The sequence below is a fragment of the Ranitomeya imitator genome, chromosome 4, assembly GCF_032444005.1.
Source record: "Ranitomeya imitator isolate aRanImi1 chromosome 4, aRanImi1.pri, whole genome shotgun sequence".
Classification (NCBI taxonomy): domain Eukaryota; kingdom Metazoa; phylum Chordata; class Amphibia; order Anura; family Dendrobatidae; genus Ranitomeya; species Ranitomeya imitator.
In genome coordinates this window covers 628,712,951-628,857,129 of record NC_091285.1, presented here as the reverse complement: position 1 = coordinate 628,857,129, position 144,179 = coordinate 628,712,951, and the positions used below count along the sequence as shown (strand labels likewise).

Genomic DNA, 144,179 nt, shown 5'->3' with positions numbered 1-144,179 from the left:
TACATGACCCTGTGTGGGTCCCATCAGCGAGACACAGGCCGATCAGCACGTTATAACCTGTTGTTTTAACTGGACAGCCCCTCTAAACTAGGAAGTAATTTATTTAAATGTCTTCCTTATTGCAAAATATACAACTATTGCTTATTTTTTTTTACTTTATCATTACCCATGATGTCAAGTTTCTGAGTAGTGTCATGCACTATACATCAAAGACTTGACTTTATACCTCAGTAACGAGCAGTGCAGTATTACCGTGCACCTGAGTGATGAGTTTTTGGGCATCTGTACACCCCGTAAAGTTTACCAACAGAGTTGACCAGGGGAACTTTAAAAATAAAGTTATTGGGGGCCGCACTACAGCTCTACAGAACTGGTGTATATCGACTTTTAATCACATTGTTCTGGGACCCTGACAGAAGGACTAATAGGTTATTTGTAAAATATTCTTACAAGGTGACCTGCGGTACCCTGAAATTTGGTTTCCCATTGTTGAGTTCATGTTATTTGGTCAGGTCAGAAGGGTCATCAAAACATACGTGTGCCCACTAGTAGGATAATTTTCTCCAGACTAGCATAGAAATTGCTGACATAAGCTCCACTGATCACTAGAGGACTATGGATGGTGGCCTGCGTTATTAACCCAGTACATTGCAGTAGATAAAGTCGTATACAAGGTGAAGTCCTGTAAACGTGTATCTGGCAGGGTTGCCAACAACACAGCACAGTCTGTAAAAATTGGGCACTTTTTTCCCTCGTCCGTCACAAAAAAATTTTTGGTTGCGTCCATGGTTTTTTTTTAAACTGAAAAACTCATACAGATTATTATTAATATCATCCTTTTACAGTTCACAGTGAAGGTAGCTGATGTCTTCATATCAGAATTATGGGCTTTAGGCATGTATCACTTAATATTTTTAATGGTTTTCTAATGTGTCCATAAAAAAGTTGGCTGTCTGTGAATTCTTGAGAAGGTGTCCAGAAAAAATAAAAAATAAAGTTGGCAACCCACGTGGCCAGTTAGTGAGAACACATGGCCTTGTTGGTGAATGGTTGCTTTTAATTAGGCATAGAGACAGGTTACTGACAATGTATAGTGCAAAGTGCAATGTATAACTACGGTCTTTGCGGGCCAGCTAATTAGATATGAGGGGTAGCAGTCATTCTCGGGCAATGGTGCAAGAGGGGATCCGAAGACCATCTACCACATAAGAAGACATCGGTATTATAAATGGTACATAGAAGGAGAGGGGTCTTGTTATTGATTTTGCAGAATCTGCTACATTAGACCCCGGAGATAGCAGTACTACAATGGCGAGACAAGTCAGGGTTCATAGATTTTTGCATTGGGGTCTTCATGCTTCAGTCTATTACACTTCACTGTTACTGGGTTAGATTTACTCATATTTAGTCATGCAAAACAGTTTTCCAGTTACAAAAAATTGACTTATGGAATTTTGAAAGAAACAAGGACTTTGGTAAACACGCATCAATCACGACAGTGTCTGCTTCTTGCTAATCTGTCATCAGACTATAAAACTCTGGGCTGTTGTGACCATTTACTCAGCTCGATCTTGCAGGACTCAAATATATTTTGTGGCTTAACTTGGGATCTAAAATATCTAATATAGTAAAATATGAATAAAGTATATAGTCAACATTGGGTGGACCCCTTTTCTTAATTATGGAGTTAAGCCAAGGTTGTAAAAAATCAAGCACATAGTCATGTAAATTTCATGGTAAGCATGTGGGTCATACGAAAGAGCTCTGACTGTAAAAGTCCTACTGTCGTAGGATGGAACAAGTCAGATTATGACATTTTTGACCTGACAGATCTGCTCTACACTAGAAGTACTGTTATTATGCAGATAAAGCATTTAGGAGTAAGAAAAGTTCAGCCAAAAAGAAGTAGACCATGCAAACTGAACAGAGCAAAGCCAGCGGCTCTTAAAAATCTGCTATCATCAGTTGCTATCATCAAATGGTGCTATCATCGCCTTATACAGAGGAGGGCCATAACCATGACATATGCCATAAATATTCTCTGATCCAGCCCTGGTGCAAAAATAAATGGAGAGCTCGCTGTGAGGTTCACTCACTTCTATGGGAGTTACGAGAGCTTGTCTGTGTTCGTAATCCATGTGATTAATTATTATTTTTTGCAATGTTTGATCACTGCCTTTACATGAGGAAATTTGTCAGCGGGACATCCTTTTCAGGGGGATTCTAGTTAAAAAAAACGCACGAAAAATCTCTCCAAAGCACTTCTATGTCAAATTATTGTCACGACTGTTGTCGGCTGTCCCAGGACCAAGGGCTCCTTCCCTGTCCCTAACGCTAGGGGCACCCTAGCTCGCCCTGTCCCCTTGATTACTTCTGATGGTGAAGACGCCGGGGCCATGGTACCTTGCCTTAGCTCCTAAATTCTCCTTCAGTCTGTACCCTTCCACCACCCAGGGATGAAGGGAGTAGTAGTGTACCGTAATACACCAACCAAGGTAATATGAACAGGGATAAAGGAAAATACCAATCATACAAATATACACACATAAACAAACACTATGGCTGGTCCGAACAACGAAAGCAATTACCATCCACCTCTCATGTCTCCCCTTTTTCTTATAGATTGCAAGCTTGCGGGCAGGGCCCTCATTCCTCTTGGTATCTGTTTAGATCTGTGTTTATTGTTATGGTGTAATGTCTATTGTCTGTACAAGTCCACTCTATAATGTAAAGTGCTGCGGAATATGTTGGCGCTATCTAAATAAAAATTATTATTATTATTATTAACAGAGGTAAACACCGAGGAGTGGAGGATGGAGTTAAACCAAAGTAGGAGAAGAAAGGGAATTATCACATACTCAAAACCTAGCAATAGTCACAGATAAATCCGACAAACGCCTTCTCCAACAACAACCAGAAACAACCTCCAGCTATACAGAGTAAGCTATCCTCTGAAAATGAGTGCTAGCCAGGACCCAGCTTATATAAGAGATGGGAGTGGCCAACTGTGCACAGCTGAGAGCCTTAATGCAGGAAAGCTTCCTGGAGCTCTCACCTCAGCAAATTAACCCCTGCACTGCTAAAAGAAACTTACACTATTTAATATGAAGATTAAGTGCTTCTAATCAGTGCAGGAGTAGAAGAAATCAGACGCAGCGGTTTTCTGGCTCCTCTCTGCCGCAGTAAACCCTTGACAATTGACTTGTTCAGTCTTTTGAGCATCTTTTAACAAAAAAAATGGACACAATGCACGTTCCATGTTCCATCTAATGTCACTTTTTTAACGACTTCAGGGTTCGGAAACCTTGTAGCGGGTAAAAGAAGTTACATTGTTTGGATGGCTTAGTTTGGAAGCTGCCCACTCTATAAAGAAGATCTACATATACCAAAGGTCGCACATTCAACAGGCAACCCTGGCACACCAGCTTGACTAAAGAACTGAGGCGGGCTTCAACGATTGCTGAGCGGAAATAGAAAACATCCCATTCAAAAAAACACTTCATCACTCACTGCAGCAAAACAAACCTACTTCTTATCTCTCATATTCTCCCTGTCTCACAACAATAAACAGCTATTCAGCACTTTCAATTCTCTCCTCTGTCCCTGAGAACTCCTCCCTCTCCTCTGAAGCTGAAGACTTTGCCTTATTCTTCAAGCAGAAGATTGATAACATCAGACAAAGCTTTCCCCTAAAGTCTCCACAGCCCCCCCCATAACTACTCAGCCCTTCAGATTCGTAAGAATCTGCAATAACACTTGTGCATGTGGAACGCCCGCCAGGGCCGTGGGGTACTCGCTACCGGGTCCGGTACTTAAAAGGATGTGTCACGGGGGCCGCAACCCGGTCTGTGGCCCTGGGCACCCATGTAAAAGGGAAGGTCTTCAAAGGGGTTTGTGTTATGAACTGGTGATTCAGAACCACAATGGACCTAGTGGATAAGAGCACACAAAGTGACCTGATAGTTACTAACATAGGACGAGCTCTGAGACGTGGGAACTCTGCTGACCACAATCCCTAATCCTATCATACCACACTAGAGGTAGCCGTGGAGCGCTCCTGACCAGACCTAGGCGCCTCGGGCACAGCCTGAGAAACTAACTAGCCTGAAGATAGAAAAATAAGCCTACCTTGCCTCAGAGAAATTCCCCAAAGGAAAAGGCAGCCCCCCACATATAATGACTGTGAGTAAAGATGAAAATACAAACACAGAGATGAAATAGATTTTAGCAAAGTGAGGCCTGACTTACTGAATAGACCGAGGATAGGAAAGATAGCTTTGCAGTCAACACAAAAACCTACAAACAACCACGCAGAGGGCGCAAAAAGACCCTCCGCACCGACTAACGGTACGGAGGTGCTCCCTCTGCGTCTCAGAGCTTCCAGCAAGCAAGAAAAACCAATATAGCAAGATGGACAGAAAATATAGCACACAAAAGTAACACAAGCAAAACTTAGCTTATACAGGGCAGACAGGCCACAAGAATGATCCAGGAGAGAGCAAGACCAATACTGGAACATTGACTGGAGGCCAGGAACAAAGAACTAGGTGGAGTTAAATAGAGCAGCACCTAACGACTTAACCTCGTCACCTGAGGAAGGAAACTCAGAAGCCGCAGCCCCACTCACATCCACCAGAGGAAGCTCATAGACAGAACCAGCCGAAGTACCACTCATGACCACAGGAGGGAGCTTGACCACAGAATTCACAACAGTACCCCCCCTTGAGGAGGGGTCACCGAACCCTCACCAGAGCCCCTAGGCCGACCAGGATGAGCCAAATGAAAGGCACGAACCAGATCGGCAGCATGAACATCAGAGGCAAAGACCCAGGAATTATCTTCCTGACCATAACCCTTCCACTTAACCAGGTACTGGAGTTTCCATCTCGAAATACGAGAATCCAAAATCTTCTCCACTATATACTCCAACTCCCCCTCAAACAAAACCGGAACAGGAGGATCAACGGATGGAACCACAGGTGCCATGTATCTCCGCAACAATGACCTATGGAATACGTTATGGATGGAAAAAGAAGCTGGAAGGGTCAAACGAAAAGACACAGGATTAAGAACCTCAGAATTCCTATACGGACCAATGAAACGAGGCTTAAACTTAGGAGAGGAAACTTTCATAGGAATATAACGAGATGACAACCAAACCAAATCCCCAACACGAAGTCGGGGACCCACACAGCGCCTGCGGTTAGCGAAACGTTGAGCCTTCTCCTGGGACAAGGTCAAATTGTCCACTACATGAGTCCAAATCTGCTGCAACCTGTCCACCACAGTATCCACACCAGGACAGTCTGACGACTCAACCTGCCCTGAAGAGAAACGAGGATGGAAACCAGAATTGCAGAAAAACGGCGAAACCAAAGTAGCCGAGCTGGCCCGATTATTAAGGGCGAACTCAGCCAAAGGCAAAAAGGACACCCAATTATCCTGATCAGCAGATACAAAACATCTCAGATATGTTTCCAAGGTCTGATTGGTTCATTCAGTCTGGCCATTTGTCTGAGGATGGAAAGCCGAGGAAAAAGACAAATCAATGCCCATCCTAGCACAAAAGGCTCGCCAAAACCTCGAAACAAACTGGGAACCTCTGTCAGAAACGATGTTCTCTGGAATGCCATGTAAATGAACCACATGCTGGAAGAACAATGGCACCAAATCAGAGGAGGAAGGCAATTTAGACAAGGGTACCAAATGGACCATCTTAGAGAAGCGATCACAAACCACCCAAATGACTGACATTTTTTGAGAGACGGGGAGATCCGAAATAAAATCCATAGAGATATGTGTCCAGGGCCTCTTCGGGACCGGCAAGGGAAAAGCAACCCACGGGCACGAGAACAGCAGGGCTTAGCCTGAGCACAAATCCCACAGGACTGCACAAACGAACGCACATCCCGCGACAGAGACGGCCACCAAAAGGATCTAGCCACCAAATCTCTGGTACCAAAGATTCCAGGATGACCAGCCAACACCGAACAATGAACCTCAGAGATAACTCTACTCGCCCATTTATCAGGGACAAACAGTTTCTCCGCTGGGCAACGGTCAGGTCTATTAGCCTGAAATTTTTGCAGCACCCGCCGCAAATCAGGGGAGATGGCAGACAAAATTACCCCCTCTTTGAGAATACCCGCCGGTTCAGGCAAACCCGGAGAGTCGGGCACAAAACTCCTAGACAGGGCATCCGCCTTCACATTTTTAGAGCCCGGAAGGTACGAAACCACAAAGTCAAAACGGGAGAAAAACAGCGACCAACGAGCCTGTATAGGATTCAACCGTTTGGCAGACTCGAGATAAGTCAAGTTCTTGTGATCAGTCAAAACCACCACGCGATGCTTAGCTCCTTCAAGCCAATGACGCCACTCCTCGAATGCCCACTTCATAGCCAGCAACTCTAGATTGCCAACATCATAATTACGCTCAGCAGGCGAAAACTTCCTGGAAAAGAAGGCGCATGGTTTCATCACCGAGCCATCAGAACTTCTTTGCGACAAAACAGCCCCTGCTCCAATCTCAGAAGCATCAACCTCGACCTGGAACGGGAGCGAAACATCTGGTTGGCACAACACAGGGGCAGAAGAAAAATGACGCTTCAACTCCTGAAAAGCTTCCACAGCAGCAGAAGACCAATTGACCACATCAGCACCCTTCTTGGTTAAATCAGTCAACGGTTTAGCAATACTAGAAAAATTATTGATGAAGCAACGATAAAAATTAGCAAAGCCCAGGAACTTTTGCAGACTCTTCAGAGATGTCGGCTGAGTCCAATCATAAATGGCCTGAACTTTAACAGGGTCCATCTCGATAGTAGAAGGGGAAAAAATAAAACCCAAAAATGAAACCTTCTGAACACCAAAGAGACACTTTGACCCCTTCACAAACAAAGAATTCGCACACAGGACCTGGAACACCATTCTGACCTGCTTCACGTGAGACTCCCAATCATCCGAGAAGACCAAAATATCATCCAAGTATACAATCAGGAATTTATCCAGGTACTCTCGGAAGATGTCATGCATAAAGGACTGAAACACTGATGGAGCATTAGAAAGCCCGAATGGCATAACCAGGTACTCAAAATGGCCCTCGGGCGTATTAAATGCTGTTTTCCATTCATCGCCCTGTTTAATACGCACAAGATTATACGCACCACGAAGATCTATCTTGGTGAACCAACTAGCCCCCTTAATCGGAGCAAACAAATCAGACAGCAGCGGCAAGGGGTACTGAAATTTGACCGTGATTTTATTTAGAAGGCGGTAATCAATACAAGGTCTCAACGAACCATCCTTCTTGGCCACAAAAAAGAACCCTGCTCCCAATGGCGACGACGACGGGCGAATATGACCCTTTTCCAAGGATTCCTTTACGTAGCTCCGCATAGCGGCGTGCTCAGGCACAGACAAATTAAACAGTCGACCTTTAGGAAATTTACTACCAGGAATCAAATCGATAGCACAATCGCAATCCCTATGCGGAGGTAGGGCATTAGATTTGGGCTCATCAAATACATCCCGGTAATCCGACAAGAACTCTGGGACCTCAGAAGGGGTGGATGATGAAATAGACAGAAATGGAACATCACCATGTTCCATTTCTGGAACATATCAGCATGGGTTTATGAGAAATCGCTCCTGTCAAACCAATCTAATCAGTTTTTATGAAGAGGTAAGCTATAGACTGGACCACGGTGAGTCATTGGACGTGGTATATCTCGATTTTTCCAAAGCGTTTGATACCGTGCCGCACAAGAGGTTGGTACACAAAATGAGAATGCTTGGTCTGGGGGAAAATGTGTGTAAATGGGTTAGTAACTGGCTTAGTGATAGAAAGCAGAGGGTGGTTATAAATGGTATAGTCTCTAACTGGGTCGCTGTGACCAGTGGGGTACCGCAGGGGTCAGTATTGGGACCTGTTCTCTTCAACATATTCATTAATGATCTGGTAGAAGGTTTACACAGTAAAATATCGATATTTGCAGATGATACAAAACTATGTAAAGCAGTTAATACAAGAGAAGATAGTATTCTGCTACAGATGGATCTGGATAAGTTGGAAACTTGGGCTGAAAGGTGGCAGATGAGGTTTAACAATGATAAATGTAAGGTTATACACATGGGAAGAGGGAATCAATATCACCATTACACACTGAACAGGAAACCACTGGGTAAATCTGACAGGGAGAAGGACTTGGGGATCCTAGTTAATGATAAACTTACCTGGAGCAGCCAGTGCCAGGCAGCAGCTGCCAAGGCAAACAGGATCATGGGGTGCATTAAAAGAGGTCTGGATACACATGATGAGAGCATTATACTGCCTCTGTACAAATCCCTAGTTAGACCGCACATGGAGTACTGTGTCCAGTTTTGGGCACCGGTGCTCAGGAAGGATATAATGGAACTAGAGAGAGTACAAAGGAGGGCAACAAAATTAATAAAGGGGATGGGAGAACTACAATACCCAGATAGATTAGCGAAATTAGGATTATTTAGTCTAGAAAAAAGACGACTGAGGGGCGATCTAATAACCATGTATAAGTATATAAGGGGACAATACAAATATCTCGCTGAGGATCTGTTTATACCAAGGAAGGTGACGGGCACAAGGGGGCATTCTTTGCGTCTGGAGGAGAGAAGGTTTTTCCACCAACATAGAAGAGGATTCTTTACTGTTAGGGCAGTGAGAATCTGGAATTGCTTGCCTGAGGAGGTGGTGATGGCGAACTCAGTCGAGGGGTTCAAGAGAGGCCTGGATGTCTTCCTGGAGCAGAACAATATTGTATCATACAAATATTAGGTTCTGTAGAAGGACGTAGATCTGGGGATTTATTATGATGGAATATAGGCTGAACTGGATGGACAAATGTCTTTTTTCGGCCTTACTAACTATGTTACTATGTTACTATGTTACTATGTACCCCCTGACAACCCCAGCTGGACACAGACATTGATTTCCAATCCAATACTGGGTTATGGACTTGTAGCCATGGCAACCCCAACACGACCACATCATGCAGATTATGCAACACCAAAAAGCTAATATCCTCCTGATGCGCAGGAGCCATGCACATGGTCAGCTGGGTCCAGTACTGAGGCTTATTCTTGGCCAAAGGCGTAGCATCAATTCCTCTCAATGGAATAGGATACTGCAAGGGCTCCAAGAAAAACCCACAGCGCCTAGTATACTCCAAGTCCATCAAATTCAGGGCAGCGCCTGAATCCACAAATGCCATGACAGAATAGGATGACAAAGAGCAGATCAAAGTAACGGACAAAAGAAATTTCGACTGTACCGTACCATTGGTGGCAGACCTAGCGAACCGCTTAGTGCGCTTAGGACAATCGGAGATAGCATGAGTGGAATCACCACAGTAGAAACACAGCCCATTCTGACGTCTGTGTTCTTGCCGTTCAGCTCTGGTCAAAGTCCTATCGCACTGCATAGGCTCAGGTCCATGCTCAGATAATACCGCCAAATGGTGCACAGTTTTACGCTCACGCAAGCGTCGACCGATCTGAATGGCCAAAGACATAGACTCATTCAGACCAGCAGGCATAGGAAATCCAACCATGACATCCTTAAGGGCTTCAGAGAGACCCTTTCTGAAAATTGCTGCCAGCGCACATTCATTCCATTGAGTGAGCACAGACCACTTCCTAAACTTCTGACAATATATCTCTACCTCATCCTGACCCTGACACAGAGCCAGCAAATTTTTCTCTGCCTGATCCACTGAATTAGGATCATCATAAAGCAATCCGAGCGCCAGAAAAAACGCATCAATATCACATAATGCAGGATCTCCTGGCGCAAGGGAAAATGCCCAGTCCTGAGGGTCGCCACGTAATAAAGAAATAATGATCTTAACTTGTTGAACTGGGTCACCAGAGGAGTGGGGTTTCAAAGCCAGAAACAGTTTACAATTATTCTTAAAACTCAGAAACTTAGCTCTATCTCCAGAAAACAAATCAGGAATAGGAATTCTTGGTTCTAACATAGAATTCTGAACCACAAAGTTTTGAATATTTTGTACTCTTGCAGTGAGATGATCCACACAAGAAGACAGACCTTTAATGTCCATCACTACACCTGTGTCCTGAACAACCCAAATGTCTAGGGGAAAAGAAAGACAAAACACAGTACAGAGAAAAAAAAATGGTCTCAGAACTTTTCCCTCTATTGGGAAGCATTAGTACTTTGGGCCTCCAGTACTGTTATGAACTGGTTATTCAGAACCACAATGGACCTAGTGGTTAAGAGCACACAAGTGACCTGATATTTACTAACATAGGACGAGCTCTGAGACGTGGGAACTCTGCTGACCGCAATCCCTAATCCTATCATACCACACTAGAGGTAGCCGTGGAGCGCTCCTGACCAGACCTAGGCGCCTCGGGCACAGCCTGAGAAACTAACTAGCCTGAAGATATAAAAATAAGCCTACCTTGCCTCAGAGAAATTCCCCAAAGGAAAAGGCAGCCCCCCACATATAATGACTGTGAGTAAAGATGAAAATACAAACACAGAGATGAAATAGATTTTAGCAAAGTGAGGCCCGACTTACTGAATAGACCGAGGATAGGAAAGATAGCTTTGCGGTCAACACAAAAACCTACAAACAACCACGCAGAGGGCGCAAAAAGACCCTCCGCACCGACTAACGGTACGGAGGTGCTCCCTCTGCGTCTCAGAGCTTCCAGCAAGCAAGAAAAACCAATATAGCAAGCTGGACAGAAAATATAGCAAACAAAAGTAACACAAGCAAAACTTAGCTTATGCAGGGCAGACAGGCCACAAGAATGATCCAGGAGAGAGCAAGACCAATACTGGAACATTGACTGGAGGCCAGGAACAAAGAACTAGGTGGAGTTAAATAGAGCAGCACCTAACGACTTAACCTCGTCACCTGAGGAAGGAAACTCAGAGCCGCGGCCCCACTCACATCCACCAGAGGAAGCTCATAGACAGAACCAGCCGAAGTACCACTCATGACCACAGGAGGGAGCTTGACCACAGAATTCACAACAGGTTTGAATATAGTTTGTAAAATAAGAAATGTTCGTGACGCCACCTGTGGTATTCAGTCAGAAGTGACCGACACTGCTTAAAGGGGTCCTCTGGGGTGATGTTGTGGCAGCAGGGAAGGTATGGCTTCCCACAGGTGAAGCTGGGTCCTCAGGGCTCCCAGTATAGCAGAGACAGATGGTATAGAAAGAAATAGAGAACACAAGTTGCAGTCTCTTTACCTTTTTACTGTAGAGTTCAGGCAGCCACTGTCCAGGGTACCAGATCACAGGTGCTGGTGTGGTCTGGCTGGCTTGGAAGCGAATTGGGAATTCCCCTAACCAGGTGGGGGTTGGAAGCCTTCCTTCTAGCGCTGTGTTGTAGTCCCTTGCTGACTTAAGCCTCTCACAAGGTCATCATGTTCTCTCTGTCCCTCTTTAGGTAGGACACTAACCCTCATGACAGGTAACTCGAGCCTATTTACAGGATCTCTATCATGACCCGGGATCTATGAGTTAGTGTGACTTCGGGTGTTTATGGTGGACAGGTGACCTGCAATCTGCTGTCCGCAAGTTTCTGCCAAGGGGCATAGAGTTACCCCCACAAGCTCGGTCTTCCGGCTACCGGTATCTGCGCTTCAGCGTGGAGGAAGCTCAGTCACAGCTTTTCTCTCCAGTTCTTCACTCTCCTTTGCTTCTTTTCCTCCTTCACACTCTCTACAGCTTGTTCTGTCCTTTTCTCTCTCCCTTCCAGGAGATGCAGCACCTCACGTGGCTGCACGGCCCCACACTTTCCTTTCTCAGACTACTCTGTTCTGTCCCTCTGACAGACTCCTTTGTGGCAGACTAACTCTCCCTCCAGCCATGGTACATATAGGGGATCCACCCACAAGCTGGATCAGAGCTCCCCCTTCTCACCTGGAGTAAGAACATGTTACATGTTTGTGATACCTCACTTCCAAGCATTGCATCACTCTCCTTGTGAGAAAAGCAATGCCACTGTAAGAACCAAGAACCTGGGGTGTTACACATGCCTTCATCATCTCCCGTCTTGACTAGTGCAACCTCCAGCTTCTCCCCATTGCCCAGAGACTACAGTTCACAATACTAACCATGGCATACAAAGCCATCCACAACCTGTCTCCTCCATACATCTGTTATATTGTCTCCCAGTACTTACCTGCGATCCTCACAAGATCTCCTTCTCTGCTCTTATCTCCTCTTCCCACAATTGCTTACAAGATTTCTCTCGCGCATCACCCCTACTCTGCAACTCTCTACCACAACATATCAGACTCTCACCTACCATCGAAACCTTCAAAAAGAACCTAAAGACCTACCTCTTCCTGCAAGCCTACAACCTGCAGTAACCTTCATTCCACCATACTGCTGCGCGACCTGCTCTATCCTCACCTACTGTACTCAACCATCCCTTGTAGATTGTGAGCCCTCGCAGGCAGGGTCCTCTCCCTTCCTATGCCAGTCGTGACTCGTGACATGTTTTGTTCAAGATTATTATACTTGTTTTTTTATTATGTATACCCCTTTTCACATGTAAAGTGCCATGGAATAAATGGCGCCATAATAATAAATAGTAATAATATAGGTCAAATATGGCAGCGGCTAAGCCGCTGTGAAAACTAGTGGGGAAAACACTGTTGGAGCAGATTCAGGAATAAAGCTGCAGATTTGTGAAAGAAAACTCTTCGCCGCCTGCACCTCCAGGACCCGAATGGGGGAAGAGGAGGAGCCGTGCTATCTTTTAAACCAAAGGGAAGGGGCTGTACTAGCCAGATAGCCTTGCTATTGGCCAAACAAGGGAACACACTAAAAACACTTTGACTATAGGGGTGGGAAGGAAGGTACCAACAATAACCATTAAAACAGTGAAGTAGGGCACTATAGGCATAGGCACTTTCTCTATATACAGTAGTGCAGTGCCTGCCATTCCTGATTTGTGAGTTTATAGCTGTTTCCCACTACAAAAGGTTTGCAATGTCTTATTCGCTAAACACATACCATACACTTGGGCATTTTTACATTATAAACATTTACACATTTCCCATTAAGACTTAATCATTATCAGTTATTCAGAACAACTTCAAAGCTCCCTAATGTCCTTACGTAGTGACAAAAATAAATAATAAATGCAGGGGGGGGGGTGTAGCAGCGAGGAGACTGCTGGGGCCTATGCCATAAATGTTGCGTGTCAGGGCAGAGGGGGCAACCATTTGCCTCTCTGCCTTAGCTGGGGTATTTGGACAAAAGGCTAAGACAAGATTTCATTGTAAGACTTAATTTTGGCATCAGCAGCGTGTCCGGACAGCATGTACAGATCCCCCTATATAAACCCAAAAATTGAGAAATTGCCCTTCATACTTGGAGTCTAATTTCACTCCATCCCCCTCTTGATTCAGCAGCATTTTTTCCTTGTGATTTTGTGATCCTGTATGGGTCTCGCCATCACCCTCTGTGACTCTCCTCCCTCACTTTCTCTTTGTTGCTCTCTCGATCTCCTCCGCTCATTTCCTGATGGGGTGCTGGTGCCAAGCCTGAGTCAGCGGCTCTTAGCTAGAGAGGAGGGGGGCGATTACTGCTCACAGGGTCCCAGGGCAGTGTCTGAGCCCCACACTCACCCGGAGAGCCTAATGGATTGTAAATAGCTCTGCCATCAGGACAGGCACCAGGATGAGGCCTGATCACAAGCAGTTGTTCTGGCCCAGATAGAGCAGTGAGGCAGTCATGTTCCTCAGAGACAGAAAAGTCAACAAGTGAAATCCATATGAACTGACGAAATTATGTAACTTCTAAAAAAAAATGCATACCCATTGTAAATCCTATAATAAGTCAACTAAAGAAGTCTGCATTTGGGAATTACGGTACACTAGAGCAGTATAATATTACATGGGATACTATTTTGGAACTTGACTAAAAAATCATATGTGCAGTTGCCCTGCTGCAGTACCATTGTAGGAACAGCCAAGACTGATATATATATAACTAGCTATTGAACCCGTTCTACACCCGGGTGGCGAGCATTTATATTGGTATATGGTCTCCATCCTGTCATGTGCTGCTCCATCCTGCGTCCCCATCCTGTCATGTGCTGCTCCATCCTGCATCCCCATCCTGTCATGTGCTGCTCCCATCCTGCGCCCCCGTTCTGTCATGTGCTGCTTCCATCCTGCGCCTCCATTCTGTCATTTGCTGCTCCCATCCTGTCATGTGCTGCTCCCATCCTGCGCCCCCGTTCTGTCATGTGCTGCTCCCATCCTGCGCCTCCATTCTGTCATTTGCTGCTCCCATCCTGTCATGTGCTGCTCCCATCTTGCGCCCCCGTTCTGTCATGTGCTGCTCCCATCCTGCGCCCCCGTTCTGTCATGTGCTGCTCCCATCCTGCGCCCCCGTTCTGTCATGTGCTGCTCCCATCCTGCGCCCCCGTTCTGTCATGTGCTGCTTCCATCCTGCACCCCTGTTCTGTCATGTGCTGCTCCCATCCTGCGCCCCCGTTCTGTCATGTGCTGCTCCCATCCTGCGCCCCCGTTCTGTCATGTGCTGCTCCCATCCTGCGCCCCCGTTCTGTCATGTGCTGCTCCCATCCTGCGCCCCCGTTCTGTCATGTGCTGCTTCCATCCTGCACCCCCGTTCTGTCATGTGCTGCTCCCATCCTGCGCCCCCGTTCTGTCAAGTGCTGCTTCCATCCTGCACCCCCGTTCTGTCATGTGCTGCTCCCATCCTGCGCCTCCATTCTGTCATTTGCTGCTCCCATCCTGTGCCCCCGTTCTGTCATGTGCTGCTCCCATCCTGCGCCCCCGTTCTGTCATGTGCTGCTCCCATCCTGCGCCCCCGTTCTGTCAAGTGCTGCTTCCATCCTGCACCCCCGTTCTGTCATGTGCTGCTCCCATCCTGCACCCCCGTTCTGTCATGTGCTGCTCCCATCCTGCACCCCCGTTCTGTCATGTGCTGCTTCCATCCTGCGCCCCCGTTCTGTCATGTGCTGCTCCCATCCTGCGGCACCGTTCTTTAATTTTCTGCTCCCATTCATATGCCCCATACGCTGCTCCATAAGATGCTCCATAGTATATGCCCCGTATCAGGTGGCGTAAGTAACAAATAGCTGTGGCATGAAGTGCCACAGCCTCATGCCACAGCAATTTGTTGCTTGCGCCACCTGATTCCTTTCTGCCGCCATTTTCTTGGTCCTCCTGCTGGCGGAATCGGTGCCTGCGCAGTCCGCGCTTTCCGGCGCCATTTTCTTGAAGACACCCTACAGTGTGTCTTCAAGAAAATGGCGCCGGAAAGCGCGGACTGCACAGGCGCCGATTCCGGCAGCAGGACCAGGAAAATGGCGGCGGAAAGGAATCAGGTGGCGTAAATAACAAATTGCTGTGGCATGAAGTGCCACAGCTTCATGCCACAGCAATTTGTTACTTACTTGTTACTTACCATTTTCTTCGTCCTCCTGCTGCCGGAAGACACACTTGCAGTGCGCAGGTGCCGCCATTTTCTTTGTCCTGTGTCTTCAAGAAAATGGCGCCGGAAAGCGCGGACTGCGCAGGTGCCGATTCCGGCAGCAGGAATCGGCGCCTGCGCAGTCCGTGCTTTCCGGCGCCATTTTCTTGAAGACACACTGCAGTGCGCAGGTGCCGCCATTATCTTTGTCCTGCTGCCGGAATCGGCACCTGTGCACTGCAGTGTGTCTTCAAGAAAATGGCGCCGGAAAGTGCAGACTGCGCAGGCGCCGATTCCTGCTGCCAGGATCGGCGCCTGCGCAGTCCGTGCTTTCCGGAGCCATTTTCTTGAAGACACACTCCGGCTCCTCTGCCTGTGATTGGTCAGTCAGAGGGCGGCGCCGGCGCGCATTAAGCGCGTCATCGCGACCTCTGAACTGTGAACGTCACAGCAGAGGACCCGGGAGACGGAGCCGCCCGCAGCGCTGGAACGGGGGACAGGTGAATATACTTACCCTCCTGGCGGTCCCTGACTCTCCGGTGGAGATCGCGGTGTGCGTTCAGTGTTTACGCATACCGCGATCTCCTGAAAGCGTCACTCTGTGGGGGCCAGACTGCGCCGGCGCTTGCGCAGTCTATAAAGGCTTCGGACAGAGTGATGCTCCCAGCGTTATATTATAGATTATTTAATGGTCTTTCGCTCAATCTCGAGCCACGGCGTTTTGATAGTTGAATACTCTATCGCAGTATTCCCCAACTCCGGTCCTCAGGAGCCACCAACAGGTCATATTTTCAGGATTTCCTTAGTATTGTACAGGTGATTAAATTATTGCCTGTGCAGATGATGCAATTATCACCTGTGCAATACTAAGGAAATCCTGAAAACATGACCTGTTGGTGGCTCTTGAGGACCGGACTTGGGGAACACTGCAATATCGGAAGATCGATATTGATACTATCAAGCCACCAGGTTGCTGGTTTTCCTCTTCGCCTTGTTCCTTCTATTATTCCGACTATAATGTTCTTCTCCAAGGATTTCTCTCTACATATGTTGTGTCTAAAGTAGGCAAGTCATAGCTTTGTGATCCTTGAGGGACTGATATTATGGGTTATCAAACTTGCCAAGATAACAGCAAAACCCAAACAATCAGAGCTGGATTATAAACTGGTATATGTGCAAAGTGTAAGAGCACATTCACACTGTGACCATTTCGTAGACAAACCCCAAGAAAAAGGAAGAAAAAAAAATGGACATATACCCTACAGTAAGTAAATAAGTAAATAGTAATGGTACAAGTAAATAACATAGGGTACTTAGTTAACACTATTTTGAATTAAAAAAAAAGGCATAAAAGCCATCCGGCCACAATAAGGTGTACCCATTGGGACGATCCCGACCGGTTTCTAGTATTAGAACATTACCATGTATCAAACAACGTCCTGCTCGGCCCTTATTCACATTGATGTCATTTGACACATGGTAAGGTCTTAATACCAGAGACAGGTTAGGTCTATCCCAATGGATACACCTTGTCATGGTGGGATGGCTTTTATGCTTTTTTGATCAAAATAGTGTTAACGAAGTATCCTATGTTATTTACATGTGCCATTACCATTTACTTGCTGTCAGGTATATGCTAATTTTTGGAATTTTTCTCTTGGGTTTTGTCTAAACTTGCTCAGATCCCTAGTTTCTTACGGTAGGAGGACCTGAAATCTGAAAAACATTCTGATACACCATTAGTTCCAGGCAAAGACAGTAAGCAGGTCAGAATAGCAATGCAAGTCTCTCATTGAGGGCACAAGCATAACATCACTACCAGGAGGCACAATTCTTGCTGGTTACAGATCACAATGGAGGCACTGATCTTGACAGTTACACAATAACTAGAAGAGTCAAAAAACCTTGGTGCTTACATGTCTAGGAGTTACAAAGCTTGGGGTTGTAGAATAATAGAAGCAATCTCTTTCACATTCACAGCTGGCAGTTCTTACCAATAAGTTTTAGCATTACACCTGGCACTATCTAAAGTATGCCTGACATATGGGCTCATGCTATACAGGTCTCTTAGGCCACGTCAGCCGTCTTGCAGTCTAAGGGAGAGCAGGCAGGCCGGTATAGCTTACTCCTATTCACTTCTGGGAGGTTGTCCTAAGGAATGATAGAGAAACCCGAGGGGTATTCCATGAACACTCCCATATTAAAACATCCAGTATATAATTTTTTTTGCTAAAACAATGACTGCATGGCCCCTCTCACTGTGAGAGCGCGCTATCTCACATGCTACCAACCGCGCCGATCTGCTTAGTAAAGAACGCCTCAGCGCCGGCATAGTTCAAGGCGCGAGATCTTGTGCTTTCACAGTGAGGAGGGTTGTGGGATCCCGCTCTGATTACTGATGATCCACAAAACAAGAAATTGGAGGCCAACTTTTGCTGGAAAGTCAGATCTTTAGGGTGGCATTAGGGACAACTATCAGCATTTTTGATCTCCTAAATAAGAAGGGCAACCCCAGACTTGTGATGGGCTCTCTTTAAATGTTGACTACTCTATATCCCGGCTGACTTCCTTCCTACTTGTCCATTTCACCTACATTAACCTCCGTCTCAGCTGATTTCCCTCGCACATCTTCCTTGGACTGTCTTTGACCCTCCACTCCTTCATGATGTATTTTTCCCAAGCCCATCCCTCTCTTCTGGCCTTTCTTAGACACTATTATTTGCTTTCTTTGTGATTTTTTTTTTATCTTCCACAATTTGTTTCTTCTCTAATCTACACCAGTTTCTTTTAAATACATTTTGTAAAGCCGTTCTGTCGCCAGAGGTTACAATACAATCCGCATATATTATTAAATAGATATAGATATCTTAGACCTGATGCAGCCGGTGAACTTACTCTGAAAATCCATGTAAGAATGGCTGTATACTGTACTCCTTTTTTTTTAAAGTTTAATATTGAAACATATGCCATGTTTTTTTCCCAATCAGTCCCAGATCATTCAGGCTCGTTAGGCCCCCAAGGAACATCTGATTATGGCGACATTTATTCTGAACATGCTTTTTCCACTTATGGTTAATGTAAATGATATAAACTGTTTAAAACGATCTGTGAACTATCCTGGCTTGTCGTTATATATTTTATATTTGTATTCCATGTATAGAATTCGGTATCATTTTTAAAACTCTTTGGTGGTCCTCCTGAAAACGTGGGAATTTATTGACAAGTGGGCGTTACCATCCCCTTTGTCCCTATACAGCCTGACATGGTCTACTCAGAACTGACAGTATGGTAGGGGAATCATTTTTGACAAGGAGTTTGTACGTTCTCCTATATTTGCGTGGGTTTCCTCCAGGTTCTCTGGTTTTCTTCCTCCACTCCAAAGACCATACTGATAAGGAATAAATATTATGGGGACAATGATGTGAAGTAATGTGGAATTCATGGAATTATATAAGAGTAAAATAAATATATGAGTAAGTAAAAAAAATATTTCCAGGAAGGACTACAGCAGAATGGCACAGAGCAGGGCTTTTATAAAAGACGTCCAGGCAAAATATAATAATCTGACACTGGAAAATGTAAAGAAGCTCAGCGAAGGTGGGTATCGGTGAGTCTAACAAGCTTGTCGAAAATTTCCAATAGGAACCAGCAGAATTGTGATTTCAGCTCTGGAGCATAACATAGGCCTTAGGAATGCCAGGCTCGCTTCCTTGAATCTTGAGCTTTCACGCTATGAATCTGAGAAGTTTGGAGTTAACAGCTAATTTCAGCACCAGACACACATATCATACTTTATATATTCATCCTTTCATATCCATGGGGTTCCTGGAAATTACATTACATTATTCACAATGGCCGGTTGCTGATAATAGGATTAAGCTGTGCATCGGGACACTGACTATATTCTGATAATAGACGAGTGCCAGTCGGCATGGGTACGCTATTGTACACCCGCTGTTCGGGAATTTAATAAAGGAACATGCTTATTCTAACCCTGCAGCTTTGTGGATACAGAAGTAATATCGCACTAGTTATACCCCCCACACGCACATAGTTCAATGAAAGGAACAAGTCCATCATCTACAACCTGATGTTTTAGACTGAATACTTCATTTATTTAGAGCAAGGGTGGAGAACCTTTTATCATCCAAGGGTCATTTGGATATTTATAATGTAAATTGTGGGCCAAATAAAATTAGCAAATATAAATGATCCTGATATATTTCGTTAAACAATTCATTAATTCACCTCTAATGTGACGGCAGGAGTTGCTTCACTTTGGTGCAACATGTGATGTTAGGTGGTATGATCATGTTGTTGGTCACAATTGCCTTTCTAGGTTTGCGTCGGCTGGACCAAATTGACTCTTTGCGATGATAGGTTTTGAGAAGAACGGCTCACAACAGTAAGTTGTTCCGACCACAGATGAATATTTAATTGCAAGTCTCCTCAAAGTGGAAAATTCATGGCAACTCATGGAACATTTACAGAATTCAAGCAGAGAGGTCTGCAGGATACAACACATTAGAGACACCGAGACAGTGCTGTATACTTCACATAGGAGACATGAAGACTGCTGTGTACAGTGGGGCAAAAAAGTATTTAGTCAGTCAGCAATAGTGCAAGTTCCACCACTTAAAAAGATGAGAGGCGTCTGTAATTTACATCATAGGTAGACCTCAACTATGGGAGACAAACTGAGAAAAAAAAATCCAGAAAATCACATTGTCTGTTTTTTTATCATTTTTTTTTGCATTTTATGGTGGAAAATAAGTATTTGGTCAGAAACAAACAATCAAGATTTCTGGCTCTCACAGACCTGTAACTTCTTCTTTAAGAGTCTCCTCTTTCCTCCACTCATTACCTGTAGTAATGGCACCTGTTTAAACTTGTTATCAGTATAAAAAGACACCTGTGCACACCCTCAAACAGTCTGACTCCAAACTCCACTATGGTGAAGACCAAAGAGCTATCAAAGGACACCAGAAACAAAATTGTAGCCCTGCACCAGGCTGGGAAGACTGAATCTGCAATAGCCAACCAGCTTGGAGTGAAGAAATCAACAGTGGGAGCAATAATTAGAAAATGGAAGACATACAAGACCACTGATAATCTCCCTCGATCTGGGGCTCCACGCAATATCCCACCCCGTGGGGTCAGAATGATCACAAGAACGGTGAGCAAAAATCCCAGAACCACGCGGGGGGACCTAGTGAATGAACTGCAGAGAGCTGGGACCAATGTAACAAGGCCTACCATAAGTAACACACTACGCCACCATGGACTCAGATCCTGCAGTACCAGATGTGTTCCACTGCTTAAGCCAGTACATGTCCAGGCCTGTCTGAAGTCTGCTAGAGAGCATTTGGATGATCCAGAGGAGTTTTGGGAGAATGTCCTATGGTCTGATGAAACCAAACTGGAACTGTTTGGTAGAAACACAACTTGTCGTGTTTGGAGGAAAAAGAATACTGAGTTGCATCCATCAAACACCATACCTACTGTAAAGCATGGTGGTGGAAACATCATGCTTTGGGGCTGTTTCTCTGCAAAGGGGCCAGGACGACTGATCCGGGTACATGAAAGAATAAATGGGGCCATGTATCGTGAGATTTTGAGTGCAAACCTCCTTCCATCAGCAAGGGCATTGAAGATGAAACGTGGCTGGGTCTTTCAACATGACAATGATCCAAAGCACACCGCCAGGGCAACAAAGGAGTGGCTTCGTAAGAAGCATTTCAAGGTCCTGGAGTGGCCTAGCCAGTCTCCAGATCTCAACCCTATAGAAAACCTTTGGAGGGAGTTGAAAGTCCGTATTGCCAAGCCAAAAACATCACTGCTCTAGAGGAGATCTGCATGGAGGAATGGGCCAACATACCAACAACAGTGTGTGGCAACCTTGTGAAGACTTACAGAAAACTTTTGACCTCTGTCATTGCCAACAAAGGATATATTACAAAGTATTGAGATGAAATTTTGTTTCTGACCAAATACTTATTTCCCACCATAATATGCAAATAAAATGTTAAAAAAACAGACAATGTGATTTTCTGGATTTTTTTTTCTCAGTTTGTCTCCCATAGTTGAGGTCTACCTATGATGTAAATTACAGACGCCTCTCATCTTTATAAGTGGTGGAACTTGCACTATTGCTGACTGACTAAATACTTTTTTGCCCCACTGTATACATCACACAGGATATGCTGAGACTTCTGTATAAACTAACATAGGAGATGCTGAGGCTGTGCTTTATATATATATCACATAGGAGACACCAAGACTGCTGTATATACGTCACATAGGATACACCGAGATTGCTGTATATATACTTCACATAGAAGACATGAAGACTGCTGTGTATACATCACACAGGATATGCTGAGACTTCTGTATACACTGTGTTCCAAATTATTATGCAAATTGGATTTAAGTGTCATAAAGATTTAATTGTTTTGTTTTTCAAATAAACTTGTGGATGGTATTGTGTCTCAGGGCTCAATGGATCACTGTAATCAATCTTAAACACATGTGATAATTAGTTTTCCAGGTGATTCTAATTAAAGGAAAACTACTTAAAAATGATGTTCCACATTATTAAGCAGGCCAAATGTTTCAAGCAATATGAGAAATAAAAAGGATCTCTCTGCTATTGAAAAGCGTTAAATAGGGCAATGCCTTGGACAAGTTATGACAAAATTAGATACTTCACAAAAACTTTGTGATCATCATACTGTGAAGAGATTTGTGACTGAAACAGAGCACAGAGAGAGTTCATGCAGATAAAGGCATAATGAGGAAGGTTTCTGCCAGACAAATTCATTGGATTAAGAGAGCAGCTGCCAAAATACCAATACAAAGCAGCAAACAGTTAATTGAAGCTGCTGGTGCCTCTGGAGTCCCTCGAACCTCAAGGTGTATAATCCTTCAAAGGCTTGCTGTGGTGCATAAGCCTACTATTCGGCCACCCCTAAACAGTGTTCATGAGCAGAAACGGTTGCAGTGGGCCCAGACATGTCTTGTTTACTGATGAGTGTCGAGCAACCCTGGATGGTCCAGATGGATGGAGTAGTGGGTGGTTGGCGGATGGCCACCATGTCGCAACAAGGCTGCGACGTCAGCAAGGAGGTGGAGAAATCATGTTTTGGGCCTGAATCATGGGGAAACAGCTGGTGGGGCCCTTTAAGGTTCCTGAAGATGTGAAAATGACCTCTGTAAAGTAAATAGCGTTTCTGACTGACAACTTTCTTCCATGGTATGAAAGCAGAAACGTGCCTTCAGGAGCAAAATCATCTTCATGCATGACAATGCCCCATCTCATGCTGCAAATAATACCTCTGAGTCATTGGCTGCTATGGGCATAAAAGGAGATAAACTCATGGTGTGGCCACCATCTTACCCTGACCTCAACCGTACAGAGAACCTTTAAAGTATCATCAAGCAAAAGATCTATGAGGGTGGGAAGCTATTCTGACTTCATGCAAAGACGTACTAGCTGAAACTCTACAAAAACTCAAGAATGCAATAATTGTGAAGGTGATATCAAAGAAGGGTTCCTATGTTAACAAGTAACTTGGCCTGTTAGGATGTTTTGGAGTTAAATAGCTTTTTTGCTCAGTGAATGTTACCTCCCAATGCTGCAAATTCCACAAATGAGCATTTTCAGTTCTTTAAAACATATCAAATGTTTAGAAATTCTACTGTGCCTAATAATTTGGAACAGTGCATTGTGAGTTTTCATTCATTTTGGAGATAATACTGTTATCATTGGGAGGTTTCTTCAATAAAATTCGATGTATACTCTAACGGGTGATGACTTTTATTAGACTTACTTTCATTTGCACCGACCATTTAGGAAAATCCGAGAAAAATGTCATCTGCATAATAATTTGGAACACAGTGTATACTAACATAGAAGATGCTGAGGCTGTGCTTTATATATATCACATAGGAGACACCAAGACTGCTGTATATACGTCACATAGGATACACCGAGACTGCTGTATATATACTTCACATAGGAGATGCTGAGACTGTGCTTTATATATATGACATAGGAGACAACAAGCTTGCTGTATATACATCACATAGGAGACATTGAGACTGTTGTATATACATCACATAGGAGACACAGAGTCTGTTGTATATACATCACAGAGGATACGCTGAGACTTCTGTTTATACCAACATAGGAGATGTTGAGGCTGTGCTTTATATATATATATCACAACGTCGGTAGACTGGGACAATATCCTCAGAAATAAGAATACAGATAATAAATGGGAAATGTTTAAGAACATCCTAAATAGGCACTGTAAGCGGTTTATACCTTGTGGGAATAAAAGGACTAGAAATAGGAAAAACCCAATGTGGCTAAACAAAGAAGTAAGACAGGCAATTAACAGTAAAAAGAAAGAATTTGCACTACTAAAGCAGGATGGCACCATTGAAGCTCTAAAAAACTATAGGGAGAAAAATACTTTATCTAAAAAACTAATTAAAGCTGCCAAAAAGGAAACAGAGAAGCACATTGCTAAGGAGAGTAAAACTAATCCCAAACTGTTCTTCAACTATATCAATAGTAAAAGAATAAAAACTGAAAATGTAGGCCCCTTAAAAAATAGTGAGGAAAGAATGGTTGTAGATGACGAGGAAAAAGCTAACATATTAAACACCTTCTTCTCCACGGTATTCACGGTGGAAAATGAAATGCTAGGTGAAATCCCAAGAAACAATGAAAACCCTATATTAAGGGTCACCAATCTAACCCAAGAAGAGGTGCGAAATCGGCTAAATAAGATTAAAATAGATAAATCTCCGGGTCCGGATGGCATACACCCACGAGTACTAAGAGAACTAAGTAATGTAATAGATAGACCATTATTTCTTATTTTTAGGGACTCTATAGCGACAGGGTCTGTTCCGCAGGACTGGCGCATAGCAAATGTGGTGCCAATATTCAAAAAGGGCTCTAAAAGTGAACCTGGAAATTATAGGCCAGTAAGTCTAACCTCTATTGTTGGTAAAATATTTGAAGGGTTTCTGAGGGATGTTATTCTGGATTATCTCAATGAGAATAACTGTTTAACTCCATATCAGCATGGGTTTATGAGAAATCGCTCCTGTCAAACCAATCTAATCAGTTTTTATGAAGAGGTAAGCTATAGGCTGGACCACGGTGAGTCATTGGACGTGGTATATCTCGATTTTTCCAAAGCGTTTGATACCGTGCCGCACAAGAGGTTGGTACACAAAATGAGAATGCTTGGTCTGGGGGAAAATGTGTGTAAATGGGTTAGTAACTGGCTTAGTGATAGAAAGCAGAGGGTGGTTATAAATGGTAGTCTCTAACTGGGTCGCTGTGACCAGTGGGGTACCGCAGGGGTCAGTATTGGGACCTGTTCTCTTCAACATATTCATTAATGATCTGGTAGAAGGTTTACACAGTAAAATATCGATATTTGCAGATGATACAAAACTATGTAAAGCAGTTAATACAAGAGAAGATAGTATTCTGCTACAGATGGATCTGGATAAGTTGGAAACTTGGGCTGAAAGGTGGCAGATGAGGTTTAACAATGATAAATGTAAGGTTATACACATGGGAAGAAGGAATCAATATCACCATTACACACTGAACGGGAAACCACTGGGTAAATCTGACAGGGAGAAGGACTTGGGGATCCTAGTTAATGATAAACTTACCTGGAGCAGCCAGTGCCAGGCAGCAGCTGCCAAGGCAAACAGGATCATGGGGTGCATTAAAAGAGGTCTGGATACACATGATGAGAGCATTATACTGCCTCTGTACAAATCCCTAGTTAGACCGCACATGGAGTACTGTGTCCAGTTTTGGGCACCGGTGCTCAGGAAGGATATAATGGAACTAGAGAGAGTACAAAGGAGGGCAACAAAATTAATAAAGGGGATGGGAGAACTACAATACCCAGATAGATTAGCGAAATTAGGATTATTTAGTCTAGAAAAAAGACGACTGAGGGGCGATCTAATAACCATGTATAAGTATATAAGGGGACAATACAAATATCTCGCTCTTTGCGTCTGGAGGAGAGAAGGTTTTTTCACCAACATAGAAGAGGATTCTTTACTGTTAGGGCAGTGAGAATCTGGAATTGCTTGCCTGAGGAGGTGGTGATGGCGAACTCAGTCGAGGGGTTCAAGAGAGGCCTGGATGTCTTCCTGGAGCAGAACAATATTGTATCATACAATTATTAGGTTCTGTAGAAGGACGTAGATCTGGGGATTTATTATGATGGAATATAGGCTGAACTGGATGGACAAATGTCTTTTTTCGGCCTTACTAACTATGTTACTATGTTACTATGTCTGTATATACTAACATAGGAAACGCTGAGGCTGTGCTTTATATATATCACAATGTTTGTATATACCAACATACAAGACGCCAAGGCTGTGCTTAATATATATATCATGACTTATGTATATACTAACATAGGAGATCATTAGGCTATGCTTTATACTTAACACATAAGAGACACCAAGACTGCTGTATATCCATCACACTGGAGACACCAAGACTATACTGTATACATCACATAGGAGACATCGAGACTTCTGTATATACTTCACATAGGAGATGCTGAGACTGTGCTTTATATATATCACATAGGATACAACAAGCCTGCTGTATTAGATACTGAGACTGCAGTATATGCCTCACATAGGAGACAATGAGACTGGGGTATATACATCACATAGGAGACACTGAGACAGCTATAATATATACTGGGGTCTCTGTATACATCACATAGGATACACTGAGACTGCAGAATATACATCATATATCATACAATGAGACTGATATATAGTATACACTGGGAGTTCTGGATGCATCACATAAGATACACTGAGACTGCTGTATATAAATCACATAGGATACACTGAGACTGTTGTATACATCACATATTATACACAGACTCAGGTGTATATCTCACATAGAATATAAAAGACAGCTTTATACACTACATAGGAGACACTACAATTGTGGTATACATCACACAGGAGACCCTGAGACTCTGCTGTATATACATCACATAGGATACACTCTCTTTGAAGTGCAAAGTCAAAAGCAGCAGCATGGAAGACATCATACAACACTACTGAGCAGTGTACATGTGAATTCAGCACTCTGATTAGATAAATTACTTGCTAGAAGCTTTACCAAGGATGTTTTTATCTACCTGTGTATGTGCCTCTCCATCTCATCGCCATAGATATTAATAGGTTCTGTAACATATGATAATGATATTTAAATGAAATGGCAGTGTGTTTTGCTTGGCTAATATGCAGAGAAAGAAGCATATTTCCTTGATAAGCTATATGGCAATGTTTTTTATATTCACTCATACCATTGATTTTTTGCAAAGTTTGTTGAAATTACAGTGACCATTTAAATCATGACCCTGTATTGCAAACCCTCGACTTGCCTGAAGATCAAGGCCAAGTTATCAGCCCTAATATGTGAGAACTTTCAAAAGAGGTACATAAACATTTGCCAATGCAGATAACTGTGGGCTTACTTTTAAATTACATATTTCTATCTGAAATTAATGTAGAAGTTTACCGACAGTCCTATGTAAACTCATACACGATATTTCTGTTCATCACTAGTATGTCTATCTGTGATTCATTTCTCATCATAATCCTTCTTCTCCAGCTTTGTCTGATCTGTAATCCATGCTGGTTGGACAAGTTGAGGTGTGTGTATACAACAATTCAAGAGCCGCGGGTCGTCTGTCCCGCTTGTCAATCACTACAATATATGATTGGTCCATAAAGCATAAGTCAGCAGGACACTTCATATTCCTTCAGACAGGGTTAACATTCCTAACAAGCGTGTCTGAGTCTGGAGAGATGGAAACTGAGCCACAAGTGTGCATTGCTAGACTCAGTACTCCTCCTCAAAGAAGAAGAAAGGACATTTGTAGTACGGCTTTGTCATCTGTTCATACTTTGGTTTGGCGCAGACAATAAAGGCAAGGAAAGAATCATCAAAAACAATGCAAGCGCATGAAGAATGTCAGCACCCTGGGTCACTTAAAGAAGAAGCTTCTTAATTTTACAGTGGCCAGGTAACCAGAAAGTATTTTTTTTAAGAGGTACATGCAGTGCAGGGCCTATGGGCAGTGGATTTTCTACCTGGATTTAATGGGAACATACATTAGATCACACCACTGAGATTTAGGGTATGTATCTACACTCCTCAACAATGACATTGCTACATAGAGAAGAAAAAAATCATGGAATTATGGAAATCACAGGCTGGATAGACATGAAAATGATATACAAATTATGAAAAAATGGAAGTAACGCTTGGGCACGTAAATCGTCATGATCCGTTGCTGTCATCTCTCTTTGTAACTGCTGATCAATGACGTCCCAAAAGTGTTTGATGGGAGACAAGTCTGGAGATGCTGGAGGCCATGGTAGCACATTTTGGTCACGCAGAGTGATAAGCAGCAGGATCGAAGACATCATACAACACTACTGAGCAGTGTAGATGTGAATTCAGCACTCTGATTAGAAAAAATGTCTGCTCCAGAAGCATGTGGCCGGCCATTGACTCGTTGAAAAATGTCTCCTAGGACACTTGGCCATACCACTGGTTCAACTTCTTTCATAGTGCAAAGCAAGATGGCAAAGTAGGCTGGAATGGAAGTTTATCTTCTTGAGAGATGAGTCACGGTTTTATCTTAGACACAATGATAGCCAGAGATTAATCTGAAGACCATGTGGGCAATGTCATATGTCATGAAGAGGCCTTTACAAGGGAATGTCACAATAGTTCTACTCCAGGGATATTCTATTTTTCACATTGATTTGATCGTGGAACCAGTTTACGATCATTTCTCTAAAGTGTTCCAATAGCTGTTTTTCAACTCGATGCCAGGCCGCATGTTTCTGGTACTACTATGAACTACCATGTGCTACTATTCAACCATAGCCTAAATGTGCTACATGGCCTGCAGCAGCTCCGATGGACTTGTCCCCCATCGAGCACATCTCAGGCGTCATCGGTCGGTAACTGCAAAGGGAGCTGGCAGCAGCAGATCTTGATGATTTGCCCAAGTGCATTCAGGGCTGCAGAAAATTCCTTATACAACCATTAATCAATAACCTACTTTATAGCAGCCAAGATGTGCAAGTGCTCATACTCCATACTAAATTAATCAAGATGTTTTGAAACCTTAGCTTCCATTTTTGCATCATTTGCATATCAGTAACATGTCAATTTATCTTGTGGTTTCCATAATTCCATGACTTTTCCTTCTTGGTGTTCCAAGCTCATTGTTGAGGAGTGTGTATACATTAGGTTGGTCCTGGGTATGTGGTGTCGAGGTCTATTTCTGGGTCTGCATTAGTTTTGGGTGTCTGCTCTGGGGTCTGTATCTATTTAGGGTTGCGATGGATAGGGTCTTATGCTGCAGGATAGTGGTAAGTCCTATATAAATAGATGAAGAATAAGGTTAAAAAGTTTTCAGCATTTGAAAAGTGTCATAATAGGCATATTACAATGTATTGTACTGGAACCATAATCTTCTGTGCCCCTCAAATTTGCAATGTTACATTTTCCCGCACATCGTGAGGACCGCGGCCCCTTTAATAGTCCCTGTCTGTATTTAGTCTAAGGCTGTGCTGGCATCACTAGATACAATAGACTGAGTACTCATAGTCTTTTCCCTTCCTATTTTAAATAACTAGAAATTACACCGCTTGCTATAAAAAAGCCAATATTAGATTTGTTCTTGCTTTTATGATCGTTGCAACCAATAAAATAAAAATCCCATTGTACAAGACTCAGCATCTTCATTATATGATTCTCATTATTCCGCACAGTTCGTTGTAGATCCAACTGGCTTCCATGGACCATTGTAATATTTCATTCTGGAAAGGAGAGTAGAAAGCTGCGGATATGAGAAATCATACAGACACCAGACTTCCAGGGATATTTGGCCGTGTCAGGGATACTTGGTTTGTGTCACGCATACAATGTTTTTTGTCTAGGAAATTTTCATTCAAAATATGTTTTCTATGTTAAAGCATACGTGTCATTTCAGGTGACTTTTTTGGATAAACTGTTGTGTGTGAGTACAGAAGGATTAGCACTATTTCTTTATGTTTCACTAATTTTACACTCTGCAGCCTTTATCTCTAATTATTAATTGTCTCTGAGCTGGTGAGTGAAGACCTGCTGCTATGATGCCTCCCATACACAGCACACAAACATGGGGGATTCCTGCTCTCCTGTCTCTCAGAAGCAACAGCACGGTGGACAATATACAATACTAAGCTGTGTGGCTGTGAATCCAGCAATGGGGTGAGATAAATTACTTGCTAGCAGCACAGATCGATTTCTCTGCTTTTGTCTGTGACACTCCCTGTTCCCCATTTCACAGACTTTATTAGGGTCTGTTACATGATACTTTAGTGAGTTCACAGTCGGTCTTGCTTTCACCAATAAGTATTTAAAGGGGTGGTCCAGGTTTGTGGTATAAGACTGCAGTCACTTTATGTGACTGCAGACTTGTGAATCCTCACAGTGCGCACACTGCGTGCTGTCAGGATTCTCCGGTGACAATGATTTGCATGCATGCGGTCACGTGTCGACTAGACATGCGCGGCCTAGGTCAATTAAAATGATACGTCTCATCAAAATGTTTGCAGTCACATGACTTCCAGCTCCCAGTGCCAGTAAAGGAGAACCCTGACAGCGTGCACTGTGCATGCTGTGAGGATTCACAAGTCTGCAGTCACATAGACTGACTGCAGACTTGAGCGCAATCATGGACAACACCTTTAGGGTACACTCACACTAGCGTATAACATGGCTGAGTGCTATCTAATGTTTTATCGGATAGCACTTGGAGCAATCTTATAATATGGGGCAGGACTGATTCGGCATGAGAAAGAAAATGCAGCATGCTATGAGGGCATCTGATAATTGGAGCACGTGCACCCATACAAGTCTATGGGCGTGTGTGAAACATAAGACTGCGCTCGGATTTCATTTGAGTGCAGTCTGATGTACACTTAAAGAAACAATGGATAAGATGGAAAAATTAAGTTCTCTGTCTTTTCTGCACCTGTGATGCGATTCTTTTATACAAGAGACTCTTATCTTAGTAAGATGACATTCAGCTCAAACCGTGACACAGTTTGAGCCAAGTGTCCTTAGCGTAATCGGCCGATTCTCTTGCATGAGAAAACTACGACAGTGTGAGTGAGCCCTTATGCTGTTGGTAAAAGTGGATTATGAGTTTAGGAAGCAGGCGAATGAGAAGATGTGGCTTAGCAGTGGAGAAAGATGCACATTTTCCTGATTATAATACATCCTAAGTTAGGGACACATTGTTCAGTAGCAGAAGACCCCGTTACGCTAAATATATACTTTTTCTACTCCTTACAAGTACAAACAAGTCATACATACAGGGAAAATATTATGTGGTCAGAGGCAAACTGAGAGCCGGCTCAGAGAAGGTGCAGTGCGCCGACTTCCAGGTAACGTCTTTCAGACGCGAATACAATTGAAGCACTGACCGCTAGGTCAGAGCGACATCAGCTGCATGGTCAGCTCATGTGATCACGCTGCTGACATCACTTGCCAGTGCATAGAGGCATGAAGAACATTGGTGGTAAGTGCTTCACACCAGTGCAGTTGAAGACACCACATCATTAAATGTAACAGGGAAAATATACTGTGTGGGGAGATTTACTGTGTGGAAAGATTTAAGGACACAAGTTTTGGGACAAGTGCAGACACAATAAGGGGAGAGGGAGAAATTTGAAGACATAGTATGAGGAGCAAGGGGGAGATGGGGGCATGTATGAGGAAACAGTATGGGGGGGATGAATGTGGACACAGTATGGTGAGTGAGGGGATGGATGCGGACACAGTATGAGGAGCGAGGAAGGAATGTATGAGGGGGAGGTTGCAGACACAGTATGGTGAGTGGAGGGATGGGTGTTGACACAGAATGGGGAGGATGGGTGCGAAAGAAGTATTGGAAGCGAAGGGGGAGGATGCAGACACAGTAAGGTGAGAGAGTGAGTGGATGGGTGAAAACACAGTACGGTGGGTGGGGGATGGGTGCAGACACAATATGAGTAGCAAGGGGAAAAATGTATGCAGACACAGCATGGGAAGTCGGAGGTATTTTGTGGGCAGCACGGGTGATGGAATGGGTGCGGACACAGTATGTGGAGTCGGAGGGATGTGTGAGGAGGCAGTATGGAAAGTGAGGGTGTAAATATGAGACAGTCTGAGGAGGGAGGGGGAAATGTGTGAGATGGGAGGCTATTACGGGGAATAATGTGAGGTGACATTATGGAGGAAGTGTGAGTTGTAGCATGGGGGGACAGTATAAGGGCACAGCCAGGAAGGGACAGTAGGCCAAAGAGGGGGAGTGTAATGACGGGGCACAGTATAGAGGCTGGGCCCTATCGAGGGCACTCAGTGTGAAAGAATAGTGTGAAGAGGGGGCCCAGTATGGAAAGGGGAGGGCATGTACCATAAGAGGAACAGTGTGCTGGTCATATTTTGTGAAGGGAATATAGTGAGGGGTAATCATTTGTTCAGGCGCTCAGCGTAGGGCAGATATTTTTATTTGGGAGCATTATAATGACACTGTTATTTTTAAGGGCCTCGTATGTCGATATGCTGCAGAAGACCGGAGAAAATGGAAGTCTGCAGAGATGAACTGTGGATGAGAAAACTCATCATGGCATCTGAACAAGATGAAGAAGAAAGAGAACGACTCCAGAGGTACCAGGATGTAAATATTTTTTTTGTGATACTAATTTTCATATTTTTATTCATGTTTGGAGCATTAAAGAGGTTGTCCAGGTTTGTGATGAGTCTGCAGTCATTCTATGTGACTACAGACTTCTGAATTCTCGCAGTGCGCACTGCACGTTGTCAGGATTCTCTCGTGGTGGTGAGATATATGCAGCCACGTGCCGACTAGATATGCGTTGACTCACTCAATGAAAATTAATTGAATGAGACTGGAATGTGGCCAGAAGTATACAAACCGCATACTTATGCTCACATGACCATCCACTTTTGCCACTAACAAGGGAGAATCCTAAAACTATGCAGTGCATGCGCTGTGAGAATTCAGTAGCCTGCAGTCACATAGAGTCAGGGGCGTAACGACCAGGTCTGGTGAGAGATGGGCTGGCTGATGTCAGACCCTATTTCAGCTGGATGTGTGTCCTCAGACCCACATTCAGCTGAAGTGTACTGCAGTGCAGAGACCCATCAGGTCCGTGTGCCACAATACACGGTGCCAGAAAATCAGAGGCCAGCAGCTCACGTCGGCGTGCACGTGACAAGGGACGTATGGCAGTGACATTATGCGCTCCTGATACACACCAATGTCAGCTGCCGGCTTCAGGAGTGGACACTGCGCGGTGTAGGAGCGCTGGGAAGGTGAGTAGGAGTGTTTATTGTTTTTGTCTGTGTATTGAACAGTGGGGCCATATACCAGGATGAGGGCCATATACCAGGATGGGGGCCATATACCAGGATGGGGGCCATATACCAGGACGAGGGATATAAACCAGAATGGGGCCCAGGATGATGGCAATATACATACCAGGATGGGGACATATACCCAGATGAGGGCTAAAAATCAGGATAAGGTCCATATACCAGGATACCAGGATGGGGACACATACCAGGATGAAGGCTATATATCAGGATGAGGGACATATACCAGGATGAAGGCTATATATCAGGATGAGGGACATATATCAGGATGAGGAATATATACCAGGATGGGGCCCGCGATGATGGCAATATACCAGGATTGGGCCCAGAAAAAGTGCCATATACCAGGATGGGATGACATATGCAAGGATGGGGTGACATATACCAGGATGGGACAACATATACCAGGATGGGGGACATGTGCCAGGATGGGGACCATATAACAGGATGGAGACCATATATCAGGATGGGGGTCATATACCAAGATGGAGAACATATAACAGAATGGGCTGTGCATTATACTACATGTAGGACTATGGGCTGTGTATTATACTACATGGATGACTATGGGTTGTGCATTGTAATGTATGGGGATGCATTATACTGTATTAAGGATTATGGAGGGTGCATTATATTAATTGGAGGACTATGGGGAGTGCATTATACTGTATGGAGGACTATTAGGGGTGCATTATACACTGCTAAAAAAAATAAAGGGAACACTGATAATCCCCATCTTAGATATCACTGAATGAAATATTCCAGTTGCAACTCTTTCTTCATTACATAGTGGAATGCATTGAAAACAATAAAACATTATTTTTTATTATTATTATTTATTTATATAGCACCATTGATTCCATGGTGCTGTACATGAGAAGGGGTTACATACAAGTTACAGATATCACTAACAGTAAACAAACTAACAATGACGGACTGATACAGGGGGGCGAGGACCCTGCCCTTGCGGGCTTACGTTATACAGGATTATGGGGAAGGAGACAGTAGGTTGAGGGTTGTAGGATCTCCGGTGTTGGTGAGGCGGTAGCTTCGGTAGTGATGAGGAGGCAGCGGGGTCATTGCAGGCTGTAGGCTTTCCTGAAGAGATGAGTTTTCAGGTTCCGTCTGAAGGATCCGACTGTGGTTGATAGTCGGACGTGTTGGGGCAGAGAGTTCCAGAGGATGGGGGATATTCGGGAGAAGTCTTGGAGGCGATTGGATGAGGAGCGAATAAGTGTGGAGGAGAGAAGGAGATCTTGGGAGGACCGGAGATCACGTGAGGGAAGATATCGGGAGATTAGTTCAGAGATATATGGAGGAGACAGGTTATGTATGGCTTTGTAGGTCAGTATTAGTAATTTGAACTGGATACGCTGAGGGAATGGGAGCCAGTGAAGAGATTTGCAGAGGGGGGAAGTGGAGGAGTTGCGAGGAGAGAGATGAATTAGTCGGGCAGAAGAGTTAAGGATGGACTGGAGAGGTGCAAGGGTGTTAGCAGGGAGGCCACAGAAAAGGATGTTGCAGTAGTCAAGGCGGGAGATGATGAGGGCGTGCACAAGCATTTTAGTAGATTGGGGGTTGAGGAAAGGACGGATCCTGGAGATATTTTTGAGCTTGAGGCAACAGGAGGTGGAAAGAGCTTGGATGTGTGGTTTGAAGGACAGGGCAGAGTCGAAGGTTACTCCGAGGCAGCGGACTTCGGGTACAGGGGAAAGCATGATGTCATTGACTGCGATAGATAGGTCAGGTAAGGAAGATTTGTGGGATGGAGGAAAGATGATGAGTTCAGATTTGTCTACATTGAGTTTGAGGAAGCGAGAGGAGAAGAAGGAGGATATGGCTGATAGGCACTCTGGGATTCTGGACAGCAGAGCGGTGACGTCTGGGCCAGAGAGGTAGATCTGAGTGTCATCAGCATAGAGGTGGTACTGGAATCCATGGGACTTTATGAGTTGTCCCAAGCCAAGTGTATAGATTGAGAAGAGTAGGGGTCCTAGAACAGAGCCTTGGGGGACTCCAACAGAGAGAGGGTGGGATGAGGAGGTAGTATGGGAGTGGGAGACGCTGAATGTGCGGTTGGAAAGGTACGAGGCGATCCAGGATAGGGCGAGGTCTTTGATGCCAAAGGAGGAGAGGATCTGTAGTAGGAGGCAGTGGTCAACTGTGTCGAAAGCAGAGCACAGGTCTAGAAGGAGGAGTACAGAGAATTGACCAGTAGCTTTGGCGGTAATTAGGTCGTTAGTGATTTTGGTCAGGGCAGTCTCAGTTGAGTGATGGGGGCGGAAACCAGATTGTAGATTGTCGAACAACAAGTTAGATGAGAGGTGGGAGGAGAGTTCAGCATGGACGTGCTGCTCCAGGAGTTTGGAAGCGAATGGGAGCAGCGATATTGGGCGATAGCTGGACATAGCAGTTGGATCGAGGGTTGGCTTTTTAAGGATAGGCGTGATTGTGGCATGTTTGAACGCAGATTGGAGGGGGCAGTGGGGGGCGGAGGAGGGAGTTAAAGGTATTGAATAACTGTTTGGGGTTGTAGGATAGGGAAGATACGAGGGTTGTGAAGTAGGCCTGTTTAGCAGAGGTGAGTGCAGATTTAAAAGCGAGTGTTGCTTGTTTGAATACCATGAAGTCATCTTGCGAGTGTGTTTTCTTCCAACGCCGCTCCGCAACCCTGGACACTTGCCGGAGCTTTTTGGTGGTGTTATTGTGCCAGGGTTGTCTATTGATATGTCGCACTCTGCCATGGACGAGAGGGGCAACCGTGTCAATAGCTGATGCGAGAGTGGCATTGTAGAAAGCAGTGGCAGTGTCTGTGTCGTGGAGTGAGGATATGGATGCCAGTGGTAGGATGGAGTCAGAGAGTGTGTGGGTGTCTAGGTGTGCAAGGTTTCTGCGTGGGTGCGCATGTTGCTGGACATGGATGACTGGTGAGGACAGGGATGAGGTGAGCAGATGGTGGTCGGATAGAGGGAGAGGGGAGGTGGTGAAGTTAGATAGAGAGCAGAGACGGGTGAAGACCAGGTCTAATGTATGTCCGTCTGTGTGGGTGGCTGCGGAGGACCACTGAGTAAGTCCAAAGGATAAGGTAAAAGACAGTAGTTTGGAGGCTGTTGACTGAAGGGTATCTATGGGGATGTTGAAGTCACCCAAGATGATGGTGGGAATATCAGCAGAGAGAGAGTGAAGAAGCCAGGTGGAGAATTGGTCAATAAAGGCAGTGGCCGGACCTGGAGGTCGGTATATGACGGCCACTTGGAGGTTGGAGGGAGAGTAGATGCGGACAGAATGGACTTCAAAAGAGGGGAGGATAAGGGAGGGAAGAGGTGGGATTGGGTTAAAGGTGCAGTTTGAAGAAAGGAGAAGACCCACTCCTCCACCATGTTTGTTGCCGGGTCGAGGGGTGTGGGTGAAGTGGAGGCCTCCGTAACACAGCGCAGCAGGGGAGGCAGTGTCAGAGGGTGTTAGCCATGTTTCTGTGAGGCCAAGGAAGGCAAGAGTGCGAGAGAGAAAAAGGTCGTGAATCACATGAAGCTTATTGCAGATTGAGCAGGCATTCCAGAGTGCTCTAGAGAGAGGGAGCAGGGGGGTGGGCGTCAGGGGCACAGGTTTTATGTTGGAAAGATTGCGGAAGTTCATGTTGGATAGGGAGTGATAGGAGGGAGTAGTAATGGGAGGTATGAGATGTGGGGGTCCAGGGATGGGAGATATGTCTCCAGCAGTGAGGAGAAGCAGAGAGAGAGAGAGAGCAGGTGGGAGAAAGATAGTGGCCGACTTGTTTTATGTCTTTGTAGGACAGATTTGAGGTTGAGGAGCGGTCAGCAGAGGACAGGTGGGGAGGTAAGAGGGAGGGGGAGATGATTACTAGGTTAGAGAGTGCTGGGATTTGTGATAGTGAAGGAGAGAGAGGACTAATGGAGCAAACACTGTACGGGCATAGGTAAACATGGCGAAGAAGTAAGATGGGTTAATAGAAAAGCTAGATCCAAGTAATAAGAAGTGCTTACTCAGAAGACGCACCCAGAAGAAACAGAACATAGAGTGGGGTCCTGACTCCTGCCGTGAATTCCCGGCCGTTGAAATAACTGCGGCGTCTGTATGCTTAGCTGCCGTGATGCTTTGCTGCAGGGATGCGCGTGCCTGACCCCACACGCGTGTCCCCCTTAAGATGCTACTAAATTTATTGGACTGAATAAAGGATCAGGTGAGAGGGATTGTGGGTCCTTATTTGGGATAAATTAGCAATTGGCCAACACCCCAGGGGAGGTTACATGATCAAAGGCACTAGACCTGGCTGCAAACATATGCTCTAACACCTTGAACACGATAATATCTCCTGTGACCTCAGCATGGATGGACAGCAGTAAGTAATACAATGCAACAAATGAATTTAGCAAACATTCAACAGGCACATTAAAGGGGAAGGTGCAGGATGATAGACGGCAGATAACAGCGAGTAGTAGAGATGTTTGTACCATTAAAGGGGAAAACATAAAAATGATCAATGTAAATCAAAATTAATATCCCATGGAGGTCTGCATTTGGAATGATACTCAAATTCAAATTACAGGCTGATCCAACTTTAATGGAAATGCCTCAATGCAAGATAATGATGCTCAGAAGTGTGTGTGACCTCCATGTGCCTGTATGACCTACTTACAAACCCTGATCATGCTCCAGATGAAAAGGCGAATGCTCTCCTGAGGGATCTCCTCCCAGACCTGGATTAAAACATCACTCAACTCCTGGACAGTCTGTGGTGTAACAAGGCGTTGGTGGATGGAGCGAGACATGATGCCCCAGTTGTGCTCAATTGGATTCAGGTCTGGGGAATGGGTGCGCCAGTCCACAGCATCAATGCCTTCATCTTGCATGAACTGCTGACACAATTCAGTCACATGAGTCCTAACATTGTCAAGCATCAGAAGGAACCCAGGGCCCAGTGCAGCTGCATATGGTCTCACAACAGTTATGAGGATCTCATCCAGGTACCTAAAGGCAGTAGGGTAACTCTGGATAGCACATGGAGGGCTGTGCGGCCCACCAAAGAAATGCCTCCCCTCACCATTACAGACCCACTACCAAACCGGGCATGCCGGATCTTAGCACTGAAGCCAATCCTAAGAGCATGTAATATGCTCACTGTCAGGATTCAGCTCTGCCTGCTGGTTCCAGCAGTCATCACATGGCCACTTCACTCATATGCAGTTTTCATACTTACGATAATGTGACGACAAGCTTCTTTTCCAGCTTCTCTCAGTTTTTCACAGAACATTGAGAAAATTAGTTAGACCAGCTCAGCGGCACATAAATAGGTGTGCAAATTGCATATATGCTTACGGGGGGAAGGGTTGGGAGCCAAACTGAATTCTTGCCTCCTGGTATTGAAAAAGCAAGGTACTCCTCTGTTTGTGGTTATGAGATTATTGGCACGTTCATGAGCATTTAGGCAATGTGCACACGATGCGGATTTTGCTGCGAATCCGCAGCGTTTCTGCAGCTGCGGATCCGCAGCAGTTTCCCATGTGTTTACAGGTCACTGTAAACCTATGGAAAACAAAAAACGCTGTGCACATGCTGCGGAAAAAAACACGCGGAAACGCAGCAGTTTACATTCCGCAGCATGTTACTTCTCTGTGCGTTTTCCACAGCGGTTTTACAACTGCCCTTATGGAAAACTGCAGTTGTAAAGCCACAGTGGAAAACGCAGAAAATCCGCGGTAAATCCGCGATAAATCCGCAGCGGTTTTCCATCGCGGATTTATCAAATCTGCTGGAATTCGCGGCGGAAAAATCCGCAGTGGACCCAGACTACGTGTGCATATAGCCTTAAAGGGAACCTGTCACCTGAATTTGGCGGGACCAGTTTTGGGTCATATGGGCGGAGTTTTCAGGTGTTTGATTCACCCTTTCCTTACCTGCTGGCTGCATGCTGGCCGCAATATTGGATTGAAGTTCATTCTCTGTCCTCCGTAGTACACACCTGTGCAAGGTAATCTTGCTTTGCGCAGGCGTGTACTACGGAGGACAGAGAATGAACTTCAATCCAATATTCCGGCCAGCATGCAGCCAGCGGGTAAGGAAAGGGTGAATCAAACACCTGAAAACTCCGCCCATATGACCCAAAACTGGTCCCGCCAAATTCAGGTGACAGGTTCCCTTTAAGGGCTGATGAACAGCAATTTCTTGAACATTGTACATACAGTATAGTCCATTACTATAGTAAAATTAAAACCAGAAGGTGAATATCAGTAAACCGGCTTGTTATGGTTTTCAGGGTACTGCATTTTCGTACAACAGTCAACTAAAATATAGAAAGAAAATCAGCAAAAAGACAATAAAAATATGTTAAACATCGAGAATAAAAAAAATCTGTTTCCTATTTTCAATTATTTTGCTCGGAATAGGATGTTAGTCATACAGGATTGTAAAAGCCAGTTCACGTACGGGAACGTCCATGAACTCCGTGTGGCTTAATAAGATTCAGACCCTATTGTGACAGGTCTACAATATTACATATGAAAAACGGTGATAAAAAGACACATGTCCATCGAGTATTTTTTAAGGATATTAAAGTAACAAAAAATGTTGACAACTTTGACTGAAGAAAATATGGAAGAGATGCTGTAAAGCAAAGCACCCCCGAGTGGCTGTTTATTATAACTGCAATATATATAAAAAAAATCAGGACCCTAAAAGCTGATACCTGTGGCCTGGATTACGGACAGCATGTATCAGACGGTGGCTGTATGATCTCTACCAGGTATATCTGACTCTGAAACGTTGCGGCGTTTCAGAGGAAATTGTACATTACAAGCTGTTGGGGACTGAGCAGCACCGGACACTAGTCGGTCAGGAGGATCTCTTCCAACTTCTCCCCACCGGCTCCCCTTCCGCAATAGGTCTCTTCCTGCATGCATGTATAGGGGGAGATTTGGAATCACTGGCAGGGGACAGGGAGAAACTGCTGCCAACCTTCCTTTAAGACTAGTCAGCCATGTGGCTCGGTCCCTTGGTCCAATCTCGCCTATGCATGGATTTTACAACAGTGTCGTGGTTACATGGTTTTCTTTCACTATTTGGCTAGCATATATCACATCAGAAAGGGCTGACTATTATTACTCATTTTATCACTTGCATTTGCCTTATTTGTAATATACTGTTCCTATGGGTTTATTGCATTCTGTTCACTTGAGACCAGGTTTTTTCTGTGCCCCTCTTCTAGAGGCCCTCACTGTTGTATATGTTTTATGCATAATTACATATAATAAAGTATTGCACTTTTTATATAATTTGATAGCTCTTTTCTGTTTTCTCTGAGTTTATGCACATGTGCACTATATATATATATATATATATATATATATATATATATATATATATATATATATATATATATATATATATATAATTGTCTAAGGGGTACTTCCGTCTTTCTGTCCCGGAAATCCCACATCGCTGATTGGTTGCGGCAGCTGCCTGTCATGGCTGCCGCGACCAATCAGCGACGGGCACAGTCCGATAAGTCCCTCCCCTAATCCCCTGCAGTCAGTGCCCAGCGCCCGCTTCAGAATCCCCTCCACTCACCGCTCACAGGGTTAATGGCAGCGGTAACGGGCCGCGGTGTAACGCGCTCCGTTACCGCTGCTATTAACCCTGTGTGTCCCCAACTATTTACTATTGATGCTGCCTATGCATGTGACCGCGACGTCATCACAGGTCTGGCACTCATACCAACCCTGGGACCGGAAGCTGCCGCACACAGGACACAGGTGATAGGACTTCAAGGGGCCTTCGGAGGGTGAGTATGTTTCTTTTTTTATTTTTTAACCTGTTACATACGTGGCTGGGCAATATACTACGTGACTGGCCAATATACTACGTGACTGTGCTGTGTACTACGTGGCTCTGTGCTGTATACTACGTCGCTGTGCAATATACTACGTGGCTGGGCAATATACTACGTAGCTGGGCAATATACTACGTCACTGGGCAATATACTACGTAACTGGGCAATATACTACGTGACTGGGCAATATACTACGTGACTGGGCAATATACTACGTGACTGGGCAATATACTATGTCACTGGGCAATATACTACCTGGCTGGGCAATATACTACGTGGCTGGGCAATGTACTACGTGGCTGGGCAATATACTGCGTCGCTGGGCAATATACTACGTGGCTGGGCAATATACTACGTGGCTGGGCAATATACTACGTGGCTGGGCAATATACTACGCGGTTGGGCAATATACTACGTGGGCTGTGCCATATACTACGTGGACATGCATATTCTAGAACACCCAATGCGTTAGAATCGGGCCACCATCTAGTATATATATATATATATATATATATATATATATATATATATATATATATTGCTCAAAAAAATAAGGGGAACACTAAAATACCACATCCTAGATATCACTGAATGAAATATTCCGGTTGTAAATCTTTATTCATTACATAGTGGAATGTGTTGAGAACAATAAAACCTAAAAATGATCAACGTAAATCACAACTAATATCCCCAGAGGTCTGGAGTTGGAATAATGCTCAAAATCAAAGTGAAAAATGAAGTTACAGACTGATCCAACTTCAGTGGAAATGCCTCAAGACAAGGAAATGATTCTCAGTAGTTGTGTATGACCTCCCTACAATGCCTGGGCATGCTCCTGATGAGATGGCGGATGGTCTCCTGAGGGACCTCCTCCCAGACCTGGACTAAAGCATCCGCCAACTCCTGGACGGACAGTCTGTGGTGCAACGTGATGTTGGTGGATGGTCTCAGATGTGTTCAATCGGATTCAGGTCTGGGGAACGGGCGGGCCAGTCCATAGCTTCAATGCCTTCATCTTGCAGGAACTGCTGACACACTCCAGCCACATGAGGTCTGGCATTGTCCTGAATTAGGAGGAACCCAGGGACAACCACACCAGCATATGGTCTTACAAGGGGTCTGAGGATCTCATCTTGGTACCTAATGGCAGTCAGGCTACCACTGGCGAGCACATGGAGGGCTGTGCGGCACTAAAAAGAAATGCCACCCCACACCATTAGTGACCCACTGCCAAACCGGTCATGCTGAAGGATGTTGCATGCAGATCGCTCTTCACAGCGTCTCCAGACTCTGTCACGTCTGTCACATGTGCTCAGTGAGAACCTGCTTTCATCTGTGAAGAGAACAGGGTGCCAGTGGCGAATTTGCCAATCCTGGTGTTCTGTGGCAAATGCCAAGCATCCTGCACGGTGTTGGGCTGTGAGCACAACCCCATCTGTGGACGTCGGGCACTCAGACCATTCTCATGGAGTCAGTTTCTAACCGTTTGTGCAGACACATGCACATTTGTGGCCTTCTGGAGGTCATTTTGCAGGGACCTGGAAGTGCTCCTCCTGTTCCTCCTTGCACAAAGGTTGAGGTAGGGTACGTCTCCTGGTGTGCTGGCCTGTCTCCTGGTAGCGCATCCAGCCTCTGGACATTACACTGACAGACACAGCAAACCTTCATGCCACAGCTCGCATTGATGGGTCATCCTGGATGAGCTGCACTACCTGAGCCACTTGTGTGGGTTGTAGAGTCCGTCTCATGCTACCACGAGTGTGAAAGCACAACCAACATTAAAAAGTTACCAAAACATCAGCCAGAAAGCATTGGTACTGATCCGTGGTCTGTGGTCCCCACCTGCAGAACCACTCCTTGATTGAGTGTGTCTTGATAATTGTCAATAATTTCCATCTGTTGTCTATTCCATTTGCACAACAGCATGTGAAATTGATTGGTCTCACAGAAGTTTGATTTACTTGTAGTTAAATTCTGTTGTTTAAGTGTTCCCTTTATTTTTTTGAGCAGTGTATGTATATATATATATATATATATATATATCTATATATCTATCTTGGGGATTTTTTGGTTGCATCCTCTATTTTGAAGTGCAATGCTACATGGCGCATATTTTTTGTACATAATTTATGATGACTTCTGCAAATTGCCTATAGATTATATTTCCATCTTTAATCCAGGAACAGTGGCTGCCATTGACAGACTGTTGATGCAAAATGCTTCCTGTGTATTACTTAGGCCGGATTCATACAGAAATATATTTCACAGGCCATATATGGACCACAATGCCCAGACTGACCGTGTGTTTCCTGACTCAAACTTACAGCATGTTGTGTGTCCATGAGGATGTCAATCTGGGCATTGAGGTTCGTATAAGGAGCATGAAATACACCTGTCAGAACCCAGCCTAAGGCCATGTTCACACGTTGAACATTCTGTCAATAATTTACCTCAGTATTTTTAAGCCAAAACCAGGAGTGGGTGATAAATACAGAAGTGATGCACGTCAGGGGCGCAACTACAATAATTGAAGGGATGGCAATCACACCCCGGCCCTGGAGCCTAAGGGCCCCCAAAATTCCCTTTGGCCTATATAAAAAAGACCAAAGCTATTAAAGACTTGCAATAATCGGGGGCCCCATTGGACCTTTTGCATTGGGGCCCATGAGCTTCAAGTTACACCACTGGTGCACGTGTTTCTATTATACTTTTCCTTTGATTGTTCCTCTCCTGATTTTGTCTTACAGATACTGATGTGTTAGGATCAGGTAATTCAGTACCACAATGGACATAGAAGTCAGAGCACATACAGTGACCTGACAATAATCCAAAAACATAGAACGAGCTCTGAGACGTGGGAACTCTGCTGACCGCAATCCCTAATCCTCTCCAACCACACTAGAGGCAGCCGTGGATTGCGCCTAACGCTCCCTATGCAACTCGGCACAGCCTGAGAAACTAGCTAGCCTGAAGATAGAAAATAAGCCTACCTTGCCTCAGAGAAATACCCCAAAGGAAAAGGCAGCCCCCCACATATAATGACTGTGAGTTAAGATGAAAAGACAAACGTAGAGATGAAATAGATTTAGCAAAGTGAGGCCCGACTTTCTGAACAGAGCGAGGATAGGAAAGGTAACTTTGCGGTCAACACAAAACCCTACAAACAACCACGCAAAGGGAGCAAAAAGACCCTCCGTACCGACTAACGGCACGGAGGTACACCCTCTGCGTCCCAGAGCTTCCAGCAGGCAAGAAAAAACAAATAAACAAGCTGGACAGAAAAAACAGCAAACAAAAATAACACAAGAGCAACTTAGCTATGCAGAGCAGCAGGCCACAGGAACGATCCAGGAGGAAGCAAGTCCAATACTAGAACATTGACTGGAGGCCAGGATCAAAGCACTAGGTGGAGTTAAATAGAGCAGCACCTAACGACTTCACCACATCACCTGAGGAAGGAAACTCAGAAGCCGCAGTACCACTTTCCTCCACCAACGGAAGCTCATAGAGAGAATCAGCCAAAGTACCACTTGTGACCACAGGAGGGAGCTCTGCCACAGAATTCACAACACTGATGTAAATACTGACCAAATACTGAACGTGTGAACGTGGCGATAGAGTTACATTTTCTTTGAATTCCCCTTAATGAAACAACATACAGAATAATGCTGGTCCTGTTTCAGCCTTACATCATATATACGTGAGTTAGAGAAGTACAACATATGTCAATTCACTTAACCCAGCTGAACACTGGACACTTTTGTGTGTCTGGCAATGAAACGTAGTAAATTGAAATTCCACGTGTGCAGCAGAGATGTGTAAGGAGGAACGGTCCCCAGAGAAGACCCTGAACAAAGTATATTCTATGATTTTTGAATGAATATGAGGGATAATTGTTTCCCTTAATGCAGGGGTGAGGAACCCTTTTCTGCTGGGGGCCAGTTGGATATTTATACTATCATTTTTGAGCCGTAAAAAATTATCAATTTTAAATTTATTCTGCTAGATTTGGTCAAACAATTAATTAACACTCCCCTAATGTGATGGCTGGAGCTGCTTCTCTTTGACGTGTGATGTTAGGTGATAGCGATGATCTTGATCTTACTATTCACAACTGCTTTTCCAGGTTTGGTCTGGAGATAACTCTTTGTGATGAATTTTGAAAAGGACTGACAGTAGTAAGTTCTGAACACAGGAGACGGTGGGGGCATATATACATCATAGGAGCAGCTGGAGGGCATATATGCATCACAGGAGGGGCTGGGGGCCATATACACATCACAGGAGGGGCTGGGGGCCATATACGTATCACACGAGAGGCTGGGGGCAACATATGCATCACAGGAGGGGCTGGGGGCCATATACGTATCACACAAGAGGCTGGGGGCCATATACGTATCACACGAGAGGCTGGGGGCAATATATGCATCACAGGAGGGGCTGGGGGCCATATACGCATTATAGGAGAGGCTGGGGCCATATACACATCACAGGAGGGGCTAGGGGCCATATACACATCACGGGAGGGGCTGGAGGCCATATACGCATCACTGGAGGGTCTGGGGGCCATATACGCATCACTGGAGGGTCTGGGGGGTCATATACGCATCACAAGAGGGTCTGGGGCCATATACGCATCACAGGAGGGGCTGGTGCCATATACGCATCACAAGAGGGGCTGGGGCCATATATGCATCACAGGAGGGCCTGGGGGCCATATACGCATTATAGGAGGGGCTGGGGCCATATACACATCACAGGAGGGGCTAGGGGCCATATACACATCACAGGAGGGGCTGGAGGCCATATACGCATCACTGGAGGGTCTGGGGGGCCATATACGCCTCACAAGAAGGTCTGGGGCCATATACGCATCACAGGAGGGGCTAGGGGCCATATACGCATCACAGGAGGGGCTGGGGGCCATATACGCATCACAGGATGGTCTGGGGGCACGTATAAATTACAGTAGCAGCTGGAGGGCATATATGCATCACAGGAGAGACTGAGGGCCATATACAAATCACACAAGAGTCTGGAGGCCATATACGTATCACAGGAGGGTCGCTGCATGTCCATCTCCACAGGTGTTGGTGCACGCATAGTGGACATGGGATTTCTTGAAATCCCATCCACTATGCAGTAACATCTGGATGCTGCGGGTTGAACACAGCATTTACTGATCGTGTGCACCTACCCTTAAGGGCCATGTTCATAATTTCAGTATTTGCTCAGTATTTTACCTCAGTATTTGTAAGCTACAATCAGGCATGGGTGATAGATACAGAAGTGATGACGTGTTTCTATTATACTTTTCCTCTGATTGTTCCTCTCCTGGTTTTGGCTTACAAATACTGAGGTAAAATACTGACCAAATACTGAAAATGTGAACGTGGCCTTATACACATTCAGTTGAATAGTTCTGCAGGATCAGACTACACATGGTTTATTTGTAGTCTGTTACTATGGAGACAGTTTTTTTTCATAGGAGATGCAGACAAAACAATTTGACATTTCTAATAAATACTATTGCTAAAATTGCCCAAAGCAACAAAGCTTAGCTTTAATTTGTAAAGAGCTCTGGTAAAATTAAAGCTGACGTGAAAGATTTCTGTAGGCAACAGACATTTTTTCTTTTAGATAGCTTTGATAAAACTGCCCCTATGTCATGTTTGTATTCATGAGCTGTCAGCCATTCGGTGAAGACAGTATGCCACATGACAACTTATGCAAGCTGTGACTAGTAGGAAAAATGAAGACTCCTGTACTTCTTCGACTGGAAATCAAAGGGAGAAGGGTAATAGTGGGTGCATTGGTGCCCACTAGTTTAATTTTGGTTTGTTGGGTACTAATTACACTAGGCTTTATTTATCAAAATGGTCTCTGTTGGCCATGGCAACCAATCTGCCCTCTGACTGGTTGCTATGGGCAACAAAGCTAGATTTAGATCAGTGGTTCCCAAACTACAGTCCTCACGGACCCCAACAGGTCATGTTTTCAGGATTTCCTTAGTATTGCACAGGTGATGGAAGTATGAGTTCTCTCACTGTGGAGCACTATGGAAATCCTGAAAACATGACCTGTTGGGGTCCGAGAGGACTGGAGTTTGGGAAATACTGATTTAGATAGATGAAAGTCTGTGTGCCAAGACCAAAATTGTTTTGAGACTGAAGACGTGCCCCACAGAAAAAATAACGTGGTTGTTCTCCACTGGACAACCCTTTAATAGGTCTGGGGGATGTGAGAAACATAAAAAAATTGATTCCTCTCACACTGGCACCACTGCATCGAATTCAGTGCTAAATCCTCTGCTGGCATCGTCATCTGATGACGGCATCACATGATTACTTTAGCCAATCAATAGTCACTGTTCAGACAAAATGTGAACGATGTAGTAATTTAGGTTGATATCAGGAGAGCGTCGGGAAGAGTACTGTGGACCACAGAGGGAGGATCACATTTTCTTTTCACCTCCCTCGGCCCTAGTAAGGGGGTGTCCAGTAGCGTACAACTCCTTTAAGGCCATCTTCAGTCTCTTGAGCTTTGTTTGTTTCTTAATTTCATCGATCGATGGGAGGCTCAGCACCTAGGTCATCAACTATCAAAACTATCACATGCCAAATGTTTGTAAAAGTGCAGTTTTATAGGTGATCAGTAGGAATAAGGCCCTATGTGAGCAAAACGACCTGGTAAGATGAGGGTTTTCCAGCGATGAGATCCAAAAATCCATTCCTGGAAAGACAAGTTATAGAGATTTGTAGTTTTAACGTGGAAAACCCATTAACAGCAACCATGACCCGCACAATCCAGCCAACTACTTATGGCAATAGTAATAGGAAGGAAGGTTATCCATGTAGAGTCACCTCATTGTTGTAGAAGATTTATTATGGAATATTTTCATTTTAAAGGGAACCCGTCATGTAAAAATAAAAAACACTAACACAAAACTGCAGATATTGGGTTAATAGCGTACTAAAGCCATGATAGCCCTGGGACTGGGAGGAAATTAGCTTTAAGTCATAGCTCTGATGCAGTGCTGGCTGTCAGTCACTGCCGGGGGTACAGTTACAGCTGCTGCTTACTATGCACTGAAGTAGTGACTGAAGGCGCATCAGCCTACCCCTATGACTGAAATCCCGAGGAAGGAAGAAAGTTCATTTCCCCCAGGCAGCGGGGCTCTCAGTTTGGGCGCCGGGAAGCTTCAGAACGCTATTAACCTGCAGACTAACCCCATATTTGCAGGTTATTTAGAGCATTTTTTTTTACATGACAGGTTCCCTTTAAAGAAAACACAACGATTAAGGTCAGACCCTGAAAATCTCAGCTGCAGACTATAGCTGAAGCCATGAGGTTTCATGCAGAGTATATTAACATCAAGACTGTCTCAGAATATTACTTTCCACACTTTTGAGTCTTTGAGTTGTCGGGCATTTCTCCATGGATCTTTTCAGGTTGGACTTCCAAAATTTGACATTTAAGTGGTGTGTAGAATAATTATAGAATTTCTCACATCTAATTTAGTCAAAGACTGGAGGACCTTCTGTCATAATTTACACATTTGTGGCAGAAATTATTTTGAATTTGCTGGCCGTGCATGATCATGCCCTCTTTCCTGCAAAAATGTTACCACTTTTCAAAAAGTTGGCGGAGCAAGCCAACACTGCCATAAAAACAGCAAAATATTTCTGCAACTATTTTTTTTGCACAAAAATTGTGACATTTCAAACGGTTTTATGTGAGAGCTCAGACGAAAAAGCTTTGATGATTCAGGTCCCTAATTTTAATGGCAGCTCTGGGAGTTATTTCTTAGATATAACAAGATTTTACATGTCAGAGTTTTAAAGGGAAATGCTATTCCCGTTAGTGCATAAGACATGGGATAGAGGGGGAGACTACCAGGTTGGGGATACATGGTTGTCTATCATTTAATTTTATTACACAGGGTTATAGTTTTCAGGACTCACAGAAGTCCTGCTTTCCCCATCCACACAGTCTAAGAGCTCCTCATCCTAGCTGTGTTCTACATATCAATACTTAGTCAAATCATAGAAAACGTTATGACCACCAAGCTTAGCGTTTCACCCTCTATTCCTTGACACTCTCAGATAAACTGGGTCTTCTTTACTCTTAAATGCTAACCCATAATGGTATTTTCCAGGATGGCTTTCCTTCTCTCCATCATCTTGTTGTTAGGTGGTGCAACCTTTATTTCTCCCTTAATGGTCTTTTTGTGTTTTCCCTTTTATCTTTGTTTTCTTCCTTTTCCCCGGTATGTTTGTCCTTTGTGTTGTACACCTTTCTTGCTCCTTTGGTGCTGTTGTTTATCAGATGCTGTGTGTGGCACTAGATCTACAGACTGTCACTGAAGAGAATATAATAAATACAGCCCACAGTGGACCAAAAAATATGCGATCTCATACACATGCATGTAGCCATGTGTTCATACTATGAAAAAAGAGACTGCATATATGCTAATGCTAAGGACACTCCAAGAAACAATCATAGAAACCGAAGTGAAAAAATAGGAGCAGACGTCCGTAATTTAAATATAAAATTATTTTCAAATTTTTATTACATGAAATAAATATAAAAACACATCACATAACAATACAAGTACTACAAAGTGAGAAAGAGGGAAAAACTAGAACACTGAAAAAAACAACACACATCCGGGAGGACGTCCCTAGGAATGTCCGTATAAACAAGTAAAGTGCCACTAGTGCATATCATACAAATGGGCAAGCAGAAGGGTTAGAGGGAGTAAGCATGCTGTACTAAATACTAATACCCGAAACCGGGGTTACCGTTCAAATGACATACTAAGCGCTCACAATCCCTATCAGACTCTTACCCATTTTCCGGACCACCAAGAGAGACCACCGGAGCCCCAACGCACGTTTCGCGTGGGCTTCGTCAGGGGGCAGTGCTGTATTGTGTGTTAGCCCGGTATTTAAGAGATCCAAAACTCCCATCAGGTGCTCCTAATCCCGGCGCATCTATGACGTCAGTGCGTCAGAAATTACAACGCTGCGGCGCACACCATGACGCCGAGCCTCAAAATTGGCGCCAAAATGACGTTAATGGAACGCACGCGTCATGACTAAGCGACCACGACGATGTCGCATAGTGTGGATCACATGAAAAGAACGCTCATAGAGGACCACCCAATCCCCGCCCATCAGAGGAGGTGTCACACATAATGGCGCATGTCCAATGTATAGTGCGCCAGGAAACTACAACGCTGCGGCGCACTCATGACGTAAGCTGCACCTAGGCGTCGCAACGACGCCAATGGAACGCCCACGTCACTACCGGGCGCCTCCAGCGTTGTCCCGGAATTCGCACCACCAGGGACATGCGCACAGTGAACAACACCCAACCCCACCTAATGACATCACGTCAGAGAGAGAAAATAATAAAGGTATATTGTACCCCACATATCCCACGGCCCCCCAAGGCACTATAATACTACAATACATACATAAAACCCATCCATATTACATTGCATAAGTGCGGCATAGACAAAGTATACATCAAAATGCTAAAGATGAAACCATAATAAAAAACATACCCCCAAAACGGGGAAATAACATACAAAGTTATAAGTCACAAAGAAAAAATAAATAAACAAAACACAGACAAAAGTGAATTCCTCCATTGCATTAACATGGATAAATACAGTGATATAAAGGTGAACATAATTAAAAAAGAAGAATAATAAAGTCCATATATATCTATCCAATAAGGAAATACAGGGTGCACGGTGCACATGTGAAAACTTCTGATGATCATCTTTAGGGGATCAGACGGAGCCATTGATAGTGAAGTCATTCAACAGCAGCAACCACGATGAGGATAATGGTCTCTCATTAACCGGGATAATAACATTCAACATATGAGCAAGGAAATCATCTTACAAAACACTAAAAAAGTAATCAAAGAAAGAAAATTAGTAAACACACAACAGCAGACACAAATAAAATAACAATAAAATGAAGAACCAGAACTGCCACACTATAAAAAGGAACTAAAGCTCAATTGTTCATTAAGCCCGTGTGGGGACATGGTATTCAACAGGGTAATCCACCTACATTCACATTGTGCCAACTTTCGTTTCAGGTCGCCACCCCTGATGCCTGCACGGACCTTATCAATACCCCAGATTTTCAAAAATTTGGGATTACATTGGTGATGCTGGCGGAAATGTTTTGGTATTGGTTTCAGGTTATCCACATCCTCCACATCCCGGGCTGCCATAATGTCCCTTACGTGCTCACACACGCGCACACGTAGTTCTCGTGACGTGAGTCCAATATAAATCAGTTTACACGTGCATATAGCATAATATACTACGCATGTTGTACTGCACGTGATATATTCTCTAATTTGGAACTGTTTCTTGTCACCCGAGGATGTAAAGGATGTGGCCCTCACCAGGTTTTTGCACGCCAAGCAACCACCACATGGAAAGAAACCTTTTTTTGTTGTTGACCCGCACCAAAGAAATCAGGGGTTTTAGCCACATAGTGGCTATGTACCAACATATCAGATATGTTGCTACTCCGCCGTGCAGTCATCAGGGGTTGGTCAGGCAGATGTTTACCCAGAATCGGGTCTGTCTGTAGTACTGACCAATGACGTCTGATGATGTTTCTCATCATATCCCACCTATGATTGTAGGTGGATATAAACCTTGGTTGACCATCCCAAGTATTTTTCTTTCTGTCCTTCTTAGTTGCCACCAGAAGATCATCTCTCTTAGTTTTTTTAGCTCTAACATATCCTTTTTTGATTACACGACCAATGTACCCGCGTTGTTTAAACCTCTCCCCAAGGTCCCTGGCCTGCTCCTCAAATAAGGCATCAGAGGTACAGATCCTTCAAGCCCGAAGGAACTGTCCAATGGGGATGGCTCTTATCGTGGAGGGCGGATGCGAGGATGTGGAGTGCAGGAGGGCATTCACTGAGGTATCCTTACGATACATGTCCATATACATGAGACCATCATCGTTCACTCTCAGTGTGATATCGAGAAAAGAAATCTCTTTGTGGTGGTAGGAGTACGTGAGCCTGATGTTGGAGTCGTTTCTGTTAAGGTCGACCATAAACTGCTGTAACTCCAGGACAGGGCCATGCCAAATAAACAGGATGTCATCGATGTATCGATACCATCCAAGAATCTGTGGGGATGCCTGTGCTCCGCCGTAGAAGATCTCGCGCTCCCAAAATCCCAAAAACAAATTAGCATACGACGGAGCACAGGCCGCCCCCATGGCAGTGCCCTGCCTCTGGAGAAAAAAACGGTCCTTAAAAACAAAAAAGTTATGTGTTAAAATAAAATCCAGCAGCTCCAACACCAGTTCACGCACATCCGCCTCCACATTACTAGACTCCAAAAAGAATCTAGCTGCCCTCATGCCATCCACATGTCGAATGCTGGTGTACAATGCCTCGACATCCGCTGTCACAAGGACCATGTCCCCCTTCACGACAAGGCCATCAACCCGTTTGAGGACGTCCGTAGTGTCCCTGACATAGGAGGGCAAAGTTTCCACCTGTGGTCTCAGATAGTGCTCAATAAATTTACAAGACATATCACATAGCCCTCCTATGCCAGAGACAATAGGACGCCCAGGGGGAGACGTAGGGTCTTTATGGACCTTGGGGAGAAGGTAGAAGGTGGGTATTACCGGGTACTGTGGCAATAGACCTCCCAAGATCTTTTTATTTATGATGCCTCTTTCAAAGGCTATTTCTAGAATCGCCTGCAGTTGATTTTGAAATTTGGGGAGGGGATTTTGTCTAAGCTGGGTGTAGGTTTCTTTATTTTTTAGTCGACGAAAGGCTTCCCTTTCGTACTTCTCCACCGGCCAGATGACAATGTTTCCCCCCTTGTCCGCTGGTTTAATGACTACATCCTCCCACATTTTAATTTGCGCCATTATGTGTGACACCTCCTCTGATGGGCGGGGATTGGGTGGTCCTCTATGAGCGTTCTTTTCATGTGATCCACACTATGCGACATCGTCGTGGTCGCTTAGTCATGACGCGTGCGTTCCATTAACGTCATTTTGGCGCCAATTTTGAGGCTCGGCGTCATGGTGTGCGCCGCAGCGTTGTAATTTCTGACGCACTGACGTCATAGATGCGCCGGGATTAGGAGCACCTGATGGGAGTTTTGGATCTCTTAAATACCGGGCTAACACACAATACAGCACTGCCCCCTGACGAAGCCCACGCGAAACGTGCGTTGGGGCTCCGGTGGTCTCTCTTGGTGGTCCGGAAAATGGGTAAGAGTCTGATAGGGATTGTGAGCGTTTAGTATGTCATTTGAACGGTAACCCCGGTTTCGGGTATTAGTATTTAGTACAGCATGCTTACTCCCTCTAACCCTTCTGCTTGCCCATTTGTATGATATGCACTAGTGGCACTTTACTTGTTTATACGGACATTCCTAGGGACGTCCTCCCGGATGTGTGTTGTTTTTTTCAGTGTTCTAGTTTTTCCCTCTTTCTCACTTTGTAGTACTTGTATTGTTATGTGATGTGTTTTTATATTTATTTCATGTAATAAAAATTTGAAAATAATTTTATATTTAAATTACGGACGTCTGCTCCTATTTTTTCTCTTCGGTTTCTAAGACTGTCACTGATAGCAGGACCGTCATTTTATAGGAACAGGAGTACGGTGTTAGTATGAACCCATACAAAGTTTGGCACCACCATAGGAATAAGTGTTGGATTACTAAATCAGCATTATCAAAGCAATCAGTTGCAGACCACCACGGCCAAAGGATACAGAGACAAACTGAGCAGTGTAAAAGTTGTTAGCCTTCCTGGATCTTCTCCAAAGTATATCCTCATGGCAAAAAAGTGCCATTTGTCTGATGGGGTAAAAAGGACAATTCTAGAAGCATTAATTCTTGAGATATGTTAACATAAATGGTATAGTCGCCACGAGAACCCAGTGCAATTGACTACTGTCATTTTGTGTCTGGGCAGGACAACTGTGGTAAAGGATAGTCACCAAGAGATCCATGGAGGCATGTAAGGCCAAGCAGTGGTAGATGCTACTCTCTAAGAGACCACTAAGGCCATGACAAGCCAAGCAGTGGTACAATCTACCTAAGAGACTCACGAAGGCATGCTAAGCCAAGCTGTCATAAAGGTTACCCTCTAAGAGACCAACAGAGGCATGTTAGGCCTAGTTGTGTTACAGGATACCCTCTAAGAGAGTTATAGAGGCATGCTAGACCAAGCAATGGTAGAGGGTAGTCTCTAAGAGATCCGTAAGGGCATAACAAGCCAAGCTGTGGTATAAGCTACTCACTACTAAGAGACCCATGAAGACATGCTATGCCAAGCGAGCGGACAGGTTACACTCGAAGAGACCCATATAGGTATGTTAGGCCTAGTTGTGGTAGAAGTTACCCTCTAAAAGACCCATGAAGACATGCTAAGCCAAGCGATTGTAAAGGTTACAGTCGAAGAGACCCATATAGGTATGTTAGGCCTAGTTGTGGTAGAGGTTACCTTCCAAGAGACCCATACAGGCATTCTAGGTCAAGCAGTGGTAGAGGTTACATCTAAGAGACCCAAAGAGGCATATTATGCCTAGTTGTGGTAGAGGTTACCCTCCAAGAGACCCATACAGGCATGCTAGGCCAAGCAATGGTAGAGGTTACCCTCTATAAGATCTGTAAAGGCACAACAAGCCAACCTGTGGTAGAAGCTACCCACTAAGAGACCCTCAATGACATGCTAGGCCTCTCCCCTCTGTCAATCCCTTCACTGGCTCCCCATTACCCAGAGACTCCAGTACAAAACCCTAACCATGACATACAAAGCCATCCACAACCTGTCTCCTCCATACATCTGTGACCTCGTCTCCCGGTACATTCCTAAACGCAACCTCCAATCCTCACAAGATCTCCTTCTCTACTCCACTCTTATCTCCTCTTCCCACAATCGCATACAAGATTTCTCCAGCACATCACCCCTACTCTGGAACGCTCTACCCAAACATATCAGACTCTCACCTAACATCAAAACCTTCAAAAAGAACCTGAAGACCCACCTCTTCTGACAAGCCTATAACCTGCAGTAACCACCGATCGACCAAACCGCTCCACGACCAGCTCTATCCTCACCTACTGTATCCTCACCCATCCCTTGAAGATTGTGAGCCCTCGCGGGCAGGGTCCTCTCTCCTCTTGTACCAGTCGTGACTTGTATTGCTCAAGATTATTGTACTTGTTTTTATAATGTATACCCCTCCTCACATGTAAAGCACCATGGAATAAATGGAGCTATAATAATAATAATACAGTAATGTGTGGTAGAGGCTATTCTCCTAGGAAGCTTGCAAAGTCAGGCTGTGAATCAGTGAATTGTGCATTGCCGAGTTGATGGGAACTCCTGCAGAAATCGAAAGCAGATTCTTCTTTTTGGGAAAACCGTGAAATGTTGTGCCTCTATGAAACAAAGCAACTTGTTAGACAGTAGGGTCTACATTATTATTCTGAGACTCCCTTACAACCTCAATGGATGTTCGATACCAATAAGAGAAACCAGAGACAAAGTTTAAAATATCATGCACAGATTTATTGTTGCACATGCACATATTACATATCATCACATTCCCAAGAAGAACAGTACACATACAGCAAGTGCTCCAGGATCATATACATGTCATTACAAGTCCATAGCATGAACTAATAATTACTATTTCATCCGATTTTTAATAATCCATCTAAAATTCACAATTATTCTTAAAATATCATATACAACATTCATTCACAGTCACAGTATGCCTTTTAAGCGGTATCAAATTTAAGGTTCATGAACGCGGCAGACATCTGCTGGCTTCTAGCTGCTAGACGGTACTCCATAGATTTCTTTCACACTTCAGTTGTTTGGCGTCAGTCTGCTCCGACATAGTGACGGATCGACGGATCCGTCACAATTGTTGAGAAAACGGTTCTAACGGATCCGTTTCTTTGACGGATCAGTTACTTGGGGGTTGTCTGGAAAAAGTATCTACTTTTTGGAGCATGCGCAATTGAAAAAGCGGATTGGGGCGACAGATCCGTCAAATGACGGTCGCGACGGATCCGTCGTCCATAGGCGGCCATTCTATGGAATGGCGGACGTGACGGATCCGTCGTGAACCGCCATTTCGGCGCAGACAAAAAACGTTATAATGTCCGTCAATGTCTAGATGACGTCCGCCAAATCTCGACGGATCCGTCACATGGCGGATGGAATGGACAACCATCCGCCACAATCCGTCGCTAATGTGTGTCTATGGGAAAATAGCGGATCCGCAAAAAAAAAAAAAATGGCGGATCCGCTATTTGAGGAAAATGGTGGTTTCAGACTGACGCCAAAAGACTGAAGTGTGAAAGAGGCCATAGTGCCGAGCCTCACAGCTTAATATACCAAAATAGAAGATGGCATGGACATCATGACTGCAGCCCTTTACAGCTGCCTAAAGTGCAATCATGTTTCATCAGGTCCACCAAATAAATAAATGATGCGTGTAATCAGTGATAATCACGATAGATCCCTAGTGTGAAGGATATACTCGCTGTATGCTGTGCCCTCAGGTAAAATATGAAACTATAGGCCCTGGTGCAAAATTGGAATTGGGCGAAAATTTCTCAATTCTTTACAAATCACACAAAATAGCAATCATTGACTGATACCAATATAGAAAATGCCCCAAAATTGGCAAACAGGCCATGCTGGTGATTGTGCAGTCATAAGGCAAGGAAGAGTTAACGCATAAAAAATAAATAAATCCCGACCCCATAATAGAGATTTTCGAAAAATCTGATTACTAACGCGGGCTGTCTAAAGGAAGCGGATTTTCCCCTTCTAGCATTACCCAGTTTACAGATAGAAAACATTTGTATTAATAATGCCCATTGTGTCTGGATTCCCAAGTTACAGTCTATTTTATAGCACAGTGCTGCATTCATAATTCTGTTTGTTTCTGAGCGGTAATCTCCCAGAATTCATTGCTATCCTAATGTTTCTTTGTGTGAGATGTAATCTTTATTTTGAGTGTATTTGTTATCTGTAGTAAGAACATTGTCCCCTCCTCCATCCTGAATTACAGGGGTTCAGATAAGATGTTGAGGCATGACTGATGAAGAATTCTGATCGCAGCTCTGAAGACCACTCCGGATCACTACAAGTAAGGCTATGTTCAGGCTTGCATTTCGACATTCCGTTCATGTGTTCCGTTTTTAGGAAAAGGCAAATGGATGGAGTTTAAAAAAAATTGCATAACAAATACAAGCGGAAGCAGGGGGGGGCAAATTCATATAGGGTCTGATTGAGTTGTTTTGTGTCCGTTTTTAGAAGAAGTGCACAATGCAGAACTTTTCTTCCATTATAAAAAAAATAAATAAATGCACACATAACAAAACCCATAGAGACCCCATAATATCAATGGAGGGCACCACTGCGTTCGCTTATATCAGTTATGAAATGGTCCAATTTTTTATATTAATTCTGTCTGTTCCAAAAAATGCAACAGATAAATGAAACATCAAAATGCAAGTGTGAACCTAGCCCAAGAAATGCGATAGGGTCTAAAATATGACTACGTTGACATTTGCGTCTTTGGGCGCATGCGTCCCTATCTTTAACATGGGGGGCGCATGGACATGCGCCGGTATGCATTGTCATGCGTTGTATGACGCATGCGTTTTTTTGGCGCACCAGACAGGGCGCGGATGACGCTACAGGTTGTAGTTTTGATGCATCACATTTCCGAAGAAAAACGCATGCAATGCACCTGCGTCGTAAATGCGCAAATAAAAACACATTAGTGTCTATGAAAAACGCATAGGGCCTGCGTTGAGCTGCGTTTTTTGACGCATGCGCCTTTTGACTAAATGTATTTTTTGTGGCGGTTTTGATCTTCAATTGTATAGGACAACCCTTGCGTCAAAAAACGCTGCGCTGTGTATGCGGTTGACATGCGTTGTGCGTTGTGTCGACGACGCTGCGCCCAACAACGCAAATGTGAACGTAGCCTAATAAGATTTGATCAAATCTGATTTTTTTTCAACCCTTCTTCTAATGGTATTCATAAGGAGTACAGTTGGGGTGAGTGGATGCTGAAAAAACGACCTAGTTAGTAGTCTGTACCCGCTGGACGGCAGCGCTGTGAACCGCCTCTTACCTGACAGTATCCGGAGGCTTTTCTTTTGATTATTTGGCCTAGTGCGATTTCACTATCGGGCCGTGAGGTACAAGGTTGGCGAAACAAAAAGAAGGGTCGCGGAGGCAGTCAGGTAAGAGGAGAGAATTCAAGGCTTCCGTCCAGTGGTCACAGATCACTAACGTGGATTGGGTCTGGCAGACGGATTCACGCCATCTCTAATTGGGAATGTTTATCACTCACTGAGGTGGAATACGATTTTTTTGACGGTGCGTCCATCTCTATAAGAAAGAAGGAGACGACATGGACTACATGTCTGAAGAAAACTCTCCTGAAAACTATTAATCTTAAGAGTGCGTAAAGTGGCAGACACCAGAGGCCAATAGCTTCAACTCATGACTGTGCCCATATTTACATCTTACAGCCAATACGCATTGCACCCGTTTTCCCTTTTTATGCAGCACTCACCCTTTAACACAGGTTACACAAAAGGATATAACCAAGTAGTCACAGGACATTACAAAGATGGAGGACAAGAAAACGTCAAGTTGTAACCGTGTAGTAATATATGGGTGGATGGATAAAAGTTATTCAGGGAGAATTTCCATTATTAAAGGGGATGTCCACCTCTGAGGAGATATTTTTTTTCTTTTACTTAAGTGCATGCACTTGGGGCAAAAAAAAACCAAAAAAAACATTTTTACGATTTTGTTTCATTACACATTTTGCACCTTTTGGCTTTTAGAGGCTCTGGGAACAACATTTTTAATACAACCCAATTATGTTTTTAGTCGAAAAAAAAAATCTATGCATTTAAGCAAAAGAAAAAAGGTTTTCAAAGATGGTTGGTGAATACATAAGTGATAAGGGAATGTCTGAAAAATAAAAAACACGTTGGCTACTAACACACATGCTGAATCCGCTTAGCTACACCCCCTTTTCCCGTTTTACAAAAATAAATAATTATTAAAAAATAAAAAGCTATCCCACCCCCATCTAGTCACACTCCATTTATTTACTACATTACCATAGAAACAGGCCATTTATGTAGACTAAAACAAAATGGCTGCTGATGGCGGAAAAGTGCTAAGCTGCCTGTAGAGGCAAATTGTGCCACACGTGTGACTAAAATGTCAGCGTGTACCCCTTCAGCGCCACAGTCAAATCACCAGGGACCCATGGGAAAGGCTGTGGATGACAAATGGGGACGTGCAACATTCGGCGAAGGTGGCGGACGCCGGAAATTAATGCCGCCCCTTATTTTGAGGGATACAATAGGACCGGGAATCAGACCCAAGATTTTTCTCCTGTCGAGTTAATAAAGTCTATTTAGAGGATCTTTAGTAATATCAGTTTCTGGATGACAACTAATATGTCTGCAAATGAATCTCCTCATGCTATAGTCACACAGCTTTTCCTGACAGACGCCATTTTCTGCCATGTTGTGGAATACGTAATTAGTCACATTTGTCATTCAGGAGTCTGGAACAGCCGTGTAATTGCGGCCATATTAGAGGTCATTCAGCTTTCCCAGAGACAGATATTACACAAGAATCATGAGGGAATCAAACATAAGCTGAGCATGGCCACCAATCACAGCGCAGCATTCAATTTATATTCTGCCCCTGGAAAATGATAGCTGAGCTCTGATTGGTTGCTATTGGTAACAAAGATGGTTTCCTACATCTCCCCCCATTATTCTAATGGTGGCCCTTTTTTGTTTTTGAAACCAGCTTTGCCAGAAACAGATAACTGAAGTGGAACCGGCGTCAGAACCCGGTGAGATTGGGCAGTACCAGGTCCCACGGTGCCCAGGTTTCAATTTGCGACATTTGCCATGCATGTATATTAGATATCTGCGCTGCGTGTATGGAGCGGGCTCAAGAAATGTGGCACCCGATCGGAGAGGAATCTGATTGCAGCAGGATGACCTCATAGATCCCGCTAACAAAGACAGCGGAATTAAAAAGGTTGAAAATTGGGGAAGGTGTCTCTTCGGACGTTCATTGGCCCCAACAACAACAACATTATGGCCTATGGGTGGACTTTTACCCTGCGCAAAAAAATTGAAATGGCAGTATTAGGGTTTTTTGGGGGTCAAAAAGGATGAAAGTCCTATTGACCCAAAAATGGTAAAGATTAAAAAACAACCTACAGCTCGTACCACAAAACACAAGCCCTGACGCAACTCTATAGACTGAAAAAGCAAAAAAAGTTATAGCTCTTAGAAGGAAAAAATGAAAGCCAAGAGGAGCCCACTGGGACTCTGTAAATAAGGCTGTGTTCACGCTTCCGTTTTTTGCTTTCCATAGGGAATTCCAGTATTTTAGATGTAAAAAATTTCACCATCAAAAATCAAACCATGATAAAACCCACATTAAGTTAAAGGGTTTGCCCAGGCTTGTGGATCAAGACTGCAGTCTCCGTGCACAGGATTCTCCTGTGCTGGCATTGCATACTCCCAGTTACATTCCGACTAGACTTGTCCGGCCTTCCTCAATTCACTTGTATTGTATTGTACAAGTCTTGTTGGCATGTGTCCGCATATAAACAAATCGCATACAACGCGCAGCCGGCACTGCAAAATCCAGACAGCAGACATATTGAACAGTGAGAATTCACAAGGCTGCAGTCACAAAGCAACTGCAGACCTGAACCCCCAAGCCCAGACAACTAACCCCTTTAATGGTGTCCATCAGAATCACTTCCAAAGTGGGCTTCTCTTAGCTCCTGTATGAAATGCAGACATGACGCTAATGTGAGCAAAGCCCAAGATACGAATTTTATCCTGTCTGGAAAAGCTGGGTGACAAATCAGGCAACATCATAATCCCCACTAATCAGACATAAATAGCAATATCTTAGCAATATTATTAAGCAACTATTGCCCAAATACCCCCTTAGAGCACCACTCCAGCATTGTTTTTTTTTATTTCACTGCCAGAGTGGTATCAATAATGCACATTCCCAACCCTTAGTATTATACTTACCAGCCACCGTCTTATGCTTCTCCCTTCGCCGCTCCGCCATCTTGTGACCGTATCCTCTGGCTCCCCAGAAGTCAGAGGTACCCGTCACAAGGTCTCAGTATAAGTCTATGAGTCTCGTTCTGTCTCTCGTAGACTTGGAGTTGTGACACTGCAGCAATCCGGCAGGTCACAACCAGCAGGAGACGAGCGGAGTGGCGCAGAGAACAGAAGACGGTGGCTGGTAAGTGTAATACTAGGTGCAGGGATCTTAGATTAGTGATACAACTCCAGCCGGAACATGTAAAAAAAAACAAAAAAAAAAAAAAACGGAGATAGCTGTAGATTGCCCCTAGAAGTGAAAGTCCACCTTTTACAATCATCATGTCATTTTCATGCTTAAAATTCTGCGCCAATTTTTATTTTAACATATCTTTATAATGGCTGGAGCTTCATTTTTCTGATGCAGAGTGTTAAATCCCCCGCATGGATAGAGATTTAAAAGATAACACTAGGGGGCGCATGGGAGTTCACTGAATACAGTGTTGTCAGCAAGTTCAATGTGTAACCTGTCTGCAGGAAGCTCCCTCTAGTGGCGGCTGCAGGCACACAGAATGCAATATTTTAGCTCTATACACTGTATTGGAAGCCATGTATAAAAAAAAAAAACGGGGCTCTTACTGGTATATTGATATATTAAAAGATACAGAGTTTTGGGCCTAATTAATTAATAAAAACGGAACTTTGGCTGTGTGGACTGAATCGGTTCCCAAATATTCAGATTACGGAAAAGGAAGCATCATTTTAGACACCAGTCCCTAGGGGTAGCCCTGACAGACGTATTAATATTTATCTACTTGTGGTCGGTGGCCAGCGAGATTTAAGCCAGATGTGCATGGAAGTTCCCTGGAATAGTCACTAGCGAGCAGACAGTCATCGGAAGAAGTGGTGGAACATTCTACAACTGGTCTCGGAATCACAAACTATTTATCATGTTGCCATCCCTTGGACTGATGTGTATGTGCCATTATGATCAGCCTGGGTGAGGAGCCCTGAGCATTTTACATTCCTAACATTGTACTGGGTGCGCACTTGTGGCCTATACTCTACTCCATACATAAGCGATAACCAAACATCATCCATTACAGCAGTCTACATTCCGCAGTTATTTTTTGTTTTTCTTTAATGCAGACAAGGATAATGATAAAATTGCTAAGCAAATCAACCCAACAGCTGGTTTTAATGCCATCAAGTATTTCCACTGGGCCAACAGCATGCCCCCAATCTCATATAAGCCTATCTTCCTGCACCTGCTGCTCACACACTCCTGTGAAACAGATTCCACCTGTCTGTGCATGGCTCCCCTCATGATTTTCCATCCGTTGATCAGCAGGGTGGTGTGTCCAGATTTCAAGGGGAAGATCCTTGGGTAAAGGACGTTCTTTAACATGAGCATCTAACTGTCGGAAAAGGTCTTTGGGCTTTTTCTTGGCAAGAACCTCAACTTCTATGTCAGAAAAGAAGAATCAGTAATAGTGAAATCGTAACTTCCCATCCGCTTCCGTTAAAGGGAATTTGTCAGCATTTTTGCTGCCCCACCTGAGAGCAGGATGATGTAGGTGTGGAGACCCCGATTCCAGCAATGTATCACTTACCGAGCTACTTATCTACTTACCGAGCTTACTTTATCTACTGTAGATCTACTAGGTTCTTTGAATGCTGCGCTACATAACACCGCCCCCACAACTGATTGGCAGCTTTCGGCCTATGCACAGTTTACACAGAAATCTACCACTGAGAGGTAGCGGCGGGGTTATATAGAGCTCATAAATTTGGAAGACTACATGGCAGCAGGTTTACTAGTCCTCTAGTGATAATCTCCTGCCGATAAAAACTGTGATCAAAACTACAGCAAGCAGCCCAGTAAGTGAAACATCGCTGGAATCAGGGTCTCTACATCATGCTGCTCTCCGATTAAGTGGCAAAAACCTGGTGACAGATTCTCTTTAAGCTGTAGATATTTTGACCAAGCCAATAACTACATCACACATTGAAAAAAAAAAAACATGGGCAATACAATTGGACAAGATAAGTTTATACAATAGTGTGTTCTCCAAAAGAACTTGGTCATAATGAGCTCTATGTGGAAAATCCAACAAAAAAAAAAACACACATCACATCAAATAAGCCCAAATCTGCTGATTTTGGCAATCACGTAAGGTGTATGGGAAGTTTGGGGTTGGTGGGGGATTTAGGATCGGAAATATGCATATACAATGCCCGATCCCAGAAAAATAAGTAGCTCTTAAATACACACACAAAAACACACTCGCCTTTGTGTACATGGAGGAATCGTGTTGAGTGATATGGAAATAGCTGTCTGAAAGCTTGCTAGGGTAAACCAGATTAAAAAGGGTCACCAAGAATTAGAATTAGGGTCTTTTTCCCAGAAACAAAGCCAATCTTTTGCCACAAGATATTTCTGCCATTACTGTTCATTACTATTGAGACATGTTAGTCAAACCGCAGTCCATCCTAGTCACGTGTTAGGATAGGCTGCAGTCTGAAGAAATACAGCTCCCGAAACCTGTGTCTCAAATGACAGAGGTGTATTATAAGCACACATACCTCAGTGAGGCTGGTTTCACACTTGCGTCTGTGTGCGCAGCGTACGATCCGCATGCGTCATGCATACATATATTTAACATGCTGTACGCATGGACATGCGTTTGTATGCATTCGTATGCTTTTGCATACACATGCGTTTTTTCGGGGTGTGCGGCTGGGCGCGGCGAACGCAACATGTTGCATTTTTGGAGGCGTCAAAAATCTGTCATGCGGATGAATGCGTCAAAAAACGCATTACTGTCTATGGGAACACATGCGTACGCAATGACATGCGTACGCAATGACATGCGTACGCATGCGTTTGATGCGCTTGTGTACTTCGGACTGCGCATGTCCAGGAACTGTTTTGAGACACGCCCATTGAGATATGCCCTCCTGGAAATATCAAACGCATGTGCATAAAAAGCGCAAAGGCATGAAAAAACGTCATGCGTAAGCTGATGCGGATAAAAAACGCTGCATTTGCGGTTGTGGATGATACACTGTGCACATTGACGCAAATGTGAAACTAGCCTGAGACGAAGAAAAGCGCTGTGACATGAGCAGAAATAAATGTTCTCTTGGAGAAGAAAATCCTTTGATCAGTCAACTGAGATTTATTTCATATCCTGTCACAGTCCTTCTCGGACAGCTCAGGTATGTGTGGTCCGATACAATGCTTCTGTCAGTTGAGACACAGGTCTCGGTAGCTGTGATACTTCAGACTGCAGCCCATGCGGACACATGACTAGGAAGGGCTACCATTTTGATTATGTGATAGGGGGCATTTTTTCACATACTTCTAGAACTCTCTTAAAGAACTTTTCTACGAATAATAAAATCCATGTACAAGAATGAAGCTGGTTATAGGGGAGGACAAATATAGATTTTTCAGTCATAAAAAAGTAGCATACAGCCTCCGACTGTTAGTGGCATTATAATTAAAGCAGCATGCTAGCTGAGGGCACGTGCAGAGCAGTTTAGTCATGTTCCCAGGACAGTCAGGGCTGTTCATAATTATTATATGCAACTGGGATTCATTATAGCCCTTTTTGCCCCCTGGCACATACAGATTTACGAGGAGAAAGAAGGATTTATGTGACTGGAAATATAACTGCATCTCATATGTCAAGTCTATAGAAAACACATAATGAGAAATGCAAAGACATCCAAGCCCAGACATGACTGTATGTACACCAGCGTGATGGATAGGATAAATGAGGGGGGAAGGGTGAATGTGACGTCCTAGTCTCACCTTTCAGTATAAAGCCAGAATCGCTGATTGTTTTGTTCTCGGTCTTCCACACGTGGTACAGATGGTAGTAAATGGCCACGTAGAGGTCATTGAGCACAGCAAACACCTGCTGTCTGCGGTTACACTCCCTGTACGGACAAAAGGACAACAAACAGCTATATGGAAATGGGTCCTGGACAGATATATGTTGTGTATATCTATATCTATATCTCTATATCTATATACACCTTTCCAAGCCCTTGCCTCCTCCTGCCTAATCAAACTAAAAACTCTATTGCATGCCCTTATCTCCCGCCTCGACTACTGCAACCTCCTACTCTCTGGCTTCCCCTCTAGCACTCTGGCACCACTCCAATCCATCCTACACTCTGCTGCCCGACTAATCTACCTGTCTCCCCGCTATTCCCCAGCCTTCCCTCTCTGCCAAGCCCTTCACTGGCTTCCTATCGTCCAGAGGCTCCAGTTCAAAACCCTCACTATGACATACAAAGCCATCCACAACCTGTCTTCTCCATACATCTGTGACCTCGTCTCCCGGTACTTACCTACACGCAACCTCCGATCCTCTCAAGACCTCCTCCTCTATTCCCCTCTCATCTCTTCTTCCCACAACCGCATCCAAGTCTTCTCCCGTGCTTCTCCCATACTCTGGAACTCTCTACCCCAACACATCAGACTCTCGCCTACCACGGAAACCTTCAAAAAGAACCTGAAGACTCACCTCTTCCGACAAGCCTGCAGTGATCCTCAACCTACTGAACCACCACACGACCAGCTCTACCCTCTCCTACTGTATCCTCACCCATCCCCTGCAGACTGTGAGCCCTCGCGGGCAGGGTCCTCTCTTCTTCTGTACCTATGTGCCTTGTTTTACTCATGTTTATTGTGCTTGTCTATAATTGCCCCGTTCACACGTAAAGCGCCATGGAATAAATGGCGCTATTAAAAATGAGCAATAATACACACACACAAATGTCCATTTGACCCTTTGGTACTGAAAGTTTCAAGTTTTTCATTTCTACATTCTAAGAGCCATAACTCTTATTTTCCTGCCCACCCTTATATCAGGGCTTGTACCATTTAATGTATGTAAAGCATACACCCGCTTAGATGCCACAGTCGCTATTAAAAGGAGCATCTACGTCATTTCCAACCATAGCCGCTGCAGGCGGAGGGCAGCACTCATTTCCTAACCTCGCCCCACACCCTCCCTGTGAACACGTTTGTTAGATGTAATTAATGATGCGCAGTAGAGTTGTTCACCCCGCTACAATTACTTATTGAAAGTGGCAGCTATTTAAAGGGAGTGCGCCAGCACATGCAGCATGAAAGACCCCGGCAATCTTCGTGGCAATGAAGAAAGTGTTATTGCTCTGTCTGCATGTCATGTTCCACACTTTACAAGATGGCCAACGTTTCTGATCACGCCCCGCGGTGGACGCCCAGTAGAGAGGCTGATGGCTCTTCTGTCCAGGAGGCAGAAACGTTGGCCATCTTGGAAAGTGAGATATTCTTGGACATGAGAGATAAAATGTTCTTCACTGCAACAAAGGTGCCATGATCATACTAATAAATACAGTGAGGAAAATAAGTATTTGACATGCTGCCGATTTTGCTAATTTTTCTACCTACAAAGAATGGAGAGGTCTGTAATTTTTATCACAGGTACACTTCAACTGTGAGAGACAGAATCTTTAAAAAAAAAAATCCAGAAAAATCACATTGTATGATTAATACATAATTAATTTGCATTTTATTCCATGGAATAAGCATTTGATACAATAGAAAAACAGAACTTAATATTTGGTACAGAAACCTTTGTTTGCAATTACAGAAGTCAGACGTTTCCTATGGTTCTTGGCCAGGTTTGCACACACTGGAGCAGGGATTTTGGCCCCCTCCTCCATACAGATCTTCTCCAGATCTTTCAGGTTTTGAGGCTGTCACTGGGCAACATTGAGTTTCCGCTCCCACCAAATATATTCTATTGGGTTCAGGTCTGGAGATCAGCTAGGCCACTCCAGGACCTTGCAATGCTCAGAGACACTCGTTAGTTGCCCTGGCTGTGCGTTTCAGGTCATTATCATGCTGGAAGACCCAGCCATGACCCATCTTCAGAGCTCTGAGGGAAGGAGGTTGTTTGGCCAAAATCCCATGATTAGGGTTAAGCAAATAGCTTCAGATAAAAGCTTATCCAAATAGCTATAGCGCTTACCGAATAGCTGCATCGGTAACCTGGATACCTGCAGCGCTCCCGATAATCAGCTGTTCTGCTCCTCAGCTGCATGTGTGGCGGCTGTGTGACAGTCACACCACATGTATGGAGAGCCTGTTTGTTGTGACTGTCACACAGCCGCGACACATGCAGCTACGGTGCTGAACAGCTGATGATCAGGTATCCAGGTTACCGATGCAGCTATTCGGTAAGCGCTATAGCTATTCAGATAAGTTTTTAACCAAAGCTATTTGCTCATCCTTACTCACGATACATGGCCCTATCCATCCCCCCCCCTTCAATACTGTGCTGTGATCCTGTCCCCTTTGCCTAAAAGTACCCACAAAGTATGATGTTTCCCCCACCATGCTTCACGGATGGGACGGTGTTCTTGGAGTTGTATTCATCGTTCTTCTTCCTTCAAACACGGCGAGTGGAGTTGATACCAAAAAGTTCTACTTTGGTTTCATCTGACCACATGACCTCCTCCCATGCCACCTCTGGATGATCCAGATGGTCATTGGCGAACTTCAAACAGTCCTGGACATGTGCTGGTGTGAGCAGGGGGACCTTCCGTGCCCTGCAGGATTTTAATCCTGTGTGTTACTAACGGTAATGTTTGAGACTGTGGTCCCAGCTCTCTTCAGGTCATTGACCAGGTCCTCCCGTGTAGTTTTGGGCCGATTCCTGACCTTTCTCAGATTCATCCTTACCCCACGAGGCGACATCATGCATGAAGCCTCAGACCAAGGAAGATTGACAGTCATCTTGCATTTCTTCCATTTTCTAAAAATTGCACCAACAGTTGTTGCCTTCTCACCAAGCTACTTGCCTATTCGCCTGTAGCCCATCCCAATCTTGTGAAGGTCTACAATTTCGTCCCTGGTGTCCTTACACAGCTCTTTGGTCTTGGCCATGGTGGAGAGGTTGGAGTGTGATTGATTGTGTGGACAGGTGTCTTTTATACAGGTAACGAGTTTAAACAGGTGCAATTAATACAGGTAATGAGTGCAGACTAGGAGGGCTTCTTATAGAAAAACTAACAGGTCTGTTGAGAGTCAGAATTCTTGCTGGTTGGTCGGTGATCAAATACTTATTTTATGCAATAAAATGCAATTTAATTACGTAAGAATCATACATGATTTTTCTCGTCTTCTTATATTCTGTCTCTCATAGGTGAAGTGTACCTACGATAAAATTACAGACCTCTCCATTCTTGCAAAATGAGCAGTGTATCAAACACTTACCGTACTTTCCCCAGAGTATAAATGGCAAAATCATTTATTTACATATTTTCTGATTAATTAAAATGTATCCTTTATGAGTGCTTCATTTCAACAATCATTTTTTAATGACATATTGATTACTCATATAGTGCATTTCCACCTTTTATCATAATCTTATTTGTAGATCCCATAGACTATGAAATAAAGGACATGGGGATAGAAAAACCCTTTAATCAGCAAACAGCTTACAATGGTGTGGCAGTGCTAGCAATGCGTCTCACAGTGACATCACTAATGCTACTCATGACATCATCACTGAATGCCATATCTACAGCCCGCGACCATCTTATCTTACTACCCCTCCCCGGATTATAATTGAGCTAAGATAATGTAACATGGTGACAGGCAGTCCCATGTAAAACCATAGAAAACCCAACGATCACCATCATTTACAAGACGAGCCAGCTCTGCTGCATCGGCATCACTCACCTGCTCACTCGCTCCTCTCTCAAGATCTGTATGCAGATTCTGGTGATGTTGAGGGACATGAGACAGAATGGGAAATTCTGGAAGAGAAGACGCAGAATTATAGTGAAAAATACGTGACTGTGCAGCAAACGATGGTTGTAGTTGTGATGATGCCACGTGTACAAGTGAGAGAGAGACCTGTCTGTGGTGCTGCGACAGGCGGAAAATGTCATGAGCCAAAGGCAGGGTTTTGGGCTCCATCACCATGTGCAACAGGTGCATAAGACCAAGCAGGCCGGCAGCTCGCAAGTCCGTGCCAGGATCGAGACCTGCAGGGCAAGAGAAGGGGCATCTCATTAATAGAGCGGTCTGATAATGAGAGATTTGAGCATGGAGGAGAAACAAGACGCAGGAGTCCACACTGTCTTTCTATACGTTCACGCAGGGCAGTACGGTGGATCAGTGGTTAGCAGTGTATGGTGGCTCAGTGGTCAATACTGCAGCCTCGCATCGCTGGGGTCCCGGGTTCAAATCCCACCAAGGACAACATCTATTTCTATGTTCTCCCATGTTTGCTTGGGTTTCCTCCGACACTCCAAAGACATACAGATATGGAAGTTAGATTGTGAGCCCCAATGGGGACAGCGATGATAATGTCTGTAAAGCGCTGCGGAATTATTGGCGCTATATAACAGAGTAAAATAAATAAAACAAAATAAATATACAATATCTAGTTGGTTTTCTCAACCACTACACATAGACGCTAATTCTACATTTCCACCACGCCATCTTTAGGAATGCAGAAAAGTAAGATATGGCATCATCAAGGCATATTCATTTATCAATTACCTGGTATCCAGAAATAAAGGACAACTCGACTTTCAGGGTGGTCAGCACATCACTACTACTACAGATCCCCTCTGAATCCTGCCTATCGTCATCTCACCTTGGAATCCCAGTTGCTCCCAGTGTGATCCGTACTGGGGACAGTCAAACCTGGCACCGGTCAGCTTCTTGTATATCGTCTGCAGCACTCGCACGTGGACCTGCTGACCATTATCAAGTGGACCTATGTGCACAGAATACACAATGTATACAGAAAATAGTGATCGGATGTCACTTTATGCCATACAGGCAGAAAAAAATACATAAAACTAAAAATAAATAAATAAATGGGAATTTCTGGTTCATTAGGGAGTTACATTTAGTCACATAAGATTTTCTAATATTCTTGCATAAATTTGTGACTAAAGGGCTTTTCTGGTTGCTTTTTTTTGTTAAATTAGATTATATCAAGATTGATTCCTTATCATCAGTCAATATAGCTGCTTGCAGTCAATGAATGGAAAAGAACATGAAAAAACTAAAAAGTGACTTACGGTAACTGTGTAAAAAACAAACGCAGGAAAAAGTTTCAAAATAGTACAACCTTATTAATCTGGTAAATCCTCTGCTGCCTCAGCACTCTTATATATGTTTGCAATGGAAAAATGATGGTCTTGGCCATGGTGGAGAGGTTGGAGTGTGATTGGGTGGCTGTAACGTACAGCTGAGCTTCTGCTACAACTGCTGGGTGTCCATAGTTGGGTCCTGGTCCAGCTCGGTCATTCCCCTTGTTGACACATGGAGAGGTTTTAATACTAGAGGTTAGGACCACCCCGATCTAGGTCACCTTGTGGCTGGTGGGATGGCTTTTATGCATTGTTATTTATTTACTTGCAGCGGGGTATATGTTCATTTTGTATCCATCTTAGGTCCCTTTCACACATCAGGTTTTTGCGGTCAGTCACAATCCGTTGGATCAACGGATCCATCGCTGATTGTGAAAAAGTGATGCCACGGATTCGTTTTTGCGACGGATTCGTTTTTTCGACGGATCCGACTAGCACATCTGGCTAATTGGATCCTAAAAAAAAAAAAAAAAATCGTAGCATGCTCAGTTAAAAAAAAACAAAGTCTGTCGCCGGAATCTGTCATTTGACAGATCCGGCACCATAGGCTTCCATTCAAGCAAACGACTGCTTTTTCGACGGACACAAAAAACGTTACTTTGTCCGTTGTCTCCGGCCAGCCACCTAACAAACAATTTTCGACGGATCCGGCAAACGACGGATGAAACGTGAGGGCATCCGTCGCTAATACAAGTCTATGAGAAAAAAAAAAAACGGATCCGGTGGCATCAGTCGCTGGATTTGTTTTTTTCAAAATTCGACGGATTGCGACTGATAGCAAAAAACTGATGTGTGAAAGGGGCCTTAGGTTTTGTCTGTTTAATGGCCGGTGTGAACATGCTCCTATATGTTGTGTGTACACCAAAGTATGCTCTAGTTTATTTCTTTCGGTTTTGCTTCAGATTCCCTTTATGGCTGAAATGAGACTGGTTCCTACTGCGAAGCTGGAGCATTATTTAGGTGACAGACACAAGTATCCTTGGGTGGGAATATCTGGCAGTGATCTATGAAAACTAGACTATTGGAAAGTGGATCTGTCACCTAATATTCTGCCATAGGCAATGTATGGCTGCCTCCAACTTCCCTCGGTATAATGACGGCGGATCATGTCATAGCTCACTGCCAGATAGTCACACTCACGGTAAATACTAGCAGATTTTCAGCTTATCACATTACCGCCATGTCATTATCCACCGGCCAAACACAAGTCTTAGGCTATGTGCCCACGTTGCAGAATAGAAGCAGATTTTATCATCATCAAAACCGCACACCCTTGCCAGGTAAAACGCATGCGGATTTTGATGCGTTTGTGTCACGTTTTTCATGCGATTTTAATGCATTCCAACACAAGTATACGGCTGCGGAATCGCCGCGATTCTACAAAATTAATGAACATGCTGCGTATTTTTCCGCGATGCGATTCCGCTGCGGAAAAATACACAGCATGGGCACAGCAACTGCGGAATGCAATTAAAATTAATGGGATGCATTTTGTTAGCTTTTTTTAAGCGTTTCCGCAGCGGAAAAACGCAGCGGAAACGCTTAAAAAACGCAACGTGGGCACATAGCCTTACTGTGAACCATGTACATCATGTGCTTTAGCTATTATATACTTACACTGTGCAATTGTCAGCACCAAGTCCCTCTCTGCGTGCAGATCCCGATGGAGTCGAGGGGGCCCAAATAGTAGGTGACTGACTGCAGACAACCCTGAGCGCCGCACGCTGGGCTGGATCTTTTTCTGGGAATAGAAAGTATAGAAAGAACGTGGGAGAAAGATGGTAGATTTTGGGGCACCGTCTGCCGAGACTCTCAGATTGCTGGCAAGACTAAATGAACATGAGCAAGTTCAAAGAAGAGCTGCCAGGATGGTGAGCGGACTGCAAACTATGTCCTATGAGAAACGGTTAAAGGATCTGGGAATGTTTAGCTTGAAAAAAGAAGGCTAAGAGGAGACTTAACAGCAGAAGGGATGTCACAGTGTGGAGGGATCATCTTAATCTCATTTGCACAAGGAAAGACTAGAAGCAATGGGATGAAACTGAATGGGAGGAGACACAGATTAGGTATTAGAAAAAAACTTTTTGGCAGTGAGGGTGATCAATGAGTGGAACAGGCTGCCACGAGAGGTGGTGAGTTCTCCTTCAATGGAAGTCTTCACACAGAGGCTAGACAGACGTCAGTCTGGGATGGTTTAGTGAATCCTGCATTGAGCAGGGGGTTGGACACGATGACCCTAGAGATCCCTTCCAACTCTAACATTCTAGGATTCTATGAACATGGAGGAAAGCAATCCAAGTTTCCTTGTCCTGGGTCTCGATCACATAGGAATACGAGGCCATGAGTAGGGCTTCGCTGCTATTTTATCCATTCTATGAGCTGTATACATTTAAGTGGATTTCCCCCTTCTGTAATATTATATTTCACACTGATCTGCACACTTGCTCCGTACCATGTATTCTGACAGGTCTGCTGTCTGGAAGTATTGCAGGGCTTCATTGAAAGATATCAAAGGCGTCTGTCCTGGAAGAACTCCCAGAAGTCCTGTACATAGACACAGAAAAGAGGGCTATGTATAAGAATTTACGGAGCAGAATATGAGCGTAGCTAAACTTTTATTTTTTAGGTTTAGACATTTTGTAATAAGCTTAATCTCCATATCTTGCTGCTTTCATGCAGAAAATGGATGCTGAGGTGTACGTAATCAGGTGCACAGGTCCGTTCTCTATATCTAGAGGACGCATCTCGCAGCTGTAACTGCAGGCGGAGCGATTCTCCATTGTGTGCGTGCAGTCGCTGTCTACAGAGCCGTCACAGTGTGAGGGGCCGGTGCAGGAGCGCTCTCAGGGTGACGGCGTCGTGCTCGTCTCTATACACTCTTGTCACCAGGGCCACAGCCGGTCAGCTTTCTCCACCAGCACGCTGGGCACCACGCTCCTGCACGGGGTCTCGGAGCACTTCTAGGGTCGCACCCTATGCACTCATAGTTGGGAGATCAGTACTCCAGAAATGGTGGACAGATCAATGCACTTGGTATGGAACACTTTAGCACCTTTTTTCTGCATGAAGGCTACAAAATACCATAACTAACCCTATTACAGTCCAAGCATGTGTTGCCGCAGTTGAACAACCGCGAGACACACAGCGTCGGGACTCGAAGATATTATTCGAGCACACCGAAGACACTCGGATAACACCTTATCCCAGCACGTTCGCTCATCACTCGTGAGTCAAAGCCAGAAACTCCTCCACAGACTGCTGTCTCGGGGTGTTTGCCCCTCATCAGTGTACAGCAGTAGTGGCTCTTGTTAAAGAGACTAGCTGAGCATGGTGTCTTAGGCTGGGTTCACATTGCGCTAGGTGTGTCCGTCTAACGGACTCGTTTTTAAGTAGTAAAAACGCAATGTAACGCACATACTAACGCGCCCATAGACTTGCATTGTCTGACGCATCGTGACGCATCCCTAAATTGGTATGCGTTTGTCACATAACGTTTTTTTTCTGACGGACCTTCAACGCGGCTTGCAGCGTTTTCGGGTCCGGCCAAGCTAACGCACTACTAACGGAAGCGTTCATTCTGCCATAGAAGGCTATGGCAAACGCAGTCAGACGCAAATCATGAAAAATTTCCAAATAGAACCACACGTTTTAATAGCTTTTGAAGGTGGTCACATGTGGTCATGTGACAGGAAATGTGACTTCGGCCATTAAAATATCCCACTCACACAAAGTCTCCTGCACGTGACAGAGTGTTTTGCCGTAGAATGAATGTTAACATTATTTAATGTTAAAATATTTTTTTTTACATTTTACATACACAATAGGTTGTGGCACAAGGAGGACAAAAAAAGAAAAAAGGTCCCTAGCCGTCTGTCGTCGCCACAACTGCCAGTGGTAAATATAAAATAGAAATATTCTATCCAATATTTACCAACAAAAAAAAAAGAACAACTTTATTGACAGTGACAAACGCAGACAAACGGATACTTCGTAAACGGACATCAAAATGAAAAAACGCGATCACATGCGTTAACGCTAGCGTTACCGTGACGACGAATTTCACATATTTTTGCTCCGTTTCTGTACATGCGTTTAACGCATCCGTTTGACGCCATGTACTTGACGCAATGTGAACCTAGCCTTAAAAGCAATGCTCCATGGGAGAAAAGTATGAAAGTTTATTTCTTTCAGGACGGGAGATAATTATCTTGCAAGTGCCACCTATGAGAATTTGCTACCCTATAGGATAATTTAATGGCAAGACGGTTTATTTTCTCCCATGGTGCACTGCATGTAAGACTCCTTACTCCGCTAGTCTCTTTAATAAGATCCAGTATTTCCCCCATTCGTTGCCACAATGGCGTCACACTTAGGTAGCCAGACTCTGCTCTAAACTGATGAGGGGCGAACACCCCGAAACAGAAGTCTAAAAGGGAGTTCCTGCCTTGGCATTTATCCTTGTTCATGTTGCAAGGTACATGGAAAGGTCGGACATTCCCTCTCTCTCCTAGGTGGTGCAGAGAATGAGCATTTGTTAGAACTCTTGCTCTCGACTATCGGCTCATCTAAACAGGTCGGTAATATCCCAGTGGACAAGTAAAATGCTTCTTCGTCGGATGCAATGATTTTTAAACGGACTTAAAAATCATTGTTCTCGGCAGCACCTCTTTCACACTTTTCTCGTGCGAGATCCGTCGCAATGCTTCGTTTTGGGAAAAACGGATCCTGCAAATGTGCCTGCAGGATGCATTTTTCCCCCATAGACTTGTATTGCCGACGGATTGGCGGACCGTCGGCACGAAAAAACCTTCAATGTAACGTTTTTTCGTACGTCGCGTCCGCCATTTCCTACCACGCATGCCCGGCCGGAACTCCGCTCCCTCCTCCCCGGAACTTAGAATGGGCAAAGGATGCGATGAAAAACTGCATCCGCTGCCCACGTTGTGCCGAATTTGCACAACGTACGTCGGTACATCGGGCCGATGCTTTTTGACGGCCCCGTACCGACGCAAATGTCAAAGAAGCCTAAGCAGGAGACGTGCTGCTGAAAACATGATATTCTATGCCACAGAACGATCGTATCATCCCCACCGGACCCTTTTCTTCATAAACTATATCTGGCCGTTGATGTAAATTTAAAGGGTTTTCCAGGCACACAGATTATAAGAGCACTGTAAATTCTTTGCGTATTAGAGATATTTCATAATTTACTTGTGGTTAAAATTCTGCTTTGCTCCTGAGCTGTTACATGTGCTAATGTGACCTCCAGCTCTTTACTTCCTGCTACTGTCCATTCAAAGCACAGAGTAGAGAGATTTCCTGTCTGTGCTTTGAACAGCTCAGCCACCAGCTGTGCAGTGATGTCATGGGAGGCGTGGCCTGCAATACTCAGCAAGTTTACAGTGACTGGGGATGTGCACAGGGAGGGAGGGGACAAGCTGAAAGCTCAACACAGACCAAGTAATCTTATCAACCTGAGACTTTAGCCAAATGGGATGGTGCAGAGTGTTATATTACATTACAATAATTGACTGCATTTATATGACTCACTGATACCCTGCAGTACACGAAGCCTTTGTGGTGCCAGTGTCAGCACCTGGAACATTATTGACTACAGGAGAATCTAATGACAGTGTGTACCCTAGGACTGACAAACTGTGTGCAGCGATTTATGCATCTTGAGACTATATAGGAGTCTCAAGATGGAGCTTTGCTGATTGAGTGGAAGCCAGTGAGAGGCTCTGACTCTTGGGAAAAGTAGTCTGGAGTCACAGAGGGAGAGCTGGCTGGAAGTACAGGATGTAAAAAATAAAAAAATACAAAAAAAATATATATATATTTTTTTTAAAATCGCTGCCTGGGGCTGAAGGAGAGAGAAAAAAAAACTAAGAATAGGGTTACACAAGTGTTTGGGCAGAGCTGCGAAGTTGGAGTCAACATAAATTGGGTGCGTAGTACAATGCAGGATGTGCTGTGAATGTTTTCAGAAGAATTTGGGAAAGTTATAAAACGTCCTATAAATGTCTGTTTTATTCCTGATCTAAGAATCTCGGCTTTTAGTTGAGATGAATCTGTGCTGCACTTTACGTAGATGCTCAGTATTGAGGCAATGCTGTGGAGTCGGAAGTCAGGGAAATTGAGGAGTTGGTGTCAGAGGTTTGGCTTACCGACTCCACAGCCCTGTGGCTTATTACAGGGACAGCCAGATCATTTTTTATTTTGTGCCCAAAAAAGTCCTTTAAATGAGATGTCCTGTAATTATATGTAATCACTTATTTCTTCATTCATTGCTTATATGGCTGCTGGAGATGGCGGAGTATAGGCTTAGTTATGTCGTCTGGCAGTCCCATAGTCAATGAATCAAGTGGTGACTTGCTCCATTCACACAGGGCTATGAAGAGCTCCATTCACGGCATCAGTCGGACCCTCAGTGACCAGCGTGGTATCACCAATCCTGTGGATAGATGATAACGTGCCAAATTGGGACAATGTTTTCAATGATGACTCGGCTATCAGCTTCCAATGCAGACTGACCCAATAACATGCACAAATCAAAACTGGGGATACAGGCGTTATATTATCAGAGGGTCACAGAAATCAACAGTTCACGAGAGGTTGGTACATACCTGATTTTTTGCAGTACAACTCTAAGAAAGAAACCAAAAATGCAATTAGTCTTTATACTTAAAATGAGAATCCTATCTGTGTTTTCTTTACTTTCCATGTCTTTAACAATATTAAAAAAACAAACTAAACTCCTGCAGTTTTCTCTCTAACTACTGAGCTTATAATCGGCTGATACTTCCTGTTCTCAGCAGTCTCATTATCATCACAGGCAGGATTACTCCTCTCTGTGCGTGATCCACTATTCACAGTGATGATTTGCCGTATTCCGCACATGAACACTGCAGCCGATCACTGGCCTCAGCGGTCTTGTGCCATACACTGCTGACACCACACTTCCATCGTGTCGGATTATGACACAATCATTGCGCAGGAAGGTCATTCTTAGTAATGTACAAACTATTTTCATCCTACCTGGTACTTACAGATGTACCCAGAATTGCCATATGGGCCAATATGGTCAGTATAGGGTTACCTATTGCAGAACGTGCGCCCCTTCCATCACAGGTCACAAGCAGATCTATATCGCCCCGTACAAACATTCTGGATCACATTCTGTGGAGTAGATAAGCCAAACCTTCGACTCCGAATGCTCAATTTCCATGAAAATGACTCCGACTCCACAGCCCTGCCTAAAACCAGAGGTTTCCAAAGTACAGACATTATTAATTCACATGATCGGGCACTGACCTGTCTGTATATTTTCCAAGGCGTCCCACTCCTGCTCCGCTCTGAGCAAATCTTCACTTTCTGCAAAAAAAAAAAAGAATAAATATAGGAAAAGTAATAGTGGGGGAAGCAATAAAAAGTGGGGTCTAAGGGACTTCAATCATGGCAACAATGCCAATAAGCTGCTCCTAAAGCCGGGAAGATGTGGTCACGTACAGTACAGACCTAAAGTTTGGAAACACCTGCTCATTTAAAGATTTTTCTGTATTTTCAGGACTATGAAACTTGTAAATTCACACTGAAGGTGTGGTCAGAACCCCCGCTTTGATGCGGGCTCCGGCGGTGAGCCCACATCAAAGCCTGGACATGTTAGCTGTTTTGAACAGCTGACACGTGCCCGCAATAGCGGCGGGTGAAATCACGATTCGCCCGCCGCTATTAACTAGTTAAATGCCACTGTCAAACGCTGACAGCGGCACTTAACCGGCCCTAAATGAGCGCATCGCCGACCCCCGTCACATGATCGGGGGTCAGCGATGCTTCTGTATAGTAACCATAGAGGTCCTTGAGACCTCTATGGTTACTGATTCCCAGTAGCTGTGAGCGCCACCCTGTGGTCGGTGCTCACAGCACACCTGCATTTCTGCTGCATAGCAGCGATCTGATAATCGCTGCTATGTAGCAGAGGCGATCGAGTTGTGTCAGCTTCTAGCCTCCTATGAAGGCTATTGAAGCATGGCAAAAGTTAAAAAAAAAAAAAAAGTGAAAAAAATAAAACAAAATATAAAAGTTTAAATCACCCCCCTTTCGCCCCATTCAAAATAAATCAATAAAAAAAAAAAACCAAACCTACACATATTTGGTATCGCCGCATTCAGAATCGCCCGATCTATCAATAAAAAAAAGCATTAACCTGATCGCTAAACAGTGTAGCGAGGAAAAAATATGAAACGCCAGAATTACGATTTTTTGGTTGCCGCGACATTGCATTAAAATGCAATAACGGGCGATCAAAATAACGTATCTGCACCGAAATGGTATTATTAAAAACGCCAGCTCGGCACGACAAAAATAAGCCCTCAACCAACCCCAGATCACGAAAAATGGAGACGCTACGGGTATCAGAAAATGGCGCTTTTTTTTTTTTTAGCAAAGTTTGGAATTTTTTTTCACCACTTAGATAAAAAATAACCTAACCATGTTAGGTGTCTATGAACTCGTAATGACCTGGAGAATCATAATATCAGGTCAGTTTTAGCATGTAGAGAACCTAGCAAAAAAGCCAAACAAAAAACAAGTGTGGGACTGCACTTTTTTTTGCAATTTCACCGCACTTGGAATTTTTTTCCCGTTTTCTAGTACACAACATGGTAAAACCAATGATGTCGTTCAAAAGTACAACTTGTTTTGCAAAAAATAAGCCCTCACATGGCCATATTGACGGAAAAATAAAAAAGCTATTGCTGTGGGAAGGAGGGGAGCGAAAAATGAACACGGAAAAACGGAAAATCCTAAGGTCATGAAGGGGTTAAGAAATGAAGGTCAGTCAGTCCGAAAAATTGGGAAAACTTTGCAACTGTCCCCAAGTGCAGTTGCAAAAACCATCAAGTGCTGCAAAGAAACTGTCTCACATGAGGACCGCCCCAGGAAAGGAAGACCAAGAGTCACCTCTGCTTCTGAGGATAAGTTTATCCGAGCCACCAGACTCAGAAATCGCAGGTTAACAGCAGCTCAGATTAGAGACCAGGTCAATGCCACACAGAGTTCTAGCAGCAGACACATCTCTACAACAACTGTTAAGAGGAGACTTTGTGCAGCCGGCCTTCATGGTAAAATAGCTGCTAGGAAACCACTGCTAAGCACAGGCAACAAGCATAAGAGACTTGTTTGGGCTAAAGAACACAAGGAATGGACAGTAGACCAGTGGAAATCTGTGCTTTGGTCTGATGAGTCCAAATTTGAGATCTTTGGTTCCAACCACCGTGTCTTTGTGCGACGCAGAAAAGGTGAACGGATGGACTGTACATGCCTGGTTCCCACCGTGAAGCATGGAGGAGGAGGAGGTGTGATGGTGTGGGGTTGCTTTGCTGGTGACACTGTTGGGGATTTCTTCAAAATTGAAGGCATACTGAACCAGCATGGCTACCACAGCATCTTGCAGCGGCATGCTATTCCATCCGGTTTGCTTTTAGTTGGACCATCATTTATTTTTCAACAGGACAATGACCCCAAACACACCTCTAGGCTGTGTAAGGGCTATTTGACCAAGAAGGAGAGTGGTGGGGTGCTACGTCAGATGACCTGGCCTCCACAGTCACCAGACCTGAACCCAATCGAGATGGTTTGGGGTGAGCTGGACCGCAGAGTGAAGGAAGAAGGGCAAACAAGTGCTAAGCATCTCTGGGAACTCCTTCAAGATTGTTGGAAGCCCATTCCCGGTGACTACCTCTTGAAGCTCATCAAGAGAATGCCAAGAGTGTGCAAAGCAGTCATCAAAGCAAAAGGTGGCTACTTTGAAGAACCTAGAATATAAGACATAATTTCAGTTGTTTCACACTTTTTTGTTAAGTATATAATTCCACATGTGTTAATTCATAGTTTTGATGATGCATTCAGTGTGAATGTACAATTTTCATAGTGATGAAAATACAGAAACATCTTTAAATGAGAAGGTGTGTCCAAACTTTTTATCTGTACTGTAGACTGAGTCTTACTGTATTACAAGAGACTTAGCATGTTTCCTCCTGAGAATAAGCTTTACCATTGGTCTCAACTATACATTAAAGGATGCCCTGAAGAAAGTGGAAAGGGAGGAGACGCCATGAGGAGCGCACCCGTCAGAGGTGACACGCCGCCCTACAAATTCATATATGATGCAAGGAGGATGCAGGCAGGAACGGACACATGTAATAATACTTTCCACCAATGATAAGTAACTAAAATGAAGGCACATACCCGGCTCCTTCTCAGGTTCTTCGCTTTTGGCCACTAGGGTCTGTAAGACACTGTTATGTTTCACAGCAGAAATCTGAAAGATGGAAAATGGTTTACTAGACATCAGATTGTCATTAGTGATGAGCTCCCAAGTAATGGATACTGCTTGGGGAGAATAATCAACACTGAAGTGCAGTATCTCTACACCATGGGTGGCACGGTGGGATTTTGGGAGGAGCGGCTGCGTTGGTGCCACTCAATGATGTTCGGCTCGTGATTCCTGCTTCTTTAACACCATTCCTCAAGGTATTCTCGGATTATCACCAAGGGCACTGTGGTCATTATAGGTTGCTGTTACTCACAGGGCTGCAGAGTCGTGGAGTCGGAATAAAATTGACCAACTCAGACTCCTAAAATATATAATACATTGGGTGCAGTAGTAAAACGCAGGATGTGATGTAAATCTCTTCATAACAATTTGGGAACGTTACGAAAGGTCCTATAAATGTTTGTTCTTTTCCTATCTAAGGATCTCGGCTTTTAGTTGAGATGAATCTGTGCTTTATGCACATGCTCAGCAGTGACCAGAGTTGTGGAGTAAGGAGCCAGGGAAATTGAGGAGACGGAATTGGCTCACTGACTCCACAGCCCTTACTCACTTGTCCCAGCTCCAGCGCCGGCCTTTGCTTCCTCTGTCTCCAACACCTGGGTCTCCTGTGTGTCGGGTTTCCATTGTAACCTGGGTGCACCTGCGATATCACTCCACTAAACCATTTTAGGCCGCTTGAGCATTCAGCTAGCTAGGCGTACGCTGGTTAGCACGTGTTTGGATGTTTGGACTCTCATGTGTCATTAGCTAAACTGCGGAGCTTGGCTACATGTATTCAAATGGCTGTCCTGACAAACAACCTGCATGCTCTTATATTTGGGCTCTGCTATTGCAAGGTGCTGATCCACATACTCGGCTCTGCTGTTCCAAAGTGTCTTTAAGCCTACTTTGCTCTGACGTTCCACAACCAAGGTGCCGTCTGGGATACAAAGCCTTTTCTTTCCATGCTTTAGGTGCCGTTCAGTGTACATCCGGCTCCACTGTTCCATGTACTATCCAGCAAACATCCAGCTCCACTATTCTATGTGCCGTCCAGCATACATCAGGCTCCACTGTTCCATGTACCATCCAGCACAACTGTTCCATGTGCCGTCCAGCATACATCGGGCTCCACTGTTCCATGTACCATCCAGCACAACTGTTCCATGTGCCGTCCAGCATACAACAGGCTCCACTGTTCCATGTACCATCCAGCACAACTGTTCCATGTGCCGTCCAGCATACATCAGACTCCACTGTTCCATGTGCCGTCCGGCATACATCAGGCTCCACTGTTCCATGTGCCGTCTGGCATACATCAGGCTCCACTGTTCCATGTGCCGTCCAGCATACATCAGACTCCACTGTTCCATGTGCCGTCTGGCATACATCAGCCTCCACTGTTCCATGTGCCATCCAGCATACATCCGGTTCCACTGTGCCATGTGCCATCCAGCATGGATCCAGCTCCACTGTTCCATGTGCCATCCGGCATACATCAGGCTCCACTGTTCCAGGTGTCATCCGGCCTACATCAGGCTCCATTGTTCCATGTGCTATACAGAATATCTTAAATTCGGGCAAACAACCGCACTCAGACAATATTTTGCATCAGAGATGTGAAGTATTTATTTGAGTAACACCACAGTGGTCAACAGAGTTCTGAGGTAACGTTTCGACCTGAAAGGTCTTTCTCAAACCTCACTTTAGTGAATAGTAATGGAGGAAAGAGGAGGAGGACGATACTTGTCCGGAAATGGAGAGAGAGACTCCACAAATAGTCCAGAAGACAGGATAATGTAGGTCCGGAACGGCACGGACAGGGCACAGGGTCCCTAAAAGCACTATGGGTCCTGTAAGGAAGAAGGAGGCGGTACCCTGTGCCCTGTCCGTGCCGTTCCGGACCTACATTATCCTGTCTTCTGGACTATTTGTGGAGTCTCTCTCTCCATTTCCGGACAAGTATCGTCCTCCTCCTCTTTCCTCCATTACTATTCACTAAAGTGAGGTTTGAGAAAGACCTTTCAGGTCGAAACGTTACCTCAGAACTCTGTTGACCACTGTGGTGTTACTCAAATAAATACTTCACATCTCTGATGCAAAATATTGTCTGAGTGCGGTTGTTTGCCCGAATTTATGATTGATCTGGATCCAGTCCAGGTTCAGCCGGCACCAGCTCCCTTCTACAGAGTGCACGCCTTTCTCCCTCTAATCTATACAGAATATCTAGCGTCACTGTTCCAAGCCATTCCTGGTACTGACCTGCATATCCAGCTCTGCTGTTCCAAGTGCTTGTCCAAACCTGTTGTACCTCGTAACACCGGCGCCCATAGTTTGTGCTGCTCATCTGGGCCTATGACTAAACAATTCCACCTCAACCGGTGAGCCATAACAGTGTCTGCCACCAGTACAATCAGCACTGTGGCAGAAGCTTTGTGAGCTTTAATTGCATTGGGTTTAGATTTGCTGATACTTTGACACTGGAGGAACTCTGCCACAAAGCGGATTGTGAATTTGGGGCACACTAGAACATGGTACCATATGGAATAGAATCAAAACAATCAATCAATCAATCCTGCATTGAGCAGGGGGTTGGACACGATGATCCTGGAGGTCCCTTTCCAACTCTAAAGATTTTGTTAATCATGAACCCTACTATACAGGAAATGGTTAACTCTGAATCACATACAAAGGCAGTGGCCAATTAGAGGACAGGTCTGTGTGTGGGTGAAAACCTTAGAGGTCACATTGTATAGAGAGGTCTGTAAGGCCGAGTCTTGCTGACTTACATGGCCATCACACTTACTGGCATAGATTTGATGACTGGCAGGAAGTTGTGGGATCGATGAACATCAGGGCCCACGGCCCAACCATTCATTATCTGAAAAGAGGGCAAAAAAATATTTAGAGGGCAGAGGACAAAAAAAAAACAAAAAAAAAAACAGCAGTGTTAGTATCTGGCACCAAATAACATTCCAGTCTGAAATTAAGGTACTAGGAAACTCACTGTCTCACCAATTTGTGGTTGGCTGGTAAGCCGCCGATGGTGCTAAAATAGAAGTTTTAGTAGAATATATGGCAATTTAAAGCGGATTGGTCACAAGAGTCACAATACAATCTGCAGACATTATTAAATAAGTCTCTTAAACCTGATGATGCTGGTGTACTTACTTTAAGAATCTATATCAGAAAGTCTGTATAATCCTGATAATCACATGAGCATTTGATGAGTCCAGCTATAGAAAGAGAGATCTTGTGTGTCCCAGTGCATTCGGTGTCTGACCACCCAGCCTGAGTGACAGCTGCAGCTTGTATCAAATTTCAGCAGCAGCACGGTGGAGGGACACTGAGCAGCCAGTCAGGCAAGCTATGTGGGCACAGACAGATTTTAAACTTTCATATAGGAATATACAGCCATTCTGATGTGAATGATCAAAGTAAATACACCGGCTTCATTAGGTCTTGTAAAACCATTTTTTATTATGTATCCAGTTTGTATTGTGAAATCTGCTGATGGACCCACATTGGAAGCTTATGTAAGAGAAAAGTGCCATATTCCCTGATAGAAAAAAATAATAATCTCAAGTGCCATGGAATAAATGGTGCAATAAAAGTCAGCAGCCTCCAAACTCCTGTCCCTTACTTCATCTTTTGGACTTACTCAGTGGTCCTCCTCAGTCACCCACACAGACGGACATACATTAGACCTGATCTTCACCCATCTCTGCTCTCTATCTAACTTCACCACCTCCCCTCTATCCGACCATCATCTGCTCACCTTCTCATCCCTGTCCTCCTCATCTGTCACCCATGTCCAGCACCATGCGCACCCATGCAGGAACCTCTCACACCTAGACACCCACACACTCTCTGACTCTATCCTACCACTGGCATCCATATCCTCACTCCACGACACAGACAGTGCCACTCATTTCTACAATGCCACTCTCACATCATCTATTGACACGGTCGTCCCCGTCATGCATAGCAGAGTGCGACAAATCAATAGACAACCCTGGCACAATAACATCACTAAAAAGCTTCAGCAAGTATCCAGAATTGCAGAACGGCGTTGGAAGAAAACGCATTCACAAGATGATTTCACTGCACTCAAACAAGCAACACTGGCATTCAAATCAGCTCTCACCTCTGCTAAACAGGCCTACTTCACAACCCTCGTATCTTCCTTATCCCACAACCCCAAACAGTTGTTCAACACTTTTAACTCCCTCCTCCGCCCACCACTGCCCCCTCCGAGTTCCCTAATCGTTGCCGAGGACTTTGCCACGCACGTCAAAAATAAGATAGACCTAACAAGGCAAGTCTTTGTTGTCAAACCACCACAACCCCTTTGTATACCAGACCAATGCCCTAACCCCATAACTTCCCTCTCCAAAATCACTGAAGGGGAGCTTGCTCATCTTCTCTCCAAATCACACCTCACCACTTGTGCACTTGACCCCATCCCACCTCCTCCATGACCTCACCACCACACTAATCCCATCCCTAACTCATCTCTTCAACCTATCACTAACTTTTGGTACCTTCCCCTCTGCCTTCAAACATGCGACAATCACACCTATTCTCAAAAAGCCATCCCTTGACCTGAGCGCTATGTCCAGCTATCGCCCCATATCTTTGCTCCCATTTGCTTCCAAACTCCTTGAGCAGCACGTCCATGCTGAACTTTCCTCTCACTTTGCATCTAACTCTCTCTTCGACAACCTACAATCTGGTTTCCGTCCCCACCATTCCACTGAGACTGCCCTGACCAAAATTACTAAAGACTTACTTACAGCCAAAGCGAACAGATTATTCTCTATACTCCTCCTTCTAGACCTGTCCTCTGCCTTCGACACAGTTGACCACTGCCTCCTACTACAGATTTTCTCTTCCTTTGGTGTCAAAGACATTGCCTTATCTTGGATCTCCTCATACCTTGCCAACCGCACATTTAGCGTTTCCTACTCCCATACTACCTCTTCATCTCGCCCCCTCTCTGTTGGGGTCCCTCAAGGCTCTGCCCTTACTCTTCTCAATCTATACACTCGGCCTGGGACAACTCATAAGGTCATATGGCTTCCAGTACCATCTATATGCTGATGATACTCAGATCTACCTCTCTGGCCCAGATGTCACCTCCCTGCTCTCCAGAATTCCAGAGTGTCTATCAGCCATAACCTCCTTCTTTTCCTCTCGCTTCCTCAAGCTCAATGTGGACAAATCTGAACTAATTATCTTTCCTACATCTCGTATATCTTCCCTACCTGATCTATCTATCAAAATAAATGAAATCACACTTTCCCCTGTCCCCAAAATCCACTGCCTTGGAGTAACCCTTGACTCTCCCCTGTCCTTCAAACCGCACATCCAAGCTCTCGCCACCAGAATCTGTGCTTTCCTCAACCCACACTCTACCAAAATGCTTGTGCATGCCCTAATCATCTTCCACCTCGACTACTGCAACATCCTCCTCTGTGGCCTACCTTCTAACACTCTCGTACCCCTGCAGTCCATCCTTAACTATGCTGCCCGACTAATTAATCTGTCTCCTCGCTACACTCCTCCTTCCCCTTTTTGCAAATCCCTTCACTGGCTCACTATTTCCAAGCGTATCCAGTTTAACACTAGGACTACTGGTATAGTCATTTTGACTACTTGCACATCAGTAGTTCTAGTCGGGGTCATGAGTCCAGTAGTCCTAGTGTTAAACTACTAACACTGACCTACAAAGCAATCCATAACTTCTCCTCCGTATATTTCCAAACTAATCTCTCAATATCTTCCCTCACGTAATCTCCGGTCCTCTCAAGACCTCCTTCTCTCCTCCACGCCTATTCGCTCCTCACCTAATCGCCTCCAAGACTTCTCCCGAATATCCCCCATCCTCTGGAATTCTGTGCCCCAACACATCCGGTTATCCACCACATTTGGATCCTTCAAAAGAAACCTGAAAACCCACCTCTTCAAGAAAGCTTACAGCCTGTAAAGACCACACGGCCACCTCAACACCATCGGAGCTACTGCAACCCCCGACCTACTGTCTCCTTCCCCATCATCCTGTAGAATGTAAGCCCGCAAGGGCAGGGTCCTCGCCCCTCTGTACCAGTCTGTCATTGTTAGTTTTGTTTACTGTAAGTGATATTTGTATTTTGATGTAACCCTGTCTAATGTACAGCACCATGGAATTAATGGTGCTATATAAATAAATAATAATAATAATAATAATCTTGCACATGGCGGCCTTAGCTACAATAAAGCACTAACCAAAATGTCACACGACACAGCAGAATTCTAATATTTTTGCAGTTGAGTAATGTGTCACCCCTACCTCATTCTCCATGCTTCATTCTGTGGCATCAAAGTCGTCAGTGCAAATAAAGAGTTGTTCTGGTTACAGTAGTGCAGGTTTCACGCAACATCCTAATGCCAAGGCCTCCATTATGGGCCACACTGGGCAGTGGGAGGAAGATGCCTGACCAGGAGAGATGAAAACATAGAACAATATATACTCTACGTACAAGGACAGGAGGTCCTGGGATAAGGAATACAATACAACGCTAATATCCCTCTGATCCAGAGCATGCTACCTAACATCCCCATACTAGTAAAATGATGGCAGTACTGGTGAATATTCCCCACTATTGCCAGTTACCCCTGTTCCAACACTGTTTGGTCCCCCACCAGTCTCCACTTCATAACCCAGTGATTGGCCGGCACACATCACTAGAGACTGGCGGTGAACCGGGCATCATCAGAATGAAATGAAAGCACCAGAGGATTGGCGAGTATTATTTCTTCTACTTTTTTTTTTTTTAAAACCCCTTCACGACCTTGAGATCTTCTGATTTCCATTTTCGTTTTTTTTTTTTTGCTCCCCTTCCCAGAGCCATAACTTTTTTTCATTTTTCCGTCAAAACGAGTTATACTTTTGAACGACACCATTCATTTTACCATATCGTGTACTGGAAATCGGGGAAATTTATTTATTTATTTTTTAAAGTACTATTCCACAATTGTTTTAGGGTTTTTTAGTTTAGTTCTTTTTATTACCATGTTCACTAAATACTAAAACTGACAAGCCATTATGATTCTCCAGGTCATTAAGAGTTTGAAGATACTGTTTTTATTTAAGTGGTTAAAAAAAAAATACAAATTTTGTAAACATTTTGTAATAATAAAAAATGGCGTCATTTTCCGAGACCCACAGCGTCTCCATTTTTTGTGATCTCGGGTTGGATGAGGGCTTATTTTTTACGTGCCGAGCTGACGTTTTTATTGATACCATTTTGGAGTAGATACGATGTTTTGATCGCCCGTTATTGTATTTTATTGCAGTGTTGCAAAGACCAAAAAAAACATAATTCTGGATTTGATTTTTTTCTCGCTACACCGTTTACCGATTGGAATAATTCTTTTTGATTTTTATAGAATTTTGATAGAGTGGGCGTTTCTGAATGTGGCGATACCAAATATGTGTATTTATTATTATTATTATTGATTTATTTTAAAGGGGGGTGATTTGACCTTTTATATATTTTTTATTTTTTCAATACTTTTAAAAAGTTTTTTTTTTTTTTTTTACTTGCTTCAGTAGTTTCCTTAGGAGACTTGAAGCTGCGATCTTCTGATTGCTTGTGATACACAGAGCAGGGCCTCAGCCGCGCTATGTGTAGAAGAAATCATCATCTCCTCTGAACACTGGCCACGGGAGGCGTTCATAGAAGATCCGCTATGACAAGCACGGGGGTCTTCTCCGGACAAGGGTGCTGATGGGCAGGGTTTGTGACATGCCTCCGATGCGATTATGTTAAATGCCGCTGTCAGAAATTAACAGCGGCATTTAACATGTTAACTGCCATGGGTGGATAGCGATTCCACCTGCAGCTGTTAGGGGGCACATGACGGTTGATCAAATCAGCTGTCATGTGCAAGAAGAGTCGCTGGCTCAGCGCTGGAGCCCACATCAAAGGGGGATACACGACCTATATGTCATAGGTCATAAATAGATTTAAAAAATTCTGAATTTTTTTTGTCTTGACAGCCACCTTTAAACTTGTTATGCCCCAAGCCGCTACCAAAACGATTTCTTAAATGGTCTTTCATTTCACTTACTAATCTTTGATGGATGCACTAGGCAAAACTAGTCCAGTAGGACGTTTCCTCCCCCAAACTAGTGCTGCCTCAGATCTTCTAAATATGCCTGTTGACAGCCTACATGTAATACTCGTTAGGGTATGATCATTATGCCAGCTGTCAATGACATGCATGGTGGCTTGATTAGAACATGCAAGGCAGGACTAGTCTGGGGTAAGACACTGACTGCCGTACTAGTCCTGCCTTATTAGCATATGCAGTGCTGCAGAAATGGGATAGTCTCAAGTTATTGAAATTGTTTTAATTAAACAGCATAAAAATACGTTTGCAATCAATTTGCTTTTTCTATCTGCTGTCATTCTCCTGCAATGATAGCTTTCATCTTACATAGTGTACAGTTGGTTTCCATAAAGTTCAGCCACTAGTGACTGCCCGGACCTTGGAATGTGCAGTAGTTACATTTCAGGAGTGAGGTTAACTCTAATATCCCAGCCACCTCTCTCCAGCCCATTGATTTCTATACAGCAGTTTCACCTCTCTCCCTCCTACCTCTTAGCTCCTGACAAGCTGCTGTTACAAATCTTGCAAAATGAGATTTCAGAGCAGGTCTCCTAAACAGGGCTCTTGGCTCACTGAGCCTTGTGCTTGTTCAAATGCCATGTTATCTCTATGTATAAATATAATGATTGCAATTTACAGTCCAGGACAAACCACTGATAGCTGAATGTTTTACAGCAGAACTTGTGCTGAGCTTTATAGTTCTACTAATACTAGAGTTCTGCTACTCACCAAAACTCGGGAAGGAAGGAGCGTTATCTGACTTTTGGGGCGCAGATTTTGCAGTTTGCAGTCTCTAATTGCAGATCCCCCATGTCAAGTAACCTCTTATTGGAATTTACACCCCTCTGGGAATTAATCTATGATGATTTTGACTCTATGAGATTTTCTAGAAACAAGTACGTATTGGAAATTGCAGTGGAAATTGCAAATATGTCATTGTAATGCGAGATAAATTGAAGGTGTTACTGATACCATTTTCGGTTACATAACATTTTTTTTTATCACTGTCTATCTGAATTTTTGGGAGGCAAAATGAACAAAAACAGCAATTCTTTTTTTAATTCTGTCCACCTTGTGGTATAAGTAATATGACTTCTTTTTTTTTTACTTTACTAGTTAAAGGGAACCTGTCAGCAGGATTGTGCACGGTAACCTACAGACAGTGTCAGGTCGGCGCCGTTATACTGATTACAATGATACCTGGGTGATGAAATCCGTCTTGTGGCTGTTTCTTAATTCTTTATTTTCAGTTTTGTGTTAATGAGATTCTCGTGCCCTAAGGCGGGGTTGGTGTATGTGGTCCTCTGATTAGATATTCATAATGCGGACTGCTGACAGGTCACGGACCCCTCACTGACCGGCCCCCTAGTTTACATAATGAGTATCAGCACATACTGAATAAAAAACAAAAACGCTTCTGCAGGCCGGTGCCGGCTGTGGTCCCTGCTCCGCAGCATAATTGCACGGTTATTGTGCACTTAATCCCTTTTGCTTATTTACTTGGGCAAAGGGAAAAAAAAAGTCAATTTGAAAATGGCGCCTGCGCAGCAGCAGCTATCAGTGTGTATAGAGATCTGAAAGCGGCTATTGCGCCGGCGGTGCCATCTTGCTGGAGAACAAAAAAAAAAAAAGGATTTCCTCCTCCAAGATGGTGCAGCTCTCGGAGATAGCCAACAGCTGCTATTGCGCAAGTGCGGGCGGCGCCATCTTGGAGGAAATCTTTTTTTTATTCTCCAGCAAGATGGCGCCTCCGGCGTAATAGCAGCTATCGGATCTCTATACACACTGATAGCTGCTACTGCGCCATTTTCAAATTGACTTTTTCTTTTCCCTTTGCTCAATTAAATAAGCAAAAGGGATTAAGTGCACAGTAACCAAGCGATTATGCTGCGGTGCAGGGACCACGGCCTGAAGAAACTTTTTTTTTTTTTTTTTAATTCAGTATGTGCTGATGCTCATTATATAAACTGGGGGGCCGGTCAGTGTAGATAACTTGGCACACAGATGGTAGTGAAAATCTAGAGGTTTAGCGTGATCCAAAAGGTAATACTGTACATACACAAACGTTTCAGTCATCTAGACCTTCATCAATGAGCTAAAGGCTTATAGGAGAAAAGTTAGTGGGGATCCCCCCGCAAAACCTAAATAGCTCGGTATAGGTAGTGGACCTGGCTTTGGTTAATACCAGGTGCAGTTATCTGAAAACCCGATCCTAGCGTGGGGTGGCATACAGTCATGGTCAAAAGTATTGACACCCCTGCAGTTCTGTCAGATAATACTCAGTTTCTTCCTGAAAATGATTGCAAACACAATTTATTTGGTATTATTATCTTCATTTAATTTGTCTTAAATGAAAAAACACAAAAGAGAATGAAGCAAAAAGCAAAACATTGATCATTTCACACAAAACTCCAAAAATGGGCCAGACAAAAGTATTGGCACCCTCAGCCTAATACTTGGTTGCACAACCTTTAGCCAAAATAACTGCGACCAACCGCTTCCGGTAACCATCAATGAGTTTCTTACAATGCTCTGCTGGAATTTTAGACCATGCTTCTTTGGCAAACTGCTCCAGGTCCCTGATATTTGAAGGGTGCCTTCTCCAAACTGCCACTTTTAGATCTCTCCACAGGTGTTCTATGGGATTCAGGTCTGGACTCATTGCTGGCCACCTTAGAAGTCTCCAGTGCTTTCTCTCAAACCATTTTCTAGTGCTTTTTGAAGTGTGTTTTGGGTCATTGTCCTGCTGGAAGACCCATGACCTCCGAGGGAGACCCAGCTTTCTCACACTGGGCCCTACATTATGCTGCAAAATTTGTTGGTAGTCTTCAGACTTCATAATGCCATGCACACGGTCAAGCAGTCCAGTGCCAGAGGCAGCAAAGTAACACCAAAACATCAGGGAACCTCCGCCATGTTTTACTGTAGGGACTGTGTTCTTTTCTTTGAATGCCTCTTTTCTCCAGTCACCTTCCACGACAGCGGTACTGGAGGATGTCTCCCCGCCCTAATGGGGGACAGGAAACACAAAGAGGTTAAATACCCTCCCCTTCCTGCCACCTCCAGTGTTTTTCCTGTCCCCTATGGGGCATGAAGAGGTCCTGCAATAGTGCTGCTGTGGCCGGCGATCGGAGCACTCAGGTCTTACCTAGCCGGGCAGCCTGGGACGGGATGTGTCTCCTCCCTGCGGCGCTGCTCCCGTCTCCCCACATTGTGCGGACTCGGGACCCTTCCTCCGCTCCTCCCGCGCTCCTTCGGGAGTAAAGCGGAGCGGTGTGGTGCGGCCGGGGTCCCCGCGCGGCTCCCCGGCATTTCCTCCTCTCCTCATGGCCGGAAACGGTGGATGCGCGAACCGGAAGTACCCGAGCTTCCGGTTCATGGCATGTGCGTTCCAGCGGTGGAACGCACGCACGTCGGACTACAGTTTCTGATGGCGGCATAGCGGTTTTTCCCCTACGCCTGGGACCGGGAGGAGGAGCACAGGATTGGACGCAGCTTCCACGGTATTTAACCCTGGTAGTCACCTCCAGGTAAGGCCCCCTGTCTGACTGACTGGACTACAGTACTGACTGACCATGGAGGGTGACAGATCTGTCTCTGCTTCTGCCGAGCCCTGCGTCCTCCCTCCTACCGTGAGTAGTGGGTTAAGGTCCCTCTATCCCTGTATTCCTTAGGGTGCCATATACTTAGTCCCCCTTCTCTCTCTCTTTTAGGGAGACAAGGCCTCTGCCCCTAGGAAGGACAGATCTTCCAAGACAAAATCGGAAGATCGAAAATGTGGTGTTTGTGCATCAAAGCTACCTTCTTCTTACAAGAAGAGACTGTGTCAGCCCTGCACTGATTAAATAATTCGCTCAGAACAGCCATCCTTGTTTGAGAGCATTAAATCCCTCATTAAACAGGAAGTTCAGTCCTCGGTATCGGCCCTTTCCCAGTCTCTGTTACCTCCGCCACCTCCTCCTAAAAAAAGGAAGATGGCAACGATTACTTCTGATTCAGATTCTGGTGAACTTCATTCCTCCGGCTCGGAGGATTTGTGGGAGAATGAGGGCTCCACTTCCACCCCCAAATAGGAAAGTAAAAAATATTATTTTTCCTCAGAGGACATACAGGAGTTAATTGGTATGGTCAGGGGGACAATGGGTGTCGAGGAGGAGGAGGAGAAGCCATCAGTGCAGGATGAGATGTTCGGTGGGTTAAAACCTAAAAAATTAAAGGGGTTCCCTATACATGAGAATGTACAGAGTCTCATCCTTCATGAATGGGAATCTCCCGAAAAGGGTCTTACTGTTCCCTCTGAGCTTAAAAATCGTTTTTCTCTCGATGGAGACGTCTCTCTGTGGCATACCCCTAAAGTAGACGTGCAGGTCTCTAGAGTGTCAAAAAAGACAACCCTCCCTTTCGAGGATTCTTCCCAACTCAGAGACCCTATGGACCGCAAGATGGAGAGTTTACTAAGAAGATCGTGGGAGACTTCTACCAATCTCCTTAAAACAAACATTGCGTCCACCTGCGTGGCTAGATCCCTATTTCGTTGGCTCCGCACGCTGGAAGACCACCTTACCCAGGGAACATCTAGGGAAGTAATCTTAGATTCTCTCCCGCTTCTCCAGAAAGCTATGGGCTTCCTTGCCGATGCTTCGGCAGAGTCCGTAAGAGTGGCTGCCAAATCGGCAGTTCTCTCTAACTCAGCCAGAAGAGCTCTATTGCTCAAGTCTTGGAGTGGGGATATAACGTCCAAAACAAAACTCTGTGCCATTCCCTTTCAGGGCCGCTATCTGTTCGGGCAGGCCCTGGATGATATTCTGGATAAAGCAACGGACAAGAAGAAAGCGCTTCCGGAACAGAGAAATCCGAAGAAACGTTTTTTTCGTCCCTCAAAAGAGCAACCCTTCCAACGGGAATTCAAAGGGAAAGGCAAATCAGGACGCTGGAGCTATCCTAAAGGGGGGAAAGGTAGGAACATCCTGGTTCCCCAGTCCCAGCAGACCCCGGACAAACAGTGACTACGCCCAGGGCGTTGGGGGGCGTCTCTCGAACTTCATCAACCAGTGGAGGTCCATTTCGTCAAACCAGTGGGTACTCGACACTATTCAGAATGGACTAAAATTAGAGTTCGAGAGCCCTCCCCCTCATCACATAAGGATAACCTCATTGCAGAGTCTCAGCCCTCAGGGTGCATTCCTTTCCGGCCTCCAGAACTTACTCCAGGAAGGAGTAATTTCCCCAGTACCTCAGCAAGAAATTGGCAGAGAACACTATTCCCACCTGTTTCTGATCAAGAAACCTTCGGGGAAGCACCGAATAATAATCAACTTGAAACACCTGAATCAAGTAATAACCTACAGGAGGTTCAAGATGGAGTCGGTCAAAACAGCGATCCCTCAGATAGGACAGGACTGGGCGATGGCTACAGTGGATCTGCGGGACGCTTATTACCACGTCCCAATCCATCCAGAATTCCGGAAGTACCTAAGATTCGCAATATCTCAGGATCGGGAGATAGTACACTACCAGTTCAACTCCCTTCCCTTCGGAATCGCCTCAGCTCCCAGAGTCTTTACAAATATCATGACAGAAGCCATTATATTCATCCGTCTTCAAGGGATCTGCATAGTACCCTATCTAGACGATCTACTCATTGTTGCTCCCTCAGTCTCCCGCCTCAGGGCCGACTTAACAAGATCTCTAGAAATCCTAAAGTCGTTGGGTTGGATCCCAAATCTAGAGAAATCGGACCTACGTCCCTCCAGGAGGAAGAAGTTCCTAGGAGTCCTTCTGGACTCGGAGGCGAGGAGATCCTTTCTGCCCAGAGAACGTCAACTCGATCTGGTACAGAAGATAACAGCATTCAGAACCCTGAAGGCTCCTACTCTACGACATTCCATGTCTATGCTGGGATCTCTAACATCTTGTATTCAGATGGTACCTTGGGCTCAAGCCCACACGAGAGTCCTCCAAACCCATATCCTATCATCCTGGGACAGACAGCAGAGTTCTCTCTCCAAAAGAATTTGCCTTCCCAATCATGTCAAGGCATCCCTGACATGGTGGCTACCGCTCCGAAACCTCCAACAAGGGGTCAGTTGGGATCAGATCCCGCTAAAGACACTAACATCGGATGCCAGTCAAAGGGGATGGGGAGCTATAGTCGAGGGAACCCACTTCCAGGGCACCTGGGCCCCAGACATCAGAGCAAGCTCTTCAAACTTCAGAGAACTGAAAGCGGTGGAAGAAGCATTAAAAGCTGCATTCTCCATTGTTCAGGGACACCATGTCAGAATATATTCCGACAATATGACCACGGTAGCATACCTTCATCATCAAGGAGGCACAAGATTCAGGAAACTAAAAACCTTAGCCTCAAACATTTTTTTCTGGGCAGAGAGGCACGTCCTCTCTATTTCGGCAGTTCACCTGAAGGGGTCGGCCAATACCCAGGCAGATTTCCAGAGCAGAAGGGATGTACATCCAGGGGAATGGTGTCTGGACCAGGAGGTCTTCCTCTCCCTGATTTCCAGATGGGGGATCCCAGAGGTGGATCTTTTTGCCAACAGTCAGAATGCCAAGCTGCAAACTTATTTCTCCCTAAATATGACAGAGCACTAGGCATGGATGCATTCTCTCACCCGTGGAGGTTCAACATCGTTTATGCATTTCCTCCGATCCCATTGCTATCAAAAACTCTACAGAAGATCCGATCGGAACGAGTTACGGCGATTCTAATCGCGCCAACATGGCCAGGGAGGAGTTGGTACAGCGCCCTGTTAGACATGGCTCAGGACGGTCCAGTATGTCTACCTCAGAAGGAAAACCTTCTTCATCAGGGACCGTTGCTGCATCCAAACCTTCACAGATTGAATCTTTCAGCATGGCTTCTGAGGCCGAGATACTAAAGGCAAGAGGTCTCTCAGATGGAGTAATTCATACTCTCCAAAACAGTAGAAAACCCATAACAAATGCCATTTATGCCAAAATCTGGAAGAAGTTTTCATCGTGGTATCTTCCAGATATTCCAGACCCATTTCATCCAAATATTGCCAAAATTCTGGACTTCTTGCAGAGGGGTCTAGAGTTGGGTCTTAGGCCTAACACCTTAAAGGTACAGATTTCAGCACTTAGCTCCTATTTCGATCAGGAACTAGCCAAACATCGGTGGATCAGGCGTTTTGTAACTTCAGCGAGTAGAATCCGTCCCAGAGTTCTCAACAATACTCCTCCTTGGGACCTTAATTTGGTCCTTAATAGTCTAACTCGGGACCCTTTCGAACTTTTATCGCAGTCTTCCTTAAATCGCAGTCTTCTTACCCTAAAAACGGTCTTTTTAGTGGCTATTACCTCTGCCAGACGGATAGGAGAACTACATGCCCTATCCATACAAGAGCCTTACTTAAGGGTAACATCTGATAGTATAATCCTTCGTCTAGATCCTACCTTCCTACCTAAAGTAACATCAGACTTTCATAGAGGTCAGGACATCGTGTTGCCCTCATTCTACCCAGATCCTTCTAATGTAAGAGAAGAGTCCTTCCACACTCTGGATGTTCGCAGAGTGGATCTACATTATCTTTCACAAACAGAGAGTTGGAGGATTGACCAAAATCTCTTCATTCAACTCTCTGGGAAGAACAAAGGCAGAAAGGCTACGAAAAATACTATTGCCAACTGGATTAAACAAGCCATATCTCTGGCATACTCATCCCAGAATCTACCACCTCCTCCATCACTGAAGGCCCATTCTACACGGTCGGTGTCAACATCATGGGCAGAGAGAGGTGACGCTTCTACGGAACAGATTTGCAGAGCCGCCACCTGGTCATCAGTACATACGTTCACCAGGCACTACAGGCTTGATTTCAACCGGGATTTAACTTTCGGCAGAACAGTTCTGCAAGCGGTTGTCCCCCCCTAGAAATTATTTGTTGGTACTACTCCAGTACCGCTGTCGTGGAAGGTGACTGGAGAAAATAGAATTATTCTTTTTTTATTCAAATAAATTTTTTATTAAGAATAACAAGATAAATGACATGTTACATTCTCATTTTCAATACAAAGCTTTCCCCCCCCCTTCAAACATTCCCCTTCAATCCCACCACCCCCCAACCCCACCCAACAAAGCAGCTCACCTTGCTTAGCACTTCCATCATTAGACCAATATGCTATCTAATCCCTCAGCCAATAATATAAGCCACATTTAACATTACCATTAATTAGGAACCTTAATTACCTCTCCCTCTATAATACCTCTATCCCATAGCAATCCACGGAGACCACATTTTATTGAACATTTCGATTTTCCTTCTTTTTTTATAAAACCCCTTTTCCAGTGTCAGGCCCTGCTTCACATACTGGAGGAATTCTCCTCTTGACAGCGGTTCTTCCCTAATCCAATTTCGAGCTATTACCTTCCTAGCCATGTATAACAATCTGGCAATAGCTATCTTTAGGTTGTTATCCACTCCAATCTCATCCACACATCCCAACAAGCACACTATAGGATCCCTTGGCACCTTACATCCATATGCACCTTCCATACGGCTCAAAACTACCACCCAAAAAGCAGCCAGTCTCGGACACGTCCACATCATATGGAGTATATCAGCATCTGCAGTTTTACACCTCGGGCATTCAGAATCATCACGCAAACCAGCCTTATATAGTACCATCGGAGACTTATAAACCCTGTGTATCACATAGAGCTGTGACAGTCTATACGGTTCACTCAGTGACAATCGTGGGACCCATTCTAGCACCGACTCCCAAGTCTCATTCTCCATTGGACCCAGATCCCTCTCCCACTTAGCTCTCGCCATTATTGGAAACCCCAATAGGAAAGTGTGCAACAGATCTTTATACAAAGTAGATATGCCTCCCCCAGTAGTCCCTTCATTACACACATACTCCAGTACTATATCCCTCTGAATTCCAATACCTCCGTTTCTACTCTGAGATCCAAAAGCATGCCTCATCTGCAAATACCGATACTCCCCTGCAATCCCAAGACCAAATTCCGCCTGCAATTGGGAAAATGATTTCAATTCACCTCGCTCAATTATTTGATACACGTATTGAATCCCTTTGACTTGCCATTCTGTCAGTACCCCCAGTGCCTCAAACTCCTGTAAGTTGCTGTTATGCCATAGCAGTGAGAATCTAGTCAAATCCGTGACCCCCCGTATATGTCTCAGCCTACCCCACAGCCTGCGTATCAACAACACAGTCGGGTATAATTTCCCCAGAGCCCCCAGGGATCCATCCTCCAAACATTGTACTACTGGCCTTCTTTTTGTCACCACTTCCATCAGCCGCTGTACCGCCCCAGATGACCCTTCATGCGCCCAGCCTTTTAAATGCTGACTCTGGGCTGCAAGAAAATATATTTCAGGGTTTGGCAATGCCAGTCCCCCATCTTCCTTGGGTCGCTGAAGTGTCTCCAGTTTGATACGCGGATGCTGTCTCCCCCATATCAAATTCCTGAACAGAGAGTTAATCTGTCTAAATCTCCCGCGTGGTATCCAAACTGGTGCATTATGAAGAATATACAGTATTTTTGGCATCAAAATCATTTTAATAAGATTCACCCTACCTACCACAGATAAATGCAGTTTAAGCCAAGCATCCGCTTTCGCTTTAAGAACACCTAAGATTGGAGTCAGATTTCTATGTATATAGTCAGTAACAGGCATAGATACCCATATTCCCAGGTACTTAAATTGGCTAGTCACCTCCAGTCGCCCATCCTCCAGTGGCTCCCCACCATCATCATCCACCTTAAACAAGACAGACTTACTCCAGTTTATCCTAAAGGTACCGTCACACTTTAGCGACGCTGCAGCGATACCGACAACGATCCGGATCGCTGCAGCGTCGCTGTTTGGTCGCTGGAGAGCTGTCACACAGACAGCTCTCCAGCGACCAACGATCCCGAGGTCCCCGGTAACCAGGGTAAACATCGGGTTACTAAGCGTAGGGCCGCGCTTAGTAACCCGATGTTTACCCTGGTTACCATCGTTAAAGTAAAAAAAACAAACGCTACATACTTACCTACCGCTGTCTGTCCCCGGCGCTCTGCTTCTCTGGTCTGGCTGTGAGCACAGCGGCCAGAAAGCAGAGCGGTGACGTCACCGCTCTGCTTTCCGGCTGTCCGCCGCTCACAGCCAGACCAGAGAAGCAGAGCGCCGGGGACAGACAGCGGTAGGTAAGTATGTAGTGTTTTTTTTTTTTTACTTTAACGATGGTAACCAGGGTAAACATCGGGTTACTAAGCGCGGCACTGCGCTTAGTAACCCGATGTTTACCCTGGTTACCAGCGAAGACATCGCTGAATCGGCGTCACACACGCCGATTCAGCGATGTCAGCGGGACCTCAACGATCAAAAAATGGCCCAGGCCATTCCGACACGAGCAGCGATCTCACAGCAGGGGCCTGATCGCTGCTACGTGTCACACAAAGCGAGATCGCTACTGAGATCGCTGTTGCGTCACAAAACTTGTGACTCAGCAGCGATCTCGCTAGCGATCTCGCTATGTGTGACGGGGCCTTAAGTCCCGACACCGATCCGAAACGCTCAATAATCCCAATGGCTCCCTCCAAGGACGTACCCGGGTCAGCCAGAAAGAGCAGAATGTCATCCGCATACAACGCCACCCTTTCTTCAATCATCCCATATTTAAACCCAGTCACCTCATCAGACCGTCGAAGCTTAGCAGCCAGCGGTTCCACAGCCAGAGCAAACAAAAGAGGAGAGAGTGGACACCCCTGTCTCGTCCCTCTAGCCAGTTGTATGGTCCGTGATAACTCCCCATTTACCCTAACCCTAGCCATCGGCATCGAGTACATCAGTCCAATCCAGGATATGAACTGCGGTCCAAACCCCATACTCCGGAGCACCTGCCAGAGATATCCCCACTCCACACTATCGAATGCCTTATGAGCGTCTAAAGATGCAATAACTCTCTGGCCACAGTTGTCGGATCTGAGTTGCAAATTCATATACAGCCTTCGTAAGTTGATCGCAGTGGACCTATCAGGCATAAAGCCGGACTGGTCTGAGTGCACCAGGCCGGAAATAACACTTGTCAACCTCATCGCCAACACCTTAGCCAGAAGTTTAACGTCTGTAGTAAGCAAGGAGATTGGCCGATATGAATCCGGCTGTGTCGGGTCCTTCCCCTCCTTAGGAATCACCACTATTATGGCCTCCCGCATAGATACCGGTAGACGACCGCCACTCCTAGCCTCCTCCAGAAGTACCCTTAATTTAGGGATCAGCACTTCCCCAAAGTTTTTATAAATTTCAGCAGGAAATCCATCTACGCCAGGTGCCTTCCCATTAGCCATAGACTGCAGTGCCCGACCCAACTCCTCCTCCGTGATGGGAGCTTCCAAATCTTCTCTATCTATGTCACTCAGCCTTGGGAGCTCCAATTCCTCAAGGAACGCCACCGTGTCCTCCACCAACCCATCTACCTGAGAGGAATATAGGTCAGCATAAAAATCCGCAAAAATGTCCAAAATCTCTGAAGCTCAGAGACAGCCACACCGCTCCCCGATACCAAAGAATGAACAAAGGAAGTGTTTCTCTGGGCAGAAGCCACCATCGATAGCAAATGACCCACAGATTCGCCCTCCTGGTAAAAAGCCAGATTCATGAATTCCCTCTTCCTTTCAGCCTTACCGAGCAATACCTCCTCCAACTGACTCTGAGCTGCCTTTAGCCTCCTCCCAGCTTCCGGAGTACCCGCTATTACCATCTCATCCTCGGCTATCCTCAGCCCTTCAACCGCCAACCTCTCTGTCTCTCTCGATTTCCTCTTACATCTGCTAATATCCCTGAACAGCAGTCCCCTCAAGTACACCTTCATGGCTTCCCACACAGTAAGAACATCTACACTTCCCTCGTTGATCTCAAAAAATTCCACCAACTCCTTCTTTATCTTTTCCAAGTCCATACTGTGTAGCCAATTAGGGTGAATCTTCCACTCCTTCCCGCTCCCAATCCGTGTCCCTACCGGCCGAAATTCCACCTCAACTGGACTATGGTCTGAAAGAGCCCTAGGCAAATATCTCACGTCCCCTACCATCGTGTCCAGTAAACAGTTACCCAGCGCCAAGTCAATCCTAGACAAAGTACCATGAGCTGGCGAGTAGCATGAGTACGTCCTTTCCCCAATATGTCTAACTCTCCATAAATCAATCATACCTACTTCCCGGACATAGGTCCCAAACGTAGTGATATGTCCCCCTGTTCTATTCTGGGGATTTTTGTTTTTATCCCAAAAGTCATCACAGATATTATTAAGATCGCCAATAATTAGAGATGGTAACGGTCCCCAACGCTCTACCCTCTCCAGCACCTCTCTTATCTTCTTACTTGAGTATGGGGGCGGAATATACATTGCCGCTATACACATCAACACTCCATTTATTTTACATTTCACCACCACATACTGACCATCCACATCCTCTTTTACCATTACCTCCTTATACTGCACCCCCGCAGGTATTAACACAGACACACCCCTAGAGTACGTCGAGAAAGTAGAATGATACGCCCTCGGTATCCAGCGCCTATTCAGTACGTTCACCCTCTCCCGCACTAAATGTGTCTCCAGCAGACATATCATTGAGACCTTCTGTTCTCGGACATACTGCAGACTTGCCGCCCGCCGTGTTTTATCCGCCAGACCTCTCACATTCCAACTCAATATTTTAATACAATCTCCCATAATGTGGCTCATCATTTCTTAAAGTATCCAATTTCCCAAGTATGAGCTGCCCCAACCCTCCCACCCCCCCTGCCCCCTCCCAACTTGCCCCCCTAACCCCCCCAATATAACGCATTCTTCCTCTCATCAAGAGTGGGGCTCCACTGCCCACTGCGAACACTCTCCCTTACTTAACCTGTTGTGAATTCTGTGGCAGAGCTCCCTCCTGTGGTCACAAGTGGTACTTCGGCTGGTTCTCTCTGTGAGCTTCCGTTGGTGGAGGAAAGTGGTACTGCGGCTTCTGAGTTTCCTTCCTCAGGTGATGTGGTGAAGTCGTTGGGTGCTGCTCTATTTAACTCCACCTAGTGCTTTGATCCTGGCCTCCAGTCAATGTTCTAGTATTGGACCTGTTTCCTCCTGGATCGTTCCTGTGGCCTGCTGCTCTGCATAGCTAAGTTCCTCTTTGCTATTTGTTTGCTGCTTTCTTTCTGTCCAGCTTGTCAATTTGTTTTGTTCTGCTTGCTGGAAGCTCTGGGACGCAGAGGGTGTACCTCCGTGCCGTTAGTTCGGTACAGAGGGTCTTTTTGCCCCCTTTGCGTGGTGTTTGTAGGGTTTTGTGTTGACCGCAAAGTTTCCTTTCCTATCCTCGCTCTGTTCAGAAAGTTGGGCCTCACTTTGCTAAATCTATTTCATCTCTACGTTTGTCTTTTCATCTTAACTCACAGTCATTATATGTGGGGGCTGCCTTTTCCTTTGGGGTATTTCTCTGAGGCAAGGTAGGCTTATTTTCTATCTTCAGGCTAGCTAGTTTCTCAGGCCGTGCCGAGTTGCATAGGGAGCGTTAGGCGCAATCCACGGCTGCCTTTAGTGTGGTTTGAGAGGATTAGGGATTGCGGTCAACAGAGTTCCCACGTCTCAGAGCTCGTTCTTGTTTTTTGGGTTATTGCCAGGTCACTGTATGTGCGCTGACCTCTATGTCCATTGTGGTACTGAATTACCTTTCACAACAGTACTGGAGGCCTAAAGTACTAATGATTCCCAATAGAGGGAAAAAAGAAGTTCTGAGACCATTTTTTTTTTCTTTGCACTGTGTTTTGCCTTTTTTTTCCCCTAGACATTTGGGTGGTTCAGGACACAGGTGTAGCAATGGACATTAAAGGTCTGTCTTCATGTGTGGATCAGCTCACGGCAAGAGTACAAAGTATTCAAGACTTTGTGGTTCAGAATTCTATGTTAGAACCGAGAATTCCTATTCCTGATTTGTTTTTTGGAGATAGAACTAAATTTCTGAGTTTCAAAAATAATTGTAAACTATTTCTGGCTTTGAAACCTCGCTCCTCTGGTGACCCAGTTCAACAAGTTAGGATCGTTATTTCTTTTTTTGCGTGGCGACCCTCAGGACTGGGCATTTTCTCTTGCGTCAGGAGATCCTGCATTAAGTAATATCGATGCATTTTTCCTGGCGCTCGGATTGCTGTACGATGAGCCTAATTCTGTGGATCAGGCAGAGAAGAATTTGCTGGCTCTGTGTCAGGGTCAGGATGAAATAGAGGTATATTGTCAGAAATTTAGAAAGTGGTCCGTACTCACTCAGTGGAATGAAGGTGCGCTCGCAGCTATTTTCAGAAATGGTCTCTCTGAAGCCCTTAAGGATGTCATGGTGGGATTTCCTATGCCTGCTGGTCTGAATGAGTCTATGTCTTTGGCCATTCAGATCGGTCGACGCTTGCGCGAGCGTAAATCTGTGCACCATTTGGCGGTATTACCTGAGCTTAAACCTGAGCCTATGCAGTGCGATAGGACTTTGACCAGAGTTGAACGGCAAGAACACAGATGTCTCAATGGGCTGTGTTTCTACTGTGGTGATTCCACTCATGCTATCTCTGATTGTCCTAAGCGCACTAAGCGGTTCGCTAGGTCTGCCACCATTGGTACGGTACAGTCAAAATTTCTTTTGTCTGTTACCTTGATCTGCTCTTTGTCATCGTATTCTGTCATGGCATTTGTGGACTCAGGCGCTGCTCTGAATTTGATGGACTTGGAGTATGCTAGGCGTTGTGGGTTTTTCTTGGAGCCCTTGCAGTGTCCTATTCCATTGAGAGGAATTGATGCTACGCCTTTGGCCAAGAATAAGCCTCAGTACTGGACCCAGCTGACCATGTGCATGGCTCCTGCACATCAGGAGGTTATTCGCTTTCTGGTGTTGCATAATCTGCATGATGTGGTCGTGTTGGGGTTGCCATGGCTACAAGTCCATAATCCACTATTAGATTGGAAATCCATGTTTGTGTCCAGCTGGGGTTGTCAGGGGGTACATGGTGATGTCCCATTTCTGACTATTTCGTCATCCACCCCTTCTGAGGTTCCTGAGTTCTTGTCTGATTACCGGGATTTATTTGATGAGCCCAAGTCCGATACCCTACCTCCGCATAGGTATTGTGATTGTGCTATCGATTTGATTCCTGGTAGTAAATTCCCAAAAGGTCGACTGTTTAATTTATCTGTGCCTAAGCACGCCGCTATGCGGAGTTATGTGAAGGAGTCTTTGGAGAAGGGGCATATTCGCCCGTCATCGTCGCCATTAGGAGCAGGGTTCTTTTTTGTAGCCAAGAAGGATGGTTCACTGAGACCTTGTATAGATTACCGCCTTCTAAATAAGATCACGGTTAAATTTCAGTACCCCTTGCCATTGTTATCTGATTTGTTTGCTCGGATTAAGAGGGCTAGTTGGTTCACCAAGATAGATCTTCGTGGTGCGTATAATCTTGTGCGTATTAAGCGAGGCGATGAGTGGAAAACTGCATTTAATACGCCCGAGGGCCATTTTGAGTATCTAGTAATGCCATTCGGACTTGCCAATGCTCCATCAGTGTTTCAGTCCTTTATGCATGACATCTTCCGAGAGTACCTGGATAAATTCCTGATTGTGTACTTAGATGACATTTTGATCTTCTCGGATGATTGGGAGTCTCATGTGAAGCAGGTCAGAACGGTGTTTCAGGTCCTGCGTGCTAATTCTTTGTTTGTGAAGGGATCAAAGTGTCTCTTTGGTGTTCAGAAGGTTTCATTTTTGGGGTTCATCTTTTACCCTTCTACTATCGAGATGGACCCTGTTATGGTCCAAGCCATCCATAATTGGACTCAGCCAACATCTCTGAAAAGTCTGCAAAAGTTCCTGGGCTTTGCTAATTTTTATTGTCGCTTCATCTGCAATTTTTCTAGTATTGCTAAACCATTGACCGATTTGACCAAGAAGGGTGCTGATTTGGTCAATTGGTCATCTGCTGCGGTGGAAGCTTTTCAAGAGTTGAAGCGTCGTTTTTCTTCTGCCCCTGTGTTGTGTCAACCAGATGTTTCGCTTCCGTTCCAGGTCGAGGTTGATGCTTCTGAGATTGGAGCAGGGGCTGTTTTGTCGCAGAGAAGTTTTGATTGCTCGGTGATGAAACCATGCGCCTTCTTTTCCAGGAAGTTTTCGCCTGCTGAGCGAAATTATGATGTGGGCAATCGAGAGTTGCTGGCCATGAAGTGGGCATTCGAGGAGTGGCGTCATTGGCTTGAAGGAGCTAAGCATCGCGTGGTGGTCTTGACTGATCATAAGAACTTGACTTATCTCGAGTCTGCCAAGCGGTTAAATCCTAGACAAGCTCGTTGGTCGTTGTTTTTTGCCCGTTTTGACTTTGTGATTTCATACCTTCTGGGCTCTAAAAATGTGAAGGCGGATGCTCTGTCTAGGAGTTTTGTGCCCGACTCTCCGGGTGTATCTGAGCCGGCGGGTATCCTCAAAGAGGGAGTAATTGTGTCTGCCATCTCCCCTGATTTGCGGCGGGTGCTGCAAAAATTTCAGGCTAATAAACCTGATCGTTGCCCAGCGGAGAAACTGTTTGTCCCTGATAGGTGGACGAATAAAGTTATCTCTGAGGTTCATTGTTCGGTGTTGGCTGGTCATCCTGGAATCTTTGGTACCAGAGAGTTAGGGTACCGTCACACTATACGATTTACCTACGATCACGACCAGCGATATGACCTGGCCGTGATCGTAGGTAAATCGTAGTGTGGTCGCTGGGAGCTGTCACACAGACAGCTCTCCAGCGACCAAGATGCCGAGGTCCCTGGGTAACCAGGGTAAACATCGGGTAACTAAGCGCAGGACCGCGCTTAGTTACCCGATGTTTACCCTGGTTACAAGCGTTAAACTAAAAAAAAACAAACAGCACATACTTACATTCTGGTGTCCGTCAGGTCCCTTGCAGTCTGCTTCCCGCACTCAGTGACTGCCGGCCGTAAAGTGAAAGTGAAAGCACAGCCGCTGTGCTCTGCTTTCACTTTACGGCCGGCAGTCACAGTGCTGGAAGCAGACTGCAAGGGACCTGACGGACACCAGAATGTAAGTATGTGCTGTTTTTTTTTTTTTAGTTTAACGCTTGTAACCAGGGTAAACATCGGGTAACTAAGCGCGGTCCTGCGCTTAGTTACCCGATGTTTACCCTGGTTACAAGCAAACGCATCGCTGGATCGCATCGCTAGATCGCTAGATCGGTGTCACACACACCGATCTAGCGATGACAGCGGGAGATCCAGCGATGAAAGAAAGTTCTAAACGATCTGCTACGACGTACGATTCTCAGCAGGATCCCTGATCGCTGCTGCGTGTCAGACACAGCGATATCGTAACGATATCGCTGGAACGTCACGAATCGTACCGTCGTAGCGATCGAAATGTTATAGTGTGACGGTACCTATAGTGGCTAGATCCTTTTGGTGGCCATCTCTGTCTCGGGATGTGCGTACTTTTGTGCAGTCCTGTGGGATTTGTGCTCGGGCTAAGCCCTGCTGTTCTCGTGCCAGTGGGTTGCTTTTGCCCTTGCCGGTCCCGAAGAGGCCTTGGACACATATCTCTATGGATTTTATTTCAGATCTTCCCGTCTCTCAAAAGATGTCAGTCATTTGGGTGGTCTGTGATCGCTTCTCTAAGATGGTCCATTTGGTACCCCTGTCTAAATTGCCTTCCTCCTCTGATTTGGTGCCATTGTTTTTCCAGCATGTGGTTCGTTTACATGGCATTCCAGAGAATATCGTTTCTGACAGAGGTTCCCAGTTTGTTTCGAGGTTTTGGCGAGCCTTTTGTGGTAGGATGGGCATTGACTTGTCTTTTTCCTCGGCTTTCCATCCTCAGACTAATGGCCAGACTGAACGAACCAATCAGATCTTGGAAACATATCTGAGATGCTTTGTTTCTGCTGAACAGGATGACTGGGTGTCCTTTTTGCCTTTGGCTGAGTTCGCCCTTAATAATCGGGCCAGCTCGGCTACCTTGGTTTCACCATTTTTCTGCAACTCTGGGTTCCATCCTCGTTTCTCTTCAGGGCAGGTTGAGTCTAAGGACTGTCCTGGTGTGGATACTGTGGTGGACAGGTTGCAGCAGATTTGGACTCATGTAGTGGACAATTTGACTTTGTCCCAGGAGAAGGCTCAACGTTTCGCTAATCGCAGACGCTGTGTGGGTCCCCGACTTCGGGTTGGGGACTTGGTTTGGTTATCTTCTCGTCATATTCCTATGAAGGTTTCCTCTCCTAAATTTAAACCTCGTTTTATTGGTCCGTATAGGATTTCTGAGGTTCTTAATCCTGTGTCTTTTCGTCTGACCCTTCCAGATTCTTTTTCCATACATAACGTATTCCATAGGTCATTGTTGCGGAGATACGTGGCACCTATGGTTCCATCTGTTGATCCTCCTGCCCCGGTTTTGGTGGAGGGGGAGTTGGAGTATATTGTGGAGAAGATTTTGGATTCTCGTGTTTCAAGGCGGAAACTCCAGTATCTGGTTAAGTGGAAGGGTTATGCTCAGGAAGATAATTCCTGGGTCTTTGCCTCTGATGTCCATGCTCCCGATCTTGTTCGTGCCTTTCATATGGCTCATCCTGGTCGTCCTGGGAGCTCTGGTGAGGGTTCGGTGACCCCTGCTCAAGGGGGGGGTACTGTTGTGAATTCTGTGGCAGAGCTCCCTCCTGTGGTCACAAGTGGTACTTCGGCTGGTTCTCTCTGTGAGCTTCCGTTGGTGGAGGAAAGTGGTACTGCGGCTTCTGAGTTTCCTTCCTCAGGTGATGTGGTGAAGTCGTTGGGTGCTGCTCTATTTAACTCCACCTAGTGCTTTGATCCTGGCCTCCAGTCAATGTTCTAGTATTGGACCTGTTTCCTCCTGGATCATTCCTGTGGCCTGCTGCTCTGCATAGCTAAGTTCCTCTTTGCTATTTGTTTGCTGTTTTTTTTCTGTCCAGCTTGTCAATTTGTTTTTTTCTGCTTGCTGGAAGCTCTGGGACGCAGAGGGTGTACCTCCGTGCCGTTAGTTCGGTACGGAGGGTCTTTTTGCCCCCTTTGCGTGGTGTTTGTAGGGTTTTGTATTGACCGCAAAGTTTCCTTTCCTATCCTCGCTCTGTTCAGAAAGTTGGGCCTCACTTTGCTAAATCTATTTCATCTCTACGTTTGTCTTTTCATCTTAACTCACAGTCATATGTGGGGGCTGCCTTTTCCTTTGGGGTATTTCTCTGAGGCAAGGTAGGCTTATTTTCTATCTTCAGGCTAGCTAGTTTCTCAGGCTGTGCCGAGTTGCATAGGGAGCGTTAGGCGCAATCCACGGCTGCCTTTAGTGTGGTTTGAGAGGATTAGGGATTGCGGTCAACAGAGTTCCCACATCTCAGAGCTCGTTCTTGTTTTTTGGGTTATTGCCAGGTCACTGTATGTGCGCTGACCTCTATGTCCATTGTGGTACTGAATTACCTTTCACAACATTAACTCTCTCCATTCGCGTCCCGCTGCCATAGCAATCACAATTTCCCCCCCAACTTTCACTTTATTGTATCTTAACATTTCAACTTATATTAACATATAGAAAAAGTACCAAACCAGTTCACAGTACCCAGCATAACCCTCCTCCCCCGTACTTAGTAGTTGGTACTGTCCCCTCCGGCCATTCCTTCAATATGGCCCAGCAAAACCCCCAACAGTTGCTCAACTCTTTAACCATTGCTAACGAGCGCAGAACTCTCCTCTATCGACAGAGAAAACAAATCCCAACTGGATCTCGCCGAAATGTCAGTCGCCCATTCCCTTAAGTTTTTTCTCATGAGTATCAAGCCACTGGGTAGCGTCCTCCGGTGTCAGGAAAAAGTGGGTCTTATTAAAAGCCACCAGTCTCAGCTTGGCGGGAAACATCACTGAGTACTGCACTCCCAGCTCCCTCAGTCGCCGCTTGACTCCAGTAAACTTAATCCGCTGTTTCTGAACCGCAGCGGAATAATCCGGATAAATGGCGATTTTTTGACCTCCAGCCGTCAGATCCTCCATCTCTCTAGCCTTTCTGAGGATAATGTCTCTGTCCCTGTAGTTCAGTATTTTAGCAAGCATGGTACGGGGATTTGCTCCTGGGGCAGGGGGCTGCGGCGGGACCCTATGAGCACGTTCAACAGCAAAAACTTTTGTCAACACTGTGTTCCCAATCTTCTCCAGCAGCCAGTTTTCAACAAATTCTGTGGGATTTCTCCCCTCAGTCTTTTCAGGCAGCCCCACTATACGTATATTATTTCTTCTGGATCTATTTTCCAGATCCTCATTTTTAGCAGCGAGCTCGGCTATTGCTTGGGCGAACTTCTTTTCAGCTTTTTGTAACTTAACTATGTGATCTTCTGCCGTGCTCACCCTCTCCTCCACCACTCCTATACGTTTGTCCATTTTCTGCAGAGCCGCATTAATCTGTGCCGTGTCCCCTTTAACTTCCTGCATCTGCTGGGCCAAGGAGTTCAGGGATTGCTGACATGAAGAGATCAGTGTGATAACATCTCTAAGAGTCGGCTCTTCTCCCTGTGATATGCCTCCAGGTCCTCCACTAGCCCCAGCCATGCTGCCTCTCTCCTTCCCCCTCTGTACCTCATGCTGCTCGGCTGTGCTTGCTTCCTCCTCCTCCTGGTCAGCTCCAGCTCCAGATCCTGGTTCTGCCTCCTCAGCAGCCTCCACTCTGGCATACTGCTGCAGCTTTGCGGCCACCTCCATGCGCCGCTGACATGCGGCGTTCTCCTTCTCGGCGTCCTCCCTAGCATCGGAGCCATCTTGGCCGGCTCCTGCTTCGCTGGTGCCAGCGTCTTTCTGCCGCCTCCTGGTCATCGCTGCCAACTCCGGACCTGCTGCTCCGCACCGCTGCACTCTCCGGACCTTCAGCCAGCCGGATTTAGGTGAGTTTACCCGAAAATCGGGGTTAAAGCAGGATTTTTGTCCTTCTGGCAGCGGGAGCACTCTTCCCTGTTTCCACTCACATGGCCAGCTAGGACACGCCCTAAAATAGAATTATTCTTACCGTTAATTCGGTTTCTAGGAACCTTCCACGACAGCACTAATTTCCCTCCCTATCTGATGATTTTATTGGATGATTCCTGCACTTAAGTGGTAACTATACATACTACTGTGTCCAGAAAAAACACTGGAGGTGGCAGGAAGGGGAGGGTATTTAACCTCTTTGTGTTTCCTGTCCCCCATTAGGGCGGGGAGACATCCTCCAGTACCGCTGTCGTGGAAGGTTCCTAGAAACCGAATTAACGGTAAGAATAATTCTATTTTTTTCTCCTGTAAACTCTATGTTGATGCCTTTGCCCAAAAAGCTCTAATTTTGTCTCATCTGACCAGAGAACATTCTTTCAAAACGTTTTAGGCTTTTCTAGGTAAGTTTTGGCAAACTCCAGCCTGGCTTTTTTATGTCTCGGGGTAAGAAGTTGGGTCTTCCTCGGTCTCCTACCATACAGTCCCTTTTCATTCAGACGCCGACGGATAGTACGGGTTGACACTGTTGTACCCTCGGACTGCAGGGCAGCTTGAACTTGTTTGGATGTTAGTCGAGGTTCTTTATCCAACATCCGCACAATCTTGCGTTCAAAGCTCTTTTGTAAATTTTTCTTTTCCATCCACATCTAGGGAGGTTAGCCACAGTGCCATGTGCTTTAAACTTCTTGATGACACTGTGCACGGTAGACACAGGAACATTCAGGTCTTTGGAGATGGACTTGTAGCCTTCAGATTGCTCATGCTTCCTCACAATTTGGTTTCTCAAGTCCTCAGACAGTTCTTTGGTCTTCTTTCTTTTCTCCATGCTCAATGTGGTACACACAAGGATTCAGGACAGAGGTTGAGTCAACTTTAATCCATGTCAACTGGCTGCAAGTGTGATTTAGTTATTGCCAACACCTGTTAGGTGCCACAGGTAAGTTACAGGTGCTGTTAATTACACAAATTAGAGAAGCATCACATGATTTTTTCGAACAGTGCCAATACTTTTGTCCACCCCCTTTTTTATGTTTGGTGTGGAATTATATCCAGTTTGGCTTTAGGACAATTCTTTTTGTGGTTTTTCATTTAAGACAAATTAAATGAAGATAATAATACCAAAGAATTTGTGTTTGAAATCATTTTCAGGAAGAAACTGAGTATTATCTGACAGAATTGCAGGGGTGTCAATACTTTTGACCATGACTGTATGTGTCAGACGTCAGACCACAAGAGGTAGTAATGGCCGACACTATAGCAGCTTTATACAAGGGCCAGATGATTACCTCAGTACACATAACATTGTGGGGTTATAGATAATTTAGTGACAAAAGGCACAATTGCTGGAGGAAGGTTGAACTTGGTGGACCGAGGTCTTTTCTCAACCTACGTAACCATATTCTGAGAGTTAAATCTGTTTTATTTTTCCGGTGATGGAGCTGTATGGCGGCTTGTTTTTTGCTGGACAAGATGACGTTTTAAGGGACACAATTTCTATACGACTTTGTGACGGTGTGTTATTCCACTCTTTGTTCGGCATTTTATTTGTACGCTGTTAAATAGTGCGATAGTTTTATAGATCAGCTCATTCCGGATACAGCTATACAAAATAGGTGTACTCTTTTTTTGCTTAAAGGGGTATTCCTATCTCCAAGATCCCAATATGTAGTAGGTGTAATAATAAGAATATTAGCAAATACCTCCAATTATAAATAGAGAAACTGAAAAGCTATACTACATTTCTAATTTAAGGTATTTGCTAATATTGTTATTATTGCACCTACTACGTAATGGGACAGGATCTTGCAGATGGGAACACCCCTTTAATTTAGTTTTTACACAAAGATGGGTTCTTAATGGCATGATTTTTTTTCAGTAGTCTATTTTATGGGGGTTTTAATAAATATATTTTTTTACTTTCATTTTTATTTGTCTGATCGCTGGTGTAATACGTTGAATGACACATATTGCAATGCATTGGACCTATCAGTTTTCATACTGCCAGAAAGCCTGTTAGATCCTGCGAATGGCTAACAGGCCACCATAGGTGACAGAGCTGGGGGTCATTATCTGACTACTATTGGCACCACCACGATCACATCACACGGCTGCCGATGAGGTGAGCCCCCTCCTTCCTATAACCTTCTAAATACCTCCATCGCTATTGATCATGACATATATAAACTGCCACCAGCCCTGGCTGTCACAGCAGGAGCTCGACTAGCAGATAAGCCGAGCTCTGAGCACGGATTGTGGCAGGCACAGATCCTAAGATGGTTGGGGAGATCTGACAGGCTCCTTTTTAACTACGGCCTATCCTAAGGCCAAGGCTAGACTCGTCATAAAACATCATGATCATCACTTTACAAATACAGGTCAAGAATGTCACTATAATACATGAGAACATGACACTAAAGGTACCTTCACACATAACGATATTGTTAACGATATCGTTGCTATTTGTGACGTAGCAACGATATCGTTAATGAAATCGTTATGTGTGACAGCGACCAACGATCAGGCCCCTGCTGGGAGATCGTTGGTCGCTGAATAAAGTCCAGAACTTTATTTCGTCGCTGGACTCCCTGAAGACATCGCTGGATCGGCGTGTGTGACACCGATCCAGCGATGTCTTCACTGGTAACCAGGGTAAACATCGGGTAACTAAGCGCAGGGCCGCGCTTAGTAACCCGATGTTTACCCTGGTTACCATGCTAAAAGTAAAAAAAAACAAACAGTACATACTTACCTACCGCTGTCTGTCCTCCAGCGCTGTGCTCTGCACCCCTCCTGTACTGGCTGTGAGCTGGAAAGCAGAGCGGTGACGTCACCGCTCTGCTTTCCGGCTCCCAGACAGTACAGGAGGAGAGCAGAGAAGCAGAGGGCAGCGCTGGAGGACACACGGCTGTAGGTAAGTATCTAGTGTTTGTTTTTTTTTACTTTTAGCATGGTAACCAGGGTAAACATCGGGTTACTAAGCGCGGCCCTGCGCTTAGTTACCCGATGTTTACCCTGGTTACCGGCATCGTTGGTCGCTGGAGAGCGGTCTGTGTGACAGCTCTCCAGCGACCAAACAGCGACGCTGCAGCGATCCGGATCGTTGTCGGTATCGCTGCAGCGTCGCTTAATGTGAAGGGGCCTTAACGTTGGTGACAGATCACAGATCACATGAATAAGGATCAATGTACGATGCGACTATGGCCCATGTGTCAGCTCCAAAAATAAGACAATTAGAGATACTTGTTGCCTCCCCTTCATTATCAGGATCAGTGGGGTCTGACCCCTCCGATCATAAAGTGATATCATAGCGTAGAGGATAGATTAGATAGAGGCGATACATAGACTGATAGAAACACAGAAAGATAGATAGAAGATAGATAATAGATATACAGATAATATATAGATAGATGATAGATAGATGATCGATAATAGATAGATAATAGATATGATAGATAATAAATATAAGATAGATAGCTAACAGATAGATAATAGATAATAAATAAATATATAATAGATAGCTAGATGATAGATAATAGATATGATAATGCATAGATAGATGATAGGTAATAGATAGATAATAAATATAAGATAGATAGATAATAATAGATAAATAATATATAATAGATAGATAACAGATGAGATAATAGCTAGCTAGATGATAAATAAATAGACGATAGATAATAAATATAAGATAGATGATACTTCAGCCCATAGGTGGCGCTGTTCTTGTGCTCCCATGTTCCAGACTCACTAGTTAATGACCAACAAGCAATCAGTGCACAATTAGTGAGCTGAGATCTGCATTGTGCTCCTGCTCTGCACAGCGCCACAGACGTGCAGTCCCTGACAGCTCAGCAGACGGTGGAGTCAGTCCCCTGTAGCGCTGCACATATGGAGGCTCAGCCCTGCACCGCGCACACAGAGCCCTGACCCAGGCAGACATCCCACCATCACTGCACTGCAGGAGGCTACGGCCGCTCTCCGCTTCATGCACCAGCCCTTACCCCTCACAGATCGCTCCAATCTCTGCGGCCATCATCAACTTTCCCGAGTCCTGGCAACCAAGGCTCACACTGCATCCTGGGAAATGTAGTGTAAGGAGGGTATTCCTTCTCGCTAAAGATTCACACATAGACGACAACTCCCAGAAGCCTTTGCTTCCCAGCCGTATTCTACCTCAACGGTTACTTTGTTCTAATGGTGTCTTCAGTCTCGGCAGCTGAAGGCAATGGAGGCGGCCATTTTGTTGGGGACTATTTTACATGCTGTATAATCAGGGTCATCTACGGAAATATGCCTTCTAAATTGAAGACATTTCTCTGAAATGAACTGGATAGTGAACTGTAACTAGGATGTAGCTGCAGGAATATGTCCCACAGCCTGTAAAGACTTCTACAGTGTGATTCTGCAGCTGCAGTGCTGACTGGTAGCATTACATTGGGTGGATAGATTGATACAGGACTCTGCAGCAGTTTTTTCCACATCTACCTAAAAAGTATGCTTTAATAAAGTGTTCATAAGCATTTATCAAGTTAAAGTGAATGACCAAAAGAAAAATTGAAAGAAAATCAATATTTGGTGACCACACGTTACTTTCAAAACAGCATTTATTCGTTTAGGTACACATGTACTTCTCCACACGTTTTGAAGGATCCCGACAAGGATCCAGGATCTTAGAGAACTAACCCAGATCTACTGTGGACTTAGCTTGTGCCAGTCCTTCTGTGTCTCCATGTAATCCCAGAGAGACTGGATAAGGCTGGAGTCACACATACCGTATAAAAAAAAAAAATCGGTCCGTTTTTCACGGCTGAGATTTGCAGAAATGTTCCCGTATGTCATCGGTGTGCAATGCGAGGATGCGATTTTTTTTCTCATTAAAGTATCAGTATGACATCCGTATGGCAAGCCGGCTTGTAAAATGGACATATAATGGATCCATGGCCTTAAATATGGCTATTAATATCTGCACTCAGTCACTGGCTTTCCCTCTCTGGCGAAGAAAATTGCGCAGGAGCCCACACCAGCTTTTTCCGTGAATTAATCCTTTAATTTAACACCTACAGCTCCAAAATGTTACACACACACGCACTACTAACATTATTAGTGAGGGACATATACAAATCTAAAGGATATGCAATGGTTTACTGTATGTAAACCATGTCTCCTATCCTGTCGGCTTCTGCAATGATTTTACAGAACCCGACAATGGAATTATCGGCTATTCTGCTATCTAGCTCTCTATGAAATATAAAAATATATATGTGTGTCACTGACATATATATATATATACAGTATATACCTACACTATGTGTAGACATTTATTTTATTCTATTTTAACCTGTCAGTGTGATTTTACTGTACACCGCACTGAATTTACGAATTTTCTAGAGGACACCGATACGTATTTCTCGCAAGTCACACTGATGGTCTGTGTGGTGTGCGAGTTTTTCTCGCACCCATAGACTTTCATTGGCGAGTCTCTGATTGCTGACAATCTGATTTCACTCGCACGTATAATACGGACGAGAAAACAACGGATGATGACAGCTGCCCCATAGTTTATCATTGGTCCGAGTGCTATGCGATTTTTTTGGAGCATAGCACTCGTCCGTATTACGCTCTAGTGTGACTCCGGCCTAATGCTGAGATCAGAGCTCTGCGGGGGCCGGATCATCACTTCCAGGACTTCTTGTTCTTCTTTACGCTGAAGATAGTTCTTAATGACACTGGCTGTATATTTGGGATCATTCTCCTGCTGCAGAATAAATTTGGAGCCAGACGCATCCCTGATGGTATCACATGATGGATAAACATCTGCCTGTATTTCTCAGCATTGATAACACCATTAATCCAGACCAAATCCCCAACTCCATTTGCCGTGATGCAGCCTCAAACTTGTAAGGAGCCTTCACTGCTCCAGCATACTCTCACTATTGTACCATTCTCCAGCAAACTGCGAAATATTGCACATTTTGACTCTTCAGTCCAGAGCACTTAGTGACATTTTTATGCACCCCAGTTCCTGTTTTCATGCATATTTGAGTAGCTGGGCTTTGTTTCCATGTTGAAGCTATATGGCTTATTGGCCTTAAAGGGGTTGTCCGTTAAAAACCGATGTGTCCACATCACTTTGTGTGACTTCAGACGTATGAATCCCCCCAGCGCTCACACTGCGCTACAGGGATTCGACAGTTTCAGACCTGGGAACGGAGGGTATGTATACGTTATACATGCCCCCAGCCAGGGGACACAGCCTTGCTCAATACACTTGTATTGAGAAGAGGCCGCGCCCTGACCAGTGATGTGGCCAACCAGTGGGCATGTTCGATTAGAGGGCCCACTGGCGGGGTTCATATAAAACTCATACATACCCTTCGTTCCTGGGTCTGACACTGGTGAATCTCGCAGCGCACAGTGCGTGCTCTGGGGGGGATTCATAAGTCTGCAATCTCACAATGACTGCAGACTTATCGATTTTGACCGGGCAACCCCTTTAATTCTTCCATGAAGGCCACTAGGCCTGACTTCTCACACACAATAGATAGGTGTAGTTTGATCCCACTGGTTGCTACAATTTCTTAGCTGATGGCACTGCTGGACATTTTCTGATTTCAAAAGGAATTAACAACGATGTGTTTTTTCATCTGCTGCACTAAGTCTCCTTGGCCGACCACATTGTTGATTATCATCTACGTTGCCCATTTCTTGGTGTTTATTCAAAAGAGATTGAACAGCACATCATGAAACCCCAGTCTGCTTTGAAATCTTTGCCTGGTAGAGACATCGGTGATGCAGTATAACTACCTTATGCTTTGTTCCTGTGCTCAGTCTTGCTATTATGTATGACCTGACATGAAACTGTCTTCCACAACCTCACCTTTGCAGCAGAGCTTGCCAGTTTGTTACCCAGTTCTATGCCACCTAGTCAGCTTTTTCTGTTTCAGATAATGATTGCATTTCAACCTACATATGGAAATGATGATCATTATCACCTGTTTGGTGTTTTTAGATGATGACTATAATCCTACAAAATCCTTTTACCAATGTACCTATCATAATAGAAATTATTCTGTTTTGAATGCAAATACTGGTCACACCAAATATTAATGTGATGTAGGTTTCTCTTTTGTTCATTCATTTTGAATTTTAATTGATAAAAAATAACTATTTAACGCTTCTATTTTTTAAAGCCTTTTTACTTTGCAACAATTTTTTCCACACCTGCCTAAAACTTTTGCACAGTGCTGTATATTACACTCATATCCGTAAGCGACTCTGATATATTTCATTTTCCAGAACATGAGGATGTAAACGAGATAGTTGCAGATTTCACAGGCAGTAGTAATAGCAGTAATTAGGCCTCTACACTCCCAGTAGGCCCCGTCCCTATAGTAACAGCATCCTGTGACTTTGTCTCCTCTACAGTTTTGTTCCCATTCTGCACATCCTTGAATATTTATAACTCCTTGAGGATGACGCTATTTTAGCCATTTTACCCCTCGTCATTATAGAGCTCATATAACGTAACTTACAGCGTGTGAACATGGCTGACGTTAGAAGAATCCCAAACACAAGTTCTTTAGATTCAGAACCTGTAACCATGTGCCATTCATAATGGCCATTCAGGGACCAGTCGTTTCCTCTACACCCCTACGGCTACACTCCTGTAGATTCCTTGTATACAATGTGTGAATCTACCAAACAATAGACGGCATTTCCTCTCACTTGGTCCTATCTGTAACTTAAAGGGATTGTCCACTACTTGGACAACCTCTTCTCATTACTCATGTTTGGGCCTATTAAAAGAAAAAAACACTTATAATCACCTTCGGTGTCAGCGCCATTCCAGTGATGTCGGCTCTCACATTCTTGGTCCTCATGTGTTACGTGAGACCTGCTTCCAATCAGTCTCTGCGTTCGGACTAATCAAACAATGAGAGCAAGTCAGAGAACAGCCGCAGCAGTGACTTCCAGTTGATGTTCAATACATCTGAAGGTGGAGATTAGAGTTGAGCGACCTTGACCTTTTTAGAGTCGAGCCGGGTTTCGCGAAACCCGACTATCTCAAAAGTCGGGTCGAGTGAAATCGGCCGATTATGACGTAAAGTCGGGATCGACCGAAACACGAAACCCAATGCAAGTCAATGGGGCAGCATAGTCGGCAGTGAGTGGGGGCCAGGAAAACACCTAGAGTGCCCATTTTAATGTCAAAACCATCCATTCTTCTTAATGAAGCTTGTCAAGCGTAATTTACCTTATAATAATTGGAAGGCATTTGAAATTGGGGGTCATTTGGCTAAAGTTGTGGTGGGTAGGGCTGGTTCAAGTAATTAGTGGGCCCAGGAAATCTGGACCACGTCACGGCAGTGGAGCAGGGAGAGGTAAGTATTTCAACTTTGCAAGTGCTGTGAACCTGAGCAAGCAGGGGGGGCCCACTCGTTGGCATTGGCACTGGCACAGGGCCCCTCAAAGTACAGCGGTGTGTTTGCACGGCGGGGGCGCCTCCCACCGGCAGCAACACTTTTGCGTACTATGAGAGGCCCTGTGCCAGTGACGTCGCCAACTAGTATTCCTCCCCCCACCTGATGAAGGAACCTGCACTTTCATCTGCACCTTCCTCTTTGTCCCCGTGTAAGGTGGTATGGTATGCGGGAAGAGCAACCTGACTTTCAGCAGGGTCACAATGTTGTTGTGTAGCGTGCACGGGGAATGTTGCGTTATGGGTCAATGTACCAGCAGACTCATCTATCACTGGCTGGGCAATGGGCAGGATGAGGAGGAAACACAGATATAGGCCCAAATAATAAAGTGGGCTAAATGCAGTTCAAAATTGGTAACACAGGAATAACCAGGGGGCATTGCAGTGGAGGACAACTGGAATGAGAGGCTGACACAGAGAGTAGGCCCAAATCAGTAAGTAGTCGAAATGCAGTTCAAAATTGGCAACCGTAGTAAACAGGCGGCACAGCTTTGTTCAGTGGAGGAGAACAGCAAGGAGTGGCAGACACCGATAGTAGGCCCCAACCCAACTAGTAGGCCAAATGCAGTCTAACATTAACAACTACTTAACGAGCGCCTGAAAACGGAATTTCAGGACAGGAAACCAGGAGAACAGCAAGGAGCGGCAGACACTGTTAGTAGGCCCCAAACCAACTAGTACGCCAAATGCAGTTGTTCCATTTAACCACAATTTAACGAGAGCCTGAAGATAGAAGCTCAGGAAAGGCAACCTGGAGAACACCTTGGAGTGGAACACACCATCTCTCTCCACCCCATACCCATTTTGTAGGCCTAATGCAGTGTAGTTTTCTACAACTACTAAACGAGAGTCGGAAGATCGAAGCAATGGCGAGGAAACCTGGAGAACACCTTGGAGTGTAACACACCATCTCTCTCCACCCCATACCCATTTTGTAGGCCTAATGCTGTGTAGTTTTCTACAACTACTAAACGAGAGTCGGAAGACCGAAGCAATGGCAAGGCAACCTGGGGAACACCTTGGAGTGTAACACACCATCTCTCTCCACCCGATACCCATTTTGTAGGCCTAATGCAGTGTAGTTTTCTACAACTACTAAACGAGAGTCGGAAGACCGAAGCAATGGCAAGGCAACCTGGGGAACACCTTGGAGTGTAACACACCATCTCTCTCCACCCGATACCCATTTTGTAGGCCTAATGCAGTGTAGTTTTCTACAACTACTAAACGAGAGTCGGAAGATCGAAGCAATGGCGAGGAAACCTGGAGAACACCTTGGAGTGTAACACACCATCTCTCTCCACCCCATACCCATTTTGTAGGCCTAATGCTGTGTAGTTTTCTACAACTACTAAGCGAGAGTCGGAAGACCGAAGCAATGGCAAGGCAACCTGGGGAACACCTTGGAGTGTAACACACCATCTCTCTCCACCCGATACCCATTTTGTAGGCCTAATGCAGTGTAGTTTTCTACAACTACTAAACGAGAGTCGGAAGACCGAAGCAATGGCAAGGCAACCTGGGGAACACCTTGGAGTGTAACACACCATCTCTCTCCACCCGATACCCATTTTGTAGGCCTAATGCAGTGTAGTTTTCTACAACTACTAAACGAGAGTCGGAAGATCGAAGCAATGGCGAGGAAACCTGGAGAACACCTTGGAGTGTAACACACCATCTCTCTCCACCCCATACCCATTTTGTAGGCCTAATGCTGTGTAGTTTTCTACAACTACTAAACGAGAGTCGGAAGACCGAAGCAATGACAAGGCAACCTGGGGAACACCTTGGAGTGTAACACACCATCTCTCTTCACCCGATACCCATTTTGTAGGCCTAATGCAGTGTAGTTTTCTACAACTACTAAACGAGAGTCGGAAGACCGAAGCAATGGCAAGGCAACCTGGGGAACACCTTGGAGTGTAACACACCATCTCTCTCCACCCGATACCCATTTTGTAGGCCTAATGCAGTGTAGTTTTCTACAACTACTAAACGAGAGTCGGAAGATCGAAGCAATGGCGAGCAAACCTGGAGAACACCTTGGAGTGTAACACACCATCTCTCTCCACCCCATACCCATTTTGTAGGCCTAATGCAGCCTACTTTCCGACAACTACTAAACGAGAGCATGAAGATCGAAGCTCAGGAAAGGCAACCTGGGGAACACCTTGGAGTGTAACACACCCTCTCTCTACACCACGGAAGGGCTGATTCTTAGGAAGGAAGGCTGTCGGAAAGAAGCAGGGCGCGTCCGAGGGTGATTATATTCTTATTAGGTATATACTCACCCTCGGACGCGCCCTGCTTCTTTATTTGTAATGAATGTTTATTTGCAATGTTGTTTTGACTTACTCTATTTTTTTGGTAAATAATGATTTTATTATTTTCATTGTTTTGCATCTTCTTGGCAATAATATAAAGAAGACGCGACAGGACAACACTCGGTGGATGCCATATCTGTGTTTTAAACTGAAAAAAACTTTCAGTTAACTACTTGCAGGAGAAAGTTATTGTAGCTGGTGGCCATTTTTAGTACTGTACCAGATTTTTGTTGTATGTGTTTGTTTTTAATGTTAAAATGTCTGCATTTGATATCTCTCCAGTATTTTCTTTTTTATAAGCAAAATACTTATTTTTATTTTTTCTGATGTTGGTTCAAGGGGTACACGGGCAGCAGTAGACAGGTCAGTGGAGGCCTAGTGGAAGGAGGGACCGCAGACAGGCTTCGAAGCCCTAACATAATAAATTGGCCTGGCTGTAGGCAATTTACAATTGGTTCCAGGGGAACACGGGCGGCAGTAGACAGGTCAGTGGAGGCCTAGTGGAAGGAGGGACCGCAGACAGGCTTCGAAGCCCTAACATAATAAATTGGGCTGGCTGTAGGCAATTTAAAATTGGTTCCAGGGGAACCCGGGCAGCAGTAGACAGGTCAGTGGAGGCCTAGTGGAAGGAGGGACCGCAGACAGGCTTCGAAGCCCTAACATAATAAATTGGGCTGGCTGTAGGCAATTTAAAATTGGTTCCAGGGGAACCCGGGCAGCAGTAGACAGGTCAGTGGAGGCCTAGTGGAAGGAGGGACCGCAGACAGGCTTCGAAGCCCTAACATAATAAATTGGGCTGGCTGTAGGCAATTTAAAATTGGTTCCAGGGGAACCCGGGCAGCAGTAGACAGGTCAGTGGAGGCCTAGTGGAAGGAGGGACCGCAGACAGGCTTCGAAGCCCTAACATAATAAATTGGGCTGGCTGTAGGCAATTTAAAATTGGTTCCAGGGGAACCCGGGCAGCAGTAGACAGGTCAGTGGAGGCCTAGTGGAAGGAGGGACCGCAGACAGGCTTCGAAGCCCTAACATAATAAATTGGGCTGGCTGTAGGCAATTTAAAATTGGTTCCAGGGGAACCCGGGCAGCAGTAGACAGGTCAGTGGAGGCCTAGTGGAAGGAGGGACCGCAGACAGGCTTCGAAGCCCTAACATAATAAATTGGGCTGGCTGTAGGCAATTTAAAATTGGTTCCAGGGGAACCCGGGCAGCAGTAGACAGGTCAGTGGAGGCCTAGTGGAAGGAGGGACCGCAGACAGGCTTCGAAGCCCTAACATAATAAATTGGGCTGGCTGTAGGCAATTTAAAATTGGTTCCAGGGGAACCCGGGCAGCAGTAGACAGGTCAGTGGAGGCCTAGTGGAAGGAGGGACCGCAGACAGGCTTCGAAGCCCTAACATAATAAATTGGGCTGGCTGTAGGCAATTTAAAATTGGTTCCAGGGGAACCCGGGCAGCAGTAGACAGGTCAGTGGAGGCCTAGTGGAAGGAGGGACCGCAGACAGGCTTCGAAGCCCTAACATAATAAATTGGCCTGGCTGTAGGCAATTTACAATTGGTTCCAGGGGAACACGGGCGGCAGTAGACAGGTCAGTGGAGGCCTAGTGGAAGGAGGGACCGCAGACAGGCTTCGAAGCCCTAACATAATAAATTGGGCTGGCTGTAGGCAATTTAAAATTGGTTCCAGGGGAACCCGGGCAGCAGTAGACAGGTCAGTGGAGGCCTAGTGGAAGGAGGGACCGCAGACAGGCTTCAAAGCCCTAACATAATAAATTGGGCTGGCTGTAGGCAATTTAAAATTGGTTCCAGGGGAACCCGGGCAGCAGTAGACAGGTCAGTGGAGGCCTAGTGGAAGGAGGGACCGCAGACAGGCTTCGAAGCCCTAACATAATAAATTGGGCGGGCTGTAGGCAATTTAAAATTGGTTCCAGGGGAACCCGGGCAGCAGTAGACAGGTCAGTGGAGGCCTAGTGGAAGGAGGGACCGCAGACAGGCTTCGAAGCCCTAACATAATAAATTGGGCTGGCTGTAGGCAATTTAAAATTGGTTCCAGGGGAACCCGGGCAGCAGTAGACAGGTCAGTGGAGGCCTAGTGGAAGGAGGGACCGCAGACAGGCTTCGAAGCCCTAACATAATAAATTGGCCTGGCTGTAGGCAATTTACAATTGGTTCCAGGGGAACACGGGCGGCAGTAGACAGGTCAGTGGAGGCCTAGTGGAAGGAGGGACCGCAGACAGGCTTCGAAGCCCTAACATAATAAATTGGGCTGGCTGTAGGCAATTTAAAATTGGTTCCAGGGGAACCCGGGCAGCAGTAGACAGGTCAGTGGAGGCCTAGTGGAAGGAGTGACCGCAGACAGGCTTCGAAGGCCTAACATAAGAAAAATGTCAATACAATGGTATTGACAGTGCCAGGCATTGAAGGATGTCAGCGCATAGACTAAACATTGGTGGAGCTGTGAGAGAAAATTTTGCAAGTGGTAGAGCACTGTTTGAGCTGGGGGGGGGGGGGAACTGTCTTGTGGCCAGCGGTACGGGCCCAGGGCCCCTCATATTACAACGGTGTGTCTGACGTTGGGTGCGCACCACCACCGCCAGACACTTTATTGTACTATGAGGGACCTAGTGGCAGTGCCGTCGACCAAAAGCGGGCACACCCACCTCTTCAGACAAACAGTACTCTCACGGGTGCTGGCACCAAGTGGCGATACCACGGCCCCGTGTGGGGACTTTGGCCATTTAGGGAGGTGTTAACATGTCGGATGCTGGACAATCAGGTGCTGCAAATTACGAGATTGGAAAAGTCGTTCAGAATAGTCCACAGGCAAGACCTTTACATAGGAAAGCTAGGTGTCAGCCGGGCAAGGTGGGGCAAAAGATTTCGAAATCCAGTTGTGGTTCATTTTAATGAAGGTTAGATCATCTACATTTTGGGTAGCCAGACGAGTCCTTTTTTCTGTTAGTATTGAACCTGCAGCACTGAATACTCTTTCTGATAGGACACTAGCTGCCGGGCAAGCAAGCTCCTGCAATGCATATTCTGCCAATTCTGGCCAGGTGTCTAATTTTGATGCCCAGTAATCAAATGGGAATGACGGTTGAGGGAGAACGTCGATAAGGGATGAAAAATAGTTAGTAACCATACTGGACAAATGTTGTCTCCTGTCACTTTGAATTGATGCTGCAGTACCTGTCCTGTCTGCGGTCATAGCAAAATCACTCCACAACCTGGTCAGAAAACCCCTCTGGCCAACGACACTTCTGATTTCTGCCCCTCTAACACCTCTGGTCTGCTGGCCCCTGCAGCTCGTGTTAGAACGATCACGGGCGCTGTGTGCAGGGAATGCCAGAAGCAAACGGTCAACAAGAGTTGATTGTTTGGTTGCTAATATTAGTTCCAAGTTCTCATGTGGCATTATATTTTGCAATTTGCCTTTATAGCGAGGATCAAGGAGGCAGGCCAACCAGTAATCGTCATCGTTCATCATTTTTGTTATGCGTGTGTCTCTTTTGAGGATACGTAAGGCATAATCCGCCATGTGGGCCAAAGTTCCAGTTCTCAAATCTGTGGTCGTGCTTGGTTGAGGGGCAGTTTCAGGCAAATCCACGTCACTTGTGTCCCTCCAAAAACCAGAACCCGGCCTTGCCGCGCCAACAATTTCCACTGGCCCCGGAAAAGCTTCCTCATTAAAAATATAATCATCCCCATCATCCTCCTCGTCCTCCTCCTCCTCTTCGCCCGCTACCTCGTCCTGTACACTGCCCTGGCCAGACAATGGCTGACTGTCATCAAGGCTTTCCTCTTCCTCAGCTGCAGACGCCTGATCCTTTATGTGCGTCAAACTTTGCATCAGCAGACGCATTAGGGGGATGCTCATGCTTATTATGGCGTTGTCTGCACTAACCAGCCGTGTGCATTCCTCAAAACACTGAAGGACTTGACACATGTCTTGAATCTTCGACCACTGCACACCTGACAACTCCATGTCTGCCATCCTACTGCCTGCCCGTGTATGTGTATCCTCCCACAAAAACATAACAGCCCGCCTCTGTTCACACAGTCTCTGAAGCATGTGCAGTGTTGAGTTCCACCTTGTTGCAATGTCTATGATTAGGCGATGCTGGGGAAGGTTCAAAGAACGCTGATAGGTCTGCATACGGCTGGAGTGTACGGGCGAACGGCGGATATGTGAGCAAAGTCCACGCACTTTGAGGAGCAGGTCGGATAACCCCGGATAACTTTTCAGGAAGCACTGCACCACCAGGTTTAAGGTGTGAGCCAGGCAAGGAATGTGTTTCAGTTGGGAAATGGAGATGGCAGCCATGAAATTCCTTCCGTTATCACTCACTACCTTGCCTGCCTCAAGATCTACAGTGCCCAGCCACGACTGCGTTTCTTTCTGCAAGAACTCGGACAGAACTTCAGCGGTGTGTCTGTTGTCGCCCAAACACTTCATAGCCAATACAGCCTGCTGACGTTTGCCAGTAGCTGCCCCATAATGGGAGACCTGGTGTGCAACAGTGGCAGCTGCGGATGGAGTGGTTGTGCGACTGCGGTCTGTGGACGAGGTCTCGCTTCTGCAGGAGGACGAGGAGGAGGAGGAGGGGGTGCGAATGGCTACAGCCAACTGTTTCCTAGAAAGTGGGCTAGGCAGAACTGTCCCAAACTTGCTGTCCCCTGTGGACCCTGCATCCACCACATTTACCCAGTGTGCCGTGATGGACACGTAACGTCCCTGGCCATGCCTACTGGTCCATGCATCTGTTGTCAGGTGCACCTTTGTGCTCACAGATTGCCTGAGTGCATGGACGATGCGCTCTTTAACATGCTGGTGGAGGGCTGGGATGGCTTTTCTGGAAAAAAAGTGTCGACTGGGTAGCTCGTAGCGTGGTACAGCGTAGTCCATCAGGGCTTTGAAAGCTTCGCTTTCAACTAACCAGTAGGGCATCATCTCTAACGAGATTAGTCTAGCTATGTGGGCGTTCAAACCCTGTGTACGCGGATGCGAGGCTAAGTACTTCCTTTTTCTAACCATAGTCTCATGTAGGGTGAGCTGGACTGGAGAGCTGGAGATCGTGGAACTAGCGGGGGTGCCGGTGGACATGGCAGACTGAGAGACGGTGGAAGATGGTATTGTTGCCGCCGGTGCCCTAGATGCAGTGTTTCCTACTACAAAACTGGTGATTCCCTGACCCTGACTTCTTTGGCCTGGCAAAGAAACCTGCACAGATACTGCAGGTGGTGCAGAAAATGGTGGCCCTACACTGCCGGAAGGGATGTTGCGTTGATGACTAGCTTCATTGGCCGAGGGTGCTACAACCTTAAGGGACGTTTGGTAGTTAGTCCAAGCTTGCAAATGCATGGTGGTTAAATGTCTATGCATGCAACTTGTATTGAGACTTTTCAGATTCTGCCCTCTGCTTAAGGTAGTTGAACATTTTTGACAGATGACTTTGCGCTGATCAATTGGATGTTGTTTAAAAAAATGCCAGACTGCACTCTTTCTAGCATCGGATACCTTTTCAGGCATTGCAGACTGAGCTTTAACCGGATGGCCACGCTGTCCTCCAACAGGTTTTGACTTTGCCACGCGTTTTGGGCAAGATACGGGCCCGGCAGATGGAACCTGTTGCGATGTTGATGCCTGCTGCGGCCCCTCCTCCTCCGCTTCAGAACTGCTGCCGCCTGCACCCTGTTCCCCCAATGGCTGCCAATCGGGGTCAAGAACTGGGTCATCTATTACCTCTTCTTGTAGCTCGTGTGCAACTTCGTCTGTGTCACCTTGTCGGTCGGTGGTATAGCGTTCGTGATGGGGCAACATAGTCTCATCAGGGTCTGATTCTTGATCAGCACCCTGCGAGGGCAATGTTGTGGTCTGAGTCAAAGGACCAGCATAGTAGTCTGGCTGTGGCTGTGCATCAGTGCACTCCATGTCAGATTCAACTTGTAATGGGCATGGACTGTTAACTGCTTCACTTTCTAAGCCAGGGACGGTATGTGTAAAGAGCTCCATGGAGTAACCCGTTGTATCGCCTGCTGCATTCTTCTCTGTTGTTGTTTTTGCTGAAGAGGACAAGGAAGCGACTTGTCCCTGACCGTGAACATCCACTAACGACGCGCTGCTTTTACTTTTACCAGTTTCACGAGAGGAGGCAAAAGAGCTAGAGGCTGAGTCAGCAAGATAAGCCAAAACTTGCTCTTGCTGCTCCGGCTTTAAAAGCGGTTTTCCTACTCCCAGAAAAGGGAGCGTTCGAGGCCTTGTGTAGCCAGACGACGAACCTGGCTCCACAGCTCCAGACTTAGGTGCAATATTTTTTTTCCCACGACCACCTGATGCTCCACCACTACCACTACCCTCATTACCAGCTGACAATGAACGCCCCCGGCCACGACCTCTTCCACCAGACTTCCTCATTGTTTTAAAAACGTTACCCAACTAACGGTATTTGTTGCAGTCACACAACTTACACGGTGAGCTATAACTTCAGTATGATTTAGCTACCCCTTTACAGGTGGGTGAGACCACAACGAAAATCAGGCACAATGTTACACACTCTGTTGTTGGTGGCAACAAATGAGAGAGATGCCACACACGCAGGACTGTCACTGAAGCGCAAATGTAAATATTAATCTCCCACTGATTTGTGTTTTTTTTTTAAAAAAGGAGACTTTAGAAAAAAAAAAAAAAAATGATTTTTTAAGGAAGAATTTATAAACCAAATAAAATGAAATGATTTTTTCAGGGAGAATTTAGAAAACAAATAAAACATAAAATAGCCTTTCTAGGGCCCAGTGAGTGAGAGATGACGCACACAGGAGTCAGGAGTGGCACACAAGCCCAGAGGCCAATATTTATCTCCCACTGATTGATTTAGTGATTTTTTCAGGTAGATTTTGGAACCCAAATCAAGCAAAAAAATTAATAGGCTTTCTATGGCCCACAATTGGAGAGAGAGAGATGGCACACCCAGGAGTCAAGACTGGCACACAAGCAGAAAGGGCAATATTAATCTCCCACTGATTTGATTTTTTTTTTTTTTTTCAGGGAGACTTTAGAAAAAAAAATACAAAAAAAATGATTTTTTTCAGGAATAATTTAGAAACCAAATAAAATAAAATGATTTTTTCAGGGAGAATTTAGAAAACAAATAAAACAAAAAATAGGCTTTCTAGGGCCCACTGAGTGAGAGAGGACGCACACAGGAGTCAGGAGTGGCACACAAGCCCAGAGGCCAATATTTATCTCCCACTGATTGATTTATTGATTTTTTCAGGTAGAATTTAGAACCCAAATCAACCAAAAAAATAAATAGGCTTTCTATGGCCCACTATTTGTGAGAGAGATGGCACGCTCAGGACTGGCACACAAGCCCAGAGGCCAATATTAATCTCCCACTTTTTTTTTTTTTTCCAGGGAAAATTTATAAACCCAATAAAAAAAATAATAAATAGGCTTTCTATGGCCCACTATCTGAGAGAGAGAGATGGCACGCTTAGGACTGGCACACAAGCCCAAAGGCCAATATTAATCTCCCACTGATTGATTTATTGATTTTTTCAGGTAGATTTTGGAACCCAAATCAAGCAAAAAAATAAATAGGCTTTCTATGGCCCACTGAGTGAGAGATGACACAGACAGGGATGGCACTCTAGCAGAAATGCCAATCTTAATCTCCCACAAAAAAAAAAAAAAAAAAGGAACTGTCCTTCAATTACTATCTCCCTGCAGTAATCTCAGCCAGGTATGGCAGGCAGCAATAAGGAGTGGACTGATGCACAAATTAAATAAAAAGTGTGGACAAACAAACAAGATAGCTGTGCAGAAAGGAAGGAACAAGAGGATTTGTGCTTTGAAAAAAGCAGTTGGTTTGCACAGCGGCGTACACACAGCAATGCAGCTATCAGGGAGCCTTCTAGGGCAGCCCAATGAGCTACAGCGCTGAGGGGAAAAAAAAAAAAAATGTAGCTTCCACTGTCCCTGCACACCGAGGGTGGTGTTGGGCAGTGGAAATCTCTACAGCACAAGCGGTTTGGTGGTTAATGGACCCTGCCTAACGCTATCCCTGCTTCTGACGAAGCGGCAGCAACCTCTCCCTAGGCTCAGATCAGCAGCAGTAACATGGCGGTCGGCGGGAACGCCCCTTTATAGCCCCTGTGACGCCGCGGACAGCAAGCCAATCACTGCAATGCCCTTCTCTAAGATGGTGGGGACCAGGACCTATGTCATCACGCTGCCCACACTCTGCGTTTACCTTCATTGGCTGAGAAATGGCGCTTTTCGCGTCATTGAAACACGACTTTGGCGCGAAAGTCGCGTACCGCATGGCCGACCCCGCACAGGGGTCGGATCGGGTTTCATGAAACCCGACTTTGTCAAAAGTCGGCGACTTTTGAAAATGTTCGACCCGTTTCGCTCAACCCTAGTGGAGATGGTAAAGCTGGCCCTGATGTAACCACCTCATGTGAGCCCCAGGAACGAGAGTGCCGACATCGCTAGAATGACACCATCACCAGAGGAGAATATAGGTGTTTTTATTTTAACAGCGCCAAACTTGAGGAATAAGAAGAGGTTGTCCAAGTAGTAGACAACCCCTTTCAAGCACAACCCCAGCATTTGTTATTTCAGCACTGGAGTGGTGCTACTAATGTACGTTTTGTGCACCTAGTCTTATACTTAGCAGATGCCGTTTTCATATTTTATTGGCACTGCTCCGGTCAGTCTCCAGCAGTTTGTGACCTACTGGAATGAGCTGGAGTTCGCTGTTCAATGCAAGTCTATGAGAGTCTCGTTCTGGCTCTCTTAGACTTACATTGAGAGCTTGTGACCGTTACCTCTGGCTTCCAGCCGGAATTGACAACCATCCAGAAATTCCAGGACAGTCCATAAAAATTGGGAACATTTTTTCCCTGTCTTCAAAAAAAATGAGCTGTCCAGAAAACATAAAAAGTCAAGTTGGCTTCCTTCTACCGGCCAGTGAGAAGTTTTGGTCACAATATGACACAGTGGGACTGGAGACGGGAAGAGTTGATGACGGTGGGTGGTGAGTAGAACTGAAGGGAAGTACAGGGCCGATTATCTGTGGGTCAGAACGGAGTTCTCTTTGCCCTGAAAACCCTCTTCTAAACCTTAATCAAATATATAACATAACATATCTCACTTCACTTTAACCCTCTATTGCCATGACGTCTTCAGTCACCCCCTAAAGAAGATTAGGTGCAGGGATCTTACGCTAGTAGCACCACTTCAGTGCTGAAATTAAAAAACGCTGGAGTGGCGCTAGTAGAAAGAGTTTCTGTCACCAAGCTCTTCATGAGGGCCACGCCAGATATAAGGCTTAATGTTCCTGCTTTTCTTCCCCTGATGAGCCTCCAAGATCAAGTGAGGGGAAACGTGTTGGGATTAGGATATAAGATCTTTTTCTTTTTTTTATTTATTTATCCCTGCAGGCCAAGGTGAGTATACAGGGATGTCTTAGGAAGTGTGCACATATATTGTTAGTTCTGTGCTGTTTGCACAAGGCACATCTGCACTTTACAATGGTTTGATGCACCATGATCTGTTGAGTTTAGTAATACAGTATTTATGTGGACCAGGGCATTATTGCCCTTATTGCTGTATGGGGTCCAGTGAGCAGAAGCAAAAAGGGGGACCCAGATTCAGTAACAATATACTGTGCGCTGGCATGCCGCAATCGGCAGTGCACATCTCGGCTCACGGAGCTCTCCTGGTGCTGCACAGCTGTCAGAACAGAACGATCGCGCAGCTTCTGGGCTCCTTCCACCTCTTCTGTGACAGTGCCTACACCATGACGTCAATTTATATATTTATTGGGTAGGAAAAATGGCTATTTATTTTTGGAATGGTGGGTTGAATAATAATTACCGTATGTATTAATGGTGGGTGCACATCTGGATTCAGCTACTTAGTGTAGAAGTTGAGAAAAAATTGGGGAATGTGCTCTGAAGCAGTGCTCTAGATAACTGTGTGTTATTTTCTGCAGAGACAAGTCGTGGCTAAAAGAATTGATGGCAGTCTGTGCTGGATGAAGAAGAAAAGTGAATCTGAAAGACTTCACCTAGAGACATCACCGATGAGTCAGTGTGATACCTGTACACTTACACTATATACTATAAACCAGTGGTGGCGAACCTATGGCGCGAATACCAGAGTGGGCACGCAGAGCCCTCCCAGTGGGCACACAATGCCATCCTCTAGTTTAGCTGGATTTGTGTCTTCGTTGGCACTTTACCATCAATAAATGGGTTTGGGGTTGCAGTTTAGGAATTCGACCTCTAAAAAGTTCGCCATCACTGCTATATACTACATACAGAGCTCCTGTGTATATTGTCAATGGTGAGTCAGTGTGTCACCTGTACACTGACACTATATACAGAGCTCCTGTGTATAATGTCACTAGTGATCCCGGCATTACCTGTACACTTACACTATACACTCTATACTATGTACAGAGCTCCCGTGTATAATGGGACTTATGGTAATGTTAGTGTTGTGGATTTTTATTAATGATCAATATTGTAGTATTCAGTTAATATGTGGCAGTAATATGTGGTCTGGTCATGGTGTGGCGGTATTTGTCCCTTGCATGTGATATTATTCGGTCACTATGTGGGGGTAATTAGAGATGAGTGAACCCGAACATTAACCCCTTCAAGACCTTGCCCTTTTCCGTTTTTGCGTTCTCGTTTTTCGCTCCCCTCCTTCCCAAAGCCATAACTCTTTATTTTTCCATCAATATGGCCATGTGAGGGCTTGTTTTTTTGCGGGAAAAGATGCACTTTTGAATGACATCATTGATTTTATCATGTCATGTACTAGAAAACGGGGAAAACATTCCAAGTGCGATGAAATTGCAAAAAAAGGGCAATACCACACTTGATTTTTTTGTTTGGCTTTTTTGCTAGCTTTACTAAATGCTAAAACTGACCTGCCAGTATGATTCTCCAGGTCATTACGAGTTCATAGACACCAAACATGTGTAGGTTACGTTTTATCTAAGTGGTAAAAAAAAATTCCAAACTTTGTTAAAAAAAAAAATTTGCGCAATTTTCCGATACCCGTTGCGTCTCCATTTTTCGTGATCTGGAGTTGGGTGAGGGCTTATTTTTTGCGTGCCGAGCTGACATTTTTAATGATACCATTTTGGTGCAGATATGTTCTTTTGATCGCCCGTTATTACATTTTAATGCAATGTCACGGCGACCAAAAAACGTAATTCTGGCGTTTCAAATTTATTTTTCACTACGCTGTTTAGCGATCAGGTTAATCCTTTTTTTTTTTTTATAGATCGGGCGATTCTGAACGCGGCAATACCAAATATGTGTAGGTTTGATTTTTTTTATTGTTTTATTTTGAATGGGGCGAAAGGGGGGTGATTTAAACTTTTCTATATTTTTTTATTTTTTCATATTTTTTTAAACTTTTTTTACTTTTGCCATGCTTCTATAGCCTCCATTGGAGGCTAGAAGCTGGCACAACTGGATCGGCTCAGCTACATAGCAGTGATCATCAGATCGCTGCTATGTAGCTGAATTGCAGGCTTGCTATGAGCGCCGACCACAGGGTGGTGCTCACAGTAGGCCAGCATCAGTAACCATAGAGGTCTCAAGGACCTCTATGGTTACTATCCTGACGCATCACTGACCCCCCGATCATGTGACGGGTGTTGGCGATGCGCGCATTTCCGGTCACGCAGGCCTGAAGCGCCGGTTAAATGCCGCTGTCAGCATTTGACAGCGGCATTTAACTAGTTAATAGGGGTGGGTGAATCACAATTTCACCTGCCGCTATTTGAGGCATATGTCAGCTGTTCAAAACAGCTGCCATGTCCCGGCTTTGAGGTGGGCTCAGCGCCGGAGCCCACATCAAAGCAGGGGACCCAACCTCCGCAGTAATAGTACAGCGGAGGTCGGGAAGGGGTTAAAGTTCGGCATCAGTACCGAATACCTACTGTTTGGGCACAGATACCGAATGTCACGCTGATGGGCATGACAGCGCAGCAAACACTGCTTCTGATCGGCGGTAAAATCATCACGATCAGACAGACAGCGGCAGTTCTCACACTGTCAAATGACAGCTATGATTGGAAGTATAAAGTTTACCTCCGGTCATTAGTGTCGGCTGATGGGACTACTGCTCCCATCAGTCAACGCCTGCTGCTGCTAATAGCAGTGAGAGCAGGAGCGGGTGATGAGAGTATTCATGAGGTGGCACCTGCAGTGTAAATAAATAAAAAAAAAACTGCGTGGGTTCCCCTGTATTTTTGATAACCAGCTAGGCAAAATTCAGAGCTGGGGGCTGCAACCCTCAGCTGTCAGCTTCAGTAAGGCTGGTTATCAAGAATAGAGGGGTCCCTATTCTGATTTTTTTTTCAAATATTTAAAAAAACACAAAAAAAAAAAAAAAAACTGTGTGGTTTCCCCCATTTTTGACAACCAGCCTTGCTAAAGCAGACAGCTTGGGTCTGGTATTCTCAGCTTGGGACGCAGCCATGGATATTGCCCCAGCCTAAAAATAGCAGCCTGCAACCACCCAGAAACGGCACATCTATTAAATGCGCCAATTCTGGCGCTTTGCCTGGCTTTTCCCACTTGCTCTGTAGCGGTGGCAAGTGGGGTTCATATTTGTGGGGTCGATGTCACCTTTGTATTGTCAGGTGACATCAAGCCCACAGCTTAGTAATGAAGAGGTGTCTATAAGAGGTGTTATATATATATACACACATATAATTTTTTTTTTCTCACTGTAATTAGTGGCAGCAGCCAGTGACCGGAGGTAAAGTTTATACCTCTGATCACAGCTGCTATCACACTAATTAGACAGTGTGGGAACCGCGGCGGTTTGACCAGCGATGATGATTTTACCACCAATCCGAAGCAGTGTTTGCTGTGCTGTCATGCACATGTGGCAAACACAGCATGTTCAGGCCCCCCATTCAAGTGAATGGAGTCCGGGTTCAGTTTCGGATACCTGAATCCGAACTTTTTGTAACTGTTCGGCCGAACCCGCCAGACGCGAACATCCAGGTGTCTGCCCATCTCTAGTGGTAATATGTGGTCTGGTCTTGGTGTGGCGGTATTTGTGCTTTGTCATTTAAAAAAAAAAATGTATGTGACACATAACCTTAAAGAAAAACAAATATACCTAAAGAGAGTTTTAGATATTTTAAGAAATGTTTAATAGTTTAGACTAGAGTAGGGCCCTGCCCAAAGAGTCTGCCTCGTCAGGGTAGCGGCTTAACCCCTTCATGACCTTGGGATTTTTCGTTTTTCCGTGTTCGTTTTTCACTCCCCTCCTTCCCAGAGCCATAACTTTTTTATTTTTCCGTCAATTTGGCCATGTGAGGGCTTATTTTTTGCGGGACGAGTTGTACTTTTGAACGACATCATTGGTTTTAGCATGTCGTGTACTAGAAAGCGGGAAAAAAATTCCAAGTGCGGTGAAATTGCAAAAAAAGTGCAATCCCACACTTGTTTTTTGTTTGGCTTTTTTGCTAGGTTCACTAAATGCTAAAACTGACCTGTCATTATGATTCTCCAGGTCAGTACAAGTTCATAGACACCTAACATGACTAGGTTATTTTCCATTTTCCGATACTCGTAGCGTCTCCATTTTTTGTGATCTGGGGTCGGTTGCGGGCTTATTTTTTGCGTGCCGAGATGACGTTTTTAATTATACCATTTTGGTGCAGATACGTTCTTTTGATCGCCCATTATTGCATTTTAATGCAATGTCGCGGCGACCTAAAAAATGTAATTCTGGCGTTTCGAATTTTTTTCTCGCTACGCCGTTTAGCGATCAGGTTAATGCTTTTTTTAATTGATAGATCGGGCGATTCTGAGCGTGGCTATACCAAATATGTGTAGATTTGATTTTTTTTGTATTGATTTATTTTGATTGGGGCGAAAGGGGGGTGATTTAAACTTTTATTTTTTTATTTTTTTTTCACTTTTTTTTCACTTTTTTTTTTTTACTTTTGCCATGCTTCAATAGCCTCCATGGGAGGCTAGAAGCAGGCACAACTCGATCGCCTCTGCTACATAGCAGCGATCTGCTGATCGCTGCTATGTAGCAGAAATGGAGGTGTGCTGTGAGCGCCGACCACAGGGTGGTGCTCACAGCCACCGGTGATCAGTAACCATAGAGGTCTCTAGGACCTCTATGGTCACCATCCTGACGCATCGCCGACCCCGATCATGTGAAGGGGGTCGGCGATGACGTCATTTCCGGAATGAGTAGTTAAAAGCCGCTGTCTGTGTTTGACAGCGGCATTTAACTAGTTAATAGGTGCGGGCAGATCGCGATTTTGCCCGCGCCTATTACGGGCACATGTCAGCTGTTCAAAACAGATGACATGTCCCGGCTTTGATGCGGGCTCACCGCGGAGCCCTGCATCAAAGCAGGGGAGCTGACCTCGGACGTACTATCCCGTCCGAGGTCAGAAAGGGGTTAAATATTTCGGCCAAAACAAAAATGGATGGCTATGCATGTGATATGGTGTTCGATGGGAACTGTTAATGTATAATTGGTGTGAGGACGTGATGCAGAAGTGGAGTTTTTCCTATTCCAAGAGTGGGTGGTGGGACTGTGAAAGGTTCAAGGGGTGGAGCCTGGGGGAGGAGTCTAAAGGGGGCCTGAAAAATTTTTCTAGTGGGAGGCCCTGAAATTGCTGATGGCAGCCCTGATGTGGATATATTTCTGACTGCAAATATCTGAGTACCGTGACATGAGGCATATTTAGTATGACTGGAGATCCTCTATCCATTACAAAATCATGAATCTTTACACGTGAAGTAAAAATTGTTATTTATTCTTTAGTAATTATTTACTTAGTGTTGTAAAAAGGCGGCAGTGGGGAATTAGACCCGTTAATGCCTGTCGTATAAGGGATTAAGGAGTTTTTTTTTTCACTGTTTGGACCTTGCATGTGTGATTCAGAAAAAGAAACCCTCCTCCTGGAATCAGAGTCTGGCAGCAGCTTCTCTTTTCCCCCTTCTGAAAGCTCAGCATGTATGTGTGGGAGTTAGAATTAAAAAAATAAAATAGCTGTCAGCTATCTTAGGATGTGACAGCACGGTGACTTTGATCGAGTAACATTACGGCTATGTGCACACGTTACGGATTTTGATACGTTTCCGCAGTGTTTTTGGACGCGCGGAATTGCATCAAATCCGCAGTGTAGTGCATAAGCAATGTTAGTCAATGGGAAATTGAGAATTGTTGTGCACATGCTGCGGAAAAAAAAATGTACGGATTTGCAGCGTTTTATTTTCCGCACCATGTCATTTCTTTTTGCGGATCTGCAGCGTTTCTGCACCCATTGACTTCCATTGATTCAGTCAAAAGGTTTAAAAAGATCTGCGATTTTGCTGCGGAGTTGCGTGCGAGAAACGCTGCAGATCGGGAGGAGGAAGAGTGTGTGGGCGGAGACTATGTGCGTGTCTGTCTGCGGGGGTCTGCGTGTGTGTGCTGGTGTGTAAAGGTCTGTGTGGCCGGGCATCATCTGATGGGACTACTGCTCCCATCCGGCTATGAACGCTGTCACATATGACAGTGACAGCATTACCGATGATGGGAAAGTAGTCCCATCAGACGATGCATGTGTTCAATAGTAAAAAAAACAAACATACAACTTACAGTACATACTCACCAATCACCTCGTCCCCGATGCCATTGTTCTCCTGTAAAAAAATAAAATAAACCAACAGTATACTCCCTGTTCTGATGCAGTCCATTTAATAACGACTGTCCCACGGCGATCTCCCGTGTAGAACAGTGACATCGGGAGATGTCACTGTTTACAAGGCCCTCTGGCGAAAATTCTCACGCAGCATTGCCGTAAAGTGTGAGCCTGAACTCCAGTGACCTCTTCAGTGATGCACTGCAGGAGCCACTACCTCCTGTCAGTGCATCGCGGGAGGCTTATAGAGCAGTCACATCTCCTGATGTGACTGCTCTATAGGGGACATCATCGTGGGACACTCGTTATTAAATAGACTGCATCAGAACAGGGAGTATCTGTGTTGGTTTATTTATTTATTTTTTGCAGGGGATAGAGGGCGTCGCATAGATTAGCAGTACAATAAAGATGGGAAACTGTTTAGTGTTTTATTTTATTATAATACTTTATTCTGGCTGTCTTTATTTAACCCTTTAACAACTATAGGATTAGTAATGGAGGTGTCTTATTGACACCTCTCCATTACTAAGCCGGCTTGATGTCACCTTACGATACAAAGGTGACATCAACCCCACAAATATTACCCCATATGCTACTGCTACAGGGCAGTGGGAAGAGAGAGGCTAAGTGCTGGAATTGCCTCATCTTAGAGATTCGCCATTTCTGGGCAGCTGTGAACTGGTGTTTGTAGCCGGGGGGGGCAATATCCATGGCTCCTTCCTAGACTATGAATATCAGTCTGCAGCAGTCTGCATAGCCTTTTCTGGCTATTAATTATAAGGGGACCCCGCATCGTTTATTTGGGGGGTCCCCCTATTTTAATAGCCAGTAAAGGCTAAATATACAGCTGCGGGCTGATATTCATAGCCTGGGTAGATCCATGGGTATTAACCCCTTACTAGGCTATAAACATCTGCCCCCAGTCACTGGCTTTCCCTCTATGGCGCAGAAAATTGCGCTGGAGGGCACGCCATTTTTTTTCAAGTTTTTAATTAATCAGATATTGCGTTTGAGGCTGGGGTCACACTTACAAGAAACTCGCACCTCAATACCCGGTACTGCCACCGACACCAGGGACCGCTCCGATCCGAGTGCCGGCGGCAGTGCCGGGTATTGAGGTGCGAGACTCGTGCGAGTTTCTGGCAAGTGTGACCCTGGCCATACGAAGATTTTGTGTGTGTGTGTGTGTGTGTGTGTGTCTTTATTTAACTGTTTATGTACCATTTTATGTTTATCACTAAACATCGGCATTGGTATTATCTATCTACAGATTATCTTTGTGTAAACATTATTCTTCAGTGGAGTATATAAAAGAAGAGGTTGGACAAGGAAATTCTTTTTTTTTTGTTAAATAATAGATCTTTATTTAGCTGACAAACAGGCAGACAAATCCGCATGAAAAAAAACGCATTAAAATACACAAAAAACTAGTGGATTTTTAACTGCGTTTCTGCCAAGAGATGCAGAAAATTCCACAGGCAAATCTGCAATATGTGCACATACCGCTGGCTGTTTCAGCAATAAGTTATCGCCTATCCTTTAGTTAAGGCTTCTTTCACACATACAGTGTTTTTTGCGGCCCGTTATTGTGGGCCTTTTTTGCAGGCCGTATCGCCGCAAGTTTCATGGTCTGCCGCAATAAAGGACAGCAAAAAACTTGCGGATCGCCGTTTTTCAGGTTTCCAACATTATGGAAATAGTATTAGGAAAAAAAACGGCGTTCCGCAAAACCGGAAGTCACGGTGCACCGCAAAAACAAGCTTCCGTTGTTTTTGTGGCCCCATTGATTTTCAATGGGGGCCGTGTTCGTAAGCCGTGAAAAAGATCGAGCAGGCGCGATCTTTTTTCACAGCCGTAAATACGGCCATCACAGCAATACGTCGCAAGGCGCACCGTGAAATTATTGGGGCCCGTGTTAATTCATAGTTCTTATGCCTTCAGTGCGAATGTACAATTTTCTTAGTCATGAAAATACAGAAAAATCTTTGAATGAGAAGGTGTGTCCAAACTTTTGGTCTGTACTATAAAATATACACGGTGTTCCAAATTATTATGCACAAAGAGTTTAGGAGTGATAAGGATAGAATTTTTTTGTCATTTAAACTCATTGATGGTGATGTGTGTCAGGGCTCTTTATATCACTGAAAGCAATTGCAGATACCTGTGCACATTAGTTTGGCCGGTGAGTCCAAATAAAGGCAAGACTACTTAAGAAGGCCGTTCCACATTATTAAGCAGCCTACATTTTTGGCCAAAATGGGAAAGAAAAAGGATGTGTCGGCTGCTGAGAAACAACAAATTGTGGAGTATTTTGGTCAAGGCATGACTACAATCAACATTGCCAAGACACTTCATCGTGATCATCGCACAATCAAGAAGTATGTAGCTGATTCCCAGCACACACGTGTGCGTGCTGATAAGGAAAAATTGAGGACTCTTTCCAACAGGCAATTGCGTAAGGTTAAAAGAGCAGCTGCAAAAATGCCTCCAACGTCCCCAGAACAACAAGATGCAGGGTCCTTCAGAGGTTTGCAGCTGTGCGTAAGCCATCCTGTCGACCACCTCTATCCACTGCACACAAGCAGAAGCGGCTCCAGTGGGCCAAACGATACATGAAGACTGACTTCTAAACTGTTTTGTTCACCGATGAGTGCCGTGCAACGCTCGATGGTCCAGATGGATGAAGTGGAGGATGGCTGGTTGATGGACACCCCATGAAAACACGGCTAAGGCGCCAACAAGGAGGAGGTGGAGTAATGTTTTGAGCTGGAATCATGGGGAGAGAGATTGTCGGCCCCTTTATGATCCCTGAAGGGGTAAAGATGAACTCCATAATCTATGTGGAGTTTCTAAAACAACACTTCCTGCCATGGTTCAAGAGGAAGAACCGTGCTTTCCGCAGCAAGATCATTTTCATGCACGATAATGCACCTCTCATGCTGCAAAAAACACATCTGCATCTCTGGCTGCTATGGGCATAAAAGAGGACAAACTTATGGTGCGGCCACCATCTTCCCTTGACCTCAACCCCATTGAGAACCTCTGGAGGATCATCAATAGGAGTGTCTATGATGGCGGGAGGCAGATCACATCTAAGCAACAGCTCTGGGAGGGTATTCTGTCCACATGCAAAACAATTGAAGCAGAAACCATCCAAAAACTGACAAATTCAATGGATGAGGGAGTTAAGAAGCTTCTTTCGAACAAGGGGTCCTATGTGCAAATGTAACATCACCTATAGTGTTGAGCATTCCGATACCGCAAGTATCGGCCGATATTTGCGGTATCGGAATTCCGATACCGAATTCCGATACTTCCCACGTATCGGATACCGGAATCGGAAGTTCCCAGAATTCAAACTGAATGCAGCAGCCAATGAGGAATGATTGGAAGTGTGGGCACATCCTGTTTAGCATGGTGGGCATGTAAGTACTGGCAAGGCTGTGATTGGCTGCTGAAATGATGTCACTCTGCACTATAAAAAACGCTGCCGCCATTTTGCGCTCACTCTGCTGTGATTTCAGTTAGGGACAGGACGCTGTGTTCTAACTGAGGGCCAGTTGAGATAGCTAATTGTTTTATTTTCCTTTCCCAAGGCTAATTTAGCAAAACGCTGTGTGTTCTTCACTGTTCACCTTGCTCTTGCCTTGCAGCGCTGTTTTAACAGCGTTCTGCAAGGTCTCTGTGTGTGTGTGTGTGTGTGTGTGTGCAGCTCACTCTGTCGTCCGTGTGCAGCCATATACCCGGTTGTATTCAGCTCAGGGGGGGTTCACACTGCCTCACACAGTTGTCCTTTTTTGCTCATAGTGCAGCCTGCTGCACATTTTTTCTCAAATTTCCTATTAATGTTTTTCCACCCGTCTCCAGCTAAATTGTGGAAAAACACTACATAGGATAACCTAGAGGGGGGTTTTTGGGCCTTGCAGCGCCGTTTACGGCTGTCTGCATGGTCTCCGTGTGAGCGCAGCTCGCCCTGTAGTCTGTGTGCAGCCATAGCCGGTTGGATTCAGCTCAGGGTTCGTTACTGCCTCATACCTTGAAAAATGTTTTCCTTTTTTTCAAATAGTGCAGCCTGTTTAAAATTTAAAAAAAAAATTTCCTATTAGTGTTTTTCCACCCGTCTCCAGCTAAATTGTGGAAAAACACTACATAGGATAACCTAGAGGGTTTTTTTTGGGCCTTGCAGCGCCGTTTACGGCTGTCTGCACGGTCTCTGTGTGAGCGCAGCTCGCCCTGTAGTCTGTGTGCAGCCATAGCCGGTTGGATTCAGCTCAGGGTGCGTTACTGCCTCATACCTTGAAAAAAAATTTCCTTTTTTTCAAATAGTGCAGCCTGTTTAAAAATTTTTAAAAACATTTCCTATTAGTGTCTTTCCACCCGTCTCCAGCTAAATAGTGGAAAAACACTACATAGGATAACCTAGAGGAGGGTTTTTGGGCCTTGCAGCGCCGTTTACGGCTGTCTGCACGGTCCCCGTGTGAGTTAAACTTGCTCTGTAGTCCGATATGCAGAAAAAAAAAAAGGAAAGTTCACCAAACACAACTTAACACTTGTGTAGGCCACATTTGAAAAATAATAAAGTTTAGTCCACACTTTACAACATTAATGTTTCTTACACCTGTTAGGAGGAGCATTTCAGGAATAAGCACACTAAGGCCTTAGTACTTTTCTGCTTATCTTTATCTGTCAACCAAGATGAAGAGGGCAGGGAGTAAGGCACGTGGGCGTGGGCGCGGAGCAGGGAGAGGACGTGGTGATTCTGTGCCTGCTGCGGGCACCGGTGACTCGTCGTCACTCAGTTTCAGCAGGGAACAGTCCTTCATGCGCAGCTTTGTCGGAGAGCGCCGTGCACCGCTGCTGCGTGAAGACCAAATTGAAGCCGTTGTCGGGTGGATGGCAGCTAACGCCTCGGCACCGACTTCAGTTAGTGCCACATCCTCTCAGGCACAGAGCACTGGAGAGCAGACATCTGTCTCTTCACCACCTGCCAAATTGGCCAGGCAGTCAGAGAGCCCAGGACAGGAGCCGTCTCTACTTCTGTTCTCTGAATCTCTTGGCTTGAAAACGGGTCCAGCCAAGCAGCATTGGAGAAATGGAAGAAGAGGCAGTGTGCAGTGATGCCCAACAGCTTTGTCTCTCTGACTCTGAAGAGGCGGGTGGGCCAGTGCCTCCGGTGACCACAGCGCAGTACGCATCTGATGATGAAACTCAGGTGCCGCTTTCTGGTGCGTACTGTGCTGCCGAGACTACCCAGGAGGAGCAGTTGGTGGCAGAGGGTAGTGGAGATGATGAGGTCGTTGACCCATCGTGGCGTGAGGAACAGGAAGGTGGTGGGAGCAGCTCTGAGGAAGAGATTCCCCTTACGGGCCAAAGAGGGAGAGGGAGGGGGAAGACTGCGGAGCCTGTAGCCTCCACTTTGGCACCCGTTAGGAGCCTGTCTCTTTCCAAAGCCAAAAAGGGCGCTCCCAAGACTTGCAGTGCCTGGTCCTTTTTTGACACAGTTGCAGATGACATTTGTTTTGTCAAATGCAAGCTGTGTCATCAGAAAGTAAAAAGAGGGAAAAATGTCAGCAACCTCAATACCACAAATATGTGGAAACATGTGCGAACCAGGCACGCGGTGGAGTTACAGAAACACACTGAAGATGTAGGCCAACCAACAGCGGCAGCTACCACCCCTTCAGCTCGTGTTGCCTCTTCCTCCAGCTCACGCACAGCTGGTTTGGCTTCCTCCCAGGATCGCCATGGAAGAACCTCTGGCACTATTGTCCAGAGACCTTGTGTAATTCCACCCACAGCACCACCTTCCCAGTCATCCTCACACTCCCAGTCTACTCTACAGCCATCGGTAGTACAGGCATGGGAGAAAAGGCGGGCATTCTCGGCCAACCACCCCCGAGCACAGGCTCTGAATGCAGGCATTGCCAAACTGTTGTCCCTGGAAATGCTCTCATTCAGGCTGGTGGAGACTGACAGCTTCCGTGACTTGATGGCATTGGCAGTCCCACAGTACAAGGTGCCCAGCCGCTTTTACTTCAGCAGGCAAGCTGTCCCTGCCCTGCACAGGCATGTTGAGGGAAACATAAAACATGCGCTACTGAACGCCGTCAGTAGCAAGGTCCACCTCACCACCGATGCGTGGACCAGTCAGCATGGACAGGGGCGATATGTTTCCCTCACTGCCCATTGGGTTAATGTTGTTGAGCCAGGTACAGATCGTGCGAGTGGCGCAGGACGTGTCCTGCCCACTCCAAGGATTGCAGGAATCCAGTCTGTACGCATTGACTCCTCCTCTTACACAAGTTCCTCAGAATCATCTCTGCAGGAGCCGTCACAGTCCACCTCCACATGGACCCGTGAACGTTTACCTATGACCGACATGAGCACAGCCGTGGCCAAACGTCAGCAGGCCGTCTTGAAACTAGTTTCATTGGGGAATCGAAGCCACACAGCGCAGGAGCTCTGGAATGCCATCAAGCAGGAGAGCGATGTGTGGTTACTGCCAGCGAATCTCCAGCCAGGCATGGTAGTGTGTGACAATGGCCGAAATCTGGTGGCAGCTTTGGCCCTTGGCAACCTAACTCACATCCCATGTCTGGCACATGTGCTCAATTTGGTTGTGCAGAGTTTTCTGAGGGACTATCCGGATCTTGATGCCCTGCTGCACAAGGTCCGCCTAGAGTGTGCTCACTTGCGGCGTTCCAGCTTGGCAAGATCCCGCATTGCTGCTCTGCAGCGCCGATTCCGCCTTCCGGAACACCGCATCATATGTGACCTACCTACCCGGTGGAATTCCCCGTTACATATGTTGGAGCGGTTGTGTGAGCAGCAGCAAGCAGTTATGGAGTACCAGCTGCATCAGGCGCAAAGAAGTCACAGTCAGCGCCGATCAGACTTCACAACCACAGAGTGGGCCACTATGAAGGACGTCTGCCAGGTTTTGCGTCATTTTGATTATTCCACGCGGATGGCAAGTGCAGATGATGCACTAGTCAGCATGACTGTCCCCCTTATCTGCCTGCTTCAGCAAACTTTGCAAGGGTTAAGGGATGATGTTGTGGAAGAGGTGGAGGATGAGGAGTCACCTTTTCCATCAGCTTCTGGAGAGTCAGCGCCACGTGGTTCCTCACAAAGGGGTACGCAGGGGCCACTTTGTGAGGAGGATGAGGAGGAGTCAATGGAGGAGGAAGAGCTCCGTCCAGAGGAGGGAGCGACACAATTGTCCAGTGGTCAGTGTGTACAGCGAGGGTGGGGTGATGACGAGCGGGCAGAGATCATGTCTCAAGCAGGGGACAGCGTTTCTGGGCCAGTTGGCAGTCTGCAGCACATGGTGGATTTCATGCTGCAGTGCCTGAGAAACGACCGCCGCACCGACCACATTCTCAACATGCCTGATTATTGGGTGTTCACCGTCCTCGATCCTCGCTACCGGGACAACGTCCAAAACCTCATCCCAACGTTGACCCGGGAGCGTAAATTGCGGGAGTACCACGACACACTGGTGAATTCCATCATCTTCTCCAGTCCAACTGAGAGGAGTGCTGCTAGTGCTTTACAAAGCAGCTCAGTGCGTCGAGGCAGTGGGGGAGGCTCTGCCCAAAGAGGGAGCAGAAGCAGTGCCTCTGCCCAAGGCAAGCCCAGTATGGCACAACTCTGGCACACTTTTGTGTGCCCGCCCCAAATGTCTACACCATCACCGGCGGCTCCAGTCAGCAGGAGGCAACGGTTCCGTCAGATGGTGACAGACTACATGGCTTGCCCTCTTACTGTACTCCCAGACGGCTCTTCCCCGTTCAAGTTTTGGGTCTCTAAGCTGGATACATGGCCAGAGCTAAGCCAGTATGCATTGGAGGTGCTGGCTTGCCCTGCGGCTAGTGTCTTATCGGAACGTGTCTTTAGTGCCGCAGGTGGTGTACTAACAGACCGTCGCATGCGACTATCCTCCGATAACGTTGACCGGCTTACTTTCCTGAAAATGAACCAGGCCTG

At 45.2% G+C, this 144,179-nt stretch overlaps 1 protein-coding gene across 5 annotated transcripts; it reads right to left on the bottom strand.

Moving 5' to 3' along the window:
• Positions 1-46,386: 46,386 nt before the first annotated feature.
• Positions 46,387-113,845, bottom strand: ELMOD3 (ELMO domain containing 3). Of its 5 annotated transcripts, none has more exons than XM_069766691.1 (13): positions 113,697-113,845; positions 86,855-86,998; positions 83,330-83,404; positions 80,457-80,529; positions 77,523-77,582; positions 76,835-76,855; positions 72,661-72,752; positions 71,826-71,949; positions 69,704-69,826; positions 68,956-69,086; positions 68,779-68,855; positions 64,849-64,976; positions 46,387-47,578 (listed from the first exon to the last, which is right to left on the bottom strand). In XM_069766691.1, the coding sequence occupies exons 2-13, from the start codon at positions 86,864-86,866 to the stop codon at positions 47,457-47,459; spliced, it is 1,038 nt and encodes a 345-aa protein (XP_069622792.1). In that variant the 5' UTR covers positions 86,867-86,998; positions 113,697-113,845; the 3' UTR covers positions 46,387-47,456. The 5 variants fall into 5 exon arrangements, with proteins under 5 accessions (XP_069622792.1, XP_069622795.1, XP_069622790.1 ...); XM_069766694.1 differs by lacking the exon at positions 46,387-47,578 and adding an exon at positions 50,604-50,769; XM_069766689.1 differs by lacking the exon at positions 46,387-47,578 and adding an exon at positions 55,428-62,493.
• Positions 113,846-144,179: the final 30,334 nt, after the last annotated feature.

Coding starts and splice junctions, on each gene's coding strand:
- ELMOD3 (XM_069766689.1), bottom strand. Junction 80,530..83,329: donor CAGTCATCAAATCTATGCCA/GTAAGTGTGATG, acceptor TCCATCTTTCAG/ATTTCTGCTGTGAAACATAA. Junction 62,494..64,848: donor TTCTGGCTTTATACTGAAAG/GTGAGACTAGGA, acceptor TTTCTGACATAG/AAGTTGAGGTTCTTGCCAAG.